The sequence below is a fragment of the Perognathus longimembris genome, chromosome 13 (assembly GCF_023159225.1).
Source record: "Perognathus longimembris pacificus isolate PPM17 chromosome 13, ASM2315922v1, whole genome shotgun sequence".
Classification (NCBI taxonomy): domain Eukaryota; kingdom Metazoa; phylum Chordata; class Mammalia; order Rodentia; family Heteromyidae; genus Perognathus; species Perognathus longimembris.
In genome coordinates this window covers 53,593,891-53,719,989 of record NC_063173.1, presented here as the reverse complement: position 1 = coordinate 53,719,989, position 126,099 = coordinate 53,593,891, and the positions used below count along the sequence as shown (strand labels likewise).

Below are 126,099 nucleotides of genomic sequence, written 5' to 3'. Positions count from 1 at the left end.
TGAGTCCAAGGCCCAGGACTGGCCAAAAAAAAAAAAAAAAGTATATCAATAGGTGGCTGAATAATATCCCTTTGTGTCTAGGTGCTACATATCTCGTGTCCATCCATCAGTTCATGGACAATGAACTGTCTCCACTTCACTGGCTATCATGAATAACATTGCTATGAACTGGCTCACACTTTCACATCAACACACACACACACAAATATGAAACCATGCTATGTCTTCCTCAAGGGTTCAGTCTCTAACACTGGACTGATTCATTGCTAATTTTTTTATTGAATTGGCCAATATTTGTAGGCTCTTTCTATTGCTTCTATTATGTCACCTATAAAGATAACAATATAAGACAACTAAAGACTTTTGTCAAAATTAATGTATGTGGTCCCACTATGACCTCCACAAATGTCACCAGTAATCTTTGATGCTACTCCCCTTGCTGTCTCCCGCTCCAAAAAATGAGATCCTTTAGGACTACACTCTGTCCATCCAAGACCTTTAAGGTGTCCCCCTTCCATTCAATTCCCATCAAGGTGTGTCATTGATTATTCTCTGGTCTCTTGCCAATTCTGTTGACTTTCTGTAATACTCACAGTCTCTATACCCAGCTGAACAAGGCTAAGATCACAACATCCTTCTCACTGGTGACACCCAAAACAGATTGCCATTATCATCTCCAACACCCACCCCGATCCTGCACCAGCTCCCTTTGTGATCGTCACCAAGATCTGTGCAAACTTCTCCAGTCCTTGTGAACCTTCTCTCCTCCTTCCTTCTTCACTGACGATTCTGCCTCCAGCCTCTCCTCCATGCTGACCCATGATCTCAGCCTTTCCTACTTCTTCAACATGTTTTCTCAACTTTGAAGATCTATTTCCCTTCCCTGCTCAACAACAACCTTACCTCTTGTGGCAGTGGCAGTTTCCAGCAAGGTCAGGCCATCCTCCAAACCCTCCCTGTTTCTTTCCCACCACAGCCATTTACTATTCTTCATCACCAGCAATCTGATTTCCAGCCTACTCTCTATATTCCCTGAGGCCACCTTAATGAAGGTCACCAAAGATACCCAATCTTCGATCTAACAGGAAGTGCTGACTTCATTTATTCCTTCTTTGAAGCTGCTAGCTACTCACTTTTCCTTGAAATTACTCAGCCCTGATCTAAAGATTATTCTGTCCTTTACTTCCATGAGCCTTTCCCACCCAATACCCAAAGAACCTGCTCATCCTTTGGGGATTCACAGAAGGAAACTTTGGCTGGTTATTCTTCAATGGCCTCTAGATCCATGATCTGCCTTACCTTTCCCCCCCATGAGAGGCTGGTCTCTAAGGACCACATCAGCTGAATTCCCTTTACCACCTGGCTTCTGGGTCTTACGGATTTTGTCTCTTTGTTTGTCAGTGGTACTAGAATTTGAACTTCTGGCTTCACACTTATTTGGATGGGGTTCTAACTGGTTGAATCATACTTCCAGCCTTCTTTGGCTCTGATGTTTTTGAGACAAGGCCTGGACTGCAAATCCTCTGTACACTTCCCACAGTAGCTGGGGTGACAGGAACATGCCACCATACCCAACTAAGGGTGGGTTGGAATCTCCTGAACTTTTTGCCTGGGCTGGCCTCAAACTTCTCAGTCTCTGTCTCCCACATAGTTAAGAGTGCAGACATGGGCCACCAGTGCCCAGCTTCTGAAAGGGTTTGGCCAAAAAAGATGGGGGAGAATAAATGAAGGGAGTGACCCTGATCAAGATGCACTCATAAACTCACCAGCCGAATTGAAGTCCCTTTGTACAATTACTTAAAATAATTTTTAAAAATTAAAAAGAACATGAACACTGTGAGAGATGATAAAAGGGGAGCAGGTAGGAGGATGAGGAGCAGAAATAAAGGCAACGTATTTATTCCCCTTACATACGCCACCTCCCTACCTGTTCTATGACCACAGCTCTGGGTAGATGGCGTTTCTTCCATGGCTCCAGTGAAGCCATTGCTCACCTCGTCACTCCACGGCCAAGAAGAGAAGCAGCCCCCATTCATGTCTGCCCCCAAGTACCTCAGCAGCCTTTACGGGCTCCCTGAATTCTGTCTTCATCTCTACCCTCCATATTACAACACTCACTGCCTCCCTACAGACAGTCATACACAGCCAAGAACAAAAATTCATTGAATACTTAAGAGGGGAAAAATACCTTGCATGGCAACTTATTTTACCGTAGTTATTCCGTTTTCCTTCCACTGCCTATGGTCAGTAGAAATGTATTTCAGGGCAAGTTTGTGTGGGATCTAAAACAATAAACCACCTATCACAGGAAGCCTAACATAGGTGGCTTGGGTAAGAAGGAAGGCCCTAAGGGGTGATATTGCTCAATACACATTGTACTCCTAACACCGAGATAGGGCCACAAAAATCCATGCACTTAAACACAGGCCCGCTGTCCCAGATTGTGCTCATTCTAGAAGGTGGTTAATGTTCATTTTCAGAAACAACTTGCTCTTGATCTTAGCTAAGCTTTTTCTTTTTTTTTTTTTTTTTTGCCCCTACGGTGTTTGGGGTGGGGGACAGACTTGAACTCAGGGCCTGGGCGCTGTCCCTGAGACACTTTGTGCTCAAGGCTGGCACTCTACCCCTTGAGCCACAGCGCCGCTTAGCTAAGCTTTTTCTACAATTGCACTTTCCCTCTTTCTCCCTTTCCTTGCTTCACTCTTTTCTTTACCCTTACCTCTTCTGAAGAGAATCTTTAAAATTTCACTCACGATTCCAGCCTTTTGAGGTTGGTGAAGAAGTCTTTTATTATTTCCCATACCAGTCCTGGCAGAACTGAGGTTGAACTCAAGGCCTGTGCTTGCTAGACAGGCGCTCTACCACCAGAGCTAGGCTTCCAATCCATTTCTCGATTTTATTTTTTTGCTTTAAGCTATTTTTCAGCTACAGTCTCAGACTGTGATTCTTCTACCTATGGCTGCCACATATCTGGGTTACAGGCGTAAACCACCTTGCCAACCTTCTTCAAGCCTTTACCTCAATAAATGTACAATCCCTCCTGTTACTTTCAGAAACAATGAGTCTGTTTCCAGAAGCTAAATCTGGACATTGAACCACATCTCCAGGAAAAGACATCTCTCAAATTTACTCCTTAAATACGTTTCTCAATGGAGAGAATTTGGGGCATACTTTAAGTCCTCAGGACATTTCATTTCTCCAAATAAACACACTTTTACAGACAGGCTGTGTGCCTGAGTTTTCATTGCACCCCTTGTTCATACCCAGATACACACACATTTCTTTGAATGAACATATGATACATCATTCGTTGTTTTTTCCCTTTTGTCATAGCTGCTAGGAAGCACAAACCTAAGCTTGATATTCACTTAGTGATCATTGCTCAGCCCCAATTTAGAGACTAAATAGATAACCTCCATTGCTATTTAGTCTTTGACTTTTATTCTTTGCATTGATTTTGATCTCAGGGTCTTATTTAATGTATTCTATTTTTCAGGACATTTAAAGTATAATGCACAAATAAAAATTCACTCTTGCTTTTTTTGTCTTCACCCTTTGCATTGAGGAAGGAGTGAGTGATCGCCACTCTACCCTCTTGTCCCTTCGGGTTCACTGACACCTGGAGATCTTCTCAGTGGGATAAGGGTGACAATAATACTGTGAGCTCCCAAGGTACTTAATAGTTCTCTTCCTCCATGTTTACTTTATTTTTTGTGCCAGTACTGAGGCTTAAATTTAGAGCCTGAAAGCTATTCCTTTGTCGGTTTTTTGTTTCTTTGTTTGCTCAAGGCTGGTGCCACTTGAGCCACAGCTTCACTTCTAGCTTTTTGCTGTTTAATTGGAGATAAGAATCTCTTAGACTTACCTGCCTGGACTGTCTTCACACTATGATCCTCAGATCTCAGCCATCTAAGTAGTCAGGATTATAGGCGTGAGCCCCCAATGCCCAGCTTCCTTCATGGTCTCAAGCTAGTTTCCTTGTTGCTCAGTTCTGGCTACGTGATGGTGGGTTGCTAATCTCTAAGTCTTTTCTTAACCAGGAAATATAAACACTTGGTAACGTGTTATCTTCAGGTGCATTACCACCCGCACTGCCTGCAAAGGTGCCACCAATATCTGAGCCCTTCCTTTTCCAGAGAGCTTCCGGGTGTGTACTTTTTCAAAAAACTGAGTCAGAGCATATTTTCTGACTGTGTGTTCTCCCCCTAAGTTGAGAGCAGGCAACTTGTTCTTATACGCTCGGGCAACCTAGAGAATAGATCACGTTTCTAGGGAGACAGATCTATCCTCTTATCCCCCCAGCAAGGATATCTGTGTAGAAGACTGTTATTGTGGTGGATACCACTGGCATAAAGAACAGTTAATTTGATGGTCCAAATCATCTGTAACTTAGCACCAGAAAGTTGCTCACAGGGTCAGAATATCCCAAGGTGAAGAGCATCCCTTGGTCCAGCCTTTGACTCTTGCTCGATTATCCAGGTCTTCCTTCCATCCTTCCTTTCTTCTTCCTGGAGGGCTAGCTGGCAAGCACATCCTTACTTGAGGCCGAGGGAAACTGAAGTGTGATCCTCTTAATACTTTTGGAACCGTGGAGCTGAAGGGCTGAGGAGTCACCTCTCTCTGTGGACAGCACACATTTAGATCATGTCGACATTTCCCTGCTGCCTCTTCACAAGAGAAGAAGGTGAACTTGGGGATTTGCAGATGTGAAACTCGGTTGTTTCCTACTCTTGCTGTTGATGTCATTTCTGGAGAATTCCTTGTCCAAGTCCCAGGAGACTAACTTGGCTTTCAACTGGACCATCCCCAGTAGGTCTTTGTTGGAGCACAAATAGGAATTGATTGGATATGGGATCATCTAAATGGATATAATTGCTACTAGGCTTATCTATGTTTTAATCATTTCCTTACATTTTTATTCTCTAAATTTAAGGTAGTTTGACAAAATAGACAATTACTATCATCTCTGAATACACAGAAGGCACTATTTGGCATCATTTTATTAACGTATTTATATTTATATGTGTTATATTATTGATTTATATATTAACTATTAATTTATGTCTTATTTGTTATAAGCATATTAGACTTATTTTATTAATTTCCGGTGTCTATTATAATTTAGTATAATTTACTATTTGATTTCTATGTAATTCATTCTATTAATTCATTTTAATTTTATAAATTAGTTAATTTTCATTTTTATTAATTTTATTTATTGTATCTATTAATTTCTTTGTTTTATTTTTTCTCTTGGTTCTCTCTCCCCCTTGGCCCCTCTCCCTCTTCATTGTCTAATTTTTTCCTACACTCTTATGATTTTATATTTGCTTGACCTAATGTGGTTTATGCCTTATAGGTGTTAAGAATATACTCATTTCTGTGTTTATGTGTGTGTGTGCGCGTGCACTCTACCACTTGAGCCACAGATCCAACTTCAGGCTATTTTAGTGCTTAACAGAGAGAAGAGTATCAAGGACTTTCCTGCCTATGTTGGTTTTGAAACCTGATCCTCAGATCTCAAAGTCCTGAGTAGCTAGGATTAAAAGTGTGAGCCACATCATGAGGCTTGGTGTTTATCTTTTTAAGAAAGATTGTCTTGATAATATTTTTCCCTGCTGCCAATCATCCATCTGGCCCTCTTTCCCAGTCTCCATAGTAAATCTTCTCATGGCCTGCAATGGTTTGGGAATCTATCTCCCCAAATCACAAAATCCAAGCTCTTACCTCTTATTAAGAGATAGCTAAGACTACCACTGTGGGTACAATTGGTGTGAAAAGTAGGAAGGTGGAACTTGAAAAATATAGTGAGTGCTCACTTGCAAGTCACTGAAGACTTCAAAGAAATGTCAAAGAAGCACAAACACACACACACAGATGCATACATACATAGTGAGACTGTCTCAAGAAATGTGGGTTGGGGCTGGGGATATAGCCTAGTGGCAAGAGTGCCTGCCTCGGATACACGAGGCCCTAGGTTCGATTCCCCAGCACCACATATACAGAAAACGGCCAGAAGTGGCGCTGTGGCTCAAGTGGCAGAGTGCTAGCCTTGAGCGGGAAGAAGCCAGGGACAGTGCTCAGGCCCTGAGTCCAAGGCCCAGGACTGGCCAAAAAAAAAAAAAAAAAAAAAAAGAAATGTGGGTTGTGTATATATATGCACACACACGTGTGTGTGCATGTGTGTGTGTGTTCGTGTGTGTGTGTGTCTTTCAGGTCAAGGCTGATCTTAAAAATTTATCTCGGGGCTGGGGATATAGCCTAGTGGCAAGAATGCCTGCCTCGGATACACGAGGCCCTAGGTTCGATTCCCCAGCACCACATATACAGAAAACGGCCAGAAGCGGCGCTGTGGCTCAAGTGGCGGAGTGCTAGCCTTGAGCGGGAAGAAGCCAGGGACAGTGCTCAGGCCCTGAGTCCAAGGCCCAGGACTGGCCAAAAAAAAAAAAAAAAAAAAAAAATTTATCTCAAGCAAGCTTTCTGCTTCAAGTAGCTGGGACTACAGCTGTGCACCACTGGGCGTGGACAGAAATATGCATATATTTGCGAGAGAGAGAGAGAGAGAGAGAGAGAATCGTTTATTGTGCACTTTCCCTATTATATTTATTATATACCCATCATCCCACTTGACCATCCTTCCAATTACTTAAGGTAGGAGAGCTTTCATTAGTACTGTCCCATTTTAACACAAGGAAAAGCTTAGGGCTCAAGTTTGTGCTCTGGATCCTATTGCTAAATAGTCGCCATGAGCCTAGCACTGTGTGAGAAAATACAAACCATTTCTTATTTCTCAAGGGACCTTTTAAAACATTATAAACGTAATACCAAAGCATATTAAACTCAATGTTATTTAAAAAAAAGAAGAAGAAAGAAAGAAACTGGGCACTGGTGGCTCACACCTGTAATTCTAGCTACTCAGGAGGCTGAAATCTGAGGATCATAGTTCTAAGCCAGCCCGGACCAAAAAAAAAAGTCTGTGAGATTCTTATCTGCAATAAATTACTCAGAAAAAGCCAGAAATGGCATTGAGGTTCAAGTAGTAGAGCACTAGCCTTGAGCCCCAGGACAGACACACACACACACACACACACACACACACACACACACACACAGAGCAGTAGAAGTTAATAAATATTTTTGAAAGATTGCTTTCCAGAAGAGTGGTGAAATACATTTTATTATTAAGGCAATGTGACTTGAACAGACCTTCCATAATGAAGAAAAAGGTTGATAGAAAAATTGTATGTGTGCATCCACACGCCTAATGTGGCTGCTGCCACCAGCCTAGTCTTCCATTTATTCCTTCTCTTCAGCTCTCATTTTGCTGTGCCAGTCTTTAGACTAAGCCCTACAGGAGAAGAGGAGGCGTGCTTAAGGTGGCAGAACCCATTCCAGGACTTCCTCATTTGCATAGAATGAAGAGTAGAAGAATTAGTGCTGATGCATTTCACTTTCAGGAGCCAAAACAGTCATGGAGGCGCTCTCCTGTCCTGCACTGTATTCATTTGAGCTTGCTGTCCTTTAGATCATCTGTCTCTACTCTTGGTTTGGAGCTTTTTGTTTTTAATGAGAAGGAGTATTTCTGGTTTCCTGAAGCAACACACTCTTGCCAGAAGTCTCCTTACTGCGTCTGTCACCTCTTGGTTCCTTATGCTGTAGATCAAAGGGTTCAACATTGGGGAGAAGAAGGTATAGATCACTGATACTGCACGGCCTTCCTCGGGGGAGTAGCTAGAGCTGGGGCGAAGGTAGATGAGGGTTCAACCACCATACTGCAGGAGAACCACGAGGAGGTGAGAAGAACAGGTGGAGAAGGCCCGGCGCTTTCCCTCCATCGAATTCATCCTCAAAATGGTAGCCACAATGCAGCCGTAGGAGAGACAGATCAGGAGGAAGGGAATGGCCACAGCAGCCACACTGATGGCAAACAGAGCTGCCTCATGCACGTGGGTGTCTGCACAAGCCAGGCGCATGACCGCCGGCATGTCACAGAAGAAATGGTAGATCTCATTGTGGCCACAGAAGGGAAGGTGGCAGATAAGCAGGGTCACCGGCAGGGACAGTAAGAAGCCCATCCCCAAAGAACCTAAGGTCATCAGCCCGCAGAGCTGCCAAGTCATGATGAAGTGATAATGCAGTGGGTGGCAGATGGCCACATACCTGTCATAGGCCATGACAGCAAGCAAGACACAGTCAGAACCTCCCAGAAGGATAAAGAGGAACATCTGTGTGCCACATCCAGAGAGAGAGATGAGCATCTTACCCATGGACAGGATGCTAGCCAGGGTCAATGGAGCAATGTTGGTGGAATAGCCAATCTCCAACATAGCCAAGGCAAAAAGGAAGAAGTACATTGGGGTATGAAGGCAGTGGTCATGCCAGACTGTAAGACCAATGGTGAGGTTTCCAGCAAGGCTGCCTAGATACAACAGCAAGAAGCCCACAAATAAGAATGAAGCCACTGTCAGGTCTGTGGAAAAGGGGCGGAAGTAGAAATATACTGGTCCTGTCTGGTTTTCCTCTTTCATTACACCTAAGTCAAGAAAATACATGGGAATGTAAGCCTGTTCAACCACTCTGAAAAGCAGTATGGAGGTTCCTCAACAGCCTAAACTAGAGTTTCCCTATGACCCACTTAAAATGCCCACTTCTGGGCATTTAATGTCCACACACCAGGATGCACTAAAGCCACCAACACAACCATGTTCACTGCAGCATTGTTTACCATAGCTAAGATATGGAATCAAGGATGTCCCTCAGTGAAAGAATGGATCAGGAAAATGTGGTATATATTCACAATGGAAGTCTATGCTTCCATCAGAAAGAATGGCATTGCCCCATTCGTAAGGAAATAAAAAGACTTGGGAAAAAATTATATTAAGTGAAGTGAGCCAGATCCAAAGAAACATAGGCTGCTTGGTTTGTAATAATTAGAATGTGCCTATAAATCTGTAAGTAAACCCAATGGATAGTAAAAGACAAAAAATTACAGTTAGACACGATTAATTAAACATCACTGTAAACATTCATACAGTAAGAACAAAGGAGGATATCAGGGGCTCAATAGCTATGTGCATATGATCATATTAAATGATGTTTATCAAAATGAACTCTAAGAAATGGAAACAATAGGTTTTTATAGGGATTTGGGCGGGGGGGGGATTGCCACTCTTGGGAACTGAACTCAAGGCCTGGCCACTGTTGCTGGGCTTTTTTTTTTTTTGCCTGTCCTGAGGCTTCAACTCATGACCTTGGCTCTGTCCCTGAGCTGCTCTACCCTCAAGGCTGAAGTTCTACTACATGAACCACAGCGCCACTTCTGGCTTTTTCTGTACATTCCCAGCCCCAACAACAGGTTTTTTATTGTACTATTCAATGTTCTTTTTTTTCCTTTAGGTTTATTCCCTTTTGTTGCTGTTTTTCTTATTTCAATACCCTTTGTCTTGTATATATGTTTATCTGATTTAGGGAGGAGAAGGGAAATCACAGAAATGATGGGACAAAGGGACCAATTCAGCAGTGATACTCACTATGTTGAAAATGAACTATACAACTTGGGGGAAGAGGAGTTGGGAAGGGAAAAATGCAAGAAAATGAGGGGGTGACACTGTTCAAAAAGAAATGTACTCATTACCTGACCTATGTAGCCGTAATCCCTCTGTATATCACATTTACAATAAAATATTTAAAAAATAAAAATAGACATTGAAAAAGAGAAAATATATCACAGGCAAAGCTACTCTCCTGCCATTGAGCCTGAAACAGGTCCAGCTTTGTTAAAAGAAAAAAAAAAGCCAATCTGCAATCACTGAAGACTGATCCCCAATGCCTCCTTTAGAGTTCACGAGTTATCTCCCACCTCCTCCACTGCTGAATCTACTACCTGTGTGAAAGCCGCACCCCTCTGCATCCTCACTATTTAAATCAGACCTCAGGGGCTGGGAATGTGGCTTAGTAGTAGAGTGCTTGCCTCGCATCCATGAAGCCCTGGGTTCGATTCCTCAGCACCACATATATAGAAAAGGCCAGATGTGGCGTTATAGCTCAAGTGGTAGAGTGCTAGCCTTGAGCATAAAGAAGCCAGGGACAGTGCCCAGGCCTTTTATTCAAGCCCCAGGACTGGCCCAAAACAAAAAAAGTCTAAAATCAGATGTCATACTTTGGTGACAATTAAATGACACCTCTTATCCAAAAGTGCCACACCCAATAAACATGCATAATCCTCAATAAGTGAAAATCTATTTCCTTCCTATTTCCACTCTGTCCTCTGATCTTTGCACTCCCTCACCCCTCCCTTTCTTCTTTTTTTTTTTTTTTGCTTATAGCAAATCTTTCTCCATACCTCTTCATTACTATGACTGCAATTCCTCTCGGAAAAGCTTAAAAGTATATTGATGTCTACAAAAGGCATATGATTCTCAAAAGCAATATAGGCATTCTCTTTGCCCATTTTATAAATGTGGAAACTGGAAGCCCAAAATGAAATAACTTTTTATTCTTCAAAAATCAGAATTTTTATGTTTTTTACATATTCCCAGTACCAAGTTTTGTTTTGTCCCCAATACAATCCTACTTGTTTTTCAGTGCTAGCATTGATCTCAGAGCTCATATACTGCCACAAAAGCCATACCCTCCAGCCCTTAAACACCATTCTTCTAATCTTATTTCAATGTTTTCTTTTGGCCAGTCATGGGGTTTGAACTCGTGACCTAGACACTGTGCCAGAACTCTTTTACTCAAGGCTAGTTACCACTTTGAGCCACAGTGCCGCTTCCAGTTGTTAACTGGAGATAAGGGTCTCCTGCTTGGGATGGCTTTGAACTGTGATCCTCAGATCTCAGCCTCCTGAGTAGCTAGGATGATAGGCGTGAGCCACCAGTGCCTGGCTTGGCCTCTTTCCTATGTGTGCCTTCCCTTCCTTTCCCCTGTGTTAGCAGGGTGTCACTTTAGATAGGATTTTTAGTTTGCTCGCACCTGGCTCAACCTCTCTCCAACTCAATTTACCTTACATTTAGATTCATCTCTTTTAATTAATTAAGTCATATTACTACTCTCTGTAAATATTTTTTTAAAAAGAACTTACTCTTAAAGTATCACATTCAATTTTTACAGCCTGATTCACAAAACAACTTTATAAATGAAAGTAGCAGTTTGCAGCTACACCTTTATTAATTTTTAAATAGTACTGACCTTGAGGATTTTTTTACAAGGTGTACTTACAAGTACATATAAGTATTTCCTATACTTGTGGCTGACTGCTAGGGTGTTAGGCTCAAATGGCCAAAGTGGGTTGCAGAGTGATCTTTCCATGGATGTTTTCAGGGGACACTGGGAAAGGCCAAGCCAGGCCAAAGCACTGTTCTGCAAAACACAGCATGGGGGTCAACAAATCCAATTTAAGTCATGCAGTGGTGGCTAGCTATTCAGGAGCTGAGATCTGAGGATTGCAGTTTAAAGCCAGCCCTGGCAGAACAGTCTATGAAACTCTCATTTCTAATTAATGACCAAAAAGCCACCATTGGAGCTGTAGCTCAAGTGGTAGAGCACTAGCCTTGAGCACAAAAGCTCAGGGACAGCACCCAGCTCCTGAAGAACCCAGACCCCACAAAACAAAACAAAAAATACCCAGCCAGTTAAAATATGCGTTGGTGGTAGTGGTGAATATGGCTCTGGTTTTGCTTCCTGGTTCTGGGTGTGGTTTGTTTTTTTTTCCTTATATGTTCATTTATCTGTTTTGTGGAGGATTGGGGTAGAGAAGGCACAGAAATGGAGGGACCAAGAATGTACAAATGCAGCGGTGGTACTCACAAGACACTGTTGAAAATGGACTGTACAGCTTGTGGGTGGTGACAGGAGGGGAAAACGGGGGAAGAATAAAAGAAGGGGTGACACTGTCCAAAAAGAAATGTTCGCATTACATGATTTATGAAATGGTAATCCCTCTGTACATCACTCTTATGATAACCATGAAAATATATACAAATAAATAAATGCATAGCAAAATAAAAGTATTCCTCATTTATTTACCAACTGTCTGATTTGGGGGTTTTGTTGTTAAATGACCTTCCCTGCTGGTAAAGTTGCAGAGAAATGATCATTCACAAACTTGCTGGTGGAGAAAAGGAAGTTCTAAAGCTTTAGAAAAATGAATTAATATTTTTAATGTTCCTATTTTGTCAAAATACTGAAAAATTTCCAAGGTGAATAGTGTTTACATAAATATTTATTATACTATTTTTATATGTATAGGTTTGTGGTTTTCCAAATAAAAACTTAATATTTTGCCAGGCATCATGGCTTAGCCTCTAACTCCAACATTTGGAAACTGGAAGCAAGAGAGATCCAAGTCAGCCTAGGCTACCCAAGGAAACACTCTCTCAAAAGCAATAATATAACACCCAGTAAATGAAAATGAGAAAGTCATAAGAACATGTTTACTTTAAACATACACATTAGATCCTAGAAGCCTAATGAATCTAAAAATTAACAGTGACAAGAACAACATAAACCTCTCAACTCAACATAAAAATTACAGCAAAAGCTTACAAGGCAATATTAAAAAACAACCTAAAACTAAGAAGCTTGATCAAATTGAAGGGGGAAGGGATAGATGGGTGGAAAGGATAGATGGGTGGAAAAAATGATGCATAGTAACTCTGATCATGATTAATTGTACACATAAATGTACACGTTAAACTACAACTTCACTGTCAAGCCATTTGAAGATAATAAGTAGAAAAGAACCTAATATAGAATACGAGGTTAAGCTGTTGAAATACTATGTGATGGTTTAAGATTATGTTTATAAACACTATGTAATAACATCAAAGTATTTATGACAGAATGCTAAAAAAAATGAGAGTTTGATCTTCACATTGTAAACAGAACCAAGACTTCAAATGGTGAGCCTTAAGTATTTTTCCTATTTTTAAAAAAATTTAATGATCTTTAAAGAACATTAACACTCATCCTTCTAGTTAATTAGTAACAGAGCATAGTAATGAGAAACAAGAAGCCTTGTCCTTACACTGTGAAGCCCAGAATTTTGCAAATTTTCAAAGCAAAGTAAACCATATATACCAAATTCTTCAAGAAAAGTGTTCATCTAATCACAGCGAATGATCATATTAGTAAGAAAAGTATCGTTGCCTGATTTCACATAGCTTTTCACCAATCAAACATCCCTGAAATGGAGTTGAAGTTTATTTTCTAAGCATCCTGCTTTCTCTGAATGCCTACAACAAAGCAAGACCCACACATAACATCATGTATGGAAACTCCCTAACCAAAGACATCAGCAGCAGCACCACCATGCATCTCTTACAAAAAAATGCTGCTATGTAAGCCTAAAGCTGGCTTTTTCATACTCCCAATCTGGTTAACACATCCCTTACATTCTACCTCACACACCTTTGAGACATTTGAATATATGTCCATACACTTCTCTATATACTATACTATGCTATATACTTCATATACACTACTAGCTTCCTTGAAGACAGCTGCTCGATTTTGTCTTACACACACACACACACACACACACACACACACACACACACACACACGAGTTTGCATGTAATAACTCAAATTTTGTTTCAATGGTCCCGTCCGCTCAACAAAAGCCCATGGGGAAAATGGCAAAAAGAATCATACCAGCTAATGTGAATGAAAATACATGCGAATGCTACATGTACTACAATTAGTAATGACTCATATTTGTTGTAAGTTGGGAACAATGCTGAACAGTTTCTTCCGGGTAAGTCATTTAGTCCTCAAAATAAACCAATGAGGTAGGTGCTATAATAATAGCACCTTACCTTAGAGCAATATCCTTGCTTTACACTTACTTGGCTCCATGTTGACGTGTCATAACCACCTCCCTACCTTTGTCGCCTTTGCAAGTTTCACCCTTAAATACCTGGACTGGTAGAGAGTGTTTTTCTGACCAAAAGCCACACCTTTCATCAGCTAGTAGAAAACTCACAATGAGGTTTTCAGATGTCTTTTGAAACAATGCTTTCCCTTTGAGCTTTGGCGACATGTCTTCTCGTCTGGGGAGCCAAAGAGAACGTGCTTGCATTCTCCAGAAACACTTCTCTGGGGAATGCTGGAGACAGGCATTTGCCATGGCCACAAAGTATGGCATGGGAACTGATGGGGTCAGGATCAGCTAGGGGCATCGTCCAGCTGCAGAATCTCAGGCTTCACTCCAGACCTGCCTACTTGTGTTCACAAATATGTTAAATTTTAGTTACAATTCCTTCGTTTCTAGGCATAAATTTTTTTTTATTATATGAAGCCAATTATTTTCTTTTCTTGTCTTAACCTTAATTGTGTGATTTAGAGTCTCCAAAAGTGTTGAGTAATCATGAGCATGAGTGTCCATTCTAGTACCTGACATTTGATAAGCCGTACATGGCTAGGAAGTGAGACCCTTACGGGGAGGGGTGACTTGGGAGGGATAGGGAAGGATGACTTGGTGATTTGAACATTGAAAGTGATGCCTGCTAAGAGGTTTTAAACATATAGGCATTCTCAGATGACAAATCTATACATAAGAATGACATTACATCATTTACAAAAAAATGGATGGGCCTGGAAAAAATGCATACATGAAGTCATTCAGGCCCAAAGAAGCAAGGGACACATGTTTTTCTCTCATATGGGGAGGCTAGAACTAATTTATGAATGTATAAGTAAACATATATGGGGTTGGACGCAGTGTACACAAATATATTAACAGGTCAAAAGGAGAGGGTAAAGAAGTAAAGGAAGGAAGGGAAAGGAGAATGCAGTCTTAACTTTCAACACATATCCTATGAAATAAGAAAATTAAGAGGAAGAGTTGGGAAAGATAGGGGAGAATGATTAAAGGGTGACATTCATCTAGGTACATTGTATTTATAAACTGATTTGTTCAATGGTAACTCCTTTGTATAACTACTTAAAAACAAAAATATAATTTTTTTAAAATCTGAAGAGTACACTGGGCTGGAATGTAGTTCAGTGGCAAAGAGCTTGCATCGCAAGGGCAATGCCCTGGGTTGATGTAAGAAAAGGGAGAGGGCTGGGAATATGGGCTAGTGGCAAGAGTGTTTGCCTCATATACATGAAGCCCTAGGTTCGATTCCTCAGCACCACATATATAGGAAAGGCTAGAAGTGGCACTGTGGCTCAAGCTGGCAGCCAGGGACAGTGCTCAGGCCCTCAGTTCAGCCCCAGGATGGACTAAAAAAAAGAAAAGGGAGAGTGAGAGGAAAAAGAGAGGAAGGAGGAAGGGAGGGAAGAGGAGGACAGGAAAGAATAAAGAGAGGAAGGAAGAAGAAAGGAAGGAAAGGTGGCTATCTGTACAGTATTATTTATGTAAGAATCAGAAACTACAAGCAAATAAAATATTAATTACCTATTAAAAAATTCACAGAGTAGATATTTTGGGTTCATACGATCTCTTCCATACCTACAGAGCTCTTGTGTTGTAAATGAAAGTAGCCATGGAAACAGGTAAAGGAAGGACATGTTGGTGTTCCACTAAAATATTACTTAGAAAGGCAAGCACTTGCAGATTTGACCCTGAAACTGTCCTTTGTTCATGCCTGCTTCAAAGAGTGGAACAGAGTAGCTTTCAATTTTTCATTCTGTTGCTTACTAGTGGTGTGACTGCAGGCAAGTTACTTTACATTGTCAGTTTCCTTATGTGAAGAATAATAACATGATCATGAAAATTAAAAGATACATAGGAGGTATTACAGAGAGTCCTCGTTTAGTAAAAGTATTAGATCATGTGAATACAAGAACAGAAATCTTTTCTGACTTATTCACCTTTGTACTTGCAGTTGCTCTGGCACACAATAAACTGACTATAAGTTACCCATTATACATTTCAGCGGTTTATTTCTACTCATTGTGTGCAGATGTTTAATGAAGAATCTTACTAACATATATGACATCTCTTAAGATGAAGTGAAGTAGCGCTGTGGCTCAAGTGGCAGAGTGCTAGCCTTGAGCAAAAAAAAGCCAGGGACAGTGCTCAGGCCCTGAGTTCAAGGCCCAGGACTGGCAAAAAAAAAAAAAAAAGATGAAGTGATACTTTACTCTGAAAGTTCGCTGATATAATACATTTTGGCGAATCTCCTGATCATAAACAAACCCACATATTGATTTAAATAAAAATTTATCTCCCCCCAACCCACCCTCCCCCCCCCCCACCCCGCTTGTCTGGAGTTGGTTTCTAGTTTATTACGTTTCTTTGTTAGGTTGTTTTTTCTGGTTTTGATTTAGGCATTTATTACTATATAACTCTCCCATGGTACTGCTTTTTCTGTGTCCTATAGGTTTGGGTATGTTATATCTCCATTTTTGGTTATCAAAAGAAATTAATCTTGTTTAGGGTAACTGTATTCATTCAGAGCATTTACACATGCAAATAAATAAATATGTAAGTAAAAAAAAGAAGAAATTAATTTCCCCGCTTTTTCCTCACTGTCACTGGTTGGCCAAGAGCATGTTGTTTAATTTCCATGTCATTATAAATTTCTGAAGTTCCTCCTGCCATGATTTCTACTTTTCTGTCTGTGTGCTTGAACTCAGGGCTTAGGTGTTGTCCCTGAACTTTTTTTTCCCCTCAAGGCTAGCACTCTACTGCTTGAACCATAGCTCTACTTCCAGTTTTTTAGTGGTTAATTAGAGGTAAGAGTCTCACAGACTTTCCTTCCCCAGGCTGGCTTTGAACTGCAGTCATCAGATCTCAGCCTCCTAAGTAGCTAGGATTACAGGTGCCCCACTGATTTCTATTTTATACTATTGTACATACTTGATGTCTATCTTCCTTGATTTGTTAAGATTTGTTTCATGGTATAACATGTAAGCTACCTGAGGAATGGAATGTGGTCAGATGTAGTTCATCAGTCCTCTTGGTCTACAGAGTAGATGAAGTCCCTGAACTTACAATCACTTTATATCACAAATGGGTTTACATGATAAATCCATTGTAAGTTGAAAATATTGTAACTCCAAAATGTAGTTAATACACTTAACGGACCTAACATCACAGCTTAGCCTGACCTACTTTAAACATGCTCTAAAAAACACGTTAGTGAAACTGTAACCCCTCTGTACGTCACGTTGATGATAAATAAATCAATTTTTTAAAAAACACATTAGCCTACAGTTGAGAAACACCATCTAACACACATGTTAGGCCTTTCATCTCTCTGACAGATAGATGAAAAAAATGACTTAAAGGAAGAAAGATTTACTTTGGCTCAATGGTTCTACTCTGTCATTGGCTGGTTATTTAGCTGTGAGCATAAGGAAAGGTTAGACATCATATCAGAGAGAATGGAGTAGAGCAAGATCTAATAAATGAAGATATATACATATATATGAGTCCTTACTGGTCTGATCATTAGAAAACAGGCAAATCAAGATATATTCTCCTCGCTTTTCTCCTGGGTAGATGAATCCATTGAAATATCTCTCCTAAACTTTACACTTGATAACAGGTAGCATGGGTTTCTTTCTATTACTGATTCAATCATCCAAATGCATGAGAAGAATGCATTTTAACCAAATATAATGAGAAAATTCTGTCAAACTTCCTTTGTCTTTTGTTTTTGTTTATCAGAACCAAAGATCAGGAAAGGAAGAATTGCACCAGGAACTCACTCAGAAGCATACACCCAGTGAGTGACTGAGCCAAGGTTTGAATTTAAGTCAACCTGAACTTAGTCCTGCTCTTTCAACCATTTGCTTAGATTGCATCAAATCCTCTTGTTCTGAACTTTAGTCTGTTTAATCTAATACATAATTCTCTAAGGTGTGATGGGCAAAAGTTGTGCTAAGTATATTTTATATGAAATACTTACCAACCTCCCCACTAGAGATCTCAGGTAGACAAGTTCACTTACAAATCTGGAGTTCAAGAATGCAAAGACACAGGAACAAGACAAGGATGCCCACTCTCCCCACTTCTTTTCAACATAGTGCTGGAATCCCTAGCCATAGCAATAAGGCAAGAGGAGGACATAAAAGAGATCCACATTGGCAAGGAAGAAATCAAGCTATCCCTATTCGCAGACGACATGATCTTATATCTGAAGGACCCAAAAAACTCAGTCCCCAAACTCCTACACCTAATAAACCATTTTGGCAAAGTAGCAGGATACAAAAATCAATCCACAAAAGTCAGCAGCTTTTCTGTACACCAGCAATGTACAAACAGAAAAGGAAATTATGGAAACAATTCCATTTACAGTAGCCAAAAAAAGAATAAAGTACCTAGGGATCAACTTAACCAAGGACGTGACGGACCTATTTAATGAGAACTATAAAAATCTAATAAGGGAAATCAAAGAAGACACAAGGAGATGGAAAGACCTCCCATGCTCATGGGTAGGCAGAACCAATATAGTGAAAATGGCCATATTGCCCAAATTGTTATACAAATTCAATGCAATCCCTATCAAAATGTCAGTCACATTCTTCACTGAAATAGAGAAAGCAATCCATAAATTCATATGGAACAGCAAAAGACCTAGAATAGCCAAAGCAATTCTAGGCCAAAAAAACAGTGCACGAGGATCACAATACCAGACTTCAAGCTCTACTACAGGGCCATCATAACAAAAACAGCCTGGTATTGGTATAAAAACAGATCGGAAGACCAATGGATTAGAATTGAAGATCCAGAAATATAACCGCACTCTTACAGTCAGCTGATATTCGACGAAGGAGGTAAAGACATACAATGGAATAAACATAGCTTCTTCAACTACTGGTGCTGGGAGAACTGGGCAGCCATATGCAGAAAATTCAAAGTAGACCCAAGCCTATCACCATGCACCAAGATCAACTCAAAATGGATCAAGGACCTCAACATCAGACCTGAATCCTTGAAACTACTGAAGGACAGAGTAAGAAAGACGCTAGAACTTATAGGCACAGGAAGGAACTTCCTGAATATAGTCCCAGAGGCACAACAAATAGGGGAGAGACTCGGCAAATGGGACTACTACAAATTAAAAAGTTTCTGCACAGCTAAGGACATAGCCACCAAAACAGAAAGGATCTTGACCAGCACAGCAACAGACAAAGGCCTAATATCTGTCATCTACAGAGAACTCAAAAAACTAAGCCCCTCCAAGCCCAATAAACCTATTAGGAAATGGGCAAAGGAGCCAAAGAGAGACTTCACAAGAGAAGAAATAAAAATGGCAAAGAAACATATGAGGAAATGTTCAACATCCCTGGCAGTAAAGTAAATGCAAATGAAAACAACCCTGAGATACCACCTCACTCCAGTTAGAATGGCCTATACTCTGAACTCAGGCAACAACAAATGCTGGAGGGGGTGCAGGGAAAGAGGAACCCTTCTCCATTGTTGGTGGGAGTGCAAATTAGTACAACCACTTTGAAGAACAGTATGGAGGTTTCTCAAAAAGCTCAATATAGACCTACCCTATGACCCAGCCATACTACTCTTAGGCATCTATCCTGATCAGCAGGTCCCAAGATATCAAAAAGGCATTTGTACTTCCATGTTTTGTTTTTGTTTTTGTTTTTGTTTTTTTTGGCCAGTCCTGGGGCTTGGACTCAGGGCCTGAGCACTGTCCCTGGCTTCCTCTTGCTCAAGGCTAGCACTTTGCCACTTGAGCCACAGCACCACTTCTGGCCGTTTTCTGTATATGTGGTGCTGGGGAATCGAACCAGGGCCTCATGTGTACGAGGCAAGCACTCTTGCCACTAGGCCATATCCCCAGCCCCTGTACTTCCATGTTTATCGCAACACAATTCACAATAGCCCAAATATGGAAACAACCCAGATGCCCCTCCACAGATGAATGGATCCAAAAAATATGGTACCTGTACACAATGGAATACTACATAGCAATTAGGAATGGTGAAGTCTTGTTATTCACAGGGAAATGGTCAGAACTTGAACAAATAATGTTGAGCGAGACAAGCCTAGAACACAGAAAACAAAGGGGCATGATCTCCCTGATATATGACTGTTAAGAAAGGGTGACGGAGAGACAGTAGAGACCAGGTCTGGGAAATCAAAAACTGCTTGTCAGATGGTATTTCCCACAGGATTGGGGCAGCGACCCAACAGTATGTAACTAAAACCAAACAACTACTCAACATATAAAGGTCAAAAATTGACCTCTCAGTGGAATACAATAGCTCAAAAGCTATGTATGTACGTTCATATAAGACTACTGTCGACATATTGTCTAATGTCGACATTACATTTAAAGCCCTAGGCGAATTTTCTTGGGCTTGGCCACGTGGATACTGTATATGTTCTTTTTTTTTTTTTTTTGGCCAGTCCTGGGCCTTGGACTCAGGGCCTGAGCACTGTCCCTGGCTTCTTCCCGCTCAAGGCTAGCACTCTGCCACTTGAGCCACAGCGCCGCTTCTGGCCGTTTTCTGTATATGTGGTGCTGGGGAATCGAACCTAGGGCCTCGTGTATCCGAGGCAGGCACTCTTGCCGCTAGGCTATATCCCCAGCCCACTGTATATGTTCTTGATACATTGTGTACTGTATATGTCTACCTGACCTAGAGAAGGGAAAGAAAAACAGGGCGTAAGATATCACAAGAAATGTACACACTGCCCTACTATGTAACTGTACCCTTTTTGCACAACACCTTGTCAAAAAAATTGTGTTCAATTAATAAATAAATTTAAAAAAAGAATGCAAAGACACCCATCTGAGAGTTATGAACATATTGCTTGAATTATCTACAACATATGCAAAGAGAAAGACGGATCTGGGACCAAGACCCAGCTCAGGTAGAAATTAGGAAAATAAGAGCCAGCTAAGTACTTTATGAAGGAATTTCTGAGTGACAGGCAGAACATTAGGAGTAAATTATTTCTCAGAAGCAAAGATAATAGGAATACTGTGGAATAAAACACACACAAAAAAGATGCATATGTGAACTACTATCTTTAAAAAAAAAAAAAAAAACTGATTTATGGGAACAGGAGGCATGTCTCACGTGGTAGAGTGCCATCTTTAGCAAAAAACCAAGCCAGAGGTCAAAACCCTAAGCTCAAGCCCCAGTTTGGGAACAAACACACAAACAAAGATTTCTAGGTAAGTCAATGAAAGCCATGATGTTTCTTACCCCCCAACTGGCCTCATTGAAAACCAGAATAAGTTGCTAATGTATGGTCCCAAGGGAAGAGGTACCAATGGAATAATCCTGATGCAATTGTAACTCTTAGGTATACTATATTTAATGTTGTTGATCTATGCATTCATAGATAGACCTCAGTCATCTCAGAGGAACAACAATGGTTAATGATAATTTTACACCAGTACAATGTCAAAGATAAGTTCTAATCTACAGATAGGTGACAAGTAAAATGCTGTTGTCACCTTATACAAAGAAAAGGGTAGAATAGAGTACATTCTCACCTTCAAAGAATTGGTCTGATAGGAATAAGGTCTTGTTTAAGAGGTGCTTCAACACACTTCTCTGAATCAGTGAGCAATGTGATCTGGAAGTGGTCTCATGCCATGCACCCAACACAATAAGACTGTGAGACGGACCCCTGAATGCCTTGGAGGTATCCAAGGAGCCAAGGAAATCTGCAATGGCTTGAAGTCCACATGATTCAGTAAGAGGTAAGAATTTTCTCCTGGAATCTAGATTTCATATGAGAAATGTCCAGTACCTATAATTTAGGCTTGAGGAAGAGAGACTTATCACAGAAAGTGATTAAACTAGTTTTAACTCAGAAGCAGTAGGGTTTTTTTTCATTGTTGCTTTTTAATTAACATTATTATTAGTGCACACTACTTAAACAAGGGAGTTTCATAGTGATATATCCATTCATTCATATAATATACTCTGATCATATCTACCCACTAATATTTTTCTTACTTCCTATCCATCTATAGCCCACTCTCTTCCTTTATTTTTTAAACAATGTTAATGGTTTTAGTCTTCTATTTTCATACACGTATAATATACTTTGGCCATATTCACCTCCTTCAACCTTTCCTTTTCAGTCTGTTCCTTAGAGGGCACACACATATAATCCCCATTTTATATTCATGTCATTTCTTTCCTTTTTTTTTAGATATGATTTTCACATACAAGAGAAAGCATGCAAATATTTATCTTTCTGAATCCGGCATTTTTCACTTAACATAATGATCTCCAATTCCTTTCTTTTTCCTATAGATAACAGAGTTTCATTCTTCAAAAGCAGTGTTTTATAACAGCCTTAAAAGCAGTGTTTTATAACAGATGGCTTAAAAGGAACTCAGGAATGCATACTGTGAAACCCATGCTCCTTGAACCGATGAAAGGCAAAGAGAAATGCCTGTGTCTAAAGGTCAAGGGACCACATTCTAAACCAGGTAAAATAAGCTTAGTACTCAGGAGCCATAAATTACAGAGCTTTGAGTACTTCCAAGGAATCTTCCATTTTAAAAATCCACTTTTCCAAATTTCAAATTCACAGAATGGAAAAATTAGAAAATAGATACTATCTGAAAGGAATTGCAGAAGTGTCTTTCACTTGAGAATCCTTAATGCCTAAAATGATTATAGATATGTTAGTGCAATGATTGTAACTACATGATTACAGAATTATTGCAAAGAAAGAGATGCCTGTGCTTGTGAATACCTTTAAGTGATATTGATATATTATTTTTATTAGTATATCTCTCATTCAACTTTGAGCTTTCTTGTTTTCCATTCCTCTCCCTTTTTCCCCAGAAACTGGAGTAATGGCTTAAGAATGGTCATTAAAAGTGATTTATCAAAATAAGTAATAATGGCTAAGTAGATGGTAAAAGAAGAACAAGAAGTGCATAAAGGAAAGAGAGGGAGAAAGCTTACAAATTAGGATAGCTTTGTAACCATCTGAGGGACGCTTATGGCCCATCACTTCATAGTGAGTGGATATTGTTTATGGATAAAGGGCAATTGAACATATTTCTAGCTCTTTGGAATATCTATCATTCATTCTTGGACCTAGAATTTCACTCCATGTCACAATTTAATGGTAGAAAGAACTGGAGACCTGCCTTATCTAAAAATCAATTCCTACTCTGTCCTTTACCAGTGGGCCAATTAGCTAAATCTCTAAACCTCAACCTCCTTTTCTGAAAAAATAAGAACAATAAGGTACCTATTGCATAAGATTGAAAGACCACATGAAGCCAAATGGCACCTGTAGAGTGGTCAGCACGATGTATAAATCTTACTAGGCGCTCAATAAAGTTTACCTGATAGTACTGAAGTAGGAGAAGGATAGCTGTTGGTTGTCTAAATTGTTTTATATGATGTACTCAGAGTCCACTTGTAAAAGTGTCAAGGTAGACAATGTGAAATTGCCTCCATGCAGCCATTGTTAGTCTTCAGAAATAAAAGTCATATGATTCAACATGGTAGCATTGAAGGATCCTACTTTGGCTCTCCTTTTTGTTGTTGTTATTGGTCCTGGGGCTTGAACTCAGGGCCAGGCCACTGTCCTGAGCTCTTTCACTCAAAGCTACCACTCTACTTTGAGCCACAGTGCCACTTCCAGTTTTCTGGTGGTTCATTGGAAAGAGTCTCACGGGGACTTTCCTGCCAAGGCTGGCTTTGAACCAAGATCCCCAGATCTCAGCTTCCTGAGTAGCTTAGATTACAGGCTTGATCCACCTCATAGGCATTTCATTGAGAAACTACAGTAGAAGCTCATTAGACATATATATGTGTATATATATACATATATATATATATATAACTGTTGTCCAAAAATGCCTCACAAGAACAAAATGGTTCTTGTTTAAACACATGTGCTGTTGGAACCTGTTCTTTGAGCAAGTTCCAACAGATCTTCCCTGATTCTGCTTCTGTCAGTATGTGAATGGCCAGGGCCACAAAGCCCTCCACTCCAAGCAGAGCTTTGCCCTATGAGTGACTCAACTTTTTCCTTTCTGCTCTGCTCATCTCAACAATTGAAACCCTCCCAGATTAAGATTCTATTCTCTTCTTCAGATGAACCCAAATTTATGCTAACAATTATACCAGGTAAGTCAATGAAGCCATGAAAACATGCCTAAAGTCAAGATGTTTTTTGTATAGACTATCTGTTAGCTGTAACAAGTTTTCTAAGTACTTAAGTGGAGTAGCGCTTCACTTTCTCAAGCATAAAGTGGTGAACGTAACTAGTAATAGTATTAAATATGAAAGACTATCTCTTCCAAAAAGTGTTAGATGGACTTGCCATGTCTCAGAAAAAAGAATAAAGGAACTGATCAATCTACATACTTTGAGATGGGCCAGGATGTTATTTAATTTGTACCTCACAATGATCTTATAAAGTAGTAGGGTATTCATCTGAGCAAATAGGGACTTAAAAGAGGAAAATGACCTCGCAGGACTACAAAATAAGTGACAAAGCTGGAATTCAAACATACAATATTTAATTTCACTATAGCCTGCTTTCCTGGAAGCATTTTTCTCCCCAAATTTCTGTGGTATATAGTGTCATGGCTGTGTAACACACACACACACACACACACACACACACACATACACACACCACCCTAACACCTGGTTGTATAACCAAAGAGGCAAGTTTAACTTTACACTCTCCTAAAGTTCCTTACATTTTTCTCGCTGTCATTAAATGTTGCTTATAAATCTATATTAGGAGAAAGTGACCAAGTTGGGGTTGGAGGATGCCTTTGTAACCAAATCAAAATACCGGAATCAAAATAAGGGAAACAAGGCTGACAGCCTTCATCTCATAGAGTAGATGGTGTGGCTGTCACCTCTGGCTACAGTACCTTCTGTATGTAACTGACTTTGAAATTGGTCCACTTCTGTAACCTTAGACCAAATCAAGTACTTCCTTTGGAAGAGACTCAGGGGACCTAACAGAGGTCTGACTATGTGGGCATTTGTGATACCTGTTCTGACTTCTATGGCCATTAGCCAACTGGTACCGGGATAATATGAAGGGCAGTGAACTTGGGGAAACTTGATCTTGGTTGCATGATGGAAACACTTTCAAGAGATGATGAACTGTGTTTCCAAAAACATTTGTAAAAAAAAAAAGAAAAAAAGTACAGAGAAGTCCTTCTGGGAGTTTTTCTCTACCTTCTACCTAGTTTAGAAGAAATTGGCTACAACATTAGTTGTTTTCTTTGGAATAATAAGGGAGGAAATGTTTCCAGTTGAGATGTTGAACTTGGGAACTCTAGGGAATTGTGTTTTCCCATTGGGTAATAGCCAATCTATGGTCTAAATCAACACATCTAAAACTGTTTTTTTTTTTTAATTTAAGTGCTCTAGTTACTACAAGACAGTTGACATTCCTAAGGACTTAATGATCATGCACGAGAAAACTGTTTCTTATGTTTTTTTATCCCTCCAAAAATTCATGCAAATTTTCCCTCCTCGTTTACACAAATTCCATGATGTAAAGCTATTGCTCCCAATTGCTCAAGTTAAAACTGATCCTTAAAGTCACTGTGCCATGTTCATCCTGGAACCTCACTTGCTCACAAAGACACAGCTTTCTACGTTTATATCTACCCTTAGTTTAAAAAGCATCTACAGATACAAATAACCACTTATTATCCTGAGATTATAAAGAATGAAGTCATCAAAGTGTGTAGCTATTTCCATCATGCCTGCCATTTGGCTCAACATTCTGTCAACCCAGGGATGTATCTGAACCTTCTAGACCATCTTCCAAAGATTGTATCTAGCTCCATAGTTTACAAAGGTCCCAGATAGTCTAAATTATATCTTCTTTACTTTGTTAGCATGTGTGGGGCGGGGGGGAAGACCACAAGACAATACGTGAAAAGACATTAAGACAGTAGTTATAGACTAACACTACAATGATCATTATAGATTTGTGTGTAGTGCTTTCTTCGTGGTTGATTTCTCCTACTCTTTTCTAGACCTTATCATAAAATGGTAGTCATGCACTCTACTGAAACACAATTCCTTTGAGAAGAGTAAGTAAACTCATTCCCGGGGGGTTGGGGGGGGGGGAGTGGACTTTCTGAGCCTAACAAGGCTGAAAAGAATACAAAAAGAAGGTACCACTGGGGTTTTTCTTTCATCTCTGGAGTCCTTAGTAATTGAGTGATTCATTTTTTTATTGACTATCCAGGTTTGGTTCAGTCAAGCTACTGTCCTCGTTTTGGGATTCAATGCTTAACCACCAGAAGGCAAGAGTTTAAAGTTATAGCTACCTAACGAAAACTCTTGGGGCAACAAATAAGACTTGAGTTTCTATCCCAGAGAGGATTCTACGTTCTCTTTGTTTTTATTTTATATGTCTTACTAAGGAAAAATGGAGAGTCTGGCTCTCCCCACCCCTTTCTCCTCAGCCCCTTTCTCTCTCCTCCTGTTCCTTATGGGGAAAAAGAATAGAGTGATTTTTGCTGTATTGGGAAGGGCAGCATTTAGTAGATATGCCAGTCTTGACTGTACCCTGTCTTAATTATGATTATGTATCTCAGGTCTGGAATACTGCTCCCTAATACTTTTTGTCTGAGAACTTAGATGTTCTTTTTCCAATAGACCCCCTAGAGCTCACTATCTAGGGCTGAACTACAGTCAGTCATATAACAAAGAGACATAGGAGATAGTAAGTATAGAGCAGGAGTTTAAATAGAAGTGTTCTGTCATCACACTGTTCAAATCCTGATGCTTCTGCTGTCTGATTATGTGATTGCAGAGACCTTCCAAACCCCTTGAAGTCTGTTTGTCTTCCTCTTTGAAGTGGGGTGGATGATTACACATCCCTACCAAAGTGGTTTTGGAATGGCATTGTTCTTCCTTTTCCATTTTTATTGGTATATATTAGTTGTACAAAGGGTGATATTTACCTGTATACACATAATGTACTCCAGTCCAATCCATACCCCCTACCACTCCACTAAATAATTTTATGGATTACACGATCCAATGCATAACGAAGCATATTTTCTGTATGTCTGATGCTTACCACAAAAGAAATGACAGTTTGGCATGAGAATAATCCCTGTCCTCAGCAACTTAGCCCCTATCTTGGGAGAACCAAAATATAACTGGTGACGAGACATATTAATCCCAAGAAAGATGTCTTAAGAACTCTAAAATAACAGTATGAGCAGCATTGAATTTCAAACAAACAAACAAAAAAACCCAGAGGTTTAAGCTTGTGTAGCTTGCGAAGATTTCAAGAAAAAGCATATCCTAGAATTGGAAAAATGGGTTTAGGTTTAGGTTAGGCAAAAGATAGGAGACTATATTTGGAAGAAGAGTAAAAGTATAAGAAGCAAGAAGAAAGCCTTGGTTGAAAGGCGAATGAGTAGGCCATGGGGGTATGTAGCAGGAATAATTGGGTCTCCTACTAGAAATCGGACTACAAAAGGCAGAACTGGACTACAAAATAAGTCTATAAGGGTTTGCAGAGGATACTTTATTCTTTGGGGGGGGGGTGTTGGTCATGGGACTTGAACTCAGGGTCTGGGCACTGTCCCTGAGCTCATTTGCTCACGGCTAATGCTCTGGTACTTTGAGCCACAGCTCCACTTCCAGTTTTTGAGTGGCTAATTGGAGATATGAGTCTCATGGAGGCTGGCTTTGAACCATGATCCTCACATCCCAGCCTCCTGATTAGCTAGGATTACAGATGTGAGCCACCAGTGCCCAGCACTTTATCCATTTTTTAACTTTAAACTTCGGCTAGACTGTATCCACCCATTTGTTCAGCGATACTTTTGAGACTATAATATATAAATAATTTATATATATAGTATACAAATGCTTTGTATAATATAAATACTTTATATCAGTTCCTGATAGCAAGGAATGATAGATGCTGAAAGTCAGTATCATCCAAGTTCTGACCATTCAGGTACTTGGTGTGTAGGCAAGGGAAGATTGGGAAGTGAGCAAATACACGTAACATTATGTAAGAATTTGTATAAAATGAAGATGTGTTTATCAGTGCTGTGGTAGCTCAGGAAGCTCTCATGCATTGAATGGAGAAATTGGGAAAGCATCATACTAAATGAGAGGTGCTGCGAGACCCATGTGGTCTTTTCTTTCCCTCGGTCCAGTACCCTCCTCATGGAAGGAATCAATAAAACTACCAGGATACAATTCTTCTTCCGCCCATTCTCCCCCGACCCTGAGGTCCAGGCGACGATTTTCGTGGCCTTTCTAGCCATGTACCTGACCAGCCTCGGGGGGAACGCCACGATCGCTGCCATTGTCTACATCAACGACTCCCTCCACACCCCCATGTACTTCTTCCTAGCCAATCTGGCCGTTCTGGAACTCTTCTACACCTCTTCCATTGCTCCCCTGGCCCTGGCAAATCTTCTTTCCATGGGCAAAACCCCCGTGACGATCGCGGGCTGCGGCACCCAAATGTTTTTCTTCGTCTTCTTGGGTGGGGCTGATTGTGTCCTGCTCGCGGTCATGGCTTATGACCGGTTCGTCGCCATCTGCTACCCTCTGAGGTACGCGCTCATCATGAGCTGGTCCCTGTGTGTGCAGCTGATGGGAGGGTCGCTGCTGCTGGGCTTCCTGCTGTCCCTGCCGCTGACCGTTTTAATCTTCCACCTCCCATTCTGCCACAACAATGAGATCTACCACTTCTACTGCGACATGCCCGCGGTCATGCGGCTGGCCTGTGCGGACACTCGGGTTCACAGGATGGCCCTGTACATCATCAGCTTCATCGTCCTGAGCATCCCACTGGCGCTCATCTCCATCTCCTACGTCTTCATCATCGCAGCCCTGCTGCGGATGCGGTCGGCAGAAGGGCGCCAGCGGGCATTCTCCACCTGTTCCTCTCACCTCCTCGTGGTCCTCCTGCAGTACGGCTGTACCAGCTTCATATATTTGTCTCCCAGTTCCAGCTACTCTCCTGAGATGGGCAGGATGGTATCTGTGGTCTACACTTTCATCACCCCCATTTTAAACCCTCTGATCTATAGTATGAGAAACAAGGAACTGAAGGATGCTCTGAAGAAGACGCTGAGAAAGTTCTAGGTAGGATGCTTCCATGACTTATTTAAATCAAGGCACCTCTGGGTAAAAGGTAATGATGTTAGTTAATAATTACCCTGAAGCCAGGCATGGTGGTACATGCCTGTAATCCCAGAACTTGGAAGTAAGAGGATCATGAATTCAAGGCCAGTCTGGGCTACTTGGTGAGACCCAAAAAATATTATTATTATTATTATTATTATTATTATTATTATTAGACATGCATAAGCCAGGAATATCCTTAGCAAGCTGAGGTATGTGGCCTGATGTTGTGAAACTGCCAGAAGAAATTAATACTACTTTTTGAAAATAAAGCTATATCACAGAAGACAAGATAATATTCTGGGTATGAGTGAAGAGAGGTATGTCATAATTTATTGAGTAGCTACAGAATACTGAGTACTTTTTATGGAATATCTCACTTAACACACAGTCATATCTTAAATTTTCAGAAAACTCAAGTGGCCTACATAGGTATATCCAGGATAAGAATACATGTGTTTAGAAATCTAAAGTCTGAACTCCCTTCACACAACTCCTTCCTCCTGATTCAGGGCTTGATCTGCTGATGGGACTGTATGTAACTATAGGCAAGTCTCCTCATCTACCTAAGATCCAGTGTTCTTTTTTTTTTCATTTTTATTGTCAAACTGATGTACAGAGAGGTTACAGTTTCATACGTTAGGCATTGGATACATTTCTTGTACTGTTTGTTACCTCCTCCCATATTCCCCCCCTCCCCCTTTCCCTTTCCCCCCCATGAGTTGTTCAGTTGATTTACACCAAACAGTTTTGCAAGTATTGCTATTGTAGTCGTTTGTCTTTTTATCCTGTGCCTCTCGATTTTGGTATTCCCTTTCATTTTCCTAGTTCTAATACCAGTATACATGGTTTCCAATGTACTCAGATAAGATAGAGTGATAGTGCGGGTACAACCACAGGAAGGGGATACAAGAGGATCATCAACAATAGAAGCTATGGTTTCACATGGCATATTGAAAGTAATTACAACAGTGACATAACAGTTGTTTCCATAACATGGAGTTCATTTCACTTACCATCACCTTATGTGTTCATAAGGGTATAGCTATTGGGCTCTTGTAGATCCAGTGTTCTTATTTCTGAAAAAGCAGGACTGCACTAGAGATTCCAAAGTTCTTTTCCTTCCAGTGCTCTTTCAAAGGTCATAAATTATGTTCTGAACATTGGCCAACTCCAACCTATGGGAACTAGCAATAATAATAAATAGAATAAAAATAAAATGATTTGTTCTAGGTCCATCTATTTCCTTGCAAATGACATAATATTATTCTTTCTAAGGGATACATAATGTTATTCTTTCTAATGGATGAATAAAATTTCATTGTGTATGTGTACCATATTTTTGAACCACTCATCTATTATAGGACACCTGGGCTGTTTCCATACTTGGCTATTGTGAATAGTGCAGCAGTGAACATGGAAGTGTCTTCACTATAGACATCGGGTAGGTGCCCAAGAGTGGTATAGCTGGATCATAGGGAAATTCTGTGTTTAGTTTTTTTTTAGGAACCTCCAAACCTCCTTCCAGAGTGTCTATACTAGTTTACATTCCCACCAACAGTGTAATCAAGTTCCTTTCCCCCATATCCCAGCCAGCATTTGCTGTTGTTCAAATGCTTGATGTTGACTAATCTAACTGGGGTGAGATGGAATGTCAAAGTTGTCTTGATTTGTTTTGTCATGTGTTTATTTGCCTTTCTCGGTTCTTTTGAGAAGTCTCTCGAGATACAGGACTTTTAGGAGGGATCAAAGAAGCTTTATTTAGTGGGACCTTGGAGTATAACACAAAAGAAAAATGTTCGTTCTGTTAAGACAAATAGCTGGATTGATTGTGGCTGCAGGTAAAATGACACAGGAACCTCTCTCTTGTCCTGCACTGAATGCAGTCATAAAGCCTAGATCCAAATCTTGGAGCACTGATTTGAGGACACGGGAAAGTAAGATTAGTAATATAACTATTAGTAATATTAGCAGGCAATTTGGGGGAAGAAGGCTAGACTTCAAAGAATGACTGATTTGGAACATGGTTTTACCTCTTTTCTTTCCTGCTTTCCCTAGACTGGGACTAAAGGTGTTCTTAAAGTCTCAAGTGAACACTGACATGAATAGAGAGGGATCCAGGGGAAACCAGCCACTCAGTCTCAAATAGCAGCTCTTGGTGTGACAATAGCAGCAGGAAAGAGGGACACTTTCTTCAACCATAGGACCTGTTGTTCTGAAATAGAGGGGAATCCCCTGCTAAGTTATTCTGTCTTCTTTCTTCTTGCTGCCTGGGCACAGTTATGGGCACCTCTGCTTTTTAACTAAACTCCCAGAGAACAGAAAAGTACCGGGAAGATTTGGGATAGAAGAGAACAGGGAAAGCCAACTGGAAACATGGTTTATGAACTCCTGGTCTCAGTTCTGAGCTGCAGGTAGGTGAAGACAATCTTATAACACCTCCCAAAAAGCTAAGTGCCAGTGGCTTATGCCTGTAATCCTCTATACTCAGGAGGCTGAGATGTGAAGATTGGTATTCAAAGACAGCAGGGGCAGGAAAGTCTGTGAGACTCTTCTCTCCAGTAAACTACCCTCAAAAACAAATAAATAAATTACCCTCATCCCCCAAAGTATTACCAGAATTGGAGCTGTGCCTCAAGTGGTAGAGCACTAGTCTTGAACAAAAGAAGCTCAAGAACAGGGCCCAGGCCCTTGGTTCAAACTCCAGGACTGCAAAACAAATAAACAAACAAAACAACAACACATTGTCCAAAAAGAAATATACCTGACTTGTAAACCCACCCAACCAAACAGCAGCAGCAGGAACAACAACAACCATTTCAAAGATTAAGAATTGACTAGATGATGAAATACCTTCCAGCTTTTCAGGTGACAAACTAGCCCCTGGGTGACAAATAAGTTCCTGGATGGAGCATAAGTGGAATGTCACAACAAAAGTGTTACACTTGGAAAATATCTCTGCCTGTTTCTCTTTCTCTCTCTCTCTCTCTCTCTCTCACACACACACACACATACACACACTCTCTTTCTGTCCTCTCACTTTTGCTACTGTGCTCCTTATCTTGACTTCATTCTCTTCTATTTTTTGTTTTTAGAAATTAATATATGTAGTATTGAAAAAGCATATGTAATCTCTTTGGACTCTAAGAAAAACAATGGTTCCTTCTCCTTCCTTCCATTTTTCCCTCCTTCTTTTCTTTTCCCCTCCTTTTTTTCTTAGGCCCTCCTTTTAAAAAAATGAACACAATAGTAACAAATATAGTTGGAACTTTCACCAGAATGGTGACTGTCGATACAATTCTTCAATTAGTTACCAGTTGTTTCCACTTTGGACACTGGATCATTGTTTCTTATAGTTACTCCAATACATTTTGTCCCATGTAGCTGCCACTTATTGCTGAATTTTCTGTGTGAATAATGTGTTTGTGCATAGGACTCAGTGATTAATTTTCAGTACTGGAAACAGGTAGAAAATAGATAGTTGGGAAATCAAATCAAAGGGTCTTATTCTTTTCAATAAGTCCAATCCATCTTAACATTCCAGTTACCCATAGGACCTGGTCAAGCCTCTATACTATAAAAAATTATTATACTATTAAAAAATTAGGGGCTGGGGATATAGCCTAGTGGCAAGAGTGCCTGCCTCGGATACACGAGGCCCTAGGTTCGATTTCCCAGCACCACATATACAGAAAACGGCCAGAAGCGGCTCTGTGGCTCAAGTGGCAGAGTGCTAGCCTTGAGCGGGAAGAAGCCAGGGACAGTGCTCAGGCCCTGAGTCCAAGGCCCAGGACTGGCCAAAAAAAAAAAAAAAATTATATAAAATTATAAAAAATTACACTATTAAAAATTATTTTATCTGTTTTATCATTTTTAGTGGGACATACTTTTTTAATTTCCAAATATTTTAGTACTCTCTGTTCTCTTTTGTGGGGTGTGTGTGTGTGTGTGTGTGTGTGTGTGTGTGTGACAGTCCTGAGGCTTGAAAGGCCTAAGCACTATTCTTGAACACTACCACTTAGTCACAGCTCTACTGGCTTTTTTAATGATTAATTGTTGATAAGAGTCTCAGAGACTTTCTTACTCAGGCTGGCTTTGAACAACAATCCTCACATCTCAGCTTCTGATTAGCTAGGATTGCAGGCATGAGCCACTGGTGCTTGGTTCCTCCATACTTTTTTTAATCATTGGGATTTGGGAAGAGAGAACTTGTAAACGATAACTGACATTATAATTTATAATAAGAAGCTACACATACAGACAGACAGACAGACGGACAGATATCTCCCAAGCGTGTCACATATCTCTTAAAATCCTTGGCATCTCCAAAACGGCAAGTGACCTGTAAGTTCATGAGAGGAATGGTAGCTAGAGACGACTGGTTAGTGTCAGGATATTTTCCCAAAAGCATTTATTGAGGATATCTTTCCCCCATTATATAACATTTATGCTACTTTCAAATATTAGTTGACCAAATTTTTTTTTTTGCCAGTCTTAGGACCTGAACTCGGGGCCTGGGCACTGTCCCTGAACTTCTTTTGCTAGCACTTACCACTTGAGCCACAGCACCCCATCTGGCTTTTTCAAAGTAGTTTATTGGAGATAAGAGTCTCAGGACTTTCCTGCCCGGGCTGGCTTTGAACTATGATCCTCAGATCTCAGCCTCCTGAGCATCTCAGATTTATAAGCATGAGTCACCAGCACTCAAAATTTTGATTTCTTTCTGGGCATTGTATTCTAATATACTGGACTTTATTGAGGTAATTTCTTTTATATCTTGTTTACTAATAATTTTTTAAATTCATGAGATGCTTATGAAGATGCAAATGATGTTCTTGTAACTATCACGGTATCTTATAGTTTTTTGTTTTGCTTTGTTTTTTGCCAGTCCTGGGGCTTGAACTCGGCCTGAACACTGTCCCTGGCTTCTTTTTGCTCAAGGCTAGCACGCTACCACTTGAGCCACAGTGCCTCTTCTAGCTTTTTCTATATATGTGGTGCTGAGGAATCGAACCCATGGCTTCATGTATAGGAGACAAGCACTTTACCACTAGGCCATATTTCCAACCCTGGTAACACATAGTTTTATTTCTTGATTCTGTGAATGTGATGTGATATTATATCATGTTTGTATTTTAGCCATATTAGCATCCCAGAAATAAATTCCACTTGATCTTGAGGTATAATCCTTTTTTTTTTTTTTTTTTTGGCCAGTCCTGGGGCTTGCACTCAGGGCCTGAGCACTGTCCCTGACTTCCTTTTGCTCAAGGCTAGCACTTTGCCACTTGAGCCACAGCGCCACTTCTGGCCATTTTCTGTATATGTGGTGCTGGGGAATTGAACTCAGGGCCTCATGTATACGAGGCAAGCTCTCTTGCCACTAGGCCATATCCCCAGCCTGGTATGATCCTTTTTAATATGCTGTTTAGTCAACATTGTCACTCTTTCTTAAATTGATTTATTTATTGTCAAAGTGATATACAGAGGGGTTAGTTTCATATGTAAGGCAGTGAGTTCATTTCTTATCAAACTTGTTACCTCCTCCCTGATTTTTCTCCCTCCTTCCCCCCTCCCCAAATTCCCTCACTGCCCCCTGCCCCCGAGTTGTATAGTTGGTTTACAGCATATAGTTGTGTAAGTTTTGCTGTTTCACTGGTTCACCTTTTACCCTTTGTCTCTCCATTTTGATGTTCCCCTTCCCTTCTCTACTTCCAATAAACGTATATACAGTACCCAGGGTACCAAAATCAGTCACAGTGACATCAGGGGTAAAACCATGGGGAAGAAAGACAAAAGAAAATGGCATAATTTTACATGGTACATTGGACCTAACAACCATAAACCACTTATTTCCATAACTTGGAGTTCATTTTCCTTAACATTATCTTATATGGGGCTAGAGATATGGCCTAGTGGCAAGAGTGCCTGCCTCATATACATGAGGCCCTGGGTTCAATTCCCCAGCACCACATATACAGAAAATGGCCAGAAGTGGCGCTATGACTCAAGTGGCAGAGTGCTAGCCTTGAGCAAAAAGAAGCCAAGGACAGTGCTCAGGCCCTGAGTCCAAGCCCCAGGACTGGCCAAAAAAAAAAAAAAAACATATACATTATCTTATATGTTCATGTGTACATAGATATTGAGCTATTGTGATCTTCTGCTAGGACTATCCTAGACATGTACTAATTATTACCAATGAGGGAAATGATAGAGCCTATGTTTCTTTGGGTCTAGCTCACTTCTTTTATTGAAGACTTTGGACCTATTTTTATCTAGGATATTGCAGTCTAATAGTTACAAACACTGTTATTTCTGTTAGCAAAATAAAAAGACACTTTATTTTTTATATTGCTAATTGTAAACTCCATTTTTATTTTTATTCTATTATTTTCCATAGATTGAGACAACATTACTTTTCACACTTATCTTCCAATGCCATGACCTGTCCTGGAAAACCACTATATTCCTGACCTCAAAATGACAACCAAATCACGCAGGAGGGAGTCTCTATACTACATTCCTACCGCCAAGCCCGAGCCGCCTCTCCTATGGCTCTGTGCGGGATGGATCTGTTGGTTTTCTCACTCCTTTGCTGTTATCCTTCTAGTCTGTCGAGGTAGTTCACCAAGCCACAGCTTCCATTTTTGAAACTTCAGAATTTTTTTCATTATACACTACCAAAAAATTTTCTTAACTAAAATCCCAATGATTCATTACATACCACAAGTGGTAGGCTGAAAAATAGCTCCCAAAGATGTCCTTGAACTTATGAGTTCCCAGGACTTACAAATATAATATGTTACCTTACATTATAGAGGGATTTTGAAGACATGATTTAAGTAAGGATCTTGAAAAAGGAAGCTTATCTTGGATTACTCCAATGCACCTAATGTTATCCTTTTTGTTTGGTTGGTTGTAGATGTAGTTGTTGCTGTTGCTGTTGCTGTTTTAAACAGAGCTTTATTCTATAGGCTAGGATGACCTGGAATTCATGATCCTCTTATCTCAGACTCCTGAATGCACGAATCATAGACATTATGTGTCCACATCCAGCTTTCATGGGATTTTTTTTCCTTTTGTGCTAGTACTGAGGCTTAAACTCCAAGCCTTTTACTCAAGCTTTTTCACCCATACCTGGTACTCCACCACTTAAGCCCCACTTACAATCCAGCAGTTTGCTGGTTAACTAGCGCTAAGTCTTGAGACTTTTCTGTCCAGGCTGGCTTCAAATTGCTATCTTCAGATCTCAGCCTCCTGGTAGCTAGGACTACAGATGGGACCCAGGAGCACCTGGCTTTTTCAGAAGAGTGGGAAAGAAAAAATGTGACACAGGTGATATGGGGGGTGGGGAGATGATGAGCTTTGAGAATGGAGGATAGGACAACAAGCTATCTTAGAAGCTAACATCAACAACAAAAACCCAGGAGAAGATAGTACTACAATCCATTTTAGACTTCTCACCTCTGGTATTAGAAGAGAATAAATCTTTGATACTTTCAGACACTAATATTATTGAAATTTGTTACAGCAGCAAAACAAAACTAATTGTCCATACATTAGAACTCAACTCATATCTAAAGAACTACTTAAGTCATATGCATGACTTACATAATACATTCTCACCCTGTTAACATCACAGATTCTGTGTGTGTATGTGTGTGTGTGTGCACGTGCATGCACACACGTGCACGCCAATCCTGAGGCTTGAACTCTGGGCCTGGGCACTGTCCCTGAGCTTCTTTTGCTCAAAGCTAGAACTCTACTACTTGAGCCACAGTGCCACTTCCAGCTTTTCCCTTTTATCCATATAAACAGAAAGTTTATTCTGCTGAGGAATCAAACCCAGTGCATGCTAGGCAAGCATTCCCAGCCCACACCACTGATTCTTCAGAAATACATATTAAATACCTGGAAAATGTTTAATATAAATAATATTTTCTCAAAATAAATTTTTGTTTTGTTTTGTTTTTTTGGCCAGTCCTGGGCCTTGGACTCAGGGCCTGAGCACTGTCCCTGGCTTCTTCCTGCTCAAGGCTAGCACTCTGCCACTTGAGCCACAGCGCCGCTTCTGGCCGTTTTCTGTATATGTGGTGCTGGGGAATCGAACCTAGGGCCTCGTGTATCCGAGGCAGGCACTCTTGCCACTAGGCTATATCCCCAGCCCCTCAAAATAAAATTTTCCCCAAATTAAAATATTGTTCTTTCACTTTCAATAAATCATGAGCAAGTAACCAAGATTTGTTTGTCTCATTGAGTGAACTCGGCAAGACTATGGAGCTGCGTCAAAAGAGGAAACAAGAAGCTGTGAAGCAGGCCAGGCACAGTGACTCATGTCTGTAATCTCAGCTACACTGGAGGAAGACAGCAGGATGATTGGGGTTCAAGGTCAGCCCTGGCAAAAGATGTAGGCAATCCTACCCTTCCTCCAGCCCCGCATCTTAACAACAAAACGGCTGGGTATGTTGACACACACCTGTTATTCCAGCTGTGTAGGAAGCCTAAGTATGAGGATTATGGTCCAAGATGCCCAGGACCAAAAAAAAAAAAAAAAAAAAAAAGGCTGAGGGTAGGTCTAATTGTCTCTGGAAATGCCCTCATGGATATTCCTGTAAGTGTACTTTGCTAATCTCCTAGGTGCTTCTTAATCCAGTCAAACTGACAATCAACCATCACCAGAGTGGTTTTTCATCGACTCTGTGGAAGTTTGATTTTGCTTGTTTGTTTTGGCAGTACTAAGTTTTGAACTCAAAGCCTCATGCATGTTAGGCAGGCTCTCTACCACTTGAACCATGGCACATGTGCTTTTCACTACAACTTGGAAAAACAAACAAGAAGAAATGTGTAGTCAGAACCTATGGTTGATGGTTTCCAATTGGGGAGAGCAGACAAGGAAAAGCAGCAGCATATAGTTGGAATATTATGACTGCATTTCCCCCTACCTCTCTTCATTCATCAACCTTCCCTTGACACATACCCCCGCCACAATTTTAAAGTGCCAGTCTTCTTTTTTTTTTTAGTGCTTATGAATTTTATTATTTTTTTAATTGTTATTGTCAAACTAATGTACACAGAGGTTACAGTTTCATACGTTAGGCATTGGATACATTTCTTGTACTGTTTGTTACCTCGTCCCTCATTCCTCCCTCCCTCCTCCCCCTTTCCCTTTCCCCCCATGAGGTGTTCAGTTCATTTACACCGAACAGTTTTGCAAGTATTGCTTTTGTAGTCATTTTTCTTTTTTACCCTGTGTCTCTCGATTTTGGTATTCCCTTTCAGTTACCTAGTTCTAATACCAGTATACACGGTTTCCAATGTACTCAGATAAGATACAGAGATAGTGCGGGTACAACCACAGGAAGGTGATACAAGAACATCATCGATAATAGAGGCTACAGTTACATATGGCACGTTGAAAGTAGTTACAACAGTGATATAACAATCGTTTCCATAACATGGAGTTCATTTCACTTAGCATCATCTTATGTGTTCGTAAGGGTATAGCTATTGGGCTTGTGATCCTCTGCTATGACTTGCCTAAACCTGTGCTAATTATTCCCTATGAGGGAGACCATAGAGTCCATGTTTCTTTGGGTCTGGCTCACTTCACTTAGTGTAATTTTTTCCAAGTCCTTCCATTTCCTTACGAACAGGGCAATGTCATTCTGACAGAAAAGTGCCAGTCTTCTGATATTAGAAAAAGAGTTCTCAACCTTCCTCATAAAACATTATACAACAGGAAATATGATTTACCCTGCCTATTATGCTTTGTTTCATATTTCTTTCATTTTTGTTCTGCATTAATTCCTTATACTTTGGGTTTATTAATCATTTTGGGTTTTTTTGCAGTTTTTTGCCAGTCCTGGGATTTGAACTCTGGGCTTAGGGTGCGATCACTGAGTTTCTGTATTCAAAGCTAGCATTCTACCACTTGAGTCACAGCTCTACTTCTGACTTTTTCTGTGATTAATTGTAGATAAAAGTCTCATGTAATTTCCTGCCTGAGCTGGTTTCAAACCTCAATCAGCAGATCTCAAACTCCTGAGTAGCTAAGATGACAGGTGTGAGCCATCAGTGCCTGTCTTATAATTCCTTTATAGTCAGGATCTCATGCTTTCTTATTTAAACTGCTCTAGATGTATTATATTAGTCTTTCTTTTTTTCCCAGTCCTGGAGCTTGGACTCAGGGCCTGAGCACTGTCCCTGAGCTTCTTTTTGCGCAAAGCTAGCACTCTACCTCTTGAACCACAGCACACTTCCAGCTTTTTCTATATATGTGGTGCTGAGGAACTGAACTCAGGGCTTTGTGCATGCTAGGCAAGCACTCTACTGCTAGGCCACATTCCCAGCCCTGTCTCAGTCTTGATACATTAACATCTCGAACATTCAGTCCCAAATATTTTCTACTTTCCATTGTTTTCTTAAATAGTCCATAAATTGAATGGCTTTTTCAATGTCTGAAAAATATGGGATTGTTTTTTAAATGATTATTAGCATACATGAATCACACAGGGCAGGACTGATTGTGACATTTCCAACATGCATACAATGTATCCTAATAAACTCACTCCCTCTATAACTCTCTCTTACTTCTCTCCCTATTTCAAAAACCATTTTAACAGGTTTTATTCTTCTATTTTTCCACACATCCAGAAACTACCTCAACTATATTCATCGTCATTCATCTTCTCCACTCCTGTTATACTTTCCTGTCATACATTGCTTTTAAGTGTATTGTTAATTATAGTAAAGAACCTCAGCACAGTATTTCAGATGTGCTTGTACTGTGTGTGTGCACGTGCACGCACACGCACGCGTGAGCAGGTACTTGGGCTTGAACTCAGGGCCTGGATGCTGTCCCTGAGCTTTTTTTTTTTTTTCTTTTTTGCTCCAAAGCTAGAACTCTGCTTCACTTCACCTTTTTGGTTGTAAATTGGAGATGAGAATCTCACAGACTTCCCTGGGCTGGCTTTGAACTGAGATCCTCAGATCTCAGCCTCCTGAGTAGAAAGAAATACCTGACCATATATATATATATATAATCATAATTATAATATATAATCATAATTATATATACTATATAATATAGTATATAGTATATATAATCAGAATAACCCTATTATCTTGTCTTTCTCTCTTCCCAATTCCTTATTGATCAACTGGTCTGAAATTCCCTGTCACACCTGGTTGCAATGAATTTTTCCCCCATTCCTCTCCCATTCATCCCATAATACAATCACACTCTATGTATATATTCTACTGCTTACTTCTAACATAATAATCAGAAAATATGATAGGCAACACCAGGGTTGGGCCATTTCTTCCTTTGATAAGGCCAAATACTAAGTATCTCTCACACTCAGCAAGCTACTAATTTGTATTTACTCAACTCTTGTCTTTGTAACACCTGAGGACATCTTGTCACATTGAAAATTAAGAAACATTTAGGAGATAAGCAACACACCCCTCTAGGAACATCTGTAAGGGATTTCCAGAGATAATTAGATAGGGCACTAACCTAATCAATGGATGCAGGATTCATTAGAAGGTGGAAAAGAGCTATGCATGCCTGGAATCCTACTACTCAGGGGACAGAGATCTGAGGATCACAGTTCAAAGTCAGCCCAGGCACAAAAGTCTATGCGACTTCTACCTCCTATTGGCCACCAAAAATAAGTTGGAAGTGGAGCTGTGGCTTGAGCAAAAAAGCTCAGGGGCAGCACCCAGGCCCTGACTTCAAGCCCTAGGACCAGCATCATAAAAATTAAAGATTTAAAAAAAATTAAAGATTAAGAAAAGAGGTGGGAAAATGTCCAAAGGCGGGGCCTGGTGGGAGGAAGTACGTCATGGAGGGTGTGGCCTCGTGGGCTATTTATTGCTCTCCCTCATCTTACCTCATTTACTTTTTGCTCTGCTTTTAGTTGTCTTTGAAGCGAAGAGCTAACTCCACTGCACTGTCCTCCCTCGTTCCCCCTCCTCCCCACGAAATTCTGCCCAAGCACAAGACCACACAGGATTGAACCCTCTGAAACTGTAAGTTAAAACACATCTTTCCTTCTTTTACATTCTCTAAGGTACTTGGGTCACAGAGATACAAAAGTAACTTAGTACATAGCAACCAAACACAATGCGTAAATAAATGACAGTGAATGTAACTGTCTTATAAAAATAGATGGCTGGGCCAGATGCACCATGGGCCATGGTTTGTCAGCTCCTGGTCTACAGGGCTTTAAGACTTTGGTGACGGTTAATAAGTTGAGGCCGCGGGCTGGGAATGTAGCTTAGCGGTAGAGAGTTAATAAGTTGAGGCCGCGGGCTGGGAATGTAGCTTAGCAGTAGAGAGCTTGCCTAGCATGCACAAAGCCCTGGGTTCTATTCCTCAGCACCACTTAAACAGAAAAAGCTGGAAGTGGTGCTGTGGCTCAAGAGGTAGAGTGCTAGCCTTGAGCAAAAAGAAGCTCTCAGGGACAGTGCTCAGGCCCAGTCCAAGCCCCAGGACTAGCAAAAAAATAAAAAAATAAAACAGTTGTGGCTGCTACCCAGTACCTGACATTTCTTGCCTTGCACATGGACTTGAAAAACAATTAACCCTGACCTGCTCCACTTCTTTAAAGCTTAAGACTGAGCCCTGCAATTATTAGCTTTTGTTATTTGGTAACCACTGTGATCAAGAGATTGGGTTTTAGAAAGTTTCACCTGCCAACTTTGCATTTGCCATTGGCTTGAGGCAAACTACTTAAGGTGTCTAACCCTCAGGTTCCTCCTCTATAAGCTGGAGAAAGTATTAGTGCCTAGCTCTCTGAGTGAGTGTAAGGAATGATTCAATGAGATAATCCATATAAAGCAGCTTTCAATCATTATTGCCATAATTAGCAACAGATGCATATCTCTGAATCACTCTATTCCACGAGGCAGATGTAATTACACCCACTTTTACAAAGACACTAAGGCCTGGAGACCTATCCAAAGTCTCATTACCGGTGGACAAACCACTGCTTTGCCATCCAGTTTCTATTTTCAAATCTCAGTGTTTCCACTACGCAAGCTCTGATGAATGCCCTCGTGCTAACACGTGAGGAATTTACAGTATGCCATTCCTAGGCGAGGCTGCATTTTTCAGACACTGGGAGAGAAGGGGGAGTGGAACTCGCAAGGAGAACTTCTTGGAGGTGGGGAGGGGAAGAATACAGTCTCAATATTCAATGCATCTTGCTATGAAACTAGGAAAATTGAGGGGGTGGGGGAGGGTTGAGAGGAAGCGGGAACGGGGATAATTTTTTTTTAAGGGGGGAGGTGATACTGATCGCGATGCGTTGTACTTCAACTGACATGTTGAATGGCAATCCCTTTGTACAACTAAAGGTAATCAAGTGTAAGAAAATTAAAGAACAGTTTCTTCTGGTACATGTTAAAAGGGCGGGGGAGGAAAGAGGGAGAGGAGAGGAGGGAGGAGGGGGGAGAGATGGGGACCGGGGAGAGGAGGGGAGGGGAGGGGGTGTCAAACCGGCCTAGGAGGACAAGGAGATGTTCCAGAATTCCTGGAACCCGGGTGTAGAGACAAAGTCCTTCCCGGGCTTGACCCTCGAGGTGGGGTGACCCTGGGCCCCGCCCGGGCCTCCCTCTCCAGTCATTCCGGGCTCTCCTGGCCTCGGGCGCCCAGGCACCTAAAAATACCACCGTGCTCACACCTCCCGGAACGCGCCTTCGGCTAAAAACAACCACAGAACCCGGGGCTGGGCACCGGGCCCCGGCTTCGAGGCTCGTAAATCACGGCCGGGACGGCCGCCGACTCTGCGGGCGTCGGGTCCCCGGGCAGAACCGTGCACTACGTCCGTGATCACATACATATGCGACGTGTCGATTGGTGCTACACGGTGTATCTCACGGTGCACATATATCTCCTAGCTAACATATCATGCATGTAAATCTGTACATTCTCCCGCCTTCCCAGGAGCCTAAGGCGAAGACCCCCCCAGGTACCACGGACAGCAGTGCCGGACGTCGAAGAAAGGAAATAAATTAAAAAAAAACCAAAAACCCAAGAATCCCGCAGTTCTCCCACGCCCGGGACCCGCGAGCGCACGGCGTGTGACCGTCACAAGGCTGCTAGCTCCCCGCCCCGGCGGTGACGGAGAACTCGTGACTGTCCCGTCCCGCGCCTCGGGAGCCGAGCTACCGGCGGGGCGGCGTGCGGAGAAGCCGGAAGGCGGAGCTGCAGGTTCCCCGGAGCCCAGACGCGGCGCCCGCCTCCGAGACCGCGGCGCGCATGCGCAGTCGCTCTCCGCGGGACCTCCTTCCCGCCGCTGATTCTAGGAAGCGGTACGCCAAATCTGTCCCCGCGCAGCCTCGGCGGCTGCCGCGGCCGCCACCAGGCGCCAAACGGGACGACCGCCCCTGCCCGAACTGCGCCTGCGCACGTTCCCACGCACGCTCCGGCGTACGGCGGCGGCCAGGGGTCGCGAGCCGGTGGAGGACCCGCGCGCGCCGAAGAGACCGGAGCGTCGGCGCTTCTCCCCCTCCCTCCCCCCGCTCCCCTCCCCGCTCCCTCCCCCCTTCCCCAAGAATGTTCCGCTACGAGGTGAGTGTGGCGACCGGAAGTGGCCCCTCCCTCGCTCCTCACGCGCCCCTTCGCCTCGCCTGCCCGCGGGCGCGCCGGTCCCGTGCTCCGGGTGTGCGGTGGAGGGGAGGGGGGGGAGACGGGAGGGAGGGGAGAGGCCAGGGCCCGTGGGAACCCGGAGACCGCGAGGGGCGACACCGGCCTGGGGTCACGCGGGTTTACGTTCCGAGGAACCAGGCGCTGTCTGCAGGTGGTGGGACTGCCTGGCCGGGCAGTTTTCGCCGGGGAAAGTTGGCCTCCGCCTTGGGGGTGGAGAGGGCCCGTGGAGTGCCGCGGGCGGCCGGGGTCACGCGCACCCCACGCGGAGCCGGCCGGAGAGCCGCGAGGGCTCCCACCTGGTGGCTCTCCTTGAGGGAGACCGACCTAGGTACCCGGAGATCAGTTTCCCGCCCTGTGCCCGGGACGCCCCCTCCCCAATTACACACGTACGCACGCACACACACGTGCACACATCCACCCTCTCGGGAGACGTGCAGGTGAGGGGGTTTGCCCTGGGACTCGATAGTTAGACTACTGGGGAGCTGAAGAGTTGGGAGGGGGCGTGTCCAGGAGAAGTTCGGGGGGAGGGCGGGGGTAGGTAAGATGTTGGGGGTTTTTGGTGACGTCCTGGAAGGGTAGCCGTTTCTCGACCCTGCTTCCGAGACTCTGGATGACCTTGAGTGACTCGTAATCTCTGAGCAGAAAAGTTTTCTCGGTTTGCAAGGCAACCAGGGACTGCTCTAGGTTATCCCTGAGTCATTCCAGGGTTTTGGTTTGGTTCTGAGAGCAGTGATTTGGTTAAGTAGGTCTTTATGGTTTGGAAGACGACTGCTAGTTGCCTCTGATGTAGGGACCAGTTCCACGTCTGCTTTGTGTAAGCACGGGAGAGTTGTAGGATGGGTAGAAAGGCTCAGGCGAGGTCTTTCACAAGCCAGTCTGTAATGAGAGTGTGAAATTATGACTTTAAGATCAGTTATACATGATAACGGATCCAGTAGTATAATGTCTAGTAAGTGGGGAGAAAGAATGAGATACAATGGGAAGAAGTTGTTGAAAGAAAGGAAAACTTGGAAGAATAAGTCCGTTGAATGAAACTAAAGTGGAGGGGGGAAATGTTTAAAATACAATACACAAACCTGTAATTCCAACACTGTGGAAGCTGAGGTAGTAGTCATGAGTTCAAGGCCAGCCTGGGCTAGATCAGACACTGTACCTGAAAATAAAATAGAACATGCTTAAAATGTTCTAGTGATTCTAGTGTATATTCAGCAGTCTATGATCTTTTCCTTGTTTAACCTTCAACTGAATTAAGTGGTGTTTGTCCCTGAGTTACAGTTTAAGAAACTAAGGGCTACAGCCTAGCTTAGTACAAGCCTCCAGATAACAACAGGTCTTCAAAAGGCAGTGCTCAGTTAATCAAGAAAATGAGTTGTGGTGGGCCCAGGTGTCTCACTCTTCTAATCCTAGCTATTCTGGAGGCTGAGATGAGGAAAGCAGTTCAGAGCCAGTCTGGGTTGGCAAGTATGTGAAACCCATCTCCAATTAACTACCAAAAAAGCTGGAAATGGAGCTTTGTGTGGCTCAAGTGATAGAGCTCTAGCTTTGAGTACAAGTATAGCACCCAGGCCCTAGTTCAAGCCCCAGGACTGGCTCACACAAAAAGGAGTGAGTTGCCCATATTTACAGTACTTGCAAGAGCAGAGCTTGATATATCAGAGCTCTTCCCACTTAAGTGATAGAGAACTTAACTTTCAGTGAGACTTTAGAAACAGAAGGGGGAGACAAAGTTAAAAGAAAGCTTTAAAAGCAGTAATAAAATTGAATGTAAGGAGGCAAGTATGAGTTTTGTTGATAGTTACATGAAATGCAAGCAAGATAACTTCCATTTTTCTTTTAACCAGTATTCCAGACAGCAACGGGTAGAATGTATATGGTTAATTTAATGGGTGCATGGTGATATGCTATTGTTGGATTCTGATTAAATAGGGAAAATGGATATGCTTTAGGGGTGGAGGATAAGTTAAATGAAACAAGGAATGGGAAATAGAAACGGAAAGAAGATAGTGAAAATCTCCAACTGCCAGGGAAATTGGTGGCTGGTAGCTCTTGCCTACAGTTCTAGCTACTCAGGAGGCTGAGATCTGAGGACCAAGGTTCAAAGCCAGCCTGGCTAAGAAAGTCCGTGAGACTCTTTTTCTCCAATTGACCACCAGAAAACTGGAAGCGACACTGTGGCTCAAAGTAGTAGAATGGTAGCTTTGAGCAGAAAAACAGGGATAGTGCACAGACCCTAAGTTCAAGCCCCATGACCAACAACAACAAAAAACTTAACCTTTACAAAAAGTTCTAATAATATATAGCTAATATGCTAATTAAGGCAAGGTAGACGTTTTAGGCCTTTGAAAATGAGTGAATAAGTTCGATGAAAAGCTCAGCCCCTTTCTCTTTGTTCAGTCTCTGGAAGATTGTCCTCTGGATGAAGATGATGATGCATTTCAAGGTCTGGGAGAGGAAGATGAGGAGATCGATCAATTCAATGATGATACATTTGGGTCAGGTGCAGTTGGTAAGTGACTTCTTTCTCCTATGGTATCATTTTGCTCTCTACTCCTTCACAAGGGCTTTGCTAGGGATAACACCATAGTTGTCTTAATAGAACAGTGCATCCTTCACTCAGAATAGTTCATCTTGCTGATCTTTTTGCCTTGTCTGTAAAACCAGGTATTGTCTTAGCCATGTCTCTTCCTGCTACATGATCTGTGGCTCCTCATTGCTATTACAAGAAATTCAATGTTTGGGGAAGTAGTGATTTAAAATAATCTAGATGAGGAAATTTTCGTTTATGGGATGTGCAATGTAAGGGAAACTTAAGGAACTAGTGGACAGATCATATCCTAGTGGTATGTACAGAGTAGAGATGTATTTTTTTTTTTTTTTTGCCAGTCAGGGCCTGAGCACTGTTCCTGGCTTCTTTTTGCTCAAGGCTAGCACTCTGTCACTTGAGCCACAACGCCACTTGTGGCCATTTTCTATATATGTGGTGCTGGGGAATTGAACCCAGGGCTTCATGTATACGAAGCAAGTGCTCTTGCCACTAGGCCATATCCCCAGCCCCTAGAGATGTATTTTAAAAGCCAGTCACTGGATGTGTAACCATTTTTATTGTCTTACAGTATCTCCAATAGCTTTTTTATTCTTTTGCCAGTCCTGGGGCTTGAATTCAGGGCCTGAGTACTGTCCCTGGCTTCTTTTTGCTTAAGGCTAGCACTGTACCACTTGAGCCACAGTGCCACTTGGGGCTTTTTCTGTTGATGTGATGCTGAGAAATTGAACCTAGGGCTTCATGCATACTAGGCAAGCACTCTACCGCTAAGCCACATTCCCAGCCCCTCCAATAGCTTTTTAAGTTAGAGATGTATTGTGCACAAATGGGAATTTTTTTCTACTCCTACATATAAATATTATAGGGATTGAAAATATAAAAGTGCCAAATTAAAACTTATAGCCACAAAGTTGTAAATTCCAAGATCAAAAATTTAGGAAACCATCTTATATAATAAATTTGAGAACAAGTTTTAGAAGAAGTTTAAAGCAAGTGGAGTATTAAGGTAAATTTGGTACTTTTAAAGAAGCATATTACAGATATAAATATCTGCATAAAGTCATTGGAGGTATTGTTGCTTTAGCCATCTGTTTTGGAAAGCAACAGTAGTGCTTATGTTGAGGTGTATTAATATGTGTGATTTCTTTGGAACTGCAGCACTTCTGTCTGTGCAACAAATGTTCCAAGTTAAATAATAATGAAGAAATTTAGCTGTGGTGGGTAATCCCAAGATGTTCTGTGTCAAAACCAAATAGAAGTCTTAAAATGTCACAAAGGATACTGGTTTTTCAGCGATCTCAACAAGTTTACTAAAGATTGCACAGAGTTTAGTGAACTGGCAAAAATGAAAAAAGTTTGCTGTTGTCAGCCATTTACAAAATTTATTACAGAACTAAAACCCTTCGTGTGAGTGAGAACAGCAAGAGAAATGTTGAAAGTTGAAAGCAAGATTCACTAGAGAAGGGAGTTAAAGACTTTTTGGAGTACAGTCCTGGTTTAGGAGATGAGGTTGTCCAAGAACATGGCATGAGAAGGTACCATTTGTCTTTCTCATGGAGATCACAGGGAAAGCTGTATAAAATAGTACAAACACATGGAACTTCTGTTGCATGCAAGTTGTACTTAAGGAGCTAGTTCAGTAGTGCCCTATAGAATAAAATAGAAACTACCAACACTATGTACTTGTTTCTCGAACCTTCTGTTAAAATGCTGTATAGAATGTTATCATTTTCAACAAATTTTTCAGTATTTGAGTAAAGTTCATGAAACTGATTTATAGATATGAAACTGAGACAGCATAGCAATATGTCCTCAGTTTTTTGATTCTGGACAGAAGAGATCTTGCCTTCTCATTCAAGTCTTGAGTTCTGTGAGCAATCTCCCTCCTCACCCCTGGTTTCTTTTTTTTCCCCCTATAAGAGGAATACTACCTTTAAAAGGACATTAAAGTGTGCAGAACTGTATTGTATATGATAGAAAAGAAATGCAAGTTGAAATGTTCTTGCAGTATACAGTAAAAGTACAAGTAGTATCTGGGTGCTAGTGGCTCATGCCTGTAAGTCTAGCTACTCAGAGGCTGAGATCAGAGGATGGCGGTTCAAAGCCAGGTCCTGCAGGAAAGTTCTTGAGACCCTTTATCTCCAAGTAACCACCAGAAAACCTGAGGTGGCGCTGTGGCTCAAGTGGTAGAGCTCTAGCTTTGAGCTGAAGAGCTTAGGGACAGTGCCCAGGCCCAGAGTTCAAGCCCCACGACTGACAAAACAAAGAGAGAGAACTTAAGCTAGGAGGTAAAATGTTTTACTTAGCTTTGGTTTGATTATTTGCAGAGTGGGCAACTGGAATAATACTTGACATAGGGGATATTTTAGGACATAGTGCTCTTATGTCATCTTTCCTTAAAAAACTAGTCTATCTTCTCTAATAAAATAATAATTGCACCATCTCAGAGCAGCAATGAATGGTGTTAAAATAGTCTTAACTCATTTTCTAAAATAAGGGCTTACATTTACATGGTACTTATATGCTGGGCACCATTCTAAAATTTTACATATTTATCTTTACTTCAGGCTTGTGAGTTAGGTACTGCTGTTGTTATCCTTAACAAATGAGAATCAGAGTGATTAAAAAGATAAGTATAAGTAAAATTTGTAAAATAAGTTCAAATAAAATTGTGTAAACTTCTCAGTTAAATCTCAATGGTCTTTGGTGAGTCCCTAGAAATCTACCTCTTTTTGCTTCTCTTTCCTTTATAGATACATCATTTTTAGGGGCTGAGATTGCTTTAAAATTTAAAAAACCTTCTGTTTCTATTTTGTTTTAATTCAGAAATACTCAAATGTTTTTCACTATGGAATAAGATGGATTACAGTTTATTAATAGAATGGGGTCATATAGTTCTTAAGAAAGGATCAGTTTTATGTCTATGTAAATATACATGAAAAAGTATCCTAGATATTATTATTTAAATAAAGAGAAACATCGGCACTGTTGGCTCACACCTATAATCCTAGTTACTCAGAAGGCTGAGATCTGAGGAACAAGGTTTAAAGTCAGCCTGGGCAGGAAAGTCCATGAGACTCTTATCTCTAGTTAAAAACACCAGAAAGCTAGAAGTGGAGCCGTGGTTCAAGTTGTAGTGTTACCCTGAGCTCAGAACCTAAGGTACAGATAAGCTAGACCCTGAGTTCAAGCCCCAGGACCAGCACAATAAATAAATGAAGTAAATAAATAAATAGAAACAAGTTTGGGCTGTCTTAGGTGATAAAATGCTTGTCTAGCACATTGCAAGGCCTTGAGTTTAATATCAGCACTGCAAAAGTGAGATGGGGTGGGGGAAGAAACATGTTAAACTTTGCAAACTTAACATAGTGGTGTAAATGTTCACCTAAGTTACATACTTTGTAAGCATCACATAATATGTAATGCTTAGATTTTTTTTTAAACTTGTATTTTCTTTGTAACCAGAATGTTGGTGTGTTAAAAAGGTAATTGCTTGTTATTCCTGTCTGAATTTTGTAGAATTAAAAAATTTTAAGAACTATAAGAACAAAATATATAACATACACAAAAGAATACTTTTTTGTTCATTATAATAGCATATGTTTAGACAAGATAAAGGTAGAGGGACAGTGAAAGAATTATTTAGGGAAAGCTTCTGAGAAGAGGGAGAAATTACCCTTGAGTGCTGAAAGGATTATAATTTTTTTAAGAAAGCAGAGTGGAATAATTGAAGGAACTGGAATGCGAGGTGTGATAGAAGTCTATCTTCTCTAGTCCTTGAGAGCTGATGAAAGGTTCTGAAGATTTTAATATATGCTACAGTGGAACTCAAAAGTAATGCTGTATCAGTAAGATAATTAATATAATAGCAAAGCCATAAAGGACAGCTTGACCCTGGTACAAGTCGTCTCCCTTGGTTTACTTCAGTAGCTACATAATTGGCTTCTAGTATTGACTCTTCCCCCTTCGCCACACTCTTTCCAACGAGGTAGCCAAAGTGACTTTCAAAAGGTTAAACCACATTTAAACTTCCCTTAGCCTGTCCCCATATCAGTCTGAATGGCTCACTTTTATCTTGCCTCCTTTCTCTTCTAATATACCTCCTACTCATACCATTCCACAGTCCTTGCCAATCGCCTTTCTTCCTCCATAACTTACAGAATTTTTATAGTTAGTATGGTATCTCATTAACTTTTCTTTGTTGTGTCTTTTCTGTCTCTTCCCTGCTTGAAAGATGGCTCCTTGAGCCCTGACTATATTGTACCAATGATCCCATGCACCTGAAATAGTGCTTGTCCAGTAATACTGCTTAACAAGTTAATTGAATGAAGAATAGGTGAAATAAAACAGTTTATAAGAAACATGGGGGGCTGGGGATATAGCCTAGTGGCAAGAGTGCCTGCCTCGGATACACGAGGCCCTAGGTTCGATTCCCCAGCACCACATATACAGAAAAAGGGCCAGAAGCGGCGCTGTGGCTCAAGTGGCAGAGTGCTAGCCTTGAGCGGGAAGAAGCCAGGGACGGTGCTCGGGCCCTGAGTCCAAGGCCCAGGACTGGCCAAAAAAAAAAAAAAAAAGAAACATGGTAGTTACAATTTAAGAAAAAGTTCTCTGTTAGTGCTGTGAGGTTTTATTTTCCTTTGAAACCAAAACATAATACACATTTATCACTAGGATAGAAATTGGTTTCAGATTAGAAATCGCTGATAATGTGTTAAGCTGTTAATCCAAATACTTGAATGTCCTAGTCTAATGTTACCTGCTCATAATAATAAAAGGACCACGTTCTATGTCTCCTAGTTTAAACTTTATTTCATGTCTCTAGATGGAAAGTTCACTTTCTACCTATGTTCTGGATTTGGATTGTTCATTTGATTAAGAATGTCACAAAATTCTTATCATTTCTATATGAGCTATCTTTCTAACATGAATGATTTCATCTTACAGATGATGATTGGCAGGAAGCACATGAGCGGCTGGCTGAGTTGGAAGAAAAGCTGCCAGCGGCTGCTAATGAACAAACAGGCAATGGAGAGAGAGATGAAATGGACTTGCTGGGTGACCATGAGGAGAATCTGGCAGAAAGGCTCAGTAAGATGGTGATTGAAAATGAACTTGAAGATCCGGCTATCATGAGAGCAGTGCATACAAGGCCAGTTTTGCAAGTGAGTAAGTTACTCTGATTTGGGAGTTTTAATAATGGTTCAGATAATAGTAGACAAAATCAAAGATTGAACCTCACCTTGCTATTTCATCTGTTTAATAAGAGAATTATATATGCCATCAGTTGTATACATTTCCTGATGATGGCGATTCTGAAGATGAAGAAATTATGTGAATTCTGGAGCACTGTAATATGTTATTCCCAAATAGTTGAGGCTCTTTTATTTGGATTGTTTTTTAGTTTGTACTACGGATCAGACCCAGGATGTTCCACTTACTAGTCAAGTGCTTTGCCACTGAGCTCAGCCCTATTGTTGAGGCTCTTTTGAAACTTTGTTCCTCAATGGCAGATTAGTCACCCAGAGTACCACAATATTCCAGACTTGATGTGTATGTTTTTTGATAGCCTCAACCAGGAAGTCTGAATTCTAGTATCTGGGATGGATCTGAAGTTCTGAGGCGAATCCGAGGACCACTACTTGCTCAGGTACTAAAAGTTTTCTTTCATAAAAATTTTCATATCCCCAAATTTTAAGTTACTTCCTGTTACCATCCTTACTTACTCTTTTTTTTTTTTTTTTGCCAGTCCTGGAGCTTGGACTAAGGGCCTGAGCCACTGTCCCTGGCTTCTTTGTGCTCAAGGCTAGCACTCTGCCACTTGAGCCATAGCGCCACTTCTGGCCGTTTTCTATATATGTGGTGGGGAATCAGACCCAGGGCTTCATGTATATGAGGCAAGCACTTTTGCCACTAGGCCATATTCCCAGCCCCTTACTTACTCGTAAGGATGTATAGAGCCGGGTGCTGGTGGCTCAGACCTATAATCCTAGCTACTCAGGAGGCTGAGATATGAGGGATGGCAGTTCAAAGCCAGCCCAGGTAGGAAAGGCTATGAAACTTCTAGCTCCAATTAACCACCAGAAAACAAAAAATAGCACTGTGGCTCAAAGTGATAGAGCACTAGCATTGAGCAGAAGAGCTCAGGGACAGTGCTCAGGCCCTGAGTTCAAGCACCACGACCCACAAAAAAAGAAATGTATAGGTATAGGTATGCGTCACTTCCCCATATGGTGTGGACTACTATATCCAGCACTTATAGCTGAACCTGTTGATACATTCTCTCAAATTTTGGGGAAAAGCTTGACATATGTCATTGTATGCTACATGTTCCTTAAGCCTAAGCAAAATGGTAGACTTGGGTTTTTTGCAATGGTTGACTATTAAATGACAATACAAAGGAATTTGGGTTAATGGTAAACTGTTCTACACCTTTATTGTGGTGACAGTTCCATTCTCTGTATTTACCAGAAAATCAGAACTGCATATCAAAGAGTAAAGTTTATCTAACATGAATTTTAAGAAGATAAACATTTTTAAAGTAATTTTTCTAGGTATCTTTGGTAGCCCAAGACATTCAAATTCAGAAATTCAAATTTGCTAATTTCTCTCTTCTGAACCACTTCCTCAATTAGGAAATGCCGACAGTGTCTGTATTAGAATATGCCTTGCCTCAGAGGCCCCCACAGGGCCCAGAAGATGACCGGGACCTTTCTGAGCGTGCATTACCAAGACGATCAACTTCACCTATCATTGGGAGTCCTCCTGTTAGAGCTGTCCCCATAGGCACACCACCTAAGCAGATGGCTGTACCCAGCTTCAACCAACAGGTACCTCTCATCAACAGGCACTCAGCCCAAGATATTGGGAATCTGGGCAAAACTACTGGGGAATTGGTGATTGCTGGGAGGAGGGTGGCAGTTTTGGGTAGGCATTAGAAAAAGAGTTAGAGAAGTTAGTGCAAATAAGAGACACCTTCCCTGATACCTTTGCTGCTACTGTTGCTGCTGCCTTTTAATTGGGGGAGAAAAGGGTAGTTTACCACATATAGTGCATATGTCCTTTTTTAGTGTTTTGCTGGCTGCCCAATACATTGGCAGAGAGATAACTGAAAGCTGGGGGGGATGGGAACACACAGCACTGTCCACATCCCTTTTTACCTTTAAGATATCCCTGCTTTCCCTAGAGCCTGTGCAGTCCTGTTCCATAGACTTTCCTCCACCTGAAACCAGCAGCTGAAAAGGAAGGCCAATTTGGAAGGTATGGGGGGAGGGTGGTGTTGGTATGGCCTAGTTAGGCTCGACATCCTAAGAAATGGTGGAGTCACAATGTACCACAACATTGCTGAGCATGGTGGCCATATCACAGAGGCTTCAGAATAGGACTTAGTTAATCCTCCAGCTTTCTTATCACTCCTTCTCCCTCACTACTGCCAAAATATTTCCTCTTGGAGAAAATTCGCAAGTCACACTGCTGGTACCTCCCTCAGGTAGCATGGAAGGGTGGGGATAACTGGAGAATTAGCTAAGCCTTCCTTAAAATGACAGTTGGCTTGATTTGTTGACCAAAGGTACTGTGTTCAACCCATAGCCATAGCAATGTGCTTAGAAGTAGGGCTTTACAGAGAGATCTGTGTCTCTGCTAGTACTTGAGGGGAGGGAGTGTAGGTGGAAGAAAAACTGATTTCATTGAGTGTAGTTGTGTATATGTTTGTCCTAATAGATCCTGTGTCCGAAGCCTGTCCATGTTCGGCCGCCGATGCCACCACGTTATCCTGCTCCCTATGGTGAGAGGATGTCTCCAAATCAGCTCTGTGGTGTCCCGGTATGTCACTGCAGCCTAACAAAGGGATTACTTTGTAAATGGTCGCTCTCAGTACGTATGAATGCTGACATCTCCTAAATTATATATCTGTGTAGAGTCTCATCTTTGAACTTTTGGAACTTAAGATCCCAAGAGAAGGGAGACATGGTTCGCTTGTTTCTTGCCTCACTTTTCTTTAAAAATCTAAGGTTTTTCTTATCTAGTTTCTTGCTACTTTAGTCCATCCTAGTGCTGTTTTCTTTTTCCTTTTCTATGGCTATAGTATTTTACAATTTCTACAATTACTCTTTTTTATACTTTTACTAGAAAACTGCAGTTGGAGAGTTTTTACACCTAAGTTTTTACTATATTTCCACTGAGTTTCCTTATTATATTGACTTCTGGTTTCATAATGTAAATGTCATTTTTCACCCCCCTCCCCCCTTTTTTTTCTCCTTAGAACTCTTCCCTCCTGGGTCACCCTTTTCCTCCTAGCGTTCCTCCCGTTTTCAGCCCCCTCCAGAGAGCACAGCTTCTTGGAGGAGCACAGGTAAGCATATGGTTAGCTCTGCGCATACAGGACTCGCTGTTTATAAGTTTATTAATGACACCTCCTTCCTTTACCGTTAATCACTGCTACTTTTTTTTTTCAAACTTACTGATAGAAGCAGTATTCACTTTTCTGTGAATAAAAGCAGGGGACTCTGTGTGATTTACTTTATCTAAGATGTTATCTATCCCTCTTTACAGTTACAGCCTGGACGAATGTCTCCCAGCCAGTTTGCACGAGTCCCCGGGTTTGTAGGTAGCCCACTGGCTGCCATGAATCCAAAGCTACTGCAAGGGCGAGTTGGGCAGATGCTTCCCCCAGCACCAGGCTTCCGTGCCTTCTTTAGTGCTCCGTCCACTGCTGCACCCCCTCCACAGCAGCACCCTTCAGGCCCCGGACCTCACCTGCAAAACCTAAGGTACAGGAAACATGCTGGTGCTTGTTCATTGTCCACCAGATCTCTTGATCATTCACATTGTATTGCAAAAGTCTCCTGATAATTGCTGAGCCAAGTATTTTGAGGTATCACTCAGCCCTCAAGCTGGCAAACAGAAATATCTGGTAGTCTCCAGGCTTTCTTACATTACCCTCATGAGCATCATGATTCATTTGTACATTATAAATTACTTGCCTTTTCCAAGCTAAGATAGACAAGGCTGATGACTTAAGAATTTGCTTAAAGAAAGAATAGAAATAAAAGTGCTGAGAAGATAGCTACTCTCATCATTAGCTAAATTGCTTGCTTCTCTCACCTTTCTGTTTTATAACAAGAGCATTTTAGTTCTTGTTTTGTAAAACTTTTATTACATACATTGTATCAAGATTCTCAAGAGAAAGTCAAAACCAGAGTTAGTACTAGGACTATCTATTGCTCAAGTGGTAAAAAGTGCTTGCTTGCCTAGCAAGAGCTGAACCCTATGTTCAATTCCCTGTTCTACCAAAAACTAAAGTAAATTATATGTGTATATATACATATATATAGAGAGAGTGTGTGTGTGTAAATTTTAAGGAATTGACTTGTGATTGTAGAAGGTAGCAAGTCAGAATTCTGTATGTCAAGCAGGCCAGAAACTCAGAGTGAGTATACATTCTAGCTCTTGTCCCTGTGCTCCCCCAAACCCAGGTGTAGTAGCTGCTTCCTACAGTGCCAACTCTTTGCTATAGTGATCCCTTTTTTTACTATTTTCCAGTTTTACCTCAACAGCATTTAACAAATTCCGTATATTAAACTTTCTAATACTTTAGAAAAAAAAAAAAAGGCAGGTGCTGGTCACTCATGTCTGTAATCCTAGGTACTCAGGAGGTTGAGATCTAAGGATCGAGGTTCAAAGACAGCAGGACAAGAAAGTTTATGGGATTCTTATCTCCAGTTAAAAAATGCCAAAGCCAGTACTAGAGCACTAGCCTTCAGCACAAAAGCATGAGGACAGTGCATTCAAGCCCAAGATCAGCACACACACACACAAAAAGTTTGATATACATAGATTGAAATATATAGGCTAGAAAGCTGGAGACAAAGGTGGAACTTCTTTGTTCTAATTTTGATCCAGATTGCTTTCTGTGAGTTTTCTGATTGTGCTCTTTAGGCCTTAAGCCTTAAACTGCTGGCTGAAAGGAGCAGTCCTATGTAGTAAATAAACTTCTTTTTACTTTTCTGGTTACTGGGGATTGAACCCAGGACATTGCATTTGCTAGGCAAGTGCTTCGCCACTGAGCTACATCCCAGCCAATAAGCTCATTTTCTTAGTCAGTTGATTGTAATGTTAATCAGGTCTTAAAATATTTGTACCTTGACATTGAAACCAAGATTTAATCAAATAACTGGGTACACTGGCCTAGTAAACGGATAAAATGGACCATCACACATCTATTTTATGTCATTCCCTCATAGTTAAAGCTGAATAACTTAACCCTATTTAGGGACTTCATTTATATAGAAATCTCTTCTACAATTCCTTTTCTTTCTGTTCTATTAATGCAATGAAACTTCATAATCATCCTCTCACTAGCTGAGAATTGGTTTTGGGAGAAGACATGAGAAATATGGCACAGTCTTTCTACAGTAGACAATTTTCAGTCCCTTGAATGAAACCATATGAAGTTACCCTGTACTGACAACTTCAAGTCAGCAGGATGAGAGCACTGAGGATCTTCTCTCCTTTTTCTTAGATCTCAGGCCCCAATGTTTAGACCAGATACAACTCACCTTCATCCACAGCATCGACGGCTCTTGCATCAGAGGCAGCAACAGAATAGGAAGTAAGTACTCCTAACCCTTGATGGGTGACTTCAACAGTGTAATAGGAAATTGTTTTTTCCCTTAGTTTACTTTGTGCGAAGCTTATTTGACTGATAGTTATCATAAATGTTATCATTTTGTCTTTGACCCACTAGCTTAAATGACAAGATGCTATCAATGAATTTGCAACCTATTGTAACTTTATTGATCCTAAGTCAGAATTAAGGCCAATAGTCCATATTCCTTACCAAGTTCTTAACTGTACCTTTTCTTTGCATTCTCAGCTCAGAAGTAATTTTAAGATATAGTGGTCAGCCTTGCATGTGAATTTTAGTAGATTTTAGCAGTTAGGTTTTTTTTTTCTTCAAATTATTCGATCATCACTCAGACATAAGGGTATGTATAGACACATACACAGCCCCTGCTATGTACCAGGCGCTGCTGGGTTTTGAAGATTATTCAATAAAGGAGAGACAAAGTGTCTGCTTTCATGTATCTGTATAAAGTAACTCTATAGTTATGCATCTATGTAAAAGAAGAAAACTAAATGTAACTGCAGCCTTTTTTAGCTATCAGTTTTATAGTTTTGTGTATGTGTAATCCCATCTTTTTAAAATATTGCAGAGAACTTTTTATATGGAGAAAAGGTAGAAACTAGCAAAACTCCTAATCAAGACCCAGAAAGTACAAAATGTATAGGGATTCATATATTTGATATATTAAAATTTGCCTATGCATAGTGGTGCATGCCTTCTTGTAATCCCAGCACTTGGGAGTCAGAGGCAAAGAAAAGGAAAAGGAACCTCTGTGTAGCAAAAAAGGTACCCAAACATATAAATGTTAGTAGAAGAAACCCAAATGGCTCTTTAGGGGGCGGGGGATCTGGAGGGGAAGAAATGTCAAAGCTCAGTCATGTTATAAAAATTAGATCAAATCATCAGACCAGGAAAATTTGATTCTCTCAACACTGTCATTTTAGGCAAGGATGGTGGGTATAGCTTCTTGAGTGATAGTTTGGAAATATGTTAAAAATGTAACTCTCCCACATTCTAGCAGATCTTTTTATGTTATACAAGGGCATGTTAGCAATGTGGGTAAATATGAAAAGCATAATATTGAATGATGTCTTAACCACTTATATAAAATGTAAAGGCATTCAGAATACTACTGTATAATATTGAAAGAGATACACAAGTAATAGAAGTATAAAAGGAAAGGAGTCATACCAAAGGCAGAACAGTGCTTCCTGTATGAAAAGGAAGCTGGACACTGGGATCTAGAGGGGTATATGGGGGCTTTCCAACTAAATGTAACACTGTATAACTTGAATAGCACTTTTTAAAGATCAAGAGAACTTAACCACATAAAAAAAGGTTTTTCATTAAGACCAGATGGTAGGAAATTTGTTATTGTAGTGTTTACTAGAGTTTTTAATCTATGAGAAATGTTTCATTGTTTACAACGAGCTAAAGAAAAATGATAATAAACCTCAGAGTCAGATTGACCTGTACTAGGGGTACAGCCCAGTGCTACTGTGCTTGGCTTGAGCAAACTGTGGAAGATCCCCAGCACTGTAACAAAAATGAGCCTGTATCCATATATCCCTGTCACCAGGGATACAGCTTTTCATCTCTGTTGGCCTCAGTTTATTATCCTAAGTGAAGAGAAATTAGATAGTTGGGGCAAAGTCCAAAGGTAAAAATACTTAGCATATGGTAAAGTCTTCTAATTTTAGTTTTTATTTACTTGACCATATATTATATAGCTCTTTTGTCTTAAATTCTATTAAGTGTTGATTCTTTTTCACTCTTTTTAATAAAAAGAAGAGTAAAATGTAAGCATACATGATAACATATAAAGGGTTTTATGAATATACATAGAAACATAGAAAAGGATAGTATACTTAGGAGTCCAAAGGTAGAATTCCTCTGAACAGCTAGCTAATCAACTGTTTATCTAAATGAATGTCAGGAAGCAGGAACATATTTGCATGGGAGGAGGGTATTAGAGGTAGATGAACAGAGGGGAAAAGGCTGAGTAAATATAATGTACATATAATCAACCTATATTATGAAAATTGAACAGTGTAACTTGAGGGTATGAGTAGAAGGGGGAAAGTAGAGGAGAATGAAGGGCTGACATTGATCAAGAAGCATTGTAGGTAAAACCTGACTTGAGGAATTGTAACCTCTTTGTACAACCACTTAATAGCAACAAAGTAAAGGAAGCTATTTCCTAGCTACCCGTTTTATTCCTGTTCAGCTAAAAAGATGATTCATTCCCCTTGGAGTGAATGGTGGCATATATTTGTTTTCCAGTCAGCATCGGAATCTCAATGGTGCTGGAGATAGAGGAAGTCACCGGAGCAGCCACCAAGATCATCTCCGAAAGGATCCCTATGCCAATCTCATGTTGCAGCGGGAGAAGGATTGGGTCTCTAAAATCCAGATGATGCAGCTGCAAAGCACTGACCCCTACCTGGATGATTTTTATTACCAGGTAAATCCTTGGTGCTAGTTTTAAGGGTAACAACTTGGTGCCTTGTGCTTGCTTAATAAGGGAACTCAGCTAAATACTTATAGGATTTTCATCTTCAAATGGATGAAAATCAATTTAGCAGAATCTACCAAGTTTTCATGCAAGAAACTCTGAAACTATGTGTTCTAAGACTATGTTTTTTATTTTTGACAAGAGTAATGTGGATTTTGTAGTTACAAACACCGGTGGTCTTCCTTTAAAGACATTTTCCTTGATTAACATTTTGAAAGTCGAACATTGAGGTTTTTCTTGGTAAGTTTGGCTGGGGGTATGAGGATTGAACCCCAGGCCTTGAACATGCTAACAACACATCCTTCCCTTGAAATCCATCTGTAGCCCAAAGGTTTGGTTTGGATTTTTGTTTTTATTTTATTTTATTGCCAGTCCTGGGGCTTGAACTCAGGGCCTGGGCTCTGTCCCTGAGCCTCTCTGTGCTCAAGGCTAGTGCTCTACCACTTGAGTCACAGCACCACTTCTGTTTTTTTTTTTCTGTTGATAGGGAATTGAACTCAGGGCTTCATACATGCTAGGCAAGCACTGTACCTACCATTAAGCCACAATCGCAGCCCTGTTTTTCTGATTTTTAAATAAGTACATTTGTAGCACCCTAACAAATTATGAGATCAATGTTTCTAGAGTTGAGGTTGTGTTACTACCTGTGGTACAAATACTTTTAATAGCAAAGAATACTCATGGTCTGTGCTTGAGTTGCCAACTGAAATCATTTTTTATGGTAGAATTACTTCGAAAAACTGGAGAAACTATCTGCTGCTGAAGAAATGCAAGGGGATGGCCCTAAAAAGGAGCGCACCAAGCTTATCACCCCTCAGGTGGCCAGGCTAGAGCATGCCTATAAGCCAGGTAAGGTTTCTGGGCTGTGCAGAGTGGAAGTGGAGTTGCTGCCGATGTGATAAAACATGTATACATGTGGATGGGTAAATGGGTATAGATGTCTGAAAATGACTTACCAAGGACCACTGTCCTTAGTAAGTAAGTTTAGCATTAAATGAATGGCCTGACAGGTGCTATCTTTTATGTCCTTTCCTACTTGAAATCCAATAATTTTTTAAACCTATTATAATTTTGATTACTCTTGAAATAGAGCAGATGAAATACTTTAGATTTTTCTTTATTATTTATTTTATCCTTTCATAGTTGTATAAAGGGATTTCAATTTCAATTTTTCTTTTGATAATATTGTAACAAAAAATAAGCTGGGTGCTGGTGGCTCATGCCTGTAATCTTAACTATTCAGGAGGCTGAGATCTAAGGATATTGGGTTGGAGCCAGCCATAGGACTTACCTCCAGTTAACCACTTTAAAAAAAAAGCTCAAAGTGGAGATGTGTGGTTCAAGTAGTAGAGCGCTAGCTTCGAGCAAAAAGAAGCTCAGGGACAGTGCCCAGGCCTGGAGTTCAAGCCCTAGGACCAGCACCAAAAACTAAATTTTAAAAAAAAGGAGAAAGGTAAATTCTGATAAGGCACAGTGGTGCATGTTTGCAATCCCAACACACAGGAGGTAGAGGCAAGAAGACTGCAAATTTCCAGCCAGCCTAAGATACAAAGCAAGACTCTGCCTCTGTAAAAGGAAGGTAGTGCGGAATACAAATGGTATTTTAAATATGTAAAACCCCATGCATTAAATAGCTAAACCAAGAGGAAGGAACAAAGCAAAGAATTCTGAGTGTTTCCTGCTTACACTGCTGAGTTTTTTTATTGAAATTATTTTGTCCTTACAGTGCAGTTTGAGGGCTCGTTGGGGAAGCTTACTGTCTCTAGTGTGAACAATCCTCGAAAAATGATTGATGCTGTTGTGACATCTAGGAGCGAGGATGATGTAAGTGTCAGAGTTGTGTATGTAAGAACATCTGGGTTTTCACCAGTCCTTTGTGACACTGGGGTGAGATCAGGCTTTGTAGAGTAAAGGGCAAAAATCTGACCAGGTACCTCTGGCTATGGGCAGTAGCTCTTCACTCGTTTGCTGTTTAAGATAACTACTATTTTCTATGGTGTGTGTTTTTTTTCAAATTTTCCTATATCTTCATCTTCTGTGAATTTTCTAATTACCTTTTGCCTATCTGTGAAATTAGCATATGATTTAATTCAATCAACTCTAGGACCTTTGTCCAGACTAGTGTCCTTTCACATTATTAATTTTCAAGAGAGTAAAGATTGTCTTCTCACAGTATTTTCATAAGTGAAACTATAAGTACATACTGAGTAAATAGTTATTAGCAAAACTGAAGAATTTATACTGAATATTGTCTTTTTTAGGAGACAAAAGAAAAACAGGTTCGAGACAAAAGAAGGAAAACCCTTGTCATTATTGAAAAGGTATGTTTTAGGATTTTTTGCTATAGTTTCAAATAGGAAATTGCCATACAAAAAGTAAAGTGAGCAATTAACTAATTTTTTATTCTTAACATTAATTATATAAAGAGGCTTCATTGTGATGTTTAATGCATGCATATAACATACTTTGATAAACACTGATCAAATTCCCTCCATCTGCATTAACTCTCTTAACTAGACCTCTTCACTCCTTCTTAAGGCTTTAGTGAATTCCATTACACTCTTCTCATAAATGTATATGATATACTTTATTCATACTTAAGCCCTCCCCATCAGTGTTCTTTGATTGTAATAAGGAATGTGTGTGTGTATTCCCACACACACCCTCTCCCCGATCCTGAGGTTTTTTTTTTATCTTAGGGCTTGGGCTACGTCCCTGAGCCTCTCTGTGCTCAAGGCTGGTGCTCTACCACTTCAGCCACAGCACCACTTCTGGCTTTTTCTGAGTAGTTCATTGGAGATAAGAGTCTGACAGACTTACTGCCTGGGCTGGCTTTAAACCATTATTCTCCGATATCAGCCTGAGTAGCTAGGAATATAGGCATGAGCCACCCAGCTAATAATATATTCTTTTTAAGTGCCTAAGTTGCCAGAGCACAATGAAAGTGATTACAGTATACTTGGCCAGTGGCATCATGGAGAGAACATTACACAGTTGGAAGTACTTACCCAGTTACAAGCTGAGTACCTTTGGGCAGATCACTTTCCTAAGTTCTCAGAAAAATTAGAATAAAAATTGCATTGTTCTGAGCCAGACTTAGGAGGCTGAGATCTAAGTATCATGGTTTGAAGCCAGCCTGAGCAGGGAAAGTCCTTCAGACTTAATTAGGCACTTACAATTAATCACTTAAAATTAACTACCACTTCAGACTTTTACCTATAATTAGCCACTGAAGCCTGAAAGTAGAGCTGTGGCTCAAGTGATAGAGCGCTAACCTTTGAGTTAAAAAAAAAAGCTCAAGCACAGTGCCCAGGTCCTGAGTTAAGGACACACAAATGCAATTATTCACAAACACACACATCCAAATATATATATTATTCTGCCTGTGACTTAAATCACTTCACAGATATTTATTGGGTACTTGGTGCAAAGGAAAATGATTTGATAGAAACAATTGTTTTTATAGCACAGATAATCACACTGCAAGACTATCATATATAGTGGTTCAAAGGACAAACTCTCCAGGATGCAACTCATACCTTTTCATTTCTGTCTGAGGCAGTGACTTGGGCACAAGTTATGTAATCTTCGTGGAGTGCTTATAGTAGTATCTTCATTGGGTTGTGGTGAGTGTTCAGATAGTGAATACATGCACAGTGCTTAGGTCATTGGCTGATACCCTGTAGTAAAGTTAACTATTAACATTTTTGTTTGTTCAAGGGATGACTAGGGGCAGTAATATAAAACATTTGTATTATAGTCTAGTGTTAGCTGAAAACATTGGAAAGTAAAATAATTTCATTCTCTTTACTGCTAATTTAGAGGTCAGGGAGGGACCAAGAATGGTGTTGGAACAATTGTTTAAGTTCATGATATTTTATATGCATTTTAAAGAGCTTCTCCCCTCCCCTCTCAGGTTTAGTATGAGAATTCAATCCTGCTACCTTGACTAGATAGCCCAAAGTGGAACGTTGTTTATCTGATCTCCTTTGCTCCTGACCTAGCATGCAGTGACTGCTTTGTCTCATCCATAGACCTACAGCTTACTCCTTGATGTGGAGGATTATGAAAGGCGCTATCTCCTAAGTCTAGAAGAAGAACGGCCTGCCCTGATTGAAGAAAGGAAGCACAAAATCTGTAGCATGTATGACAACTTGAGGGGCAAATTGCCTGGACAAGAGAGGTAAGCAGGGCTGGGAATGTGGCTTAGTGGTAGAATGCTTGCCTAGCATGCATGAAGCCCTGGAGTCGATTCCTTAGTACCATATAAACAAAGAGCCGGTGGTGGCACTGTGGCTCAAGTGATACATTGCTAGCCTTGAGCAAAAAAAGTTCAGGGACAGCGCCCAGGCCCTGAGTTCAAGCCCCAGGACTGACAAAAAGAGAGAGAGAGAGAGAGATAAGCATTGTGCACTTTGAGGAAGTAAAACTAGCTAAATTCTGTCCTCTAATCAAACTGAGTTTTACATACTTCTGCCTTCTGGTTTGCTCCCTCTTGCCTCTGTAAGCTCAGAATCTCTCTCTCTTCTCTCTCTCTCCTCTCCTCTCTCTTTCTCTTTCTCCCCCTCCCCCTCTCGCTCTTACCCCCTCGCCCCCACCCCTCCCTCTCTAATCAGTTGTGGGGCTTGAATTCAGGCCTGGGCACTGTCCCTGAGCTCTTCAGCTCAAGGCTACTGCTATACCACTTGAGCCACAGTGCCACTTCCAGTTTTCTGGTGGTTAGAGATAAGAGTCTCATGGACTTTCCCACTCCAGCTGCCTCTGAATCAAGATCCTCGGTTCTCAGCCTCTTGAGTAGCTAGGATTACAGGTGTGAGCCACCAGCATCTGGCTGCTCAGAATCTCTGGCTAAATAAATTCAAATGCTACTTCAGATAAAACATTTCATAATCTTTTCCAACTACCAGGAAAGAGGCTCTATTTTGACAAAGTTCACTTATTCATCAAATACATACATAATATCTACTAGAATTGTACAGGGTTCCAGAGAGACAGGGAACATTTTAGATTTCTAGTTTTGAGCTTGAGATTTTTCTGATTTATGATTTTTCCCCCCACGTTTTCTATTAGCATCAATTAGTTGTACAGAGGAGATTAAATTTTGACATAGCCAAGGAAGGGGCACTGTGGCTCAAACTGGTAGAATGATAGCCTTGAGTTGAAAAAGCTCAGGGACAGTGCCCAGGCCCTGAGTTCAAGACTCCTGACCAACAAAAAAAGTTTGACATATCAATATGTGCACACAGTGTACTTTGATTGGACTCAACCTCTATTACTCTTTCTTCCCTCTCTTTCCAACCAGTCTCAACAAGCTCCATTATTTTGTTTACACAGATATACAGAAAAGTATTTTGACCATATTTACTCTCCTTCACACTGGCACTGGAATCCATTCTCCTTTATGGGATGTTTTGCTTTTTTTCTAGTGCATGCTAATTATTCAAAGAACTTAGGGTTACATTGTGATAGTTCACTCATGTATATGTAGTATTTTAATTAGATTGGCCCTTCATGCTTTATGATTACACCTGTAATACTGGCTAGTCAGGAGGCTAGGATCAAGGCTCAAAGCCAGCCCATGCAGAAAAGTCTGCAAGACTTCCTCTCCAACTAACCAGCAAAAAACTGGGCTAGAGGTATAGCCCAAGTGGTAAGAGATCAGGATTGAATAAGAAAAGTGGAAGGAGAGCCACAGAGCCCTGAGTTTAACAAGCATGAGCCACTGGCACCCATCCTGTTGGTTATTTTTTTAGATATAGTCTGAATTTGTGTCTGTAATAAGACACAGTAGAAAGAGTATGTCTTTACCTTAATATGTTAAAACCTAGAAAATTAACTCTGAAGTTATATTTTTATTTTTGATTATTTTTTTAGATTGCTTTATTGACCATGTGGTATTTATGTAGTTATTTAAAATTTAATAATGGAAGAACTGTTTCTCAAGTGGCATAGCACTTGTCTTGAGCAGAAACACTCAGGGACAGCACCCAGACCTTGAGTTCAAGCCAGGACTAACACACACGCGCGCGCACACACACACACACACACACACACACACACACACACACACACACACGAAAATCATACATGTAGTTAAACTATGTTTTCTTTTTTTTTTTTTGGCCAGTCCTGGGCCTTGGACTCAGGGCCTGAGCACCTTCCCTGGCTTCTTCCCGCTCAAGGCTAGCACTCTGCCACCTGAGCCACAGCGCCCCTTCTGGCCGTTTTCCATATATGTGGTGCTGGGGAATCGAACCGAGAGCTTCATGTGTAGGAGGCAAGCACTCTTGCCACTAGGCCATATTCCCAGCCCTAAACTATGTTTTCTTAACGTATACTTTGTGAAATGATGATTTTCTACATTGGTGAAACTTGAAATTTTGCTTTTGTTCAGTTAAAGTTAGAGAAGGATTTCTCACTATTTCCTACTGCAGATAACCATAGAGTGCAAATGAGTGCAGTGTATTTATTCAGTAACATTTAAGCAAGGGAAATATGAGGATCTTCTAAAACGCTGCTGTTGACACGAGTTGGCATTTTTCTTCCCTTGTAGGCCAAGTGATGACCACTTTGTACAGATCATGTGTATCCGAAAAGGGAAGAGAATGGTTGCCCGCATTCTCCCTTTTCTGTCCACAGAGCAAGCAGCTGACATCCTCATGACAACTGCCAGGAACCTCCCTTTCCTTATCAAGAAGGATGCGCAAGATGAGGTGATCTGCCTTGTGGAATATCTTCCCACGCCTTTGTTTTTCCTTTCCTTCCTTCTGTGCTGTTTTGTCCTCTTTGACAGATATGATTGCATTAGTGAAAGCAGAACCTTAAGTACTCTGAACCTGTCTTTTTAATCCTGTATGTGACCAAACAGACTGTGTCTCTAAACAAAAAAATCAATAATTCTGTCTTATGAAGATGTGTTGTGTCCAGTTTACTTGGGAAGCAGATAATTCCTCCCTACCTCAAAATTCTGAATGGGAATTTATAGCAGCCAAATGAGAATTCTGATATGTTTAACAGGGTTTCTAGCTGAGTTGGATGCTTTGGAAAGAAGTTTTTGGAAACTTCTGGTCTTGGTTACTTTTTCTGGATGTAAAGTAGCTTATTATTAGCCAATATTAAGCTTAATTGAATCGACTCCCAAAGGAGTTAGACCAGTGCTTTTAAATCATTTTTATCATGATTTAAACTTGGCTTCAAACTTGAAATGCAGAACATATCTATCACATTGGAGTTTTCAGTAGACTTTTCTTTGCTTAATAGTAAATAGCTCTCGAAAGATGAACAAAATTTAGAACATTATTAGCAAGTTCAACACATTGTTTAAATAAGACAATTTCTGAGATTCAGAATAATACAATGCATATTAGTGAACTTAAGTTGATTATAAGCTGAATAATTACTCTCTGGGTATTTACTGCAGGAAACAAATGATGCTAGTTTATCTTGTAAGTAGGATACCATCAAAGAGCTGGAAACTATTCCTTCTAAAAACTTTGAAATTTACTGTCTACAGGAATGAATGAGATGAAGATGGTAGGTGTTTAGGTCTCATCATTTACATTTAGTAGGCATTTAGATGTTACCATTAGAAAAAATGTGGTAGGGGGAATGAGTACATTTGGAAACAGTTCCAAGAATGAAATGGTCTGGTGGAAATTTTAAGACTGTGAGGTTTTCCCTAGAAAATAGAAGAGCAGATTAAAAAGTTTCAGCTGCTTTCCAGCAGACATGCTGTAGACCATGAGGCCACAGGCACTCTGTCCTCATAGTCTCCCAGGAACTCATCAGTGGAAGGCCAGTTTGGGAGAGCTTTATTCAGCAGACTCTAAAGTACTTCTGTGTACCTGGCACAACTTTAGTACTAGTTGCTAGGAGCTAGCATTAAATTCATGCCTTTTTGGAGCTTTCCTTCCAGTGAGAGAAACAGGTCAAAATTTCAGTGTGTCCATGGTTAGCCATGTACATTTTAGAGTTAATAGATCACATCTCTAAAAACCATTTTCTTGAAGTAATAGCTAGTTCCAAGTCTGAGGTGTGAAATGTATAAGATCCTTCAGTGTCTTATATCAAAACAGTGAGGAAGCTAGCAGATTACATGTGTGCTGTGATGCACAATCCAACTTGAAGGGATGATTGACTAGTAGACTGAAAAGAATTTCATTTAATCAGTTCTTAATATCAAGAAAAATACAAGTTCTTTTATAGTATTCATCTGACAAGTGAAAAAGAAATGATAAAATTAGAAAACCATTTAAGTCTTCATAGAAAAACAAGTGATCTAGGCAGCACTCATTCCTAGCTGCTAAATGCTTTAGGTAAAAAGTAGAAGAAGATCATTAGAGTGCTTGGGGCAGGCTGACACCGAACCCAGTGATGCAGTATTCACACAGTACGAGCAGCACACCTAAGCACTATGTGCTTCTTGGAATAGAAAGCTTGCCACTCTAGCCATAAAGATTTCTTACATGCTTTTCCTGTACCCCTTCCCTATTGAACCTGAGTGTAATCGAACATGTCATCAGCTAATCGTAGCAGACGGCAGAGATAGATCCAGATGATCTATAGATTCTTCAACAAAGAAATGGCATGAGGAGATGGAGACCTATTCTGGTTTTTAAAACCTCATCTCTTGTTTGAATTAGGGTTAGAACAAATTGTGGGCTAAAAGATACCTTTGAAACAAGTGAAATTCGAACTTGGGAGAGTAAGAAGTTAAGTTAGGTATAATATTGTGAGAGATGTTAATCATCCAATTATTGAATGAGACAATATACAAGAGAAACAGATTCAGTAAGATTAAGAGAATTTTGATAATTTGTCTGAAGAAGGGTAAAACTTTAGAGAGATGAGCCACAGAAAGTAATGTATCGATCCTTGGACAGCATTTTAATGAATAATTCCACTAATTTTAGAACATGAACATTGAGTAATATGTGAAGTAGTTTAGATTTTTCTTTCATGTATAACCTGCTTTTATTAGAAAGTATTAACTTTCTAGTCTGAGTCAGATGGCAAGAAGCTAAGATCATTAGTTCCTATTTCTAGCTACTAGCTGTATGGTTCTGAACAATGAATTCCTCATCCCTTAGCTTCTCTAATACTTCATCTTTTCTTGGCTGAGCTTCTATGAAGAGAAAACAAGATGCAAGTGGTTCTGAAAGTACTTCTCAATAACTAGCACTGTGAACGTAAAGGGCGCTTTTCACAATCTATTGCCAGTGCCACTTTGGCTATGTCTTCCTGCTGCAGTCCTGCTTACTGTTTGTTTTTAGCCATAATGCTTTGCTCATTGTAGACACTTCAGTGTTTATGCTGTTCTAATACTGCTGTTCTAACTATGAATCTTGATATGTATTTGATGCTAAACCACTTGGTTCACACAAGGCATGAAGTTTCCAATGCACATTGAGATGAAAATGTTTCCAGTTAGATAACTTTAGACTCTATTGTTGAGGCCCTTGTCCTGTCTGCTACACTTGTTCCTTCTGAAATCTTGCCCCAGTTGAGTGTACCACTGCGCATCCCTCCAGATGGAACGTAATGTTCTTCTGTATTTCTTGTAGGTGCTGCCGTGTTTGTTGAGTCCCTTTTCTCTTCTCCTCTATCATCTTCCACCAGTGACTGTCACCAGCCTTCTGCAACAGCTAATGAACCTACCTCAAAGTGCAGCCGCACCAGCACCCTCCAACCCTCACCTCACTGCTGTGCTCCAGAACAAGGTGAGTGTGCCTGTTAACCTCTGCTTTCCTGTCATTTTAGTTCTTGTAAATAGGAGAAAAGCCAAATCTCAACTTAGGCAAGGAGGAAAAAATCTTTTCACCTCAGGTTGGGCAGAGAGGAATGTTGGGCTCTCTGTCTTTGGGGGTCCAATGCCTGTGCATAGTTGCTACTGTGCCCGAAGTAAAACTTAAAAAGACACAGTTAGGGGAACTGGGGCTGTCCCATCTCCAGGCTTCACAGCAGCGCACAACAGAGAAACGATTGGGTCCCCAGCCAATGCCAGGATCCCAGCTCCTGTAGTGAGGTGGCTGCATTCTCCTTTTCTCTTCCAGTTTGGCCTGTCACTGCTCCTTGTCCTCCTGAGCCGTGGGGAAGACCTACAGAGTTCAGACCTTGCTTCAGAATCCACGCAAAACAACCAGTGGTTCGTATTGACTGTATTTTTGTCCTGCTTTTAGGGAACTTTCTCTTTGCTTTGCTTTGCTCATTGTTTGGGATTTCCCCTACCAGGACAGAGATGATGTTCATGGCAACCCGAGAACTTCTACGGATTCCCCAAGCTGCCCTGGCCAAGCCGATCTCTATACCCACCAACCTAGTGTCCCTCTTCTCTCGCTATGTTGACCGGCAGAAACTGAACTTGCTGGAGACAAAACTGCAGTAAGTTTAAAGGGGGGGGGGGGCCATGTTTCACTGAAGTTGGCACTTAGAAAGCCATGAGGGGGGGCTGGGAATATGGCCTAGTGGTAAGAGTGCTTGTCTCCTATACGTGAAGCCCTAGGTTCAATTCCCCAGCACCACATATACAAAAAACGGCCAGAAGTGACGCTGTGGCTCAAGTGGCAGAGTGCTAGCCTTGAGCAAAAAGAAGCCAGGGACAGTGCTCAGGCCCTGAGTTCAAGCCCCAGGACTGGCAAAAAAAAAAAAAAAAATGTATCAGAAAGCCATAATGGTGGGGAGGATGAAATGAGCTGGGTGGAAACAGTTGAAGACTTGCATTAAATACTTGTTCAAAAACTCCACTATGTATAACAGTGCCCTCAGAGGAGCGGACATGATGTTGAGCATAGAGAAATACCTTGGGTGTTTTATTTTGAGAATTCTCATGAAGATGTAACTTTAATGCAGAAGATTGCTGTTTCATTTATACAAACTTAATTTCTCTCTTTATCCTCAGGCTAGTTCAGGGGATTCGGTAGAAGATCTCCAGATGTGTCCTGTACCTCCTTTTGGCTGCCACCTGCACTGCTGCCATCACCAATGGAGTGTTTTTAATTCGGGAGGGAAGGTAGCTTATTCCCCAAAGTGAAGTCTGTGGGAGCAACCCCCGTTTTCAGGGACTGCCTCCAGACGCCAGGTTTCCCCGCTGCTCTATGAAATTTGGCCAGATGATAACTCCTGCTGGTTTCTTCTTTACCTTCTGTGTCACACTTCTGCATGTCCTGCCTTTACTCGATTCTTCTCAATTTTGCGTTTTCTTTGCCCTAGAGACACAAATATAAAATCTCCCTTTACCCTACCACCACTCCTCCAGCTCAAGTAGATTGTAGCCTTCCAGTGGACTTCTTCCCTCACCCCACTGAAGTCTTTCATTGTCCCATATTAATGACTATAGGAGAGCCAATTAAGTAGAAGTCAAAACATAGCTACACATACATACACACACACACACACACACACACACACACACACACACACACACACACACAGAGACCCTATCACCCTATGCATACTTTTAAATGGTCTCCAGTGGGTCCTTCAGGAATGAGCTTTAGACTGAACAATATTTAGTTGACACATACCTCCTTCTAAATACAAACCAGCTGATACATTTTTAATGTTTCTATTCCACCTTGTAATTTGTTGAGTTCTACTTGTTTTCATAGACATACAGGGTATACAGCATATCTGATGAAGGCACAGTTCTTCATCAGCTGATGCCCAGCTCTAGGCTGAGAAGTCCTTTTGCTCCTCCCACCTGTTTCCTTTGCTCTGCCCTCTCCCTCCCCCCTTAATGGAAACAGCACAGGGTTAAGCCTGTTACTGGTAGAACAATGGTGTGCTTGAGCCTGTCCCCTCACGTGCATTTAACAGTCCCCAAGAGGGTCTTCACGCACAGCCTGCTTTTGCAGTATAGCTCTGCACACTTGCACTGTCTTCCTGCGATGACTTCAGTAAGCCATGCTTGTATTTCTCTCTTCCCCTTTGTGTTTATTAGAACCCCTCCCTCTCCCCCAGACGTAGCCGTGGAAGCTAAGCTCGGCCAGCTCTGCTCTTCAGTCTCCTCCACCCCTCTAGCAGAGCCCCCGTCCCCGCTGCTCAGTCTTACCCATGCCCCATTCACACAGGCAGCCAGGGGCCTGGGTTTGAATCTCAGCAGGGGCAGCCTGCCATTATCTTTTTTACTTATTTCTCCTTCTGCCATTTAGCAATCAACCAGGATACGGGGGGGTTGCTCCCTAGCGATTACAGTCCTGAAAAAAAAAAATCTTTGAGTTTTATTTTCCCATCCTGATCTACTTTCTGCTGTTCTCACCTTTTTGAATGTAGTCAGGGGGACAGGCTATGATATTTAAAGAGAATAAACATTTTGCACATACATGTATTGTACAACAGCAGACCCCTCTGTTCTAACCAGCTGCTGTCGGTTCTCCTGTTCTGTAGCCCAGTGACGCCACCTACTGACCACTTCCGCCACGCGCCTTTCCCTCCCTTCCCTCACAACCAATCAAGTGAACACTTGATTACTATTTCTTCCTTCCTGTGCTTTATCTTTTTGTTCTGTTCTAATTAATGAAAATAAAAGTTTCTAAATTTACATTTTTATAGGTATTGTAAATAAAAACAAATTGTATACTTGAAAATGTGTGTTTGTATTTCTGCTTTTTCATTGCTGAACTGATGTGTGTTTCTAGTATACTTAGATACGTGTCAGGACTCTATGTTGGGGATTAATGAGGGTATTGTTACCTAAGATTTTTGTCCTTTTTATTTTGTTTTTCTTGCACTGGGGTATGAAATCGGTACTTCATGCATGCTGAACAGGCACTCTACTTGCCTCTGGCCCTTTTTTGCACTGATTATTTTTGAGACAATATGTCTTTCTGCCCAGGCATAACTTGTGTGACAGTCACATACCACTATGCCCAGAGTCTTCTATTAAGATGGAGTCTCACAGGGCTGGGGATATAGCCTAGTGGCAAGAGTGCCTGCCTCGGATACACGAGGCCCTAGGTTCGATTCCCCAGCACCACATATACAGAAAACGGCCAGAAGCGGCGCTGTGGCTCAAGTGGCAGAGTGCTAGCCTTGAGCAGGAAGAAGCCAGGGACAGTGCTCAGGCCCTGAGTCCAAGGCCCACGACTGGCAAAAAAAAAAAAAAAAAAAGATGGAGTCTCACGGAATTTTTGCCCTGGGTGGCCTGGAACCACAGCCCTCCCCATTTCAGCCTCCTACTTTAGGATGACAGGCACATGCCACTGTGGCCAGCTGTGCCTTGAGTCTTTCATGTAATACAGGAGGTGGGATTGATTAGAATACAGGGTACATGCATGTAAAGAAGCAACAATGAAATGAACTTGCTGGGCATGGCGGTACATGCCTGTAATCCCTGTATTCCAGGCAAAGGCCAGAGGATTGTTGAGTTCAGAGCTGGCCAGGCCTACATTGAGATGCCCTCTCTCAAAAAGAAAATGGAAAAGATGGGTCATTGAGGGAATAAACTTGTTTCAATTATCTCAGACTTGAGTATTATTTTTACTTGTAAAATACTCAAAGATGCAGTCATGAAAAGAAAGGCAGCACTGGGAATGTGGCTCAGTGGTAGAGTGCTTGCCTAGCATGCCTGAAGCCCCGGGTTCCATTCCTCAGTACCACATAAGCAGAAAAGGCTAGAAGTGACACTGGCTCAAAGTTCAAGCACCAAGACTGGCAAAAAAAAAAAAAAAAAAAAAAAAAAGGCAGAACAGTGGGAAGGGAAGGGAGATAGTTTGACATCACTGGCACCCGCTTGCCTCGTGTGCACTTTTGCTGATGAACACAGCCCTTGAGATCACGTAGCTTGCCTGCGGGGATGCAGCTAGTGGGTGGCAGAGCAGCGTCCTCATATGGAATGTCACTGCTTCAAGGCTGTGGCAAAGCCACAGTGTGAGCCACTAGCATCCAAGAAAGCAGCTCCAGCCTGTACTGGATGATTTTCCTCAAGAGCACTTAGTGAGTTCTGATGCAAAACAACTGGAAATCTATTGCAATATTTATGGTTTATTATTTCTAAAGAACATAGGCCCAGTTCATAGTCAACATAAAAATGTATTCTCGTACTTAGAGGTATAGGGGCAGACAGCTCAGAGTTAGTTTGATGGCTCACTGAAATCTTGTTCTTCCTCGTGTGCAGTTTGTTGATTTTTCTTTCTTTTTTTTTTTTTTTTTGTCTCCAGATGTCCAGTAATGACACCTGCATTCTAGGTAGCTAGATAGGGAAGGACAAGAGGGAAGGACGATTGGAATTGAGGTGTTCTTTTTCTGACACTGCAAGTCTGTCAAGTTCATGTCGTGTTCTTCCTTTAAATGCAAGCCTCTTCCTTTAAACATACTCATTTTAAAAGATTCTATAAGTGCTCAGAAATATGAAAAGAATTCCTCATGCATTCCAGATGTTGTGTATGTTACACTACCAACAAATTATACATACTATTTTGAAAGTTCTAATGTTTGGCACTTAAGCTATTCATTGGTAGAGCTACTGTAATGGCTAGGTGGGTGGCTTAAGTGGAAATTGTTTTTCTTACAGCTTTGGAGATTAGAATCCAAGATCAGGGTGCCAGTTGATTTAAGATCTCCCTCTAGCTTTTGGACGGTCATCTGTGTTTTTACATGGTCTTCCCTCCCTTTGCCTCCTAGTCTCTGACAGGGACACCAGCCCTGAGATTATAAGCCAACCTATGAGCTTGTTTTGATGTAGTACCTCTTTGAAGACCCCAACTTTAAATACAGTAAAATATTACTAAGTAGTGAGGGTTAGGACCAACATGTAAGTTGGGAGAAAGTTCAGCCCCATAACATGACAGAAGGCAGATAATATATTAAAGTTAAGCACAGTGGTAAAACTAGTACAGTCAATTCACTCAATATAAAGACAAATGAGCATTTTCTTACATCCTTATCCCAGGCTCACATGAACATTCCAGAGATAACTGTCTCAAATCAATCTTCAAAGTTTATTTTCTGGGTCAGTTTTTCTTTCATTGTTCATTTTGTTTCTTTGTGCCAGTCCTGGGGTTTGAACTCAGGGCCTGGGAACTGTCCCTGGAATTTTTTGCTCAAGGCTAGCACTCTTACCATTTGAGCCACTGCTCCATTTCCAGCTTTCTGGTGGTTAGTTGGATATAAGAGTCTCATAGACTTTCTTTCCAGAGCTGGCTTTAAAGCATGATCCTCAGAGATCAGCCTCCTGAGTACAAGTTCAGGTGTGAGCCACTGGCACACAGCTTCACTTTGCCCATTAAAGGTTCAGCCCCCATCCCCCAAGACGTTCTCTGACAAGTGGCCCCCAAACTCATGTTAGAGTTTAATTGCTAATTGAATGATTCTAAGAGGTGGTGGTATCATTGGTTTCCCCCCTTGGAGGAATTCATGTGCAGGTGAGTTACGTGACACTGGATCTCTATAAAGAGAGCTCCTCTAATGCTTCCTCTAACACTTCACCATGCACCTAGCGCCTAGCTCTTGCCAGATCAGATGCTGGCCTTTTGTTGTTCAACTCAGAACTCTTGGCCCACCAAGATAAACCTTTTCCTCAGCCTCTGGTATTTAGTAAGACCTTTCATCTGTTTCTTCATCGTACAGAAGATAATCATTTCTAAAAGTGTGAAGTACCTGATTAATTTTGTCTTAAAAAGTCTACAGGGCCTGGAAATGTGGCTTAGCAAGGTAGAGTGCTTGCCTAGCATGCATGAAGCCATGGGTTCAATTCCTCAGCACCACATAAACAGAAAAAGCTGGAAGTGGTGCTGTGGCTCATGTGGTAGAGTGTGTGTGTGTGTGTGTGTGTGTGTGTATACATATATATGTATATATGTGTGTGTCTATATATGTGTGTATATATATGTCATCAGATATATATAGCTGATATATATGTGTATATATATATATATATATATATATATCTGTCATCAAGGCTTCCTGTGGCTACTCTCTAAAACACAATGCCTCCCCTCACTCTTCATCTCAGCACCCCCCTTTGATCTCTTTCCTCCTTACCATTCTGTACATGTTCCCTTCAGAAGGTTAGATGTGCCACAATGGCTTAGCTTGTTTACCACTGCTGCAAAGTAAGGGCCTGTCTGGCTTAATCATATGATTCCTGACTTCAAGGCTACTGTGATAAAGTGAGAGACAATGTATTTCAAAATGGGCCTTCAGTAACCAACTCTAAATCTGGATAACCTTTATATATGGTTTCTTAATAACATAACTATTTCACAACCAGATACTTGTGAACCGCCTGCTAGATGTTGACTTTGTAGTAAATTCTGGGGTACATAACACTTTCTATGGTTGATGACCAAATCCATCACTGACCTAAAACACCTCTCAAAATTCTGGAAAGGAAGAAGAGAAGAAGGAAAATGTATCATTTCAAAATATTTGAGCTAACAGAAAGATCATATGCCTGACAGGTATTCTCTTGTTCTTGATCTTATCTATTGCAATTGGCCCTGTTAATTAGTAGCCTGTATTTCCTTCCTCCCTTTTTTTTTTTCACATTCTCAGGAAGCAATTGTTTAATTTGCCTTCTGAAAGTGAAGACAATAAGATCCACCTAGGACATAACAGATTTTAGCTGCTTCTATTTGAAACATAGGTCTGGAATAGGAGAATTCTTATATAACCAGTTTTAGTCCTTACCAGCTGGGTGGTCTAGCTGGTCACTTTGGGTACAGAACAATTGTGGTTGGCCATCCTGTTTCAAAAAGCTAGCTGGATGCTGGTGGCTCATGCCTATAATCCTATAATCCTAGCTACTCAGGAGGCTGAGATCTGAGGATTATGGTTCAAAGCCAGCCCTGGAAAATCTGTGTGAGACTTATCTCCAATAAACTACTCAGAAAAAGCTACAAGTGGTGGTGTGGCTCAAGTGGTAAAGCGCTAGCCTTGAGCATAGAGAGGCTCAGGACAGATCCAGGTCCTGAGTTCAAGCCTCAGGACCAATAGTTGTTTAAAGCTATTGAGAAGAGTAGAAAATAAATGTCTTTTTTACATTAAAAAATAGTTATGGAAATATAAAATGATATTGTGGACTTACCTTTGTTTGCAGTTGGATAAACAATGAGTTGATATGATTTATATATTTTTTTAAAATCTGGAAGTGGCTCTGTGGCTCAAGTAGTAGCACCTTGCGTACAAAGAGGCTCAGGGACAGCGCCCAGGCCCTGAGTTCAAGCCCCACAACCACCACCACCAACAAAAGAAATATACTCTTTACTTGACTTATTAACTGTAGCCCCTCTGTTCATCACCTTTATAATAACAATTCAAATTTTTTGAAAAAACAGTGAGTTGACAAGAAGCATTTAAAGAACCTTTAACTAAGAAGGAGGGGTTTATAGTACAGTGGGAAACAGTGGAACAGTATACTACCATTAAAAATAGCAGAGTAGCTGTCTATACACTGACATAGAAAGATGTCCATGATATATTAAAAGAAAATAAAAGTAAAGTAGAAACATCTGTCATTCTATCTCTGCATGCATATGCAAAGATAAATCACTTGGAGAACAATGACTAAAATTGTTAGCAGTAGTTTTTCTGGATGGAGTGGAATTTGAAATGCTTTCCTTTGTTTTCCTCATTATTTAGATTGGTACCCCATAAGCCATTTTAAGAGATTTTACATTAACAACTAGAAAGCTGTGCACATCACTGATTCCCTTCTATGTATATTCTGGATTGCAAGTGTGATTTTGGTTAACATTGCTTTGGAGAATGAACTTGGCTAAATTGAGAGCTGGGAGAGTCACGTTGAATGAGGAACAAGCTTCTCAAAACAACCTTCTGTACAAAATTTTCAAACTAAAAAGCAAGGCAGAGACTGTCATGAGACTGCAATCTATTCATAACTGTGCCTCTAAATGCTAGAAAGAAGGTCAAACCCCAATGATACCTGTAGCACATGCCTGTAATCCTCGCTACTCAGAAGGCTGAGAATCTAAGGACTGCACTTCAAAGGCAGCATTGGCAGAAAAGTCCCTGTGAGACTCTTATCTGGAATTAACTACTCAAAAATTGGAAGTGGCATTGTGGCTCAAGTGGTAGAGCGATAGCCTTGAGGACAAAGAAGCTCAAGGATAGTTCAAGCCCCACAACTGGCAAAAAAAAAAAAAAAAAGACATGTCTATGATACTCTTATTTCCAATTAATCACCAAAAAGCAGGAAGTGGGGGGCTGGGGAGATAGCCTAGTGGCAAGAGTGCCTGCCTCGGATACACGAGGCCCTAGGTTCGATTCCCCAGCACCACATATACAGAAAAACGGCCAGAAGCGGCGCTGTGGCTCAAGTGGCGGAGTGCTAGCCTTGAGCGGGAAGAAGCCAGGGACAGTGCTCAGGCCCTGAGTCCAAGGCCCAGGACTGGCCAAAAAAAAAAAAAAAAAAAAAAAAAGCAGGAAGTGGGAGTTGTGGCTCAAGTGATACAGCACTAACCTTGAGTGAAAAAGCTAAGGGAGTAGCCAGACCCCAGTACAAACCCTAATAAAATGCCAGGTGGCCATCTTAAGACACCAAGTCCTCACATTAAAGACTTTTTTTTAAAAAAATCATATATATATTTGTTAGAGATTTAAGTCAGTCTCATCTATTGGAGCTAGCTGGGCAGGACAGGAAAAGCAAGAGATCCCTTAGGGTTTCCCACACTGTGAACTTTTCTGTGCTCCAAAAGTAAAACATTATGCAATTCACCAGCCATGCCATGCTTTCCTGAAGTTGAAGATGGCAGTGGTTGGCTATTCAGTAGCAACTGCTGGGGGCGGGAGGCGGGGTGGTGGGGGAGAGCTGACTGGGAGATACAGCTTGGACTTAGTAAAGTGGCTTCTTTTGATCTCTCCTCAGCTGCGGTCTTTATCAGCTGCTCTGCAGTCCCTTGTAATGGTCCTGAAGTTAAGCACATCTGAACACTCTCTCCTTGCAAAACATTTATCTTCCCACTAGAGATAGGATTCTGCTATATTTTTGGCGCTTTTTAGGGGAATAACCCCCTTTATGGTTAGAATACAATATATCCTCAATTGAAGACATATTTGGCAAACATGGCGGGGGGTATGAACCCTCTTCTACACAACAAACTCCCCCACAACCCCTTCCCCCACCCCTGAAAGTCAAGGACCCCTACCCTGCCATCATGGCCTCCATTCTCAAGAGGGGAGTACCCTAGGGGAGTTGCCCGAGAAAAGGACGTGGGTGTTTATATCTGCTTTATTCATACTTGCTAAAACTTAGAAGCTCAAACCAGGATGCCTGTCCTTCTGCAGATGGAAAATGGAAAAATCATAGCACATCTCCATCATGAAGTGTTACTTAGCACTGGAAAGAAACAAAGTATCCGAGCCATGAACAGACACTGAAGAAACTTTAAACACACACACACACACACACACACACACACACACACACACACACACACACACACACACACACACACACACACACTAAGTGAAAGAAGGCAATCTGAAAGGCTATCTGCCTTGGGATTCTACTTACATGATTTTTTTTTTTTTTAGAAAAGGCAAAAACTGGAAGGAGTAAAAGCATGAACAGCTGCCAAGTGTGATTAGATGATAGGAGTGAATAGAGAGAGGAAGAGAAGACTTTTAGGGCTGTAAAACTAATGCTACTATAATGATGAATATATCATACATTGTCAAAACCCATGGACTGTGCCATATTCATTGGACCCTAATGTCCTATACGGTCTGTGGGCTTTGAGTGAGAAGTGAGGTGTTGGGTATAGATCCATCAATGCTAACGCATGCACCATTGTGGGAGGTTGTACGTGTGGGGAGACAGAAGCCTGTAGAAACTATAATTTCAGCTCAATTTTTCTATAAATCTAAAGCTACTCTTTCAAAAGAAAAAAGAAAGAAATGGCTTGCTTGCATAATGCACATGGAGCCCTGGGTTAAATCTCTAGTGTAAAAAGAAAGAGAAAGAAAAAAGCAAGCAAGTTAAATGTGACAACTCACACCTCTAATCCTAGCTACTCACGAGAAGAGACAAGAGCTTTGAAGGTGGAGGTTTTGGAGACTAGCCTAGAACAACATTGCATAAGACCCTCTCTCACCATCGCAGGCAAGAAAAGCTGCAAGTGAGGTGAAAAGCATAAACAGGAGGGGCCTGGTCCAGTCTTGACTCCACATAAATGTGAGCCTCATTTCAAAACATAGCAAAAGCAGGAAAGGATAGGGGTATGGCTCAAGTGAAAGAGCACCTTCCTACCAAGCACAAGGCCCTGAGTTCAAACCCCAGTACCCCCCACCCCCCAAAAAAAGTAGGTTAAAAAAAATCACAAACACGTTTGGCAGGCAGATCAGTTGGATTGAATGGAATAGTAAAAATGGATCAGTAACGGAAAGCTAAGGCCCTAGTAATAAAGGGTCTCAGAAGGCAAAATGAGTTATTTATCAACCTTGTCCTATAGGCCAAAGAGGCCATTGAGCCTTCATGAACAGAAAGTATACATGAGTTACTGTTAGGGTTTGGATAAGAAGTGCCCCCCAAAAGGCTTCTGTGTTGAAGGCTTGATCCCCAGCTGGTAGGTTCAATCATTGAGAGGTGATTGGACCAAGGGTGCTCTGTTTAATTCAACCAATAAATTAAGCCATTCAATGGATTCCAGTTTCAATAGAGTACTAGGTGGTGGTGGAAAGTGGAAGGTGGCTTGCTGAAGAAAGTAGGTCACTGGCAAGATAAATCCTTCAGCTAGGGCCTGGGAATATGGCCTAGTGGTAGAGTGCTTGCCTAGCATACATGAAGCCTTCAGCACCACATATACAGAAAAACCCGGAAGTGGCGCTATAACTCAAGTGGTAGAGTGCTAGCCTTGAGCAAAAAGAAGCCAGAGACAGCGCTTAGGACCTGAGTTCAAGCCCCACGACTGCCAAAAAAAAATCCCTCAGCTGGATGCCTGTGGCTCATGCCTGTAATACTAGCTACTTAGGAGGCTGAGATCTGAGGATCTCAGTTTAAAGTCAACCCAGGCAGGACAATTGAGGAGACTCTCAGCTCTAATTAACCATCAAAAATATGGAAGTAGAACTGTGGTTCATATAGTAGAGAGCCAGTCTTCAGTGAAAAAGCTAAGGGACAGTACCCAGGCCCTAAGTTCAAGTGTATACACACACACACACACACACACACACACAGACACACACACACACACACACACACACACACACACACACATTCTTCCTTAAACTGCTTTCCCAAATATTTCATCACAGCAGCAAAAACTGACTGATACAGTAAATGAGTTTGGCTGACTTTTCTCTCTTTTTTTTTGCTGCATCATTTCAAAGGAAATTATGAACAATAGCACTCTTTACTCTAAATACTTTGGCACATTTCTCCAAGCTTTAAAGATGTTTCCCTTTATATCTCCCACACAGAGCAGACGCAGTAACTGCTTACTATAAATCCACTTTCAGCTTTCCCCAACTGTCCCAAAAATGTCTAAAAGCCCCCTCCTCTTTATTTTTTTTTCAGAATCTAATAATGCATTTGATTGCATCTTGATAGGCAGACAGGCAGATAGACAGAGACAGACAGATAGATTTGATAGCTAGATAGTCTCAGGATGTACACCAGATGTATCCTGATCAACTCACGTTCTCTATTGTTATACCTTATTTGATAGCCCCTTCTTAAAGTAATTTCAATAGGTTTCACTGTTCTATTTACCACTTCAAAATATATTCAACCTTCTTTGTTAGCCCTCCCCGCTCCTACTGGTAACCACTTCTCACTCATTTTTTTTTTTTAGTGTATATTATTTGTACAAAAAAAGGAAGGCTTCATCATGGCATTTTTTTCCTTTCCTTTTTTTTCTCGTGCCAGTCCTGAGGCTTGAACTCAAGGCCTAAGCACTGCTGCTGAGCATTTTTGCTCAAGACTAGTGCTTTATTACTTGAGCTACAGCTTCACCTCTAGTTTTTTTGTGTGGCTAACTGAAGATCAGAGTCTCACAGACTTGTCTGCCTGGGTGATCCTTAGATCTCAGCCTCCTGGGTAGCTAGGATGGCAGATATGAGCTACAGGTGCCTGGCCTTTTTAACTTTTTAATTGTTTATAAGTAATTGTGTAGTTTCACTAAGTATATGTGATGCACATGTATTCTATTTTTCCCAGAAAAATAGTATTGCTTTCTCTTTCCCCACCCCAACCCCCTATTAATCAGCAGCTTTCACTGAGATTCCTTATGCTGTTTTCATACCAAGTATTTAAAAATTACTCACCTTCCATTTTCCTTTTTCCCCCTCCTTCTCATTCTCCTACACAGTCCCATAGTTAAATCATGCCCATCTCTGTACATATACATCTGAATATGTAATGTACATTTGTATGCATTTTAGATCTAGTTTCTTGTGAGTGAATGCATACAATATTTGGCTTTCTGAAGTTGGCTTACATGATGTTCTTCAGTTCTATTTTCCTGCAAGTGACATGATTTCATTTTTCTTTCTGGCTGTATAATATTCCACGAAGTACATGTACCGTATCTCCTATATCCATTCATCTGCTCTTGAGCACATTGGCTATTGTGCACATCACTTCAATACATATGGGTGTACGAGTATCTTCCTTATGTATTGATCGACACTCCTTTGGATATGTGCCCAACAGTGGTATGGTAGGATCATAAGGCTGATCTGCATTTAGGTTGTGTAGGAACCTGCATCCTGCTATCCTTAGTGGTTGCCCTAGTTTACATTCCCACTAACAGAGTCTAAGGGTTCCTTTCCCCCCACATCTTCGTCAGCACTTTTTCCCCTTGATGATTACTATTCTGACTGGGATGAGACAGAATCTTTGTTTTTGTTTTTGCCAGTCCTGGGCCTTGGACTCAGGGCCCGAGCACTGTCCTTGGCTTCTTTTTGTTCAAGGCTAGCACTCTGCCACTTGAGCCACAGCACCACTTCTGGCTGTTTTCTGTATATGTGGTGCTGGGGAATCGAACCCAGGGCTTCATATATAAGAGTCAAGCACTCTTGCCAGTAGGCCATATTCCCAGCCCGAGACAGAATCTTTGCATGGTTTTGACTTGCATTCCCTTTATGGCTGAAGATATTGGCCATTTCTCCATGTACCCATTAGCCATCTGTACTTCTTCTGAGAACTATCTGTTCTACCCCTCTTGACCATTTATTAATTGGATTTTGTTCTTTTGTAGTTTAATCTTTTGAGCTATTTGTGTATCTATCCTGGATAGGAAACCTTTCTTGGCTGAACAGATAGCAAAGATTTTCTGTGGGTTGTCTCTTAGTTTGAGTAATTCTTCCTTTTGCTGTGCAGAAACTTTCTGATTTGATATAGTTCTGCTTGTCAGTTCTTGCGGCGGGCGGCAACCTCGTCCAGCGAGGAAAGGCGACCACCACACGAGGATCCTTCCCAATCACATTTTATTGAGGAGCCGCTTGGTTGAGGGAGAGCTGAAGCGAGGGGCACCAAAAGGCCAAAACCGCCTGCTTATATACCGTTGGGTGAGCATGGGTCGCTCCCTGATTGGTCTGTGACTGGTTGCTACTAGCAGCTGCCACGGGATTGGCTGGGACTAGAACTCACTTGCGCATGCGCAGGGTTCAGGCCGGTAAATCCGTTAGGCTTTGCCGTTATTTACCAGTAAGGCTGCAAGGAAGTAGGAGCCATCTTGTAATGGCCTTGTTGCCGGCTTCCTGCAGTTCCCCCTTTTTGTTTTTGTGCAGGTAAGAGTAGAGGTCTGATCTCTGTGTGCTATTTTGGAACATTGTACTGGCTTTCCCATGAGTGTTATCCATTCATCGGACGCCAGACCCGTCCGATACCTTTTTTCCAGAGGTGGGGTCTAGGGTATCTACCCACGTGCAATCAGACTTGCTCTTCTTGGGGCCTGTTACCTCAGGACTCCCAAGTGCGGTGCTATTGCCCGGCATCCTGCTCTGCTCAAATGCATGCCTATCCCTAGTGCAAGTGAAGCTACCAGCTTCCTGGGGTGCAAAGGCCGTGCAATTGAGGGCTTAGTCCCTTTTTAGGGCTGAAAGCCAAATCTGGGGGGAAGCTCCATACTCCAAGGCGGCTAAAGCCTGTGAAATTACAACCTTGTCCCTTCGTGTTTGGGTTCGCAGGTGACAGACCAACCAGAGGCAGACCATACTGCCCCCTAGGCATAGTAGTAAAAATACGAGCAATACATGGGACTTCCATGTTGCAGTCTGCAGAAAACAAGGTGGGGAGGAAGGGAGAATCTGCATGCAAGGGCATTGGTACTGGCCATGCCTTAGTCACAGCCCATAGTGTCATTTCTTTTGCTGCCATCGGGGCTGCAGTCAGCACTGTTGCAAGTAGCAGGGGGATCAGTTGTACCACAGGGCAAGTGGATGGCGTCTTCATCTTGCGGGTCTTTATTTTCGCAATGGGTTTCTTCTGTCGTTTCCACAGGCCTGGTCAATCTCGTTGGCACCCAGTGAGGCACTTCTTGGCCCTGAGGAAAAACACAAACAGCTCCCCTGGATCTCGTTATCACCAGATCCGGTCCATACCATTTGTTATTCAAAACCTCTTTCCACATGACCATATCCTTTCTGACGGTGACCTTAGTGGCTGCATGCCTATCAGCAGCTGACTCACCGGCATCATTTACATTTAAAAAATTTAAGGTAAAGAGTACAAGTGAAAGCCTTTCCCTGGGGGTCGCTGTCTCAGCTATTCCCCCTTTTTGTTTTTGCAGTAATTCCTTTAGGCTCTTGTTAGCCCTTTCGACAATTCCTTGGCCTTGAGGGTTGTAAGGCAACCCCATTGCATGGGTTACATGCATTTGAGCGCAAAAGGCGCGAAACCCATGGGAGGTGTACGCTGGGCCATTATCTGTTTTTATTTTTAATGGTTTACCCCACGCTGCCCAAGCCTCCAGGCAGTGGGTTTTTACATGTGCAACCTTCTCGCCAGCCAATGCAGTGGCATGAGTTATCCCTGAGAACGTATCCACTGACACATGCACATATTTTATCCTGCCGAATTCTGACACATGAGTCACATCCATTTGCCATAAGGCGTTGGGCTTGAGACCTCTTGGGTTTATGCCAACATGTGGGGGGTGGAGAAAGGTGACACAGGACTGACAGGCTTTTACAATTCTCCTGGCCATTTTCCTGGGTATGTACTGTGTCTCTTTCAAGGGGTCCTGTCATATCAGAGTCTATGACCTGTACGCCCATCGCCGGAGTTAATACTGTTCCGGTGGCGGCACAAAGGTCCAGCCCTGCGGAGCCTGAAGTTGCCCTTCGAGCCTGGGTGGTTGCAGGTGGGGGGCTGGTACCGACGTTTGAAGTGCCCCATAGATTTGTGGGCCCTGGGGACGGGGGCCCCCCTTCCCGTTTTTTGACTCTAACGGTACAGCTTGGGGGATCGGATGTCCATTGATGTCCTTCACTGACCTACATTCATTGGCCCAATGTTTTCCCTTTTTACATCGGGGGCACAGACCTGGTTGTCGCTGTCCTCCCGTTAAATTAGCTGGGGTCTCGTTAATTTTCGGGCATTGCCGCTTAAAGTGTCCTAATTGGCCACACTTAAAGCAGCCCTTCTGTTTGTCATCCCTAGCCACGCGAGCGGCAGAAAGCACAGCCGCCGCCAAGCCTGCATTTGTCAATGGGCCTCCCACCTCTCGGCAAGCTTTTACCCATGCCTCAAGGCCCTTTTCCTTTATAGGAGTTATCACTCTTTTACATTCCTTGGTACTTTGCTCATAGATTATTTGTTGTACAAGTGGCATGGCAGCATCCAAATTCCCAAGTACACGCTCCGCCGTCTCAAGCATGCGTGCCACAAAATCAGAAAATGGTTCATTGGGCGCCTGAATCACTTTTGTAAGGTTGCCAGCCACCTCTCCTTTGTTTGGCAAGGCCCGCCAAGCCTTGTAAAATATCTCATTTACCTGGCGGTAGACTTCAAAGGGGTAGGTGGTCTGTTCCACTGCATAAGCTCCCTGTCCTAGAAGCATGTCCACCGACCATTCGGCTCTCCCTTCTTGGAGATTCTTTCTGAATTGAATTTGTGCCTTGTCCTGAACAATGGACCTAAAGTCAAGGAACTGCCCGTGACTGAGACATGTGCACGCAATCTCAAACCAATCCGTGGGCGTCATGGCATTAACCGTGAGTCGCCGCAATAAAGCAGTGGTATAACTGGCTGTAACTCCATATGTGCGCACTGACTCCATTAGATCCCTTAGTTGTTTATAAGAGACTGGCTCATAGGTCCTTTTATCTGTTATTGGGTTCTCAAAGACTGGAAAAGCCGTGGCCAACCTAGACCACGTACTTCTCTATATGAAGTTGCTCCGCCCGGACACCGCATAAGGCGGGGGGGGGGGGCAGAGGGTGTTTTTTGCCTGGGGACCTTGGCCCCAAGGGGGTAACCAGGTCCGTATCTGTCCTCTTCGTACCTAGCAGCGGCTTCCTCCAAGCCCTCTTCATCTTCTGGGCTCAGCTCGCTACCCGAGGTATGGCCACTCTCGGCCTCGCTCTCTGATTCACTGCCCTCTATACTAAGAGCTGAGAAGGAGTTATCAATCTTAAATTCCTCCAAAGAAGGATACAACGGGGCAACTGGTTCTTGTCCTTGTCCCTTTTGAGTTTGTCCCCGCCGCCTGCGCGGTCGAGGATTTTCCGGAGGGCTGCAGTCCCTCCTCCAGACCCTTATGGGGTCTCCCTTTTCTTTCTTATTTTTATTTTTATTTTTATTTTCCTTATTTTTATTTTCCTTAGGCCTAACCACTTCCCCCTTTACTGATGAGGATTCCGAAAGACTATCCTGGTGCTTACTAAGGGCCCTTTGACCTTCCTTTATATCTGTGGAGTGTCCATCTTCCAGGCATGAGCGTACCATGCACCATAAGGGCATCACAGCGCAAACAGAGCAAGCACACACCAGCCACCAGCACTCACAGCGGAAGGATAATAAGAAGCACCAGACAGGAACGGCAGTCCACATACCTGAGGGAAGTTACCTCCTCATGTGTTGGGTTCTGGATCCTCTTCGACCCCTCGCCTGGTTCCCGGGTTTCGGCACCAGTTGCGGCGGGCGGCAACCTCGTCCAGCGAGGAAAGGCGACCACCACACGAGGATCCTTCCCAATCACATTTTATTGAGGAGCCGCTTGGTTGAGGGAGAGCTGAAGCGAGGGGCACCAAAAGGCCAAAACCGCCTGCTTATATACCGTTGGGTGAGCATGGGTCGCTCCCTGATTGGTCTGTGACTGGTTGCTACTAGCAGCTGCCACGGGATTGGCTGGGACTAGAACTCACTTGCGCATGCGCAGGGTTCAGGCCGGTAAATCCGTTAGGCTTTGCCGTTATTTACCAGTAAGGCTGCAAGGAAGTAGGAGCCATCTTGTAATGGCCTTGTTGCCGGCTTCCTGCAAGTTCTTGCTCTTGTTTCCTGAGCAATTGGAGTTTCTATTCAGAAAATGACTGCCTGTAACTATAGTGTCTAGATTTTTTTCCCCCTGTTTTCCTATAGTATATTTAAAGTTTCAGGTCTTACTGAATTGTTTGATCCAAGGCTGATTTTTGCACAGGGTGAGAGATCGATTCAAGTTTCAGTCTCCTGCAAGTAGCTTTGTCAGCTGCTAGAGGTTGTCTTTTCTCTAATGTGTCCAATATTAAGTGGCTGTAGCTGTGTAGTTTTCTCCTGGGTATTTTATTCTGTTCCTTTGGTTGCTGGATTTGTTTCTGTGCTGATAATTCTAACATTGTTTTGGCTGTTTGGGGTCTTTTATGTTCCCATGTGATTTCAATACTGGAGTTTGAACTCAGGGCCTTTGCTTGGCTGGTGCTCTACTACTTGAGCCAGACCTCCAACTTGGCTTTTTGTTGGTTATTTTGGAGATGCATCTCATCAACTGTTCTGCCTGGGTTGGCTTCAAACCTCAATCTCCCAAAGCTTAATCTCCTAAATAGCTAGGATTACAGGTGTGAGCTACTGGCATTCAGCCATATGAATTGTTTGATTAATTTTACTATTTCTGTAAAGATCAACATTGGGATTTTGATGGGCATTGAACTGAGTCTGTAGATTACTTTTGGCAGTAGGTCCATTTCACACTATTTCTGCCAAGCCACCTGCATAGCAATTCTTCCTTTTAGTGTCTTTAACTTCTTTAAGGTTTTATAGTTTTCATTGGAGAAGGCTTCCACTTCCTTCACTAAGTCAATACCTAGGTAGTTTTTTTTTTTTTGTGGCTACTATGAATTGAATTGTTTTCTTGATTTTTTCTCAATTCTTCATTACTAGTATATAGCAAAGCTACTGAGTTTTGAGTGATGATTTTATATCCTGCTGGGCTTCTGAATGTGTTTATTCTACTGAGAAGTTTACTGGGTTTTTTTTTAATTAGAATAATCACCACTGACTTTTATATGGCGTCAATTTCTGTAATATACATTTAGCTTTTTGTAAAACAGCTGTCTTAGTGAATGTTTCAAATTCATGACTTATCTCCTTTGGGCATACTATTAAGCTGGTTTCTCCAGCCTCTATAAACTGGATGTTAGATAGAGATGAAGACTTGATTAGATTCAGTTTCAGAAAATTTGGCAAGAAGACATCATTAACTGGTGATGTCCAGGATACTTGGTGCTGTAGCATAGCCAGGACCTCATCACAATTCTGACTGTCTCAAGGTTAGGGATGCTAAGCTATACAATTGGATTCAGATGGCAAAGCCTGCTCTCCTAGTAGTACCTGTTTCTCCTTCACCATTGGGACTGAGCTGAGGAATAGCTGACACTATAACTCACATTTCTGTAGCTGTTTGCAGTTATCAAACACATTCAAGTGCACTTAGAAACCTTTGCACACACCTGTAAGTTTTTATTCCTTTAAAAAATATTGTTCCTTTTCAATACAAGTGGAAATAGAGGCTGTTTTAAACCGATGTTTAAATGACATTGTCCAAGTTAGAGCCAATACATAGAAGAAGCAGAACTCAAGCATACACTGATTAATTTTACTTCATTTAAAAATGTTAGTCGCTAATAATCTACAACAAAGGAATATTTTAGTGTGTGTGTGTTTTTTTTCTCTCCAGAATTCAATAAACTCATGGAATCATTTTTTTTAAGGGTGGCAGTGGTGGGATATTTTTCTTTAATTTAAAAAAATTACTGAGGAAAATTATTTTGTTTCTTAGTGTCTCAAACCTATTTGTTTTAGCTGTTCAAACTGATAAAATGTTACCTTTGCCGGTTTCCCCAAAGACCCTGCTTTTGGTCACATTCCTTAGCATTAGCTTGGAACATCTAAGTGGGACATTTGTTGCTGAATTTGGATTCACAACAGTGTTAACAAAACTGATAAGATAGGCACTGGTGACTGTAATCCTAACTACTCAGGAGGCTAAGATCTGAGGATCCCAGTTCGAAGCCAGCCCAGGCAGGAAAGTCTCTCCAATTAAGCACCAAAAAAAAAAAAAAAAAAAAAAAAGGAAGTGGAAGTGAAGCTGTAACTCAAGTGGAGCCTTGAGGGAAAAAACAAAAAACAGCTTTGGGACAGTGCCCAAGCCCTGAGTTCAAGCCCCCAGACACACACACACACACACACACACACACACACACACACACACACACACTTCCTATCCTTTTTAGGTCTGAGATCCAAACTCAAAGTTGGTATCTGCTGTTTTTTTTTCCCATTGGTTAGAGTTCTACCAACTAAGCCACACTTCCAACCACCAAAGTGTTATTTTTTTCCTGTCTGAATTCAAATAAATATATAATGTATATGTGCGTGTGTGCATTTTATAGGTGGGTATATGTATGAGTTGATTATTAGCATCAAGCTGAACTGGGGGCTTTAACAAGCCCATTTGTGCATATAATGCATCTTAATCATAATCTCCTCCTCCATCATACTTGGTCATACTCCCAATCCTTCCCAAACCACTTTCACTTCTATATATGTATATCATATACAAAATAGTTTTTACTATATTTGTTGTCCGCCCCCTCTACTAGTTCACACACCCTAGACACGTTTCAATTTCCTAGTATTCATTTTTGTTAAGGTGCATGCTCATTGTTCGAAAGTTTCATCACACACTTGCATATATCATAGTCAGATTGTGAATGTGTGTGTAAAACCCTGCATGTGTTTGCTTTTATGTTTATATTTTAGGATACATATGCGGTTTTTAATGCTAAGGCCAAGAGGAGCCTTTAGATCTACTAGAGACCAATCAAATCAGGTCCTGTTTGCTCCAGAAGCTAGGTCAGCAACTGTGGGCCAGAATTAGCAAGAGCTATGACAGTCTAGGATCAAGAGCTAAAGGTGGTGGGGAAATGATGGGCCAAGCCAGGGAATGAGGGACCCAGGAAGGGACTGGGGGAAGCTTTCTAAATCCTCCAGAAACCAGCTCTAAGTGAGAAGAGGCGTTCTAAGAAAGGCTCTGGAGGGGCCTGAGAGAGTCGCCAGGCCTCAACTCAGAAAGAGGAAATCGGATATCACGCCCACAACCAATAACAATGCTTCCGAGAGGCAGATGAGCTCCCGCCTCCTACCTACTTCCCCAAAGCTGAACGCAGGTGGGTACGCCTCCCTAAGCCTAAATTTTATTGGTTTCCGTGATCTGTCCTTCTCACTAGACCTTTTCATTGGTCAGAGTTGACAAGCTCCACCTCCAATCAACTCCAATCATCGCCCGCCCGCCTCTCCATCGGATGAGCGATATACATGTTAACCAATAAAAAATGAGAATGAGGCTGTCAAGGCGAGACTCCTCCCCTTTTGTTTGGACGCGTTCAGTAAGTGGTAGAAATGCTTGAGCAGCTAATACCAACCTCCAATCCGTCTGGGCGGAAGAGGATGACGCGAAGAGTGATGGGAGGAGGTGACGTGGCAGTGACAGAAGCATAAACTGAAATGAGTGGCGGAACCCCTTAGCCAATCGACGATCAAAGTGGTCGAGCACTCGGCCTCCCGGAGCGCTAGGGACTTCAAGAAATCACCAATGAGCTGGACTGTGCTTCTGATTGGCCTTCGTCTCAGCCAATGAGCGTCAGGGCTGGTGGACGCGTCCCACCCTCCCCAGGCTCTCACTGGGCCGAGTAGAATGACAGGCCCGAGAGAAATGCCAATGTCCGCGGGGTCTCCCGCAAGTGACACTCGGCGGCACCAATCGACGTCCTCCTTCCCGGCGGTCGAGCCCTCCTTCCCCCGGCGGGCCTGGCGGGGCGGGGACGCTGCGCGGCGGCGGCTGATGCGCTAGCCGTGTGGGGCGCTCCGGGAGGCGGCGGCGGCGGCGGCGGTGGCGGTGGTGGCGGCGGTTCTCGTAGGCGGTTCCGGTCCTGTATCTCAGGGCGGCGGCGGTTCATGGCGGCGACGGAGCTGAGAGGAGTGGTGGGGCCGGGGCCGGCAGCCATTGCAGCTCCCGGCGGCGGCGGCGGCGGCGCCGGTCCTCCTGTAGTGGGAGGCGGCGGCGGCGGCGGCGGCGGCGGTGGCGGTGGCGGCGGTGGTAGTGGCGGCCGCGGCGACGCTGGGCCCGGCTCCGGGATAGCGTCGGGGACGGTGGCCGCAGCGGCTGCAGGTGGCCCGGGTTCCGGAGCCGGAGGAGTGGCGGCGTCGGGCCCGACTCCTGCGCCAGCGGCCGGGGGTTCGGGCGGCTCGGGCGCCGGGAGTTCGGGGTCGGCTCGAGAGGGCTGGCTCTTCAAATGGACCAATTACATCAAAGGCTACCAGCGGCGGTGGTTCGTGCTGAGCAACGGACTCCTGAGCTACTACAGGTAAGTACTTCCGGGGCTCTGTCACTCACCTGCCCCCGCCCCCCCTCCGGGCGCAGCCCCTCCGTCCCGCTCCCTCCGGCGGGCATCGCCGCCAAGGTCGCCCCCTTGCCACCTCGCCCAGATTGACAGCCCGCCGCCACGGACAGACGGACGGACAGAACACCCGTTCCCACCCTTTCCCCTCCCTCCCCCTCCACCCTTGCTGTGCCACATCCTCACAACCCCCCTCCCCCGTCATTATTTTTGTTTGTTTTTTTTTTTCCCCGGGTGGTGAGGTGTGTGTGTTGTGGTGGGGGGGGGGTGAGAAGCATCTGTTTTCTTCTTCCATTGTACTTCCACCACCACGTGGGTGCAGTCATCGATTCTGCAATCTGGGCAACCACTGGTGGAGGTGCTTTTGGGGGGGGGGGTGGAAACCCGCCCAGGAGGAGGCAGGGGCTGAGCACTTGCACCCAAGGAACTTGCTTGGTGTGGAGTCTCCAGGCGTAGTGATCTTGCACACCCCACTCTTCCAAATCCAAGGTTATTCGTGGCTCTTTGATGGACCGGCGCCTGCCCTGCCCAGCTCGTTTCCAAACAGCGTGGAGACACCACACTCTGGGCGGTTTAGGCATGCTGTCCCCAATGTCCTACTTGCTCTCCGGCGCTTGCACCTAACTTTTGCCTTCTGGAGAGTCTAGAATGGAGTTGTGCACTCTGCTGCTGCTGCTTTTATTTTTGTTTGTCTCATCTTCTCCCTTAGAAATGTTTGGTTGTCTTATCCAACGTTTATCTTTTCTTCTTTTTTTTTTTTTTTACTTAGTGTTAAGTTGTTTCAAAAGTGTTTGTTTTGGAATGGTTGATATACAATAGACACTTAAAGTGACTTGGTTTTATCATAACACGCTTTTGTGCTTATTCTGGATAGAGGTGCTAAGATAGGTGATCTAGGGACAGGGCATAAGCATTTCCCAAGGGCTTGGATATTTCACATTGAGTATTCCGCTTCTAGACACAGCCTTGTTAGTTAAGAGACAGCCACATCTTCCTGGTTCAGAAACTGAGACTTAGCATGGAGGAGCCAGGATTCCAAACTACTTCCATTCACACCATCCCAGGGATAGAAATGATTACTTATCTACACTAAGTAAGTATAGATCATGACTACAGTGTGTATTTTATACTAAAATTATATTTAAAGGGAAACTTTGCTTAAGGTAATGACATTTCTAGTTGAAATCTCTTCCTAAAGATGATCCTGTTTGGTACCCAAAACACTGATGTCTATAAGTAGCTCGCTTTTTTTTTTCTCACACCAGCAGTCACCAGGAGTTGAGGTGACCAAATTCTTTTCCAGCTCCCTTTGCATTGGCCCTTCAAAATTTGAGGAGAATTTGAGAGTTGGTGGTTGTTGGCAGAAAAACTGTTTATCCTCAATCGATAAGATTCAGTAGATAGTTTTTCCTCATTGCTCAAGTGGCATTAATTGTGAGCAGTTGTATGTTATCATTGGCATTATACTATTTATTTATTTTAATCTCAGTTTTTCTAACTTAAGATTAAATCACAAACCTAAGATGTTCAGTTTGCCCTGAAATTCTTACCCCTACTCAAATTCCTGTTTTTCCTATCACCCCAGTATTCGGATTCAAATCCTGGCTTAGCTCATAAATCACTATTTGCACTAATTCTCCATTTTCAAAAATTGTATATAAGTTGGGGTTTTTGTGTGTATGTGTGTTTGTGTTTTCAGTTTTTCCAAGTTCTTGATTTATCCACTGTCAGTCCAGTTGATTCTTGTTCAGTACCAGCATTAAATTTGGATAGCAATGACTTACATATTGCTGTTTTTTCAAGTATTTGTACCCACTTTTAATGTCTCTATAACAAGAGGCAGTGAAGGTACCTATCTGATTACAGATAAAACTCCTTTTAAGACATACCAACCCATATTTTAGGAATTATACCATTGGCTAGTACTTGCCAGTTAGGATTGTCCTACCCACAACCAGTTAAGCAACAAAGGATCTACACTATCAAATTGTGTTTACTCTCAGAACTGCAGTAAAGTACCTCCTTCCAACTATATTCTCAGTTTATTCTTCCTCACAGGGTTCTTCTGGTCCCTGTTGCCCTCTTAAAATTAGAATTTGTCATCCCTCCTGTTTTTCATGTCTTTAGAACCTGCAATCTGTACACATACCATTTCCAAAATACCATTTTCCTTTTAATTGTGATTTTGTGCTTCCTAGACCCATCATCTCATGAACTATCCTAATCGAATTTAGCAAGCTACTTCCTTCTTTTTATGTATTTGGGCTTTCTGTACATGCCCAATTATATAGACACCTTTCTACTTAAAATCTTATGACATATAATTGCTCTCAGAGACATCATGACAAGCTATCGTATTTGTTTTCCTGGCTAGATTCAGGAGATTGAATTACTATTTTGGCTGGTCTTTTTTAGGCAAGAACTTTCTAGCCAGAAAATACCACATCATGTTGTATTACCTTAAGAACTCTTCGATGTAACAACTCTGAGAATCATGTTTTTCTGGCTTCTGAACTAATCATTAATAAGCATAAGCACATCTAACTAACCCCAAGAGCTTTGTCATCAAGCCTGTCATTCTCCTAAAATTCCCTGTAATTTGTTCAATTGCTATACACTTTGTTATTTAAGAAACTTCTTTAGTGCATAAAGATGACCCAGGCATAAGAGATTCCTAGGAAGTAGTTAGTAGAAAGTGCTTATAAGTAGGAATATGATAGAAGGTCCAACTAGCACCCTTCAAATAGAAGGCAAGGGTGACAGACCTGCCAGCTGTGCATCTGTAATTCATCCTGCATTATTCATAATGTAACTAAAGCTTAGGAATGGGAAGGTAAGAATAGAAAAAGAGAGAAAGAAAAAAACAGGGATTCATGTTACAGTGTGGCAGGTGCAGGGGATGGAACATAGCCCAGTCCATTGAGACCCCTATGTCGATCACATGCTGTCATTTTTGCATTGAGGAACCAAGAACAGTCTCATGTGACAAACCAAATAGCAGCAAATCTGTCTTCCTAAGCCCAGCTAACAAACTTTTAGAAACATACCAAATCTGTTTTTGAAGCTAGGGTGTGTGTTGTGTCTGGCATGTAGGAATTCTGGATGTGCCAGGTGTGTTTGGCCACTTGGCTCTGTTGAAAGGGAAATGGTTCTGTTCTGTACTGTGGCAGTTGGCAAAGCACTTTGACCTCTTTATGTTCCAACCTGGACAGAGTAAACTGCAGTCTCAACCTACAGGTAGGTCCCTGAGGATGGCCACCAGGTGGTGAAGTAATTAGCACAATTGATACTGTATACTCAATTGTACTAGTAGCTGGAAGCTCATTTTATGTGAAGTTCCTCGTAGCTTGTTGTCACCAAGTAGCGCTGTGAAGTTAAAAGTTAGTCTATTAATAGAGCTGTCAGTCAGTAGACATTGGGAATATTTTGACACCCAGTCCTGGGTGAGGATCTGCTGAATCTTTCCTGGCTATTAATAGGATGGCTTAGGAGTTCCCACCAAAAGAAGTCTGATGGCTTTAGTAGGCAAAAACATTTTCCAGAAAGATTAAAAAATGTCTAGTGATCCATTGGTGATGATGATTTTCTTTACTGTCTCTGATAGCTAGATGTTCTTATTTCAAATTATTTGAGCTATAGCCAATATGTAATAGTCTAAACATTTCTGTCTTGCCTTTTTATATATTTCAGAAATACGATTCTAAGCATGGTGTGACAGTTCTCCTTTTGTTGTGATTTACAGTGAGGGGGATGGCCCACTAGATACAAAATGGAGCAATTCCTCAGGAATCACATTGTCATACAAAGTTTTGTTGCATGAGGTTATAAAGCACTTTCTAACTTGCTAAGTAGTAATTGTCGACTGCAGAAGAGCATGAGGAGACCTTTTAGGTCAGAATATTCTATGTCTGCATATATTTACCCAAACATTTAAAATTGCTAAGTTAATATAACATGTCCTTAAACTTTAGTAAAGCCTATTTTTAAAAGCTAATGGTGAGAGGACAGTAAGGCAGTAAAACTTGATTCAGAAACATCTAGGAAACTTATCTAGATTCATAAGCCTACTGAATTTACAAAGGGCTCAGAGTTGTGGAAGAAATGGAACATGACGAAGGATAAACTGTCACCTTTCTTTTTAGTTTATTTTTATCTCATTATTGCAGGTCAAAGGCAGAAATGAGACACACCTGCCGTGGTACCATCAACCTCGCCACCGCAAACATCACTGTCGAGGATTCGTGTAACTTCATCATTTCCAATGGGGGCGCCCAGACCTACCATCTGAAAGCTAGCTCAGAAGTAGAGAGGCAGCGCTGGGTGACAGCTCTGGAGCTGGCTAAGGCCAAGGCCGTTAAGATGCTGGCAGAATCAGGTGGGGAGCAAAGAATATATGCCCAGAAACCTTTCTGTTGACCTCTCTGTGCTGTGTCATTTGATTATCTATCTCTTAGATGACTCACGCTTCTTATCATCCAGTATTTCTCCTGGAGTGGTGGCTTTCATCTAGGGCCAATTTTGTGTATGCACGGGTGTATACATGGGTACACACATATACCAGGGATAGTTGGCAATGTCTGGAAATATGTTTAGTTGTTACCTTCAAAAGAGTAGAGATGTTACTGTCAACTAGAGAGTAGAGATGAACAGTACAGCTAATCTCCCTCCAAAGCATCTAGCCAAGATTGAAAAGCTGTTGGAGATATGTAACATTTTTCATTTGTTTAATGCAAATCGACCTTAAAATTTTGAGACATTACTTTATTTCTAAATCAATTGTTAAATCAATTTCTAAGTCGAATTGTAAGTTGTTAAACAACAATTTGGATCTACCCCTACTTTTGTCTTTTCTTCTGATAACTTATTATTTTTTAAGTTGAAATCGACTTACTAGACATCCAAAAACTATACATGTATTATTTCTGTGAAAAGTCATCTTGCTACGTTACACTAAAGGAAACGGTTTATTTTATTACTGGAGGGTGGGAGATTATCAGGCCTTGGGACTCAGGGCCTTGCACCTGCTAGCCTGGCACTCTGCTGCTGAGCTACCCCTCCCACCTACTTTTTTGCTTATTTTAGAGATGGAGTCTTGCAAATTTTTATGCTCTCTGGCCTTCAACTGTGATTTCTTCCTCTTGAGTAACTAGGATTATAGACATGAGCCACACGTGCCTAGCAAAAAAAACAGTTAATTATGGTTTGATTTTTATCTTGAAGAAAAGTGGTAAGATTTGCCCATAGTGTCATCATAGTAGCTTTCTTCCTTAAGAATAAGCTAGAGGGGCTGGGGATATAGCCTAGTGGCAAGAGTGCCTGCCTCGGATACACGAGGCCCTAGGTTCAATTCCCCAGCACCACATATGCAGAAAACGGCCAGAAGCGGTGCTGTGGCTCAAGTGGCAGAGTGCTAGCCTTGAGCGGGAAGAAGCCAGGGACAGTGCTCAGGCCCTGAGTCCAAGGCCCAGGACTGGCCAAAAAAAAAAAAAAAGAATAAGCTAGAAAGTCACTGACTTTGCTTAATTGATTTTGCTGTCATGTATCTTCTTGTCATTCCCATATTGTATTTAATGTCTATTAAGCAATGGAAAGAAAATTCTCTGCTTTGTAAACTTTTCAGTAACAGGTTAAATTTTGGCCCTGGTCTTGCCACTCTTTCACAGATAGGGCAAGTCTTTCTTCTTTTGTTTTAATTTTGGTGCTGGTGTTAGCTCCCCTCAAAGGACATGGCACTGTGAGGAAAACACTTTGAGAGCACTTTTACAAAGTGTTGAGTACACAAGGAATAGAGATACAACATAGCTTCCTACTTATCACTGGAGAAGTAGTTTATATTGCTTATATTTTTATTGTTTATATTACAGTTTTTATTGCTTCTATAGTGGTTCTAATGTCAGATGAGTTCTTCGTCATGAAATTCTGAGGCCATCCTTCATCCTTGATTAAACTTTTAATGACATAGACGTGGTCACAGAAGTAGATTCTGATTCACAACCCAATTTTCAGAGGGCCCATGAATCACCTGACAGAGAGTGGTGGATTTGTCATAGTAATTAATTTGAACTATCTGGAACCCTCAAGGTAACATTTAAAGTCCCAATAATACAATTTCTAATGCCAAGAACCATTCAGCTTCTTATACCTACTAAGCCAGTAGATCTTAAACTTCAATACGCATCTGAAACACCTGAGTGGCTTATTAGAAGCACAGATTCCCAGACCTTTTCTCACACCAGCTGAACCAGTGTCTCTTGAGAGGAAACCAGAAACTTTGCACCTTTAAGAAGCACTTAGGGTACAGGTAGTCAGTGGACCACACTGTAGAGAAATTGTGTGGTGATGACAGGCAGTCACTCAGAATGCACAGCAAGAATAGTGTCAGTTTGCTTGTGGGCAGAGTTGGTAGGGTTGCAACTCTCAGTCCTGGTCCTGGAGTGCTATAACTTTTTATATTCCTACAGATGAATCAGGAGATGAAGAGTCTGTTTCACAAACTGACAAGACTGAGCTGCAGAATACCCTCCGAACCCTCTCCAGCAAAGTGGAAGACCTGAGCACATGCAATGACTTGATAGCTAAGCATGGCACAGCCCTGCAGCGTTCCCTCAGTGAGCTGGAATCCCTGAAGTTGCCTGCTGAGAGCAATGAAAAGATCAAACAGGTCAACGAGAGAGCCACACTCTTTAGGATAACATCCAATGCCATGATCAATGTGAGTGCACATGGTGTCTCTTGCTCTTTGATTCTTTTCCCCAATGCTGGACTGTAATGGATAAAGCCAGAACATTAGGTCCTGCTTCAGTGCGCAAGGGCTTTAAGTTACATTGTTTGTTTCATGACATAGAACAGGCTGCACCGATGGAATGACTCTCATGCTCTGCTCAAGTGGTCAGGAGGACATTGCTCTAGCCTAGAAGTTTGTTAGGAGTCCGCAGGTCCAGCCCTGCTTCTCACCAGCACAATGTCTGATGATTACAGTTGTTGAGTTCATGAACCTCTTTAGGTTGTCTTTTTTCTTTATTTGCTTACTTTTATCTAGTTTGATCTTTCAGCAAAAGGTCACTGTAGGTCCTTTTCAGGTCATCTTCTTTAGCTTCATGTTGGGGTTCTCTTCCTTACCCGGCTAGTATAATCTGTCATACAGGATGGTAACTGGAGTATTAAGAACTAGAGAGAACTTACAGTACTAGTTACTCCCATCCTTAGTCCTTAATTTCATGAGCAGTTCTGTTGCTAAGACAAAACACTCAACTTTGGTCACTTTTTCTTAAAAAGAAAGACCAATAGTGCCTCTTCATGATTGCTATCTTGGGTGGCTGTCATTTGTTTATAGGATATGTTAGCTGCTTGGGTGCCAGGTTCCAGGTAAACACAAAGCATTCTGGTATTACTGATGTATTGACAGGTATGAAATGAATACATGGTTTTAACAATGCTGTTTATCCTCTACTGGTAATTTATTCTCACTTGGCAGGTTGTTGTAGTTCCCTTTGACATAAAAACACTCAAAGACATTTCATAAGTGAGAAGAGTATCCGGTGAGAAAAAGTTTTCAGGCTTCTTTCCCTGTTGAATTAAGTGGGATGAAATTACCTCACTAGTGCCAGATTTTCCCTTGCTTAGGGAATGACAGGAAGACATTTGTTTAGAGCTAGTTTACTTCACATGGCTCTAAAAGATCAAAGACTTTTCCTGTGCCCAAGATTTAGAATATTCTCACTCTGCTCCTTTGTTACTTGCTGGGAGTTGTGATGATTTTATTTTAATACCACATTCTGACATGTTGAACAGTTTGTTCAGTGCTGGGGTCTACACAGAAAGAAGACAGATTTTCTTTACCTGGAGACTACAGGAAGATCTCCGAACAGACCTTGGCCAGTCAGTTTGTTTTTCTTTTTCTTTTTTTTTTTGTTAGTCGTGGAACTTGAACTGAAGGACTAAGTGCTGTCCCTAAATTCTTTGGCTCAAGGCTAGTGCTCTACCACTTTGAGCCACTTCCAGTTTTCTGGTGGTTAATTGAGATCAGACTCTCACAGACTTTCCTGACTGGGCTGGCTTTGAACCCCGAGCCTCAGATCTCATACTCCTGAGTAGCTAGGATTAGAGGCATCATATCACCAGCACCTGGTGCCAATCAGTTCTGATGTCCGTACCTCTTGGGGCTAGGCACGTGTTGTTTTTTTTTCCAAACTTTACTTTTTAGTAAATATATGCTTGCTTTTCTGTTCCTCTTGTGATCAGGAAAACCTCATAACCTCAGAAATCCTACACTTCAATAAATTGTTTTGGTTCCTTTTTTTTCCCCCCCAAGACTGGGACCTAAACTGGGTATCTGATGCTTGCTTTTGTTCATTGGCTGGCACTCTATAGTCTGAGCCACACCTCTAATCCCAAATAATAAATATTTTAAATAAAACAATCTTATTGTATACTTTTCAAATAGAATAGTCATGGCACAGTGGTCTACTGAAGACTACTGCTTTTTTAATTTCCTATTATAATATGCAATTTTTCTGAAGAAAGTATCGGACTTATAAAACTGAAATGATTTGGGCCCTATCTCTAAGTTTTAAGTGTCCAGAGTTTGTGTTAAAGAGAATGATCCCTTGGAAGTCAGAGGTGTGCTCTGGGCCTGGGATGTTGCTCAGTGGTAGATTCCTTGCCTAGCATGCACCATGACCCCAAGTTTATTTCTCAGCCATGAAAAAGAAACACACACACACACACATATACACACACAAACACACATACACACACACACACACACACGACATAAGCCCTTAAGTATGGTGTGAATAAAAAATAAGCCTGGTGCAGTAAGGGACCCACACCTGTAATATCAACATTTGGTAAGCTGAGTGAGAGGACTTAGAGTTTTGAGACCAGCCTGGATAATTTAATGAGACTTAGTTTTAGATAGATAAATAGATTGATAGGTAGATAGATAGATAGATAGATAGATAGGCAGACAGAAAGAAAGGGCCTGCTCATTTATCACAGCTCTAAATGGTCAGTTTTTCTTTTAAGTTCTTACAGCATTTTATTACAGATTTGTACAATCTGTCAGGATTATCATAAATAAATATTCTTTCTTTGTGCCAGGGCTTGAACTAAGCACCTAGGTGCTGTTCTGGAATTCTTTTTTTTTTTTTAATAATTGTTATTATAAAGGTGATGAACAGATGGGCTACAGTTACATAAGTCAGGTAAAGCATATGTTTCTTTTTGGGCCATGTCATTGCTTCCTATCCCCACTCTCAAGTTGTATAGTTCACTTTTAATGATGTCTAGTGAATACCACCGCTGCATTTGTTCACCCTTTATTCCTCCATTTCTGTGCCCCCCACCTTCCCAAAGACAGATAAATGAACAAGACAAAAAAGAAAAGAAAACAGCAACCAAGGAAAGAAACCTCTTATTTCTCTTTCTTGGAGTTCATTTAGATAAATATTATTGTGCATGATCAGAGGCACATAGGCATTGCACCTTTCTGTTCCTCTCCTAAGAGTATCCTCCTTTGGTCTCACTGTGAGTGAATGCCTAGAGTCCTGTATAAACCGGCAAAGTTTTCTGAAAGAATATATCTCACTCAATTTTGTGATTGCTTATGATATAGCTTTTCTCACTACCAAACTGAATTTAGCAAAAATAAAATCGATGCTGTGAGTATATTTTTTTGCTAAATGAGTGCCTAGGTGTTCCACTCTCTGCTAAGTGAAATCCCAAGGGCATTTGTGGTCCTTGCCCTCACAGAAGTTAATATCTGATAAAAGACAGAGCAGTGCATGGATCTTGCTGGTATACTCTCAAGGGCCATAATAGGGTACTGGCTGCTATAGCATAGCACATTGGAAGTAGTTAAATCAGACTACAAGGGCTAGAGGAGATAATCAAACAAATTCTGAAAGAACAATGAAAGGCTTGCATGAAAAGAAACGATATAGAGGTCAGGGCCTAGGTTCCAATTGCCTCCTTCATCTTCTGCATGACCCAGGGTGGGTTGTATGACCTCAGTTCCTTATCTGTAAATGACTTCCATACTAGTAGGCCTTTCACAGTGTGGTTAAAAGGCTTTTATTAGCTAATTGATGTGAATTACTCAGCAAAGTGCCTGACATATAATTGTCTAAATTTTAATTATCAGCATTATTAAGGGAAGAGAGACAAGTTTGTGCAGTGGTGATGTGGAATGTATGTATACCTGCCCTCCTTTCCTACAGTCTGGGAACTGTTTTAATTGACTTGGTAGAACGAGGAAGTGGATGGAGGTGAGGCTGGCGAGGAGGAGGAGGAAGTGCAGACCCTGCTGCCTGGGCTTGGTATTAAACTAAAAGAAGACAAGACTGGTTTTGATGCAGGCCTGATTGTAGTCGCCAATTGAATGCTTACTCTCAGCCCTAAGTGATTCTAATTGCTTTACATGGAAAGCAACTACTCTTGGAGGTAGTTCCTAATGTAATGCTTTGTGCATAGATTATGAAGGTGAGGATGGAGTGGAGCCCCAACAGCTCAGTTCTTGATGTGGAACTGTACTCTATACTACTGCCTCTGGTATGGAGAACAGAAAGAAATAAACAAGTTCAAAATAATAATAGCAGTCAGTAGATCTTGGTAATTGAATGAGAAAGGAAACAAAACCAAAAGCAGGATAGCCCCGAGTATACTAACCTGGGCAGCTGGGAGAGCTCTGGAGCTGGTGTTAGCATGGGGAATATCAAAGGAAAAGGCAGAGGTATTCTGACAACATGGTAGATTCAGTTGGAGCTCATTGCCTTTGAGATTACTTTCAGCCATTGAGTAGGTACTTAGGTAGTCTGAAACTCAGTGAGTGATGTGCTAGAATTCCTGGTTTAGCTATTGACCAGTGGGCAATTGTTGACACCAAGGGAGTAGGCATTCTGTGTACCTTTTAGTTTCTTTATCATAGGAAATAGACTTAAGCTTATGTTACTTCCTTCTTTCACTTATTTTTTTAATAAGCCTTATCAGGATCTATTATGTGTTAGGAGGTAGAGCTCTGAATAAGCTATAAAATGTGCCTTTAACGTTGCTCATGGTGCTTCTGGACAGACAGTCACAAACTGAAGTGAGCAAAGTGCTAAGCAAAAGTAGGAAAGAGACTGGCGGCTTATGAGACTAATAAGGGCTAGTGTCACAGAAGAAATGACATTTACCATCGATCTTTCTTAGAGAAAGTAGATAGGGATGGGTGCTCTAGGCTGAGTGCGTAGCATATGCCGAAGTGGGAAGTCCTCGGAGCAGTCTGTGTGTCCTCCCAGGTACAGTGAGCTTTGTTGCCAATGCCATCATTGCAGGGTCTGGGGTCAGTATACTTGCCTGGAGAGGAGGGAATGGAGCAGGCGGTGGGCACACTGAGAAGGGCTCCGTGGGTTCATAACCAGTCATTAGAACTTGGTTCTACTCTCAGGAGAGAGCTAGAAAAGGCATTGGGATTGAGATGATAAACTGTGTGTTTTGCCTACAGATCCCTTCTTTGATTCCTCCAGTAAGCTTCTAATTTTTAAAGTCAGACGTTTCTCATAGTGACCAAAATAAAAGAAAAATGTTTTCCTTGGTTGAGTCGAGTTCAACGCAAATTCTCTAGTCTTGCTGTCTAAATTCCTCTGCTTTAGCTTGAGTTTAGTCAAGAATTTATCAAAAGCTGTTAGCCTGTGCTTTTTCTCATTTTTGTCTCAGTCAGATTACTTCTGGTGTTCATGTACCTGCCCTTGGTGATTTTACCACAAATACCTTGCCTGGGTTTACTGCTCACTTGGCATTTGTTTGGTCCGCATGACCAGGAAAATGTATGAGAACCCTGACAACCATGTTTACTCTGTTTGACCTTGATTGCAGCACAAAGTGAGTTTTCCCTGATGCTGTGGAGTAACAGGAAAAGTCTTCACTGTCATATGCCCACAGAAGTTCCTTGAATAAAGTCACTTACTGGGCTTATAGAGGCCACAGGGGAATCTCTGCCTAGTTAGGGTGATACAGTCAACACTTTGTCTCTATAGGCCTGCAGAGATTTTCTCATGTTAGCCCAGACCCATAGCAAAAAGTGGCAGAAGTCACTACAGTATGAAAGAGACCAGCGTATCCGATTGGAAGAGACCCTGGAGCAGCTGGCAAAGCAACACAATCACCTGGAGAGGGCCTTTCGGGGAGCCACAGTGCTGCCAGCAAACACTCCTGGCAGTGCTGGTTCTGTTAAAGGTAAGTCGTGTGATTCTCGCATAGCTCATTCTGATAGTAGCCAGCTAGTCAATAGAACTCCAAATTCTCTACAACCCATGACTAATGTAAAGTGCAGTTTGAACCATTTATTTCTTCTGGCTTACCACTGCTTTCTACCATTTGGTACCTTGTTTGTGATTAGTATGTAAAAGATCCAGCTGTGCCAGGCATTTGATAAATATAACCAGAGAAAACAAAAAAGGCCTTTCTCCTTATAGATCAGTGCTGCTCTGGCAAAGGGGACATGAGTGATGAAGATGATGAGAATGAATTTTTTGATGCACCAGAGATCATCACCATGCCTGAAAATCTGGGCCACAAGTAAGTTGTCCTAAGCTGTTGAAGAAAATGGACATCAAAGGTCATCCAAGTTTAGAAACTAGCCTGGCGCCTGTGGCTCACGCCTGTAATCCTAACTACTCAGGAGGCTGAGATCTGAGGATTGTGGTTCAAAACCAGTCCTGGCAGCAAAGTCTGTGAAACTTGTATTTCCCGTTAGCCACCCAAAAGCTGGAGTAGAGGTGTGGCTAAAGTGGTAGAGTGCCAGACTTGAACAAAGAGCTCAGTCACAGTGCCCAAGATCCTGAGTTCAAGCCCCAGGACAGACCAAAAAGAGAGAGAGAGAGAGAGAGAGATTAAAAACAATACACTTAGGCATTCTGCCTTGTAAAGAACTGTTAAAGACCAAAGTAAAATTGTGGCCTTTATTCTAATTCTTCTGTGCTTCCCATCCATGCAGACGCACTGGCAGCAACATCAGTGGGGCCAGTAGTGACATCAGCCTCGATGAACAGGTAACTATTCTGTGGAAGATATGAGAAATCAGGGCCTTGGGTGGGATTCCCAAGGATGTGTGAAGTGCTAAGACAAAAAGCATTTTTAGCGTGGGGGAAGGGAAGGTTGTAAATAGTGGATTTTCTGTTCTTTGTGGCTGAATGGCTTTGTGTTTGCTCTCAGTACAAGCATCAGCTGGAGGAGACCAAAAAGGAAAAGAGAACGAGAATACCATACAAGCCGAACTATAGTCTCAATTTATGGAGCATCATGAAGAACTGCATCGGAAAAGAACTCTCCAAGATCCCCATGCCGGTGAGGTCCTCTCAGCCTCTGTGAGGAGAGTGTTAGTGTGACAGACCAGCCCACTTAAGTGGCCGTTTTGAGCATGGTCCTTACTTATTTTTATAGTCATAAACTCCTCCTTAAACGAGCTGGTTTCATTTTGGCTGTGGCTCCAGTATTATTCCCAGATCACCTGGAATTCGATGCATATGTTCAATAACATTTATGAGCAAATTCCTACAGCATGCAAAATAGATGCATCATCCTTTGTCCCTTTTTCAGGAAGCATACAGTTTAAAAGAACCAGACAACAAATGCTATTTTCTATTAGTGTAGTGGGAATTGCTACACATACAGATGTGTGGGGAGCAGAGATGCAAAAGCGGTGCATTCCAAACAGGAAGATAAGGACTGTCTCTGTTGTGAAGATGGAGTTGGGGCCGATCTCTTTGCCTCCAGTCCTGTTTGCTCCATCTGTCCACACTGCTGCCAGATGACCTGTTTAAAATTAGAGGTGTGGTCACGCCATCCCTCTGGTTAAGTCATCCCTTTACTGCTTCCTATGGCTTTGAGCATAGTCTAGATTCCTTTGTGGGCTTGCTGCTTCCTCCACATGCCATAGACCTCCTGCGTTCTGCTCAGCAGAACTGTTGCCAGTGACTCAGAGGCGTCTTGTCTTTTCACTAAGAGCATTTACATACTCAGCTCTTCCTGCTTGAACTCCTTCCTGCCTGTCTGCCTGCCTTCTTTCCTCCCTCTGTTCCTCCCTTTCTCCCTCCCTCCCTCCCTCCATTCTTTCCTCCCTCCTTTCCTCCCCTTTTTCCTTCTGTCTTTCTTTCTCTTTTCAGTTTTTCTTTCTGAAACAGGATCTTGGTCTGTAGCCCAGATCAGCCTGGAACTCATGATTCTCCTGCCTCAGCCTCCCAAGTGTTGGCTTGTAGGTGTAGACCACCATAACCAGCTTCTGCTTAACTTTCTTCAGTTTCCTATGGGCTCTTATCTCTTCCTTTGCTACAGCTAGAACCCTTTTCTTCCGAGTTAATCTACAGTGTTGCCTTCCAGTACACCTGTCTAATACATCCAGGCAGGATGAGCTATTTTTCCTCTGTGCTCTGACAAGTTAGACTGGACAGTGTAGTTCATTTGCTCACTCATTCTACAAGTGTAAATTAAATGTCTCCTCTTTGCCTAGGTACCAGTTCAACATACGTTCAACTTAAAGGTCTAAGATACACTGCTTTTAACCAAAGTAGCAAACTAAGGCCCTTGGGCCAGATCTGAGGGTGGACTATTCAGTCCACAAGCCAAGAATGTCTTCTTTTTTCTTGTAAATGGTTGGAATGGATGAAAAGAGAAGTAAGGTAGTTTATGAGGTTAATGTCCATAAAGTTTTATTGGAACACAAATATTCATTCATTTAGGTCTTGTTTGCTGAGAGCCCTTTGCAGAAAAGCTGGCAGAGCCTGGCCCTAGACAGAGGCTGGCCTCACTCATTCTTGTGGTGAAGTGTAAAAATAAGTAGTCCAAAGACACTGTTCCACTCCACAGGTCAGGACCAGGCTTCCTTCTGCCCTGCCATTCTGTTGCTCGGTGTCCTCCTTGCTTAGGCTCCAAGTGATGGCTGCAGTGTGAGTCCTCCAGGTCACATGGCAGGCAGCTGCAAGATGGAGAAAGAAGCCAAGCACGCTGTCTTTTCAGGCTGCTTCCTGGAAATTGCGTAATCCATTAAGCTCTTAAATCTCTGTGGCTAGAATGTATATATGGTCACAGCTAGCTGAAGAAAAAGGGGTAGAAAAGGGGGTAAGAGGTGTCCTTTCCTCATAAGAGTCTGTCCATAGCCACTATTTGACAGGTACAAAACATTTTCCCTGTCTTCTTGGGGCATAAGGACCAGCATATGACTTCTGCCTCATTGTAGACTTCATTCCTCATGGACAGGATCTGTATCTTATTGGTCTTGGAGAACACTTAGGATTATATGCAGGTATGGGCGCTTTGTGTTTTTTTAAAAACATTGACTTAGGTTGGGGTTATAGCTCAGTAGTACAATGCTTGCCTATTGTGTTGAAGGCCTGGGTTTGATCTTCAGTACAGCAAAGGTGTGAATGTATGTGCATGTGTGTCTCTCTGTGTGTCTGTGTCTATATGTGTTAAACTACTAACTAGAACAACTAGAAAAGGCCATGCATCAGACCCACTTGCCTGGAGCATTAGATAGATGCCTTTGAGGAAGTAGTGGGCAGGCAGGTAAGCAGGTCTCGTCAGTCCTGGAAAATGCAGTTTCTAATTAGACCTAGCTTTTCCGGGCCTGGGTGACCTTTCCATCCTCCTTTACTTCCTTAATGGTACTGCCATTAAGATTGTACAGGCCTCTTCTTGTTCATCTGTACATCAGGTCCTCATCTCTCCCTGGCCTTGTCCTGTGCCACTGGAAAGCTGATCTCAGGGCTGTGTTTCAGGCTTGTGTGTCTGTTGGAGTCTGGCTGGGCTCCATCAGTACAAGACACTGGTAGGAGATCAGAGCCGGGAGGAAGGGTCTTCCTCCCCTTGGGCAGTCTGCTGGCAGCATGTGAGTGCATCTAGTTTTCAGTGGACTGTCTTCCCACTTCACCAAGGTTTGAGTTCATCCAGTTCCCCGCAGCTTCTGGCTGCAGAAGTACTTGTGCATTTCTTTGTTCTTCCCTGTGTTTTCCCTCTGTTGTTCATCTCTGGGTTGTCTGGTGGATGTTCAGCTCTCCACTGGCTCTTAGACTGAGTTGCCGCTTCCTTCCACTTAAATACACTCATTGTTTGTTTCCTTATTTAGCCTCTGAGAGAAGCCAGTGATTTGTCAACTTGGCATCTTAATATCTGTTTCCCTACCTGCAAAATATGTCAACTGTCTCATATAAATGTCTGGGAAAATGTTTGCCAGCTCTTCTTTCCCTTACAGGTGAACTTTAATGAGCCACTGTCCATGCTTCAGCGCCTTACTGAAGATCTGGAATACCATGAGTTGTTAGACCGAGCTGCAAAATGTGAGAACTCTCTGGAACAGCTCTGCTATGTTGCGGCTTTCACCGTGTCCTCCTACTCCACTACTGTCTTCCGAACCAGCAAGCCATTCAACCCACTCCTTGGGGAGACCTTTGAGCTGGACCGGCTAGAGGAGAATGGGTACCGATCCCTCTGTGAGCAGGTAAAGGAGCACCACTATTGTAACCCATTTCCTTTCCGAGGACAGGAATGGCGTGTTGGTTGATCCTTCAGATGGAGTTGAAGGATCTGCCAGTCCTGTCATCCCATGTGTTTTTTTTTTCCTCTCAGAGTCCACACCGAAGGCCCTGCCATTCGCCTACTATTGCTGGTATAATGCCAAAGGAAATCTTGGGTGTTTACCACTAGTTAATAGGTAATATCTTTTCCTTGTCCTTTCTGCCTTCTCACTGTGAACCTGATATCTTCCAGGTGAGTCACCACCCCCCTGCTGCTGCGCACCATGCTGAGTCTAGAAATGGCTGGACACTGCGTCAGGAAATCAAAATCACCAGCAAGTTTCGGGGCAAATATCTCTCTATTATGCCCCTCGGTAAGACGGCCATCCCTAGGAATTGCTTTTGGAGGAGTAGCAGTTTTCTGTCATGGTAGCATTCGCTGGATCTGTTCTGAGTGAGGCACTACACCTCACTATCCAGCTTTGGGGAGACGGTTGAACTTCTCAGCTGTCAATGTGCTCTTCAGTTTTGTTTCCTAATGCTTTGTTGAGGATTCATGTGGAACTCTTCATGTGGAATATTGATCCTGTGGTTTTATTTTCTCATAATGTCTTTTCTTGCAAATGTCTGGCTTGGTGCCAGAATAATACTGAGCTCATAGATTTCAGGGGTGGCGGTGGAGAAAGAAAAGAGTTACTGAGATTGAAGATGTATTTAGGCAAATACTTTGAAGATGTTTGTGAAGATTAAATGAGATACTGCATGAGAACATAGCACAGAGCCTTGTATGTGGTAGAGTTACAATTAGCATTAGTGTTACTGCCATCATTGTTGTCACCAGCCAACTTAATCTTTTCTACAAGAAAGACTTTCCTAATCCAGGGTGAGTCTGTCTGTTCTTTTCACTTGTGCTTACAGAGGAGTTATTCTGTTAATACACTTGGTCAGATTACCTACTATTTATTTGTAAACACACACACGCACGCACACACACACACACACAACTTTGACTCCTCAGTTACCTGTGGTCAAAGTACTGATTTGGGTTTGGTATTTACTTGAGATCAACTCATAGGAAGGAATCTATATCAATGGCACATACTATATTTTGAGCATTTTATTGGTCAAATCAACATTGCTGCACAGCAGATATAGTTACCCAGAGTCTACAGATGTTAAAACCAAGGCCTTGGGAATTTTAAAATAGGGTTGAATACTGTAATGCAATTCTGATGCTGACCACCCAAGTTTCTGCACACTTTATACATTAAGCACACAGTCTCCAATAAGGCTGTGCTTGCTTCAGATACAAACCACAAATTTGGGGTTACCTGGGCCACTCATGCTTTGGACCAACTAGTTGTAGGAGTTCCCGCAGCTCCCTCCGACTTGATAATTTATTAGAAAGACTCACTCGGGAAAGTGCTACACTTACATTATGGCTTTACTCAGGGTACAAATCAACGTTAATCAAATGAAGAGAGCCATAGGGTGCTGTTGAGGAGGGCCCTGTGCACAGAGCTCACTTGCCTTCTCCCCACCAGCAGGGCACACCACCCTCTCTTCACACTGACATGTTCACTGGCCAGAGAACTCTACTGAGGTGTGGTTTCCAGGGCTTTTTATAGGGAGTTCGTTAACTGACTTATTTTCCATATGATTAAATTCAATATCCAGTCCCCCTTCTGGAAGTTAGGGGGTTGAGCTAATAACAGATGACTGCAGCAAGCCCTAACTCTCTCATCACCTGGCTGATCTTTTTGGACTGGACACTGCCTTCTTCTGAGTTTTCTCATTGGTGTAGCTCTCAAGAGGCCTACCTGGAGTCATCTTATCAATCTTACCAATACACTGTATCAGGCTCACTCTGAATAACAGATGCTCCTATTCCTTGAGAATGGTGGGGGTTTAAAGGTTCTGTTGTAGGAGTCATGGACAAAGACTGGGCAAAATTCCTTATTATACAACACATAGTAACAAATGATAGTCCCAGGACTGAATCCAGCTACATTTCAAAGCTTTGGTCAATTCACTCCTCTTTTTTAACTACTAAAGGCTGTGGATAAGTGATTTGTTTAAGGTCACACAGCTAGTTAGTTATTAAGAGCAGGTCCTGGCCCCCAGAATGATTAACCAGCATGTGCCCTTTTTATAATGCAGTTTCATTTTTTTTCTCAATGGGGCATGTTTGGCTTGTTCCTATGCATATCTTTTTTTTTTTTTTTTAATTTTTTTTTTGGCCAGTCCTGGGCCTTGGACTCAGGGCCTGAGCACTGTCCCTGGCTTCTTTTTGCTCAAGGCTAGCACTCTGCCACTTGAGCCATAGCACCGCTTCTGGCCGTTTTTTTCTGTATATGTGGTGCTGGGGAATCGAACCTAGGGCCTCGTGTATCCGAGGCAGGCACTCTTGCCACTAGGCTATATCCCCAGCCCCCCATGCATATCTTTTGCAGTTGGTTTTGTGAGATCTAGCTCCCTACCTAAGATGTATCAGCTGTCAATATTTATCATTATTCAGTTCTATGTTATTCATACATTTAAAAATCAAGAGAAGAAAAATTCAAATAATGCTCCCAACATTTAAGGAAAATGTCTTTTTTCGTCATTGTTTGAGAAATAATAACAGAAAGGAATCAGTCCGTGCTGTTTTTCTGGTGTAGGGCCTCATTTGTGTACCTCTCGGTTTTCAGGTACCATCCACTGTATTTTCCATGCCACTGGGCACCACTACACTTGGAAGAAAGTGACTACCACAGTGCATAACATTATCGTGGGCAAGTTGTGGATAGATCAGGTGAGCTCCTGAAACTCAGAAGAACACTTTTTCATATAATCTTTGCTTTTAAGACATAGGAACTGGCCTTGGAATGTTACTAGTGCTTCACTTATAGGCCTACCTTCACCTCCCCAAGTTTCTCTACCACAAGTAATTATGAGTGGCCAAAATTCATCAATGACAGCTAGGATTGTATTAGGCAGTACAGAGAATAAAGACTAGTAAACAGTGTTTAGCTGGGCACCTGTAATTGTAGCTACTCAAGAGGCTGAGACCTAAAAGATCATGGTTTGAAACCAGCCAAAACAGAGAAGTTATGAGATACCATCTGCAATTAACCAGCAAAAAGTAGGGCTGGAGGCATAGCTCAAGTGGTAGAGCACCAGTGAGAACAAGAAAGCTGAGCAAGTGGAAGACTCTTGAGTTCAAGACCTGGTTGGGTTGGGAGGGAGTTTGAATTATTAAACTAAGTTAGCTAAATAAATGAACATGGCACTCTACTACTTGAGCCATGCCTTCACCCTTAGCATGACTTCCACTCTTAGTCCTCCCGTTATTCATGAAACATCTATTGCCAGACAGTATGCTAGGTACTAGGGTTACAAAGTCAAATGTGATGTCCCTTGGGAGTTATTATCATTGAACATACATGATAAATATGAACATTGAGAACTATGTGACAAAATAAACTAGAATAAGGGAAGTACTAAGTTGTTTTTTTTAAGAATTTTATTAATGTGTATAAGAAGGCTTTCATTGCGGCATTCCTGCTCATCCTCATTCTAAGACTTCTAACTAACTTTTAGATTCCCTTTAAAACAATGTTGCAGTAAATTCAGAGAAAATAGAATACTATCTTCTGAGCTGTCAGGGAGAGCTTCATACTAGATTGGGGAATTAAGCTGAGTCTTTAAGAGCAATCTGGAATTCAGAGGATAGAAAGGAGGCAAGAAAAAATGAATTATGTCTAGAAAGTCCTGCCATATATAACCTTGAAACTGTGAGTGAGCACTTTGTCTTAAGCCACGGAGCTCAGAAAGGGCACCATTGAGGGACTGCATTGGAAAGGTAAAGTAGGATGTGAATTAATGAAATATATTCAGAAGGTCAAATCCTGCCACCTGACATGTGACACATCAAACAAGTGGTGTTAATCCCAACCTGCAATGACAAGGTTACAAAAGATTCCACAGCTTCCCCAAGGCCAGCAGAGAGTCAGGCTTAAGCAAGAAAGTACTAGAATTAAGATCAAACTATCAAGAATTAGGAGGTGTGGGTATTGGCAGATATTCAAGTCATCTGGTCTCCATAAAACTAATCCATGATTCTTTTCACTTTCCAGTCTGGTGAAATTGATATTATAAATCACAAGACAGGAGACAAGTGTAATCTTAAATTTGTTCCTTATAGCTACTTCTCTCGGGATGTAGCAAGAAAGGTAAGACAAGTTGGAATTTATACATTTTTTCTTAAGTGTATATTCCTAAGGAAACCTCGCCTTTTGGGGCTGGTGTTTATACACATGTGTGCAGATACACATTCATAGTATATGTACGTAGAAAGATAGATATCCTAAATTCAAAACAAGTAGACAGTACTGGGTGTTGGTGGCTCACACTTGTAATCCTAACTACTCAGGAGGCTGAGATCTGAGGAGCTAGCTGGGGCAGGAAAGTGTGTGAGACTCTTATCTCCGATAAACCACTCAGAAAAAGCCAGAAGTGGTGTTGTGGCTCAAGTGGTAGAGTACTAACCTTGAGCAAAAAGAGGCTTGGGGACAGCACCCAAGCTCTGAGTTCAAGCCAGGAGATATGGAGAAAGTCAGCAAAAAGGGACTGCATTGCATTACAGGACCCCATTCTTAGACCACAGATGAGGAAGTAAAGGTCAAGAACAATAGAGACCGAAGGGAACACTGCGGGTCAACTCATAGAAGGACTATAGGAAGAAGGTGGGACCTCTGTGACATTCAGGAGAGAGCTATGTTAGCACCAGTGGGTCTCTCTGTACCTAGAGAGAAGAGAATGCAATTCTGAGTATCAATCAGATGCTTTTCACTGCATGGAAAATCCCTGTGCGGCACACAGAGTGACCTCCAAGTCACAACTTAGTATTTCAAATAATGTTTCACAAACAAGACAACAAAATAATTCAGATATCTCCATAGTGTTTGTTGTAACAGGAGTTAAGCAGTCTTTCCCCTAGGACTTTGGTCTCTGGACTTGTCAGGTAAACTGCCCCAGAAGGCATCCTCTGCTCCAAAGCCCTGCTCTCAACTCTTGCAGGTGACAGGAGAAGTGACAGATCCATCAGGAAAAGTTCACTTTGCCCTTCTGGGGACATGGGATGAGAAAATGGATTGCTTCAAAGTACAACCAGCTTCTGGGGAGAATGGGGGTGACGCTCGCCAGAGAGGCCACGAAGCCGAGGAAAGCAGAGTCATGCTGTGGAAAAGAAACCCCTTACCGTGAGTATCAGTCTGCAAGTGACTGGAGGCCACTTTGCCCTCACCTGTGGAGCAATGTGAAAATGTCCCTGCCTGCCTTGCTACTGTGCTGCAAGGGGCCAAGCCCAGGAACCGAGGGCCTTTTGGAAAGGTTACCAGAAGGTTACATAAGATAGTTTGGGGCTGGGGATATGGCCTAGTGGCAAGAGTGCTTGCCTCGTATACGTGAGGCCCTGGGTTCAATTCCCCAGCACCACATATACAGAAAACGGCCAGAAGTGGCGCTGTGGCTCAAGTGGCAGAGTGCTAGCCTTGAGAAAAAAGAAGCCAGGGACAGTGCTCAGGCCCTGAGTCCAAGGCCCAGGACTGGCAAAAAAAAAAAAAAAATAGTTTGAATTGTAGCATGCCTTGTCCCCAGAAAGTTGTAATGAACAGCTTGCTATTCCGAAATTGTTTAAATTTTTATCTATTGGACTGGGGATTCAGAAGAATGTTTCTCTACAGTTTAGAGCAAAGCTATTCACAAACAGCCAGAGAAGCTAGGTACCCAAAGGCCCAGAAGCAGCGAAAAGTCCCAAGCCAATGTTCAGGACTCTGACACCATCTAGTATATTCCATTGATGGTAATAGCCGCAACAGTCCCAGGAAGAAAAAAAATAGTTTGAAAGGAAGTAAAGACAATAGAAGGCCATATGAATGAGTAATTTTGATTGTTTCATTCATCCTGATGGATACAGATCATTGTAGCTGATTACTATAAAACCCCAGATGACAGTTAAGTGGAATCACACTGGGAGTTGAGAGTGATCCAGCTTGGCTCTTTTAATTAGGAGTACCTGACCTGGCCCTGGATTTTGTTTTTCCACTTGTAGAACAACCTCAACAATGTCATCTTAGCAGAGTACTGAGTTGTTGCTCCATAACTCGGTCTGAGCGTTCATACTACCTTTCTGTTTTTCTCGTTCCTTTCTTTTAGGAAGAATGCAGAAAACATGTACTACTTCTCAGAGCTAGCTCTAACTCTCAATGCCTGGGAAGGTGGCACTGCGCCCACAGACAGCAGGTTAAGGCCCGACCAGAGACTGATGGAAAATGGACGCTGGGATGAAGCGAATGCTGAGAAGCAGCGCCTGGAGGAAAAACAAAGACTTTCGAGAAAGAAGAGAGAAGCCGAAGCTATGAAGGCCACGGAAGATGGTAATGGATTTGCCTTGTCTTCCTGCTTCTTGGCAGGTGGAGAGAGCCAGCTCTTAATTGTGCCTCTTTTCCCTCTTTCCCTTTCAGGCACACCCTATGATCCCTATAAGGCACTGTGGTTTGAGCGAAAGAAGGACCCTGTGACCAAGGAGCTAACCCATATTTATAGGGGTGACTACTGGGAGTGTAAAGAAAAGCAGGACTGGAACTCGTGTCCAGACATTTTCTGAAGGAGCAGTAACACAGAGGAAGAGGATTGATCGGAGAAGAGGACAGAGGATGTGTGGGAAAGCTGGCAGTTGCGACTCTTACCAAGTGCTTTCCTCAAGTTTGTCTGTCTTAACCAATCACTTTTTCCAAATCAATCACCAGAAGCAGACACCAGTGGTGGTGATTGGCTGGTTGCCTTAGCTGATTGACACTGAAATCAACATACTAGATAACTATGTTTGTATGGGAGAGGATTAGTGGCTGAAAGTTAGTGTTACTCTCCCTCTGCCAAGTCAAGAATTCTTGGCTCTTCTTTCTCCTTCTGCACCCATTTAAGATGATGTCATTTGCCCTCCCCTTGTAGTATCCTGCTCAGCCAAGATCTGCATAAGATTGTGATTCATGAGCATTTTTGGTGCTGTTCAGAGCAAGAACTGATTTTAAAGTTCCTTTAAAAAGAAACACATAAGACTTTAGCCAGCAGAGGCACTGTTCATGGTTGCGGCGGAGCTTGGGTCTAACAGGAATGCGTGCGCATGAGGGTCAATTGTGTGGGCCAATTCGTGTGTAGACAACCAAGGTCCTGGGACGGCTGCAAGGCAGGTGGCTCTGTGGGGCCGGAATCTTAACTTACCTTCTTGGAAGATCCTATCTTCACTCGCATAAAGTACCCCTCTGCCGTTCTCCGCCTTTGACAGCAGCTGGAAGCCACTTTGGTGGTTTGTACGAGGGGTGCATCGTCCTCACATAAAGGTTTTATGGACTCCTCAGGCGGAGGACTGAGAAAACAGGCAGGATGGAAAAAGACTGCCAGCCACTTTTACCTTTCCAAGTCTCACCCACATCCTTCATTGCCTTTCTCACTCCTCACCCAGCACACACCTGTATGGGTTTGTGACCCCGTCTGGAGCCAAACCGTTCCTGTCCGTTCTGATAGAGTTCAGAATTTGAGAGCAGTTGATCTGGAACAAAGTTTTCACCATCTCTCAAACCCCATGGACTGGAGCCACCTCTGGAATAATGTGTTAAATATCTGTATATTATATATATGTAGAGAAAAATTAATTTTTTGTTTGATTTTCCTTCCTCCCATTGAGAATCTTGGGTTTTGTATATCATTTGTCTCCCTGGGACTCTGTCTTAGACATATGTTCATGAGGATGGGCACTCTTCTACTGCCCATGTCTTAGGAGCAGATTTGGAGCCCAAGCCAGATCACATCTGGTAGTTACTGAACTGAGTCGTGCCCAGGATTTGTATCCTAGGGTGCCCATTGCTGTGTAAGCTCTCCCTTCTTTGAAAATGAAATCCTTGTCTCTTTCCTGCCTCTTTGCTTTGTTAGGAAGAATATGGTAGGAAGTTTGGAGAGTACTTTCTGGTTTACTTTGGGCTCTGTTCTGTACACAGGCTAAATCCCAAAGGAATTTTCTTGCCATAATGGGGGGCTGAAAGCGCCATCATGTAGAGTGCATAAGAGAACTCCTTCTGGCTTCCTTCTTTGTTCTGTCTTTGTTCTCTTTGTCTTATTCAGAAATCTAACCCCTGTGCCACCTGCCCTTGGTTGAGGATCACAAATCGAGGTGCCTTCCTTGTATGCTTTCTGTTAGTGTTTTCTGTTTCTGTTCCTTAACTACTGAGCCTCAGCCAGTGTGGGTCCTGGGGGAAAATATCATTCCAGAGGAAGCCATCCCTCCAGGGAAATTGGGTTTTACTAGGTAAATCAGTGCTTTTATCCTTCCCCCATTCCCTTCTTCCCTCTCTGAAATAAGCACGAGAGAGGAGCACGCCGGGAATTTCTTCCTGAGAACCCCTTTTCCACCACAGGCCAGGGGTTATGCCAGCGCTTGTCCCAGGAGGCCCGTGAAAGCTGGGACCTTCTCCAGGGACTTTGGAAGTAGTGGGAATTCCCTAACGAAACCGAACTCCCCTGCCTTCTCTCCCTTGTCTTCCTCTACAATCTGCACTACATTTCTGGCTCAATCCCCAGATTCCTGCTAGTGGAAGAAGTTTTAAGAGTCCTAAAGGTGGAATAAAGTCACATCAAAACAAAACTATATATATTTTCAGTTTTTTTGCCTTATTGCTTTTTTTCCAAAAAAATTTAAAAAACTACTAAATTAAATAATTTTTTAAAAGCCACATTGTTTGTCTGATTTCACTTCTAGACAGAAGCATTTGGTGGGGAGGAGGAGGAGGAGAAACTGGTCCGGGGGTTTTGTTCTGCTTGGGAATGTGAGAGCCTGGGAGCCCTGATCTTTGTGAGAAATTGAAAGAGGGCACCGAGCTCTAATAGTTGAACTATTGAACTTGGCTGCAGAGGGCTGGTGAGCAGAAAATTAGATTTAAAAGCTCTACCACTTCAGTGTGATCTGTTGCACATTGCCTCATCTTGACCTCGACAGAGGAATAGTTGCTAATATTGTTTGGTTTGGTTTTGTTAGCTCTGGGCCTGCTTCACCACACAAAAAAAGGTAAAACGTTAGAGGCCTCATATATACCAGGTCTTGAGTTTAAAACTATACTGCAAATAATAATAACAAAGTTCTTACTGCTAGCTGGTTTATGTAGGAATTCAATTTTTTTTCTCTTTTTTTGTGTTGTGGGGCTGAATGCAGGACCTGGGCACTGTCCTTGAGCTTCTTTGTGCTCAAGGCTTGAGTTGCTTGAGCACTTGAATCACAGCACCACTTCCGGTTTTTGAGTGGTTAGTTGAAGGGGGGGGGGGGGGGCTTTTCTGCCTTGTCTGGCTTTGAACCATGATCCTAACTAGGAACTTAAAGCTATGCCTGGAACCCTAACTACTCAGGAGGCTGAGATCTGAGGGTCATAGTTCAAAGTCAGCCCAGCCCAGGCTGGAGAGTCTATGAGACTCTGACCTCTAATAAATTACCAAAACCTAGAAGTGGAGCAGTAGCTCGAATGGTACAGCCTAGAGCACAAGAACTCAGGATGGCACCTTGAGTTCAAGACCTAGAACTCTCATATAAACCAACAAAAATAAGTAGAGTCTTAAGAGACAAAATGTTGCAGTCATAATTTTGAAGATAAGGTGCTCAGAAATACAAAGTAAATCAACTTACTAAATTAGCTCAAGGTCACATAGCTGGTTAGTCACAATGTTGGAATTTAGAACAGGGTGAGTTTAACTCGAATTTCTGATAGCCACCATCTGAGCAAAAGAGCTCAGGGACAGTGCTCACTCAGGCCCTGAATTCAAGCCCCACAATGGCAAAAAAAAAAAAAAAAAAGGTAAACATAGTTTGAGTCCAATGGTGGGACCCTGTTCACCTCTGAGAAGTTTCTGTATCATCAGAATCCTTTCTTTTTGAAGATATAGATGTGTATATATGTATACGTGTGTATATATATGTGTATATATATATATGAACCTATATATCAACCTTTATTTTTTGTGTGGCTAAGTCTAGAAGAAAAATGGTATATGTAGTTTTCTGTTAAAAAAAGATAGAATGAGCTGGGGGCCTGTGGCCCAAGCCTATAACCCTAAGCCACTTAGGAGACTTGAGATCCAAGGACCAACCAGAAGTAGAGGTGTGGTCAAATAGTACAGCACCAGGCAGAAATGAAAAGAAAGCCTCTGAGGTAAAGAGAGGGAACAGATTTTATAACAGGAGGGTGAGGAAACTTTCCATATAAATATACAAGTCTACTCCTAATATAAAGCAAAGCGGGGAGAAAGCCAAGAAGAGGTGACATTGTCCAAAAAGAAACATACTCATTACCTGATTTATGTAACCGTTACAGCTCTGAACATCACTTTTATAATATCAATAAAATTTTAAAGCAAATATGTCATTTGTGGTATGATCTGAGCTTTTGGAGTTTTACAATCTATAGTTCCTTGGGTTTTGTTGTTGTTGTTTTTGGACTCTCAGACTTTCCTGCCCAGGCTGGCTTTGAACCATGATCCTCAGAACTCAGCCCTTGAGTAGCTAGGATTGCAGGTGTAAGCCACCAGCCCTTGGCTTATTTATTTATTTATTTTTCTGACACGGGGTCTGGTTTTGTAGCCCAGACATCTTGAACTCATATCCTCTTGCCCAGACCTCCTGAGGGCTCAGATTTTTACACCTATGCATTGTCACAGCCAGCTTGTATTGTTCTAACACTCAGCAGAATGCAAGCGTGCATTTACAGGGTTAGCTGGTCCTTAGAAGAATGAAAGATCAAATGTAATGAGTAGGGCTGGGAATGTGGCTTAGTGGTAGAGTGCTTGCCTAGCATGCACAGAGCCCTGGGTTCAACTCCTTAGCACCACATAAACAGAAAACACCGGAAGTGGCGCTGTGGCTCAAGTAGTAGAGTGCTAGCCTTGAGCAAAAAAAGCTCAGCAACAGTACTCAGGCCCTGAGTTCAAGCCCTGTGACTGGCAACAAACAAATGTAATGACTAAAGCCTTCTGAAAACATTAACAGCTTTTCAAGAGGAGGAGAAAATGCTCTCCTTTCCCCCCACATTGTGGATTTACGCAAATAAAAGCGGGTATCTGTACAGAAATTGTGATGGTTTAGTCACATTCAAAGTAAACCTTGATATTGTCTTTATGCTTCTTTAACACATCAAATGCTTAACTGTAAAACTGAACCTTTGTTCTTGTGCAGAAGATGTATGTAATATATCTATGTTATGGGGCAAGCCAAGATTTAGAAATCTGTAACTTTATAGCAGCTTTTCTTTCCTTCCCTCCCTCCCTCCCACCCTCCCTTCCCTCCCTCCCTCCCTCCCTCCCTCGCTCCCTTCCTCCTTCCCTTCCTTCCTTCCCTCCCTCCCTCCCCTCTTCCCTCCCTCCCTCCCTCCCACCCTCTCTTACCTCTCTTCCCTCCCTCCCTCCCTCCTTCCCTCCCTCCCTCCCTCCCTCCCTCCCTCCCTCCCTTCCTTCCTTCCTTCCTTCCCTCCCTCCCTCCCTTCCTTCCTTCCTTCCTTCCTTCCTTCCTTCCTTCCTTCCTTCCTTCCTTCCTTCCTTCCTTCCTTCCTTCTTTTTTTGTTGGTTGTGGGGCTTGAACTTAGTGCCTGCCTGGGCACTGTCCCTGAGCCTCTTTGTGCTCAAGGCTAGTGCTCTACCACTTGAGCCACAGCTGCACTTCTGTTTTTTGAGTGATTAGTTGGAGATAAGAGTCTCGTGGGGACTTTTCTGCCCTGGTTGTCTTTGAACAGCAATCCTCAGATCTCAGCCTTCTGAGTAGCTAGGATTATAGGTGTGAGCCACTAGCACCCCAGCACTTTTTTCGTTTTAAATGATAAGAATATGTGGAATTTACTGCTATAGTTTCCAATGTGCTTATTATAATAGTGGTACAAATTTGAAGACAGTTATTTTTTAAAATATTTATTTGCACTACTCTTAAGTAGTTGTACAAAGGGATTACAGTTCCATGTCAAGTTATGCATACAATTCTTCTTGGCCAACAGTCAAAGACATTAATTCTTTCATATTTGCAATGAAAGATAAAGAAATCACAAATCTTACTGCTTAAGCACCTGTTTCAAATTAAATGATTGGCGCTCTACCACTTGATCTACAGCTTCGCCTCACTTCCGGTTTATTGCTGGTTAATTGGAAATAAGGGTCTCACAGACTTTTCCTGACAAAACTGACTTTATGCTGTGTTCCTCAGATCTCAGGCTCCTTAGTAGCTACAGGCATGAGCCACCAGCACCCAGCTCAAAATCCTTTCTTTATAATCACACTATGTTGGAAGATACTCCCACCCCACCAACACACACACACACACACACACACACACACACACGCACACACGCTTGAGTTCCTTTTTTCTCCCTGGAGAAGTCAGCAGGAAAATTGCATCCAAGTGGCCTTGAGGTAATATTTGCAAAGATACTGGTATTTCCAAAGGAAAAGTGAGTGGACACAAGAAGCAGGACAGCTTACCGGGAAAGAAATTCCTTGCCAAGTCCTGAGTTCAGAGTGATGTTGTGAGAAGAATGCGCAAGCATCTAAGGTCAGGAACGTGCTCTTCCTGAGGTGTTTCCATCCAATTGCTCTCGGGCTCAGAGCTTTCTGGGTCCTCTCACTCTATCGAGCCGCCTCACTTGGCTTGGCCTCCCGGGGCTGGCTAAACCTGCTCCTGGGCCCAGACACCAGCTTGACCTCAGGCACTACCGTCCTCCATCTTCTCTCCTCTCTACCCTGCAGTCTTGAATATTGCTTTGGCATGTAATGTGCTGCAGGAAAGGCCACTAAAACAATAGCCACCCTTTCCTTGAGTTCTCCAATGTGGCCTGGTGGATAAGGACTATGGATCATGGTGCGGGGGTGGGGGGGTCTACCATACTTGGTCATAATTCAAAATTAAATTTACTTAACACTTCTCACAAAAGTGCTAACCATCTACATTTCACCGGTTTGCTTTCCATTCAAAGTCATAGAGCACTTATCAACTGCACAATCCCCAAGGAAGTATAGAAAACCCTTTGGATTTTATTCACTGTCAATGTGCAACATGGGCACTTTTAAAGATTATTGTAAAAATATGGAGTACTTCAGAAGCTCATTAAAGAAGCTGTTGTTGATCTCTCCGGAGGCTTTCTTCTCTTTGGTCTTTTTCAAGTGCTCCTCCCCACCCCCACCCCCCCTTTTTTTTTTGTTTCTATGGATCCTTCAGGGGAAAAAGGCATTTACCTGTTGAAATATTGTTTTGTTTTATTTTTTTGTGCTGCTGCTCCTAGGGCTTGAACTCCGGACCTGGGCACTGTTTTTGAGCTTTTTTTTTTTTTCTTCTAACACTTTACCAGGTGAGCCACACCTCCACTTCTGGCTTTTTAGTGGTTAATTGAAGATAAGAGTTTCACATGCTTTCCTATCCAGGCTGGCTTCAAATCCTGATCCTTGTGCTGGGAATATAGCCTAGTGGCAAGTGTGCTTGCCTCATATACATGAAGCCCTGGGTTCAATTCCCCAGCACCACATATATAGAAAATGGCCAGAAATGGCACTGTGGTTCAAGTGGCAGAGGGCTAGCCTTGAGCAAAAAGAAGCCAGGGACAGTGCTCAGGCCCTCAGTTCAAGCCCCAAGACTGGCAAAAGAAAAACAAACAAATCCTGATCCTCAGATCTCAGCCTCCGGAGTAGCTAGGATCACAGGTGTGAGCCCCAGATGACTGGCTTGAGATATCTTTTTTTATTAGCATGTATTAGTCACACCAGAAAGTTCGCCTAATAACATTTCCATACATGCATACCATGTACTCATTGTTCTACTTTCATAATTGCTTATGAAACACTCCTTACATATCCATCTTCCCTACTCCCACGGACCCCCCACCCCATACACCTAGCAGCAGACAAGGTATCTTTAAAATCAAGGTAAAGACCTCAAGGGCTCACAGCATACAGCCTAGTGATAGAGTGTTGTGTACTGTATGTGCAACGGCCCTGGGTTTGAGAGGAATAGGGGTCAGAATCTTCTATAAATAGCCTTGCAAAGGTTGTAGAGGTTCCATTCTCTGACCTTGATCAGGTGACTTTCGAGGTTACTAAAAAATAGGTCCTAGAAAGTGTCACAACAGACTCTTTCTTCCTCCTTATAGAACTAATGTATGTTCATTAAAAAAAAAACTGATGTAACTAGGAATATTTCCATTCATTTACTCAAGCATACTTGCATGCATACCTGCATTCACTGATTCCACATATAATCCAGCCTCTTTTCTAACAAAGACTCAGCATAAAAATGGGCAAGAAAGTTGAGATAAACAGGCAGTTGCAATCTAGTTTGATAAGTGGTATAAAAGCATTGAAAACGGACAACTAGCCTGAAGGGTGAAAACACAATCATGGCAGAGAAGGCTACCAGAAGAATGTCAGATAGTATTTGTGGGCTAAATAGGAGCTAGGGGAAGACCAAATTTTTTTTTTTTTAAATACTGCAGGGGCTGGGAATGTGGCTTGGGGTAGAGTGCTTGCCTAGCATGCACGAAACCTTAGGTTCGATTCCTCAGCACCGCATACACATAAGAGTGCTAGCCTTGAGCGTAGAGAGGCTCAGGGACAGTGCCCAGGCCCTGAGTTCAAGCCCCAGGATTGGCATGCACACACACAGACACACACAGACACACACAATTTCTCTCTCTCTCTTTAATGTACTCCTTATCATCCACTTATAGAAACCTGTGACAAGTCTGTACTTCTACATTAGTTTTCCATCACTACAATTTCATTACCATGCCCTTTGTGGTTTGAAACAACACGTGTTCATTAGTTCACAGTCTGAAGAAGGTAAGAAGCCTGTACCATGTGGCTGGGTTTTCTCTGCTCAGGGTATCTAAGAGTCAACCAGGATGGTGGCCTAGCTGAAACCACTGGCATCCTTCACTCTCTTGTCATTGTAGGACTGTGCACCTGTTTTGTTGGAGGCTGTGGGCTAAAATAGCCACTCTCAACCAATTCTTTTTTTTTTTGTAATTTATTTATTAATTAAACAAAAATTTTTTTTCAAGGAAAAGGATGGATTTATTGAGGAAGTAAAAAATATACTGACCGGCCCGGGTCACGGCCCAGACTCGGGAGCTGGAACTGCAATGGTAAAAAGCAGGCTGGCAGGCCAGGGCCACAGCCCAGACTTGGAAGCTGGGATCGCGCACCTGGGCCATGCTTGGGTCAGGTTATAAAGGCAAACACCACATGGTCAAGCTTGCTACACACAGGTGGCCAATGAGGCTACAACACTAACAGAGCATGCCAGGTCACACGCAGGTGGCCAATTGGAGTTACAATCTGCCTCATAGCAACTGTTTGAACCAACCTATCATTTTATTTTATTTTTTTTAAATTTATTAATTAAACAAAAAAATTTTTGATAAGGTATTGTGCAAAAAGAGTACAGTTACATAGTAGGGCGGTGTGTTCATTTCTTGTGATATCTTACACCCTGTTTTTCTTTCCTCTCAACCAATTCTTAGACTCTCTATAGACCTTGCTCTGTGGTTACCATTTTTCAAGATGATGACTGTACAACATGTCCTTATATTTTGAATCTTTGAATCCTTTGAGCAATCAGCTGGAGGAAACTCTGTTTTAGCCAGACTTTTGCTCACAGGGACCAGTTTCTGAGAGAAATAGTTTATTCTGGCTTCCATCCATGATTGGCTGACTCTATTACTTTGGGGCTGGAGGTGAGGCAGAATGTCATGGAAGAAAGGGAGTGATTGAAACACAGCTGCTCACCCATTGGTTGGAGTCACAAGAAGGGGGCCTTTCAAAGGCCGGTACCCAGGGACCCATTTCTTCCTATTAGGCCTCACCTCCCACAGTCTCATTGCCTTTCAACCTATCTATGATTAAAACCACTGTTTGTGTCAGAGCCCTCGGGATCCAATCAAGTCTAGGAATGCCTTCACAGACACACCAGGAGTGTGTGTTCTAGGTATCTGTTTATACCACCACAGCTCCCCAGCTTTTATAGGTCACCTGAACTAGGTCAGGCCCACCTAAATAATGACCTATTGTAGAGTCAGGTGTGCTATCTAATATAACCTAGTGAAATCCATCCTATTAACCACAGTTCTAGGGGTTATGTAATCCTGATGGCTGGCTGGGAGGGTGTCATGTGTGTGTATGGGGGTAGTTTAGGATTTTCCTACTACCTAGGAATAGCAAAATAGATAGATAGATAAAAGGTTATGTCTGAGCTAAACAAGTGGGTTTAGGCACTGCAGCTCTGTACTCCTGGCCTCAGATGCACTCTTGCCTTAATCTCTGAAGAATGATTCTCTAGAATGATTCTCCACTTTATATGGATGATTTAATAGTTCTAAACCATAAGGTCCCAAATAGATTCTTTGTAAGTTACGTCATCTCCCTATATATGAGTTAAGCAAATCCTGGATTGATTATTCTAACTAATAGTCTTATGAAATTCCTTTAAGACATTTTTAAAAATTGAATGAATGCATAGTTATGCAACGAGAGGCAGAGGTGGAATAGAATCAGCCTACTAAGGATGTTATGAAACCACAGGTGATTTCTCAGTTTGAAAGAGGCCTTTGAATATTAGGCAGGCCTGTTTCTCAACTGTATACATATTTTAAAATGTTAAAAAAAGACAATGAAAATATATTTGTAATATTAGGCTTAGAAAATCATTGCTTTAAAGGAAGATGATGACTTTGTATACTTCATGTTTACAAAGGGGATAATATCAAAAGTCTTCCTGTGAAGACTTCACAAATGAAAAAAGAGGGAAAGAAAAGAAATACCCAAGTGCAGGGGTTGGGGGCTTGGCTCAGTTGGCAGCTTGTCAGTCAGTGAATGAGCAAAGCATCAGGTATGGAGCCTCGCTCTCACAACAACCAACAAAACCCTCCAACCAGGAAAGAAGACTTGACAAATGTTATTATTATTTTTTCTTTTGGCCAGTCCTGAGGCTTGGACTCAGGCCCTGAGCACTGTCCCTGGCTCAAGCCTAGCACTGTGCCTCTTGAGCCACTTCTGGCCATGTGGTGCTGGAGAATTGAACCCAGGGCCTCATGTATATGAGGCAAGCACTCTTGCCACTAGGCCATATCCCCAGACCTTGACAAATGTTCTTCCTGGCTTTGTTTATTCTTTGGTGGAACTAGGGTTCTATCAACTTAAGTCATAAGCCGCATGCTCCTTTCTTCTCTTTCCAGTGCTGCTGATCAAACTCAGGCAGATGGGGGTGCAAGGGAACTGAGTCATATGGGCATCAGAACAAAGAAAGGGCAGAAAGCGAACTCAACAAGACTAACAGGCTTTTTTCTAGGGAAGGGCAGCCAAGTTTCCTTCAGCCCCAAGGTCTCCTTAAATAGTAGGGAGAGTGAAGTCAAGGTAGGTGGGGGCAGATGGAGGTGGGGTGGGAGAACATGGGTGACTGAGGGGTTTCAAGGTTTCAACAGTCTTCGTGTTCATCAGGGGCGTCGGCATTGGGTGTGTCCTTGGTCTCCAGCTCACTTCCAAGACCTCAAGTGAATTTGTTCAAGGGGAATGGTGTGTGTGTGTGGGGGGGGGCTGGTTCAGTGGGGTGGGCTCAAGAACAGCTCTAAGATGTGGCTGTCACAGGGGAGGTGAATGGCCTTCAGTTTAAGTCATTTTTCCATCAGATTGCACATGCTACATTTTCTTGTATTCTTCCAAATATTTTCTAATCAGACCTGACACCAAATAGATAATATTGATTTAAAAAAAGTGACCAACATGCTCATCTTTTGACCTTGCAAAAAATCTGTCTTTCCACAATACATAGGGGGGAAAAAAATCTATGGCAATGGAAAAAGCTTCCCTCCCCCGTAACAATTAATTGTATGTGTATATTTACTGCGCAATGGGTGTTACTGCGGTATTGTTGAACATGCATATAAGGTACTTTGACCATATGGATCCTCTACATTTCTTTCTCCTGGCAGAATTGTTTTATACAAGGAAGTTTGGCTAAACAAATTTATACAATAAACCCAATCCAGTTTCTGCACGATTTAACCATAAAGCCAACCATATAACCATCATGGAAAAAAAAAAATCGGTGAACGGCAGAAACAAGTTACAGAATAATTCAATGGGATGGGGGGGGCGAGAAAAAGAGTTTAGTAGTTCTAGTTAGTCTTCGCCTTATCGCTTCTCTAAAGTTTGTCCACTTCCGTTTGCCCAGTGACCTACATTACTACAGTGCAGCATCATGATTATATGTGAGAGGGGAGTGGAAAAAAAAAATGTACTAGCCAGGTTGCCGAAATAGCTCAGTTGGGAGAGCGTTAGACTGAAGATCTAAAGGTCCCTGGTTCGATCCCGGGTTTTGGCAGTGGTTTTATATGTCGG

The 126,099-nt window shown here is 42.1% G+C and overlaps 4 protein-coding genes and 1 non-coding gene across 7 annotated transcripts; 4 read left to right on the top strand and 1 right to left on the bottom strand.

Moving 5' to 3' along the window:
- Positions 1-7,760: 7,760 nt before the first annotated feature.
- On the bottom strand, positions 7,761-8,327 carry LOC125362203 (olfactory receptor 10V1-like). The gene has a single exon (XM_048360911.1). The coding sequence runs from the start codon at positions 8,325-8,327 to the stop codon at positions 7,761-7,763; it is 567 nt and encodes a 188-aa protein (XP_048216868.1).
- Positions 8,328-28,089: 19,762 nt separating this feature from the next.
- Positions 28,090-29,019, top strand: LOC125362231 (olfactory receptor 10V1). The gene has a single exon (XM_048360956.1). It carries the CDS (start codon positions 28,090-28,092, stop codon positions 29,017-29,019), a length of 930 nt encoding a protein of 309 aa, XP_048216913.1.
- A 14,396-nt stretch (positions 29,020-43,415) lies between these two features.
- On the top strand, positions 43,416-70,789 carry Patl1 (PAT1 homolog 1, processing body mRNA decay factor). Of its 2 annotated transcripts, XM_048360056.1 has the most exons (19): positions 43,416-43,633; positions 46,106-46,217; positions 51,201-51,418; positions 51,823-51,903; positions 52,889-53,083; positions 53,976-54,077; positions 54,517-54,606; positions 54,807-55,024; positions 56,776-56,865; positions 59,164-59,344; positions 60,121-60,244; positions 61,122-61,219; positions 61,657-61,716; positions 63,430-63,578; positions 65,949-66,108; positions 68,959-69,114; positions 69,448-69,539; positions 69,626-69,775; positions 70,293-70,789. In XM_048360056.1, exons 1-19 carry the CDS (start codon positions 43,619-43,621, stop codon positions 70,312-70,314), a joined length of 2,313 nt encoding a protein of 770 aa, XP_048216013.1. In that variant the 5' UTR covers positions 43,416-43,618; the 3' UTR covers positions 70,315-70,789. The 2 variants fall into 2 exon arrangements, with proteins under 2 accessions (XP_048216013.1, XP_048216014.1); XM_048360057.1 differs by lacking the exons at positions 43,416-43,633; positions 46,106-46,217 and having other exon boundaries at positions 51,289-51,418; positions 51,767-51,903.
- A 19,819-nt stretch (positions 70,790-90,608) lies between these two features.
- LOC125361242 (oxysterol binding protein) lies at positions 90,609-116,347 on the top strand. Of its 2 annotated transcripts, XM_048359565.1 has the most exons (14): positions 90,613-91,135; positions 95,335-95,543; positions 97,630-97,880; positions 103,186-103,384; positions 103,624-103,726; positions 104,145-104,199; positions 104,363-104,494; positions 107,397-107,642; positions 107,912-108,032; positions 110,349-110,452; positions 111,777-111,872; positions 112,720-112,901; positions 113,857-114,077; positions 114,165-116,347. In XM_048359565.1, the coding sequence occupies exons 1-14, from the start codon at positions 90,726-90,728 to the stop codon at positions 114,305-114,307; spliced, it is 2,472 nt and encodes an 823-aa protein (XP_048215522.1). In that variant the 5' UTR covers positions 90,613-90,725; the 3' UTR covers positions 114,308-116,347. The 2 variants fall into 2 exon arrangements, with proteins under 2 accessions (XP_048215521.1, XP_048215522.1); XM_048359564.1 differs by having other exon boundaries at positions 90,609-91,135; positions 113,857-116,347.
- A 9,662-nt stretch (positions 116,348-126,009) lies between these two features.
- Positions 126,010-126,082, top strand: Trnaf-gaa. The gene has a single exon. It is a non-coding gene; the product is annotated as a tRNA-Phe (tRNA).
- The last annotated feature ends 17 nt before the right edge of the window (positions 126,083-126,099 follow it).

Coding starts and splice junctions, on each gene's coding strand:
- LOC125362203 (XM_048360911.1), bottom strand. CDS start 8,327: ATGTTGGAGATTGGCTATTCCACCAACATTGCTCCATTGACCCTGGCT.
- LOC125362231 (XM_048360956.1), top strand. CDS start 28,090: ATGGAAGGAATCAATAAAACTACCAGGATACAATTCTTCTTCCGCCCA.
- Patl1 (XM_048360056.1), top strand. Junction 55,025..56,775: donor CCTCACCTGCAAAACCTAAG/GTACAGGAAACA, acceptor CCTTTTTCTTAG/ATCTCAGGCCCCAATGTTTA. Junction 63,579..65,948: donor AAATTGCCTGGACAAGAGAG/GTAAGCAGGGCT, acceptor CTTCCCTTGTAG/GCCAAGTGATGACCACTTTG.
- LOC125361242 (XM_048359564.1), top strand. CDS start 90,726: ATGGCGGCGACGGAGCTGAGAGGAGTGGTGGGGCCGGGGCCGGCAGCC. Junction 91,136..95,334: donor GGACTCCTGAGCTACTACAG/GTAAGTACTTCC, acceptor TCATTATTGCAG/GTCAAAGGCAGAAATGAGAC. Junction 104,495..107,396: donor TCTCCAAGATCCCCATGCCG/GTGAGGTCCTCT, acceptor TTTCCCTTACAG/GTGAACTTTAATGAGCCACT.